The sequence below is a fragment of the Mya arenaria genome, chromosome 13 (assembly GCF_026914265.1).
Source record: "Mya arenaria isolate MELC-2E11 chromosome 13, ASM2691426v1".
In the NCBI taxonomy this organism is placed as follows: Eukaryota; Metazoa; Mollusca; class Bivalvia; order Myida; family Myidae; genus Mya; species Mya arenaria.
The window spans coordinates 13,414,827-13,529,079 of record NC_069134.1 but is presented as its reverse complement, the minus strand read 5'-3'; the positions used below and the strand labels follow the sequence as shown (position 1 = coordinate 13,529,079).

The 114,253-nt window shown below is 35.9% G+C and overlaps 3 protein-coding genes and 1 long non-coding RNA gene across 9 annotated transcripts; 1 reads left to right on the top strand and 3 right to left on the bottom strand.

Annotated features, from left to right (window-relative positions):
- The first annotated feature begins 59,773 nt into the window (after nucleotides 1–59,773).
- On the top strand, nucleotides 59,774–61,976 carry LOC128214758 (carbohydrate sulfotransferase 9-like). Of its 2 annotated transcripts, XM_052921394.1 has the most exons (4): nucleotides 59,774–59,941; nucleotides 60,057–60,199; nucleotides 60,551–60,618; nucleotides 60,848–61,976. In XM_052921394.1, the coding sequence occupies exon 4, from the start codon at nucleotides 60,866–60,868 to the stop codon at nucleotides 61,961–61,963; it is 1,098 nt and encodes a 365-aa protein (XP_052777354.1). In that variant the 5' UTR covers nucleotides 59,774–59,941; nucleotides 60,057–60,199; nucleotides 60,551–60,618; nucleotides 60,848–60,865; the 3' UTR covers nucleotides 61,964–61,976. The 2 variants fall into 2 exon arrangements, with proteins under 2 accessions (XP_052777354.1, XP_052777353.1); XM_052921393.1 differs by lacking the exon at nucleotides 60,057–60,199.
- A 235-nt stretch (nucleotides 61,977–62,211) lies between these two features.
- On the bottom strand, nucleotides 62,212–77,984 carry LOC128214759 (CD151 antigen-like). Of its 2 annotated transcripts, none has more exons than XM_052921395.1 (9): nucleotides 77,946–77,984; nucleotides 76,236–76,397; nucleotides 75,722–75,922; nucleotides 75,071–75,145; nucleotides 73,028–73,132; nucleotides 72,438–72,531; nucleotides 71,347–71,513; nucleotides 68,979–69,062; nucleotides 62,212–66,359 (listed from the first exon to the last, which is right to left on the bottom strand). In XM_052921395.1, exons 2-9 carry the CDS (start codon nucleotides 76,353–76,355, stop codon nucleotides 66,309–66,311), a joined length of 897 nt encoding a protein of 298 aa, XP_052777355.1. In that variant the 5' UTR covers nucleotides 76,356–76,397; nucleotides 77,946–77,984; the 3' UTR covers nucleotides 62,212–66,308. The 2 variants fall into 2 exon arrangements, with proteins under 2 accessions (XP_052777355.1, XP_052777356.1); XM_052921396.1 differs by having other exon boundaries at nucleotides 77,934–77,957.
- A 1,626-nt stretch (nucleotides 77,985–79,610) lies between these two features.
- Nucleotides 79,611–101,258, bottom strand: LOC128215042 (uncharacterized). Its single transcript, XM_052921772.1, has 29 exons — nucleotides 101,207–101,258; nucleotides 100,193–100,404; nucleotides 99,816–100,055; nucleotides 99,452–99,604; nucleotides 99,055–99,253; nucleotides 98,680–98,929; nucleotides 98,310–98,475; nucleotides 98,005–98,181; nucleotides 97,742–97,891; nucleotides 97,031–97,612; nucleotides 96,550–96,893; nucleotides 96,215–96,397; nucleotides 95,783–96,047; nucleotides 95,262–95,409; nucleotides 94,845–95,102; nucleotides 94,425–94,682; nucleotides 93,959–94,199; nucleotides 93,528–93,744; nucleotides 83,647–93,336; nucleotides 83,135–83,470; nucleotides 82,839–83,004; nucleotides 82,483–82,667; nucleotides 82,123–82,373; nucleotides 81,853–81,952; nucleotides 81,655–81,730; nucleotides 81,308–81,516; nucleotides 80,860–81,187; nucleotides 80,548–80,744; nucleotides 79,611–80,172 (listed from the first exon to the last, which is right to left on the bottom strand). Exons 1-29 carry the CDS (start codon nucleotides 101,256–101,258, stop codon nucleotides 79,876–79,878), a joined length of 15,930 nt encoding a protein of 5,309 aa, XP_052777732.1. The 3' UTR covers nucleotides 79,611–79,875.
- A 3,485-nt stretch (nucleotides 101,259–104,743) lies between these two features.
- On the bottom strand, nucleotides 104,744–111,843 carry LOC128213803 (uncharacterized). 4 transcript variants are annotated; one of them, XR_008257802.1, is made up of 4 exons: nucleotides 111,542–111,843; nucleotides 108,563–108,674; nucleotides 108,137–108,260; nucleotides 104,744–106,580 (listed from the first exon to the last, which is right to left on the bottom strand). It is a non-coding gene; the product is annotated as an uncharacterized LOC128213803 (long non-coding RNA). The 4 variants fall into 4 exon arrangements; XR_008257800.1 differs by having other exon boundaries at nucleotides 111,589–111,841; XR_008257803.1 differs by having other exon boundaries at nucleotides 108,592–108,674; nucleotides 111,542–111,839.
- Nucleotides 111,844–114,253: the final 2,410 nt, after the last annotated feature.

The following is a 114,253-nucleotide window of genomic DNA, read 5'->3' as shown; positions in this document are numbered from 1 at the left end:
TAGCGCGACGGAACGGATGATGCAACTAGGTATTCAAAGTTAACAAAAGTTCATAATAGCAAGGTGGAATATGTAGATTTTATAACAGCGGTACGGAATGTAAGTTATCGAAATATAATTTATATTATGTAATTGATAAAAGCGGGACGGAACGGGAAAAGTAACAAAGTAAACAATGAAAATGGAAGTTTGAAAATGGACGGAGTTTGTGTAACACCAAAGCATTAAAGATTAAAGAAAGTTCACAACAATGTGATTTTTTGTTAGGACGGTACATGTGACATTACCATATGAATGATTCAGCTGCCATTCTAGAGGGACGAAACAGGAGTATAAATGGAAACAGGAAATTCATAGAACCTTTGTGTTATGTTGATATATTTCACACTATGATTAAACAAGTAATATGTTATTGTTCCCATATCTGGGTTTACGCATATAGCCCTAATATTAAATATAAACAAAATTAATGCTTTTTTGCAGTAAGCATTCTTGTATTAATAAAAGTACTAATACATGTTCGGTTCCTCGGAGAGTGTGGAAGATAGCCACTGTGTGCATACTAGATGTTTAAGTTTCTTGATGAAGTTGGATGAAATTGCTAGTTTACAATTTTAAGAACGCTATTTATGTATGGCTTTGGATATTTATAGATATTTCAAAACGTTGGCGATAAAGATGTATTGCTTAATATCTTTAAACAGAGGCTTATTGATTGTTTCATTCAAAACTTGCACGAATCCATTAACAATTTAAGTAGGTGTTTTCGATATAGATATTTTAAAACTTGGCTTAAAGTATTTTGTAAATGTCGATGCTCTAATAAAAAGTCATGAGCTGAGATTGGCAAACATAATAATACCCCAAGAGACAATCGTGTTTGTGTGTGTCTGTATTGTCAAGATAATGGGATTATACATGCTAAAACTATGAATACCATGCTTTTTTCATATGTAAAAAATATAATGATGTACGTCAAAAATACTTATTTAATTGGTATTTGTAAGGCATAGATTTAAATACCTACTTACCCATTTTATGTATCGTATTTTATTGAACATTAATAGTTAAAGGGAAGTAATCAATGTTTCATATAACATATTCTTGTTTTGATACATTACCGTGACACAACTTCAAATGTATTATGTTTTATCTTATGTATTATGGACCGCCCTTCATAATAGGCTGAAGTCGGACAAAACGGGATGAATAATGAGGTTTATGTTATAATAAGGGTATCATAACAGATGGAATGTTTAAAGGGTGTCAATACTACAATACTTAAGAAGTAAGGAATTGCTGAATAAGTATTATTTTGTCGTTCACTTTCCATTTGATATTATCCAAGATATCATTCGTGTATCACTGAAACATTCCAATGTGTTGTTATTTTTGCTATCTCCACAGCTGGTTTATTAAACAATAACGGTAGACTTATCTTTTCACTTAAAAACGATCATGAAAGCATGCAAGTTATGAAAAATCTATTCAGAAAGCTAGGATTAAGAAGGGATTTCTTTTTATTTCGCTCACTCACCTTCTTTATTTATTCCGTTGCTTTTTCAACGACAATTATAATTAACAGTGTTACACTTGTAAATAGCCTATTAGTAGCAGTAGCAGTAGCAGCAGCAGCAGCCGCCGCAGCAGTAATAATAGTAGTAGTTGTTGTTGTAGTAGTAGTAGTAGTAGTAGTAGTAGTAGTAGTAGTAGTAGTAGTAGTAGTAGTAGTAGTAGTAGTAGTAGTAGTAGTAGTAGTAGTAGTAGTAACAGTCGTAGTAGTAGTAGTAGTAGTAGTAGTAACAGTAGTAGTAGTAGTAGTAGTAGTAGTAGTAGTAGTAGTAGTAGTAGTAGTAGTAGTAGTAGTAGTAGTAGTAGTAGTAGTAGTAGTAGTAGTAGTAGTAGTAGTAGTAGTAGTAACAGTAGTAGTAGTAGTAGTAACAGTAGTAGTAGTAGTAGTAGTAGTAGTAGTAGTAGTAGTAGTAGTAGTAGTAGTAGTAGTAGTAGTAGTAGTAGTAGTAGTAGTAGTAGTAGTAGTAGTAGTAGTAGTAGTAGTTGTAGTAGTAGTAGTAGTAGTCGTAGTAGTAGTAACAGTAGTAGTAGTAGTAGTAGTAGTAGTAGTAGTAGTAGTAGTAGTAGTAACAGTCGCTTTTTCAACGACAATTATGAACTAAACGATTATAATTAACAGTGTTACACTTGTAAATAGCCTATAGTAGCAGTAGCAGAAGCAGTAGCAGCAGCCGCCGCAGCAGTAATAGTAGTTGTTGTTGTTGTAGTAGTAGTAGTAGTAGTAACAGTCGTAGTAGTAATACCGTTTCTTTACAGTGTGTCATTTGACCACAATCTGTAATACCATACTATATCATTTATAATCTTAATCAATATGTAAGATATAAGAATAATTTGTCCCGACCGCTGTTTTCTTTGCAGAAAGAGGGTAAGACATAATAACATATAAATTTACTTCTACAAATTACTTAAAGATATTTTCAATTAAGATGTACCAGAATTAATACAAGTGTTTTAGTTTACCGAAAAGGATGAATAACAATCGAAAACAATGGTTCTTGTGAAGGATACCGTATCTAATTTGAAAGAAATGTGCAGAACACACGGTATTTCTACCTAATGAGACGACGGTTGATATTTTTAAATATTTAAGTCGTTTAATATTTGTGCGATTTTAGGTATTAAATACATGGCTACACTTTTGCAAGGCCATGTCTACGTCCAACAGCTTTTTCCAGAAACTAGAAAAAATGCTTCTAAAGATGGTGTCTGTCACAAAAGGTTATCTGGTTGACCACTTAAAATTGTTTTGAAGTCTTTTCTAATGTTGGGTTTCCCTCCAATAAACTAGTTACTCATCGAAAAAGATACTCGTATATGGTTTCCTAATCTTAACAAAAATCCCTGATAGAGATACTATATCGAAGGAAAAATGTTTCTAAAACTCAACGTCTGGCTTAAGTACGGAGCGTCTCTACTTATGACAAAGTTATAAATATATTTATTAACTGCGGGACGTTCTTCTCCAGTTAAAACAAGGCAAGCGACAAATGTCACTCGGAGTAATTGTTTTGCAATCGCGGTTAAAATATTAAAACAAAAACGTGACTGTGTACTTTTATATGATGAAGTTAAATTTGTTGTGGTCATATCATAAAAGTTAAAATATATTTATCAGGGAAAATATCAAATATAAGTTTATGTAACCATTTTTTGTTACGAACAAAACGTTTGTCAATAATACAATCATGATAAGTACAACGTGGGTACATCACCGCTATCTTGTTTGAAACCGAGTAAGGGTAGTTATTTTAAGTGCGTGGTTATAAAAATACGATTTAGATATGCGTTTAAGAATACTTCTTAACAGTTCGTATTTCTATATTTTAAATTACAGTGTGTGTATACCACGTGATAATTTGCGTCATAAATGCTACGTCGGAAGGCAATATTTGATGTGAAAAAAGACTTTAATCAAAGATAACTTCACATTTTCTTCACCATTTTAAATGAAACATAGCGCAGTCTACGCCGCTTACCGAGCCCAACCATCGTTCTTTTTACCAGAATTTGATTGTGAGTTTAGTTTCTTAAAACACTTTAACAAACCTTTTCACAATACGGCCGTCTGACAGAGCACTAACAAAATATTATTTTGGAAACAGGTTTGTCTAAGTGTTTGATGAAACTAATAAACTCATCAAATTCTTTCGCTTGATGTCTTATTTCATTTGTTCAGTAGCATATCTTGTACATATATTGCCCATAATGGAAGTCTATATTGACATCGGCCACCAGGTTAAATGCACTTACTTTAGATGAGAGATGCGTACCAAAATCGTCGTACCAATAATAAAACAATATCAGAAGTTTTAATAATAACTCTAGTGTTTATTATTCTTAAACAATATGACGAAAAACGGCTTTATTTTGCGTAAAAGCGTTAGTAAATATTGCATTTCCGCTTGAATTTGTGCCATCAGTTTCAAAACACTACCAGTCGTCACAGGTTATTGGTGTAACACGTTGTTCATGAAATTCTTAATGTATTAATTAGCTATCTTATCACTTACATAGGACCCGTTCATAGTCTTTATACCAACGAAAAATCAACTTGAAACTTTCTACATTATATTATTAATAAACACCAACTGCAAGATTCTCATTAAAACAAAGATGTAATGATTAGCCTAAAACATTCAGTGGACAGTAGTTATACTAACGTTTTTCGGCAAAAAACATAGCATTTTATGGCACATTTCAGTATATGTTTAAACCTAAAGCCTTAACTTTACTTAACTGTTAAGGATGTTTAATTTGATTCAAGAATTAGTTCACCTTTCAATGTTGTTGTTCGCTGTCTGACCCAATACAATGTAAACTGGTCCCATCAAAAATGTGTTTGGTCATGTAATAAAACCTTTAACGTTGTCCACTTGTTGTTTTACCACCTATATATCATCATTATGTATTTTTTTACATCGTTTTGTCCATAACAAGATATTGCAACATGCTTATGTTCTACTTTCAGGAATCATCTAATCAAAGGGGATTACTTATGTTCCATATGGCTTTGTGGTCATACTCAGGTCGAACAAAATAAAATACAAACTACTCAAAAATAGGTTTTATGATTTGTACTCAATCTTGACGGTTGATCTCACATTGGGACAAGAACACTTTTAGTCTCTTATCTGGTGACCAGTTGGCTAAATTATTATGTGCAATGTTTTTTTTAAGTATTGCGCAAAACACAACAATTTGTCTTGAATAACAGAGTTGTTTTATGACAAATTTACAACGAAAAACATACGCTGGTTTCCAAACATTACAAATTGATAAGCTTTCCCGCCATGTATAAATGCATAATCTTACAAAGAAGATGAGATTTTTAGAGGCTCTATCACAGGGGTATCAAACAATAAACATGGTACTAGTATATACGAATATACTAGTTCACATTGGACTAATTCTGTACGTTGCTCAGTGTGTTTATAAAAAAGACTCGCTCAAGTGTTTGCCCCAAAAATAAATTTTCTCTGTAGTTGCTTCTGAAAACTATTGTGTTGTAATAGTTTTACTCTTTGACACCATTTCATAACAAATTAGTAAACTATACATTCAACGAACTTTGGTACATTTTGTCTTTTCAGGTAAAATTTATCTATATATGTTTTCTTATGTCATAAAACAAAGGGCATTCCAGAATAAAATGATATCCATCTTCTAATACATAGCACACTTGGTAAGTTATAGGTTCAGATCCATGTCATCATCCTGCTTAACTGATAATAGATATTTCATAGCAGCAGGAAACTACCGATAAAAGTGACAATGTTTAAATAGGTAGTTGAACGGCAAAAGTAACGAAGTATAAATGATTATAAAATGTATGGCCTGAACTGAGTTTTTGATTGAACTTTATAGAAAACTGTATTGGTTCATGGTTTGTTTTCTATCAACAAAGTGTCAGTTCATCAAGTATCACATATTTATTCATATAAAGTCATTTAGAATGTACATCGATGTACAAACTATATATGAGTATGCCTATATACATAAACTTTGTTCGAGAAATGTTTATATTACAACAGTTATGAAACATGGTTGTTATAAAACAATGATTATAAAACCGACTTGCATAAGAACGAACATTCTATAGCCCAGTTATTTAACTATATAAGAACGTTAAGTTGAACTGTACTTGAGTTAGGTTGATGATGGCAAGAAGACTGAAATTTTCGTCTTGAACGCAGATATGTACAACTTCAGACTTTTAGCTGTGTATCGTTCATAGACTGACACTTGTAAACGTTACTAAAATAAAAGACCTCGTTTTATTTCATTTGATGTCAGTGACCCTGTTCCCGTGTTCCGCAAGTATGCTATAAGGTTTGACTAATAAAACCGATGCAATAATACAGTATAAAATAATTATGAATTTAATAGTAGCGCTTAATATTCAGATATTTAACAGCGTGATGGAACGGGGATGGAGTAAAGTGGTATAACTGTAATAGGAATTTCATCAAGGCAGAGTTGAACGGGACAATGATAAAAGTATCAACGATACTAGGAAATTTATAACAGTGGGACGGAATGGATTCAAACAATGTAAATATGGATGACAATATAACAGTACAGAAGGGATAAAGTAAGTGCCTTATAGGTATCTTTTTCTGATTTCTTACGTTTTCTTCCCATTTAAACTCCTTCAAAACCCCATTACTGTTTCAGGAGAACATCCAAATGATCTTTGGAGATATTCGTCTTCCTCGCAACTGTGTTAAGAAATGGATCGAATATACTACGAGGGAGTCGCACCCGGCGCGCGCCGCTATAAAATCAATCAAGTTTACTTTTTATTTCAAAATGGGAGAAAAAAATATTATTGCATAAACACATAGTATGTTTTCGGTCCGTTATCTCGCTGTGTTAAAACGCAAAAAAAACGGACGTTATTGGTAGAAAACGTGCATTATTCAGTAAATTCACGTGCCGTTAATGACCGGCTTTTAGTTTTACATTAGCGCTATATGTATTATTCAAATCTTTCCTTTTTCTGATGCTGACCTCAATCAGTCAATGAAGCCTTTTATCCAAAACATTATAACAAAATTTGCCGGTTTTAATTAGTTAACAAAATATAAATGTTAAAAGAAGAAACATATCGGTAATTAATCGATCACCCGATATGTAGTGTGTATAAATATTCCAATTAATCCAGAAAACTTCTGAAAACATACACTTTTCTATCTACTAAGCACTGAAAAAATGGCGTCATCATCATCATCATCATCATCATCATCAATATTATTAATAATTTTACGAGCTAGTTTTACTCGTGCACCTCAAACAAATACGCAGAGGCAGACGATAAGAATTTATATAGAAAATATATTTGATGATCAGACAAAACCTGTATGGAACGGGGTATGATGTAACTATGAAAACATGTTGCAACTGTCGAGATATGTCGAGGTCCTTATTGAGCTAAACGTAAAACTTTTTCAAGAACATTTCTCATGGCGTCACACAAGTACCTGTTATGGAAGTTATTTTGGACTAACTGTTTTTGCATTTTCGTGACATTTAACAGCTTTTTAAAACGCAAAAGCTACTCATGAAGTGTATTTTATGCTAAGCAATCGGGCTGTAAACCATTTTACGGGCCTTTGCAGATGGTATCGACGCTCAAACTGCACCATTTCCGACCACAGGCGACCACAACATTGTTCAATTATTTTCTTGAAGGAAAACGCAATGCAAGTAGTTTATGCCATGTTATTTCGGTTCACAAGGTTGCTCCCCTAAGTAACGCCCCCTCTAACGTTGATACCGGGAACCGCCCCTGGAATGAAACCTGAAACTACTAGAAATGCAGAATAACGTATAATACATTGTATTATAAAAGTCAGTCCAAAACAAACACAGTAAAACAAACATCAAAAACTGAAAGTGTTAAGCAAACATCAACCAATTATAGTGTTGTATGAAGACTGCAGTAGAGATGGTTTGCTAAAGTCTGAATTTTCACATGATGTATCTATGACGACCGAATGCGAACACATTTCCTCATACTAAAATATAACCAGTAATTTATTTTTTGCTATTCGGGTTTTAAATATATTCGTTGTCCATTTAGAGTTTAAAATTATTACAATGGGGATGAAATATTAAAGAACAAATACATTCATTGCGATACAAAGCATCTTGTAAACTTAAGTTTTAAACCGTTTGTTGCAAAAGGCCAAAGTATTACAAAGTCACATTGACATGTTACATCGATATTGTGAACAATGGAAGCTTAAAGTTAATATCAACAAAACCAAAGTTATGGTTTTCCGCAAGGCTGGCCAGATACGACGAAGTGATATATTTACGTATAACGGTGAAAACATAGAAGTAGTGGACAATTACAACTACTTAGGGTTTGTTATGAGCTCTGGGGGTCCTTTCGTAAAGGTATCGATAATATTGCGAGTAGGGCATTGAAATCAATTATGTCACTACGGAATATGACAATCGACTTATATTTACCAATTAATATCACATTTGATTTATTTGATTCTTATGTTTCCTCGATACTTAATTATTGCTCAGAATTGTGGGGATTTTCTACAGCCGATAGCCTAGAGAGACTGCATCGTAAATTCTTAAAAAAGACACTTAATGTGAAAATGAGCACAAATAACCTAGTTTTATACGGTGAAACGGGACGTTTCCCTTTGTTTGTTATCAGGAAAGTCAGAATTGTTAAATATTGGTTTAAACTTATGAATTGTTACACCTCAAACCATATACTGTACACTATGTATAACACGTTGTTACTTAGATGTGATCAAGGCAAAAATAATTGGGTGAGAAATGTTAAGGAGATGTTACAATTGACTGTATTTAGTGATGTGTGGACATTCAGAGACTCTGTGGTCAATGTGCTCCTTTTCATCGAACAATTTAAGCTCAGATTAAAGGACCTCTACATAAGGCAATGGCGAGAAGGAGTTCAAGCGTCGTCTGCATTGTCAGTGTTTAGTGCACTAAAACCAAACTTTAATATGTCTCGATATCTGTTAGTTATAGATAATGTTAAACATCGACAAGAGCTTTGTAAACTTAGATTGTCTTCACACAAACTATTCGTAGAACAAGGACGATATACGAACATTGCAAGAAGTGATCGGAAGTGCAATATTTGTGGAAATAATGACATTGAAGATGAATTTCATTTCGTTCTTATATGCCCAACATATAGGGAAATTCGTGAAAAATATATTCCTTTGTATTATCGGAGAAGACCGAATATGTTCAAATTTGTAAACATGCTGAATACAACGAAAAAACACTTACTACACAAAATAGCAACTTATCTGATAAAGGCAAATAATGTAAGAAACTCTGCTATCAACATTCCTGTGTGACACGTTATATTTTGCATTATACACTCTCATGTCAAGTAACTTATTATTTTGTTTTCTGTGTTTCTATCATTATCTATGTTATTGTTTGACTGCATACCATTTACATACATGTATATTTGAAAAATTGTGTGATTGAAAATAAGCTGTACATGCTTACATCAGAATAAACTTTATGTTATGTTATGTTATGTTATGTTATTAAAATGCCTCGCATGAAAACAGTCGTCTCATTTCTAGGGATCTAGCAATAATTGTGGTTTTAAGAAAACGTGACTTGTTTCAACACATGCCTCTAAATCTAGGTTTATTGCATTATAATTTCAGTCAATTTCACTTATATAAATTCAACATTTTATAACAATAATTATCAACCAACTTTACTTTTCAATACCATTACGTACTGTCTCCAAGCGTCATTGAACTGCTAACACTCTAATCAGAATGAAATCATCATGACAATAGTTAAAAGTTATTTCTATCCGACGGTCTATAGTTTCACTTTATTGATCATAAAACAGCTAAAATTCTTAACCGTATCCGGGTGATATGAATGGGTTAAATAACCTATTTATTTCCATTATTTGTAAATATTTGAGTCAATACATTACCATTTCGTTAACAGTGATTTAATCTGATCACCGTTAAAGGGTTCATCTAAGAATACCGGTACAAAGGAGGGGGTACATACATGTGTTTGAGCCTGTAGGGTCTACAATATAATTAGTTCAACATCGTGTATAAAATAATAACAACGCTGTAATGAGCTAAATATTTATATTGAAGGAAAACATTACATTATACATTTAAGAACTTATCAAGCCGATGACACTATAATTACCTATAAAAGATCAGTATGTTAGCATATTATAAGCATTGATACAAGTTTAATTCATAACATTGTTTTGTTTAATAATAATAATAATAATAATAATAATAATAATAATAATAATAATAATAATAATAGCAATAATAATATTAGCTTTATTTACCGAAATTTACACATTCAGACATATGAGAACATATATTCTAATTTTTCAAAATGGCCTTCAAAGTAACGAATAAAAGAAAACACATTATTCTTGAAAATATGTCACCTGTCAGTGTTAAAACTAAAAAGGTACAGTTACATATAAGACCATTAAACAGTTTGTTAATAAATGCATTTATACTTAAACATTCACTGACAGACACTTAAAGGACGTGACTATAAATTAAACATATAAATATGTTCAAGAACATGTAAATAATTTTTTAAATCATTCACACAATAAATTAAGGTTGTATTTTCCTTGAACGTTTTAATGGTTTTCAAGGTACGAATATGTGAAGAAATGTCATTCCATATATTTTTGCTATAGTTTCTGAATGATGTTTCAATTTATTCAGTTCGATGTGTTTATCTGCAATACAAGAACCTTGTTTGATACTGATCTTAGCTGGTATGTTTTATTGTCAGAGAACGTTACAATATCTGCCAAATATGATGGGGCCTTGTTATTCATAATTGTATACACGAGGACGGCACAGTGGTATTTGTATCGTTCTGAAAAACTCAGCTCATGCTTCTAGGCTGAAGTTGAATAGTTATATAAAGAGTAGCATTCAGTCATCATATTTATTAAAGGAAATATATAACATCAGTTTATTATTTTATTGCTACGAAATAAATATTTTATTAATTCCGAAGGCGATAACATCAGAACGGATACAATAATTATTGCAAAACAGCCAATCAAATTGTAGCTTCTTTGGCGTGTGTCATCTAAATATTTCTGAATATATACGTATTGTAATCTTATTTAAAAGGTTATTTCAGAGTAGTCGAATTGAGGTCTCCAGTTGATCCACCGAAATAGTTCCTAATTATTTTCAAGTTTCTGGGCGGTTTAGATATGGCATCCCGTTGATCCTTTCAATAACTTCTCTTTTGTAGCTTCTCATCACATTTTGTATCAATGTGGTTAAGGTTAGGCTTCTTGTTGATTTTCAAAACCCATCTACTATAGTTCCTCACCCCATCTAGTATAGTTCCTCAACCCATCTAGTATAGTTCCTCACCCCATCTAGTATAGTTCCTCATCCCATCTAGTATAGTTCCTCATCCCATCTAGTATAGTTCCTCAACCCATCTAGTATAGTTCCTCACCCCATCTAGTATAGTTCCTTATCCAATCTAATATAGTTCCTCATCCCATCTAGTATAGTTCCTCATCCCATCTAGTATAGTTCCTCATCCCATCTAGGATAGTTCCTCATCCCATCTAGGATAGTTCCTCACCCCATCTAGTAAAGTTCCTAATCCAATCTAGTATAGTTCCTCATCCCATCTAGTATAGTTCCTCATCCCATCTAGGATAGTTCCTCACCCCATCTAGTATAGTTCCTCATCCCATCTAATATAGTTCCTCACCCCATCTAGTATAGTTCCTCATCCCATTTAGTATAGTTCCTCATCCCATCTAGTATAGTTCCTCATCCCATGTAGTATAGTTCCTCATCCAATCTAGTATAGTTCCTCACTCCATCTAGTATAGTTCCTCATCCAATCTAGTATAGTTCCTCATCCAATCTATTATAGTTCCTCATCCCATCTAGTATAGTTCCTCATCCCATCTAGTATAGTTCCTCATCCAATCTAGTATAGTTCCTCATCCCATCTAGTATAGTTCCTCATCCAATCTAGTAAAGTTCCTCATCCCATCTAGTATAGTTCCTCATCCTATCTAGTATAGTTCCTCATCCCATCTAGTATAGTTCCTCACCCCATCTAGTATAGTTCCTCATCCAATCTAGTAGAGTTCCTCACCCCATCTAGTATAGTTCCTCACCCCATCTAGTATAGTTCCTCATCCCATCTAGTATAGTTCCTCACCCCATCTAGTATAGTTCCTCATCCCATCTAGTATAGTTCCTCATCCCATCTAGTATAGTTCCTAACCCCATCTAGTATAGTTCCTCATCCCATCTAGTATAGTTCCTCATCCCATCTAGTATAGTTCCTCAACCCATCTAGTATAGTTCCTCATCCCATGTAGTATAGTTCCTCAACCCATCTAGTATAGTTCCTCATCCCATGTAGTATAGTTCCTTATCCCATCTAGTAAAGTTCCTCATCCCATCTAGTATAGTTCCTAACCCCATCTAGTATAGTTCCTCATCCCATCTAGTATAGTTCCTCATCCCATCTAATAAAGTTCCTCACCCCATCTAGTATAGTTCCTCATCCTATCTAGTAAAGTTCCTCACCCCATCTAGTATAGTTCCTCATCCCATCTAGTATAGTTCCTCATCCCATCTAGTATAGTTCCTAACCCCGTCTAGTATAGTTCCTCATCCCATCTAGTATAGTTCCTCAACCCATCTAATATAGTTCCTGAACCCATCTAGTATAGTTCCTCAACCCATCTAGCATAGTTCCTCATCCCATCTAGTATAGTTCCTCATCTCATCTAGTATAGTTCCTCATCCAATCTAGTATAGTTCCTCATCCCATCTAGTATAGTTCCTCACCCCATCTAGTATAGTTCCTCATCCCATCTAGTATAGTTCCTCACCCCATCTAGTATAGTTCCTCAACCCATCTAGTATAGTTCCTCATCCCATCTAGTATAGTTCCTCATCCCATCTAGTATAGTTCCTCATCCAATCTAGTATAGTTCCTCATCCCATCTAGTATAGTTCCTCATCCCATCTAGTATAGTTCCTCATCCCATCTAGTATAGTTCCTCATCCCATCTAGTATAGTTCCTAACCCCATCTAGTATAGTTCCTCATCCCATCTAGTATAGTTCCTCATCCCATCTAGTATAGTTCCTCATCCCATTTAGTATAGTTCCTCATCCCATCTAGTATAGTTCCTCATCCCATCTAGTATAGTTCCTCACCCCATCTAGTATAGTTCCTCATCCCATCTATACATCCCACCTAGTATAGTTCCTCATCCCATCTAGTATAGTTCCTCACCCCATCTAGTATAGTTCCTCATCCCATCTAGTATAGTTCCTCATCCCATCTAGTATAGTTCCTCATCCCATCTAGTATAGTTCCTCATCCCATCTAGTATAGTTCCTCACCCCATCTAGTATAGTTCCTCATCCAATCTAGTATAGTTCCTCATCCCATCTAGTATAGTTCCTCATCCAATCTAGTATAGTTCCTCATCCCATCTAGTATAGTTTCTCATCCCATCTAGTATAGTTCCTCATCCCACCTAGTATAGTTTCTCATCCCATCTAGTATAGTTCCTCATCATTTGCAGATTCAGGTTGATTGATGCAAAGACTCTCTTTGATCATCAAAAGAACTTCTCTTAACTGGTTCCTTACAACTGTATAGTTTAAGAGTGGTTAAGGTAGAGATTGCAGTTGATACACCCAAACAGTTCATCATTGTTTTAAAGTTTCAGGGTTGTTTAGTTAAGTTCTCCATTTATTCATCCTAATAAATTCTATTTTACAGTTCTCATTACTTTTCATATTTCAGGGCAGTTGAAGTAATGTCACCTGTTGATGCTCCTTGAAACATTTTTTGCATACACCCCCAACAACTTTGTTGTTTAAGGTTTGTCGAGGTAATGTTTCCCTTTGATAACGCAAGTTTTTGTTGTTGTATATAAGGCCTTCATCACTTTACAGGAGCAGCTGAAGTAGTTTTAAATCATATTAATATATTCAATCAATTATATTTTATTATTTTTAGTAGCGTCGATCAGTTTAGTTGACTTTTAGTTTTAGTCATTTTAGTATCGTGACCTTGTATTTGTATTGTTGGCCTTAAGGCACGATAAAGTATCTTATCCGAACCTGTTGACACGCCTCAGAGTGTCGATCAGTCCTCAATTTGTAACAAATATTCTTATATAACACTATATTGACTTTAAACATTATGAAACACGTGTGTGACCGTACGGTTAGGGTGGATATAGGTGCTTTTATACAAAAGTAGTAAGCCATTTAAAAGAATGTAGAAGACTTCCCCTCTGAAATATGATTGATTATGAGATAGACATGGCCTACAGGATGCTAAACATGGTACATAATAGTACTGGAATGATTCTACATTTGATAAGTGACGTAAAGCCACTTTTTTAGAAAAAATACAAGTATATAATGAATGAGTTTTAGAACTGTGATAGAGCTTGATTTTAATGCAACAAATAGAGTTTGAGGTATACGCTTTTTAAAAACTGAATAAAATATTGCATCCATCATGAAGAGTAACCTGGGAATACTGGTGTGTTTGCTCTGCTTAGCAGCGTATGCCGCGGCAAAACCTTACGTAACAAAGGATCATTTACAGGATAAAAAGGTATTTTGGCTTTGAATTTAAATTCATTTGTTTCAGGAAATATCTTGTACATGCATGTATTTTTCAAAATTAAGTAATATTGTTGTTACAATAAATGTTTGCTGTTAATAATTACTTTCTTTGAATTGTCCATTACTGTATGAAAGTTTTAAAATGCAAACATAGCATGCTATAGGATTAAACAACGAATCATAAACTATTGATTTAAATATGTTTGCTCTCATATTTCCAATAATGTTTCTTATATAAATCCAATAGCTGATTAAGGTGGGGTCGCACCCGGCGCGCGCCCCTCCTTCATCCGTCCAAGTTTAATTTTTATGTCGATTGGTAGAAAAAAAGTAGCAAAATCCGCTCAAATTCCACCATTTCAAACTAGGAATTGTTACAATTTCTTAGATGAGTAACCCCGAACCCCCGTTCAAACAATTTATATCATAACAATTGGGTTTTGAGGGAGGGGCGCATATCAAATTGTTGCTCCCCTAAGGTAATGGGCCTCTAACGTCAATTCCTTGATCCGCCTCTAAAGCCGAGATGTATTTTTGGCTGAATTTATAAAAAGAATGTTATATACATTTAAGCATTATTGGTCTAGTATGCTTAAAAACGTTTTGACTTAGTGAAATACAAAGTTTTATATGTTGTGTTATTACGCTTTTGTTTATGTTTTAATAGATTTGATATTTCTGTATATTCAACTCAAAGTTAAAAAAGTTGATATGCCAAAAATCGAACGCCTCGATTGTTTAGTTTGTAACAGTTTCGATATTGCAGATGAATTATATGTGTATATGGTCATGCTAAGTGATATTGGAAACTAATACTAAAAATGTTGATAATGCACACGTAAATATGTGAACAATTTTTACGGTTATTGAAATCTAATGGCAATAATGAAACAACGTTATAATTATGTTACATAAGCTTTAATTTCTAGAATATTAACTGTTGAAAATAAAACCTGATTGGTGTCATTTAATATCGGGAATATGAACGGAGTTGTGTTGGTTAAAAGTGTGTAGAGTAATAGAACGACCCGACTGTATCTGGAAACATTTTATCATATTACAATAGCGCAGGAGAAATTTATAATTTCAAATCACTTTTTTACGTAAAATTTAAACAATAATAATAACAATACATTTAAAAAATCATACATTTACAATTTACAACATGTTGGTTTAAGATTTTCGTGGCATGTTTGCACAAAACAAACAATGATAGGATGAACAATTTTCAATTTACATGTATATTGATTTGCGATGATTCGCGGTCCGAACATATCCGAAGATGTTGCCAACATCGAAAAATATTTGCAATTGCCGACAAGCAGTTCATTTAAGGAATGGATGTTGAGGTGTAAATATTTACTTGTACATCTTGAATATACACGTTAGCATGATATATTAACAATATTCGTATTTTAGACGTTTGACAAGTCCTAATTTTCTGTTCTGATCTGATCTATGTTTCATGGTCAAACGACTTTTTCACTGTTGTCAACTTTATCCTTCATTTAACTATTGCCTGTTATTTTGTTATGCCCATACCAACATGTGTTTTGAGAGTTTCTATATTGTACAATTCTCAGGCATCATCAAACTATGGGATGTTCCTCAGTAAAGTTTCCGAGATGACGGGGATTGCACGAAGCCGCTTGAATGTACCTTTTCTACAAAAATTGTTTCATGAACAATTTACTTCGAAGAACAAACGTAAGTTTTCAAAAATGAACACATGATTCGGTTTCTCAGCCGTGCCTATATCAAACCGTTTATACTTATTAAAATTTATAATGCATCATATTCTTTTTACGATTCATAAACTCCAACCTGATGCATGATAACAGTACTAGCATAATTCACTTACCTAGCAAACCAATCAGGTCTTTCATTATGAAGTCTTATAAGGATTGATATAATTAATGAACCAGTCTAATCAAATTGCTGACATCTCTGAATTTGATTTTGTATCAGCTTGATAATTTCAGCTTTGCTCCCATCTTATAGCATAGTTGAAACTGCCTTGAGTTCGAACAAGTTTGAGCTCCGCTAAACAATAGGTATTAAATATAAAGTTCTTGCTTGGCACATATAATTCTAATTTAAATTTACAAAATACTGGATTTTTAAGGCTTAGCCTGTTCTTCTACGACCGTGTGCATAAACCATCTAACGATCGTCAGCAACTGAGTGAAGATATGTTGTTTTCTTGTTAAGTTGATTTTATATTGACACACTTATTCCAAATCAATACATAAACATGTATAACACAAACATAATTTTGATATGATACACCTTTAATTACTTACAAAATAATGGATTTATGGAAAATATTTATTACTGATAATAACATTGTAGCTCTGTTTTCAAAACCTGAAAACGAACACGAATTAAATGATTGGACACTGCTAAAATATTTACTGGGATCTACTACGTCACATGAGGTAGAAATACCGTGCTTTTGCATCTTTCTGTCAAATGTAACTTGGTACCCTTCATAAGAACCTTTGTTTTCGACGTTTATTTATCCATTTTGTATATTACATCAATTGCATTAATTTTGGTATATCTTATTTTGGATTAATAAAACCCTAAACAGTTTTACACCATGGTTATAAGCAAAACTAATCAAATAATAAATGTATATTAATAATTAAAAAGTCGAAAAGTGTTTAAAATTCGATTTTTTTTCACTAAATGATTAATTTACATGAATACGGTGCTTAACAGTTTTATTTGATGCTCCGCATGTGATTTTTATTATCAAGTTGTTTAATTGTGTGAATTATAGTCCAATAAAGGCGGGAAATACCGAACATTTACACATAGCAAATCTCTAGGTACCAGTGACTTAGTATATATACTAGTGAAATAATAACGTGCACTGTTATGACACTCTTAACGTAAATGAAGGGACACATTGGAATATGCTTATTCATTTCAGACTTTCAACCAGAAAACGAGTTGCCATCTGAAACAGAGACGAATTGGTTGGGGGATATTCTTTGCGCATTGGTCCAGTCTGAAAAGGACTGCGAAAAGGTTGCAATGTATTGCGTGAATACTGAATGTACATAACAACGTTGAGAATAAAAGAATATGCTAATACAAATTTGACTTGAACAAAAGAGTGAGATGATGATCTTTTTAACCAAAACGTTTACAAAGATTTGAAAAATGCACATTCCTAAACCGGCCTGGTTTAGACTGTCCGTCATTATAACTCTGCTTTAACAATATATTTATATTTGGATCCTTGTTTCCAGTTTGTTTAAGTAATCCGAAACAAAAAGGTGAATATTGGATCCATGGTTACCCAATTTTACTATTGTATTATTTGATAGTGTTTTGTGTGTGCAAAGAAAAATATCGAGAATATTTTATCAATATATTAACAAACTATTATTTGTCCTTCAAATATTGCGAAACATGTCATTTTGCGTCAGAATTAGGTTAAACTAAAGAGCAAAGATGAAAACTGTAATAACTTAATGTGTTTGCATTTAGTTTGTTTTTTAAATAACACAATAGTTCTCATTAAGCAAATAGCTTTCAAATAATACAAACATTATATGGGGTTACAATGCATCACCATTTAACATATATGATAGTGGTGCTTTTAGAGAACTTTGTTATTTGAGGGTCGAATTCCCAATTCCAGGGCCAGTATTCAATATTGTTCTTATCCTTATCTTAAGACATGCCTCAGTGATTCCATTCAGCCTATTGGTCAGCTTAATATACAGGCCAGCCAAACCACCTTATTCCTGATCGTAAGTCTAAATTCAATCTAAGTTGTTGAATATAGCACCTTGTTCGTGTACACTAACGCCTTAAGTCTGAATTTCAGACAAAGACTCATAAACTTGAATTCTTAAATATTTCAAAGTATCAATAATGAAACAAATTTTGACAATAGATATGTGCCTGATTCAAGAGCAGATAATAAGTAACATAAAAATCATTTCCTACCATTTTTGCTCATATAATGGCAATACAACAATATAATATAGCTTTTGTGAGTCTGAGTCTGAATATCAGACTTACGACGGTTGTGAGACGGGCCCTGTTCCAGTGAACTCGTGTTTCACAGACCGTTCCAACGCGGTTATCCCATCGTTTATTAATTACGCTAATTTGATGTTTGTGTGGTCTGTTGTATTGTACGAATCTTTTTATATCGGGTTAAATGTCTTGAAGGGTCTAACTTTGTGTCTCTAACCAGGAGTTGTCCTATTCTTTACTACTTGGATGACCTTGGAGTTATCATTTATTATTTGAAGTGAATTACCAAATCCAGGTAAATTTAGGTAGCGAACACAGAAATAAATGGTTGGAAGGGTCATGTGACCAGTTCGCGTTCATGCATAGGAATCTTTTAAGGTGAATTTGAAAATATATTCAGTCTCATCAAATCTATAAAAGCATTGCCACGCTGATATGACGTACTAACCATTACTATTATAAAGAATACTATATAAATTGTATGGCTACATGTGTAACATGGAGATTTCAACACAATACCACTTGCTAATAAAAGATGCATTTGATTGATTTGACATCCATAAAAATACTCCATCATTTAAATTGACTTAATTAAAACACAAATCGTATTTGTGTTATTAATATTATCAATATTTCTTTGTCATTTTTAAAAAAAGAAGCTGATGTAATGGGGACGTTGTCTGCTTATAATAATCAACAGTCCCTACCAGACCCAGACAGTTGCTTTCGTGCATTGGATGGTTTGGTGTATTTTTTCTCCAAAGGATTAAAGTGTAATTCGTTTAACACAATTGTACCAACGACACCGACAACTAAAACATCACAAAGGCTACGACCTTTTTCTTCGACAAAGAACAATTAAATACACAAGCAAAGATTACGTGTGATACTGCATATGTTTTAGATACATTCAAAATGGTCAAAAAATACAATTAACGGTTCTATAAGATATAACAGACTTGTGATAAAGATTTACATTCAAATTTCAAAAGAAAACAGAATAAATAGTTAAAGCTTACAAGCATGGAAAATTACTTTAGATACTATAATATTATATATGATGACAATCAATGATTCCATTTGCATAAATACATCAAAAGAAATCCGTTAAACTAAAAATAATTGACAGGAATGGATGGTTAACTTGCCGTTTACTATAAGCATATAGTCGGAAAGAACGTACACAACGGTAAAAGGACAAGCTAAATTGATACACAATACAACTGCAAAATGTTAATAATAGGAATCTACGACGCAAATAATAATTTCAACCTTATTCGGCACATACTCTTCAAGCAAAATGTGTTTGTCTATGCAAGTTCTACATTTTAACTACTGTTTGTTTTAGGAAAGTTGGCCAATGGCATGTTTACCATTGTACATTCTCCCCTAGATTAGAAAAACAATATATGCGCGTATTGAGAATCAACAAAATGCCTGTGGGCATTCAAATGTGTTAGCTCAATATTTCTTAAAATCCTTCCTGTACCACAGTGGGGCAGGCGCATTGTTGTATTTAACTGCGCAGGCCCAACAGTGATGCCTTCTTTGTTTAGGGGCGTCCAGCTTTTTCTGGAGTAGATGCTTTCCTTTTCGTATTTTCTTCGAACTTTGTAGCAGAAAGTGCACCCTTCGCTTCAGGATCTTGATCTTGCGATATCCGGTTATGATTCCATGGTAATGAGTCGCTAAACACGTAATAAAACAGGACGTATAGAATTACTGACGACAGGATTCCCGGGGAGATGGCAAGAACTCCAAAACCAGATTGTTTATTTAGAGTGTACATGTAGCAGTAGTCCTGGTGACCGGAACCGACTACACAATCACAGTCCGAGTAGTGAAGGTATTCGTTAGTCTGAAAGAGCAAATAACTTCACATGCTTTCTTGTACCTAACTTTCTGCCGTGAATTGATTGGTCTATTAAAAATAATATCGTTTGGTGTCTCGTGAAATTTTATAGAAGTAAAAGAAGGCAACATAGAAATGCGCTATAAGCCAGAGTGCACCTCTGTATATACATGAAATGTTTCAGCCTCAGAACTTCTATCATTTATAAAACAAAATCCGAATTGTACTTAACAAAGAAATTCCTCTATAAGTTTTTACATTTTCTACATCTATCACAGGGTTAGGCAAATGACGTCATCATCACAAGTTGTAAAAAATGACGCTCTTATATATTTTAACAAAAAATAAATTATTTTAACATTATTTTTTAAGCAATATTCAAAAAAATATTATCAAACGATGTCAAATTAAAATTCACGTCTTATGGTACAATTTTCATCAAGATGGTTTGTGTGAACTTTGGAAAACTTTAAATTTGCTTTGACGTCGGCAAATGAATTCGAGTAACAAAGAGGTAAAAGACGGAACTTAAAAGATGGGAAATAAATAGTGAACAATCATTTTGTCAACAACCATACCGTTTATGACAAATTCAACAAAATCGAACAACTTACAGGAGATATAACGTAAACGCTTGATAGTGTTCGGATCCCGGCGTAGAAATTACCGAAGAGGGAGAGTCACTTTTTCTTCTGGACGTACTGGTGTGATATTTTTCGCTTTAATACAGGAGCTAACTGTCTAGTCGTTCAAGATGGTGGAATTTTAGTCGCATGTATATATAATTTTAGTCTTCAAATATATTTAAAAGCAGTGGAGTACAACGATACCAACCAGCCTAAAACAAAACATAAGTATTCTCCAGCCGAAAAAAAACACTAGACAACTGTTTCGACTCTACAGAAAAAAGTATTTTCACGTTTGAAATTCTTTCGTACCTTTCGCCCCCAGTGGTTGAAGTAGCACCCAGCCATTTTGTATCCTCAATGAGAACTATTAAAAACCTTCAGAAGTATTATGCCAAGGTTAATCCAAGATATATATTTTTCGTGTTCCTTATACTAAGTGGTAACGTGTACCCGCATCCTTGACCTACTGAACAGGACAAGTATGCTGATAATTCGGGATTTTCAAAAGCGAAGAAAGGGAGACAACCTAGATTTCCTTGTTCAGTTTGTGGAAAAGGTGTAAAGTTCTGCTCGTAGTAAAGCTGTCAATTGTGATTTTTGTGAAATCCGGACACATATAAGATGCTCTGGTTATATTAGTGATTCTTTCTACTCAATTGTAAGCAAATTTAATGGATCTTTCTATTTCACTTGTCGGATATGTACTTTTAAATTATTACCTTTTTATCTCTGTGATGATTTAAACGATATTCATGATAGAATTCTGCCAGATTCACATGACAATAGTTTTACTGAATAGTGTAGTAATTTTAACTGCTTTGAACTTAAAGGACTTCATTTTATTAATTTCAACATACGATCTCTATTACCAAAGTTGCCCGAAGTGAGACATTTAATGTCAAAATATAGATTTGTAGCCATAGCGTTTTCAGAGACCTGGCTGGACAATTCAGTTATGGACTCGGAAATACAAATTCAAAGATACAATGTGATCAGAAAGGACCGAAACAGACAAGGTGGTGGAGTATGCTTATACGTTAATGAATATTTGGCCTTCACCGAAAGACGGGACCTAGAAAAGGACAATCTTGTAGCAGTTTGGGCTGATATTTTATTACCTAAAACCAAACCTATTTTGATAAGGTCATGTTATAGACCACATAAACAAACAGATTGTGTTGATATTTTGAGAATGTTTATCTACGGTTAGATCTGACACAGAATGGTTCATCCTTGGTGATTTTAACATTTGTTTTTTTTGCAAAGAAATCAGCTGTTTTTAAAAGGTTTGAACAAGTTCTAAATATATTTAAGCTAAAACAGATCATAAATGACCCTACCAGAATCTCAGAGTCCTCCTCTTCTGTGTTAGATCACGTTTTATGTAACCATCAAGACAAGATTGTTCAGTCTGGTACTCTTCCGATAGGTCTCAGTGATCATTTGCCTGTATTTTGTACGCGTAAAACACAGAAAGGGACGTATGATATGCAAAAGAATGTTGTTATAAGATCTTTGAAACATTACAATGTCAGCTGAGATCATTTTATTCACAAACTTAAACTTTGCAATTGGTCAAACATGTTTATTGCAAATGTAGAAGATTCATGGCTATCTTTTAAAGAACATTTCTGTCAGTTTTGAACACTGTTGCTCCTGTTAAGGTAGTCAGACCATGGTTAGATTCTAACATTCTGGAACTCATCAGTAAAAGAGATGCTTTTTATTTCAAATTCAAAAAATACAAACAGAAGGAGATGTTAGATAAATATCGTTTTTACAGAAACCTTGTTCAGAATGAAGTAATTAAGGCCAAATCAGGAAATATGTCGAACAAGCTAGAAGAAAATAAAAATGATCCAAAAAAGCTGTGGTCAGATTTAAAAATCTTGGATATAGAAGTAAAAGTAAATCATCTCCAAATATTGTTTTGAACATTGATGATGAAACTCGTTTTGAACCATGTAAGATTGCAAATCATTTTAATACTTTTTTTACTACTGTAGCCTCAACTTTAGTAAAATAAAACTACCTTTGCCCTTCAGTTTGTTTAACTGTGAGTCTGTTTTAAACGATTTTATAAAGATAGAAATCCTGACTCTGTTAAATTTAAACTTTACACTGTTAGTGAAGAATACATTTACAAGGAACTATGTAAACTATATTGTTAAAAAAGCACAGGGTTAGATAACATTCCTGCAAGATTTTTAAAAGATGCTGCACCATTTTAAAGATACCAGTAACATTTCTGATAAACAGCTCTATCACAAGTAACCTTGTACCATCTGAACTCAAAAAAGCTAAAGCTAAACCATTGTTTAAGAAATACAACAGATCTGATGTTTCAAACTATCGACCTGTAACATAATATGTATAGTTTCAATAATAATTAAGTGGTATGTAGCCTTGAAAGAGTTGTGTACAACCAACTAGAATCTTTTCTTGTTAAACATGGATTAGTATACGAACTTCAGAGTGGTTTTAGATGTAACTATTCAACTGACGCATGCCTAATTCATTTGACTGACCATGTAAAACAACAACATTCCAAAGGTCTATGTACAGGAATGATTATGCTGGATCTTCAAAAGGTGTTTGATACCGTAGATCATCAAATTCTATGTCAGAAGTTAAAAGAAATTGGTGTGGATTCAATTGAGTGGTTTCAATCATATTTATCTGGACGTAAACATGTTGTCAATGTAAATAATACAACGTCTGAATTCATGAACATCTCTTGTGGCGTTCCTCAAGGAAGCATAATTCAAGAACAGATTACAGGTCACTCAGAACAAAGTTGTCAGATTTATTTATGGCTATGATTGTAGAACTTCCCTGAAAGCCTAAACCATGTACATAAAATCTTTAATAGCAAATGCCCATCATACTTACATGAACATTTTACTTTAGTCTCATCCACACATTCGTACTATAGTAGACAAAGTGCTGGAAATTTTAAAGTGCCACAGGCTGACAATTTTATTTTAAATACTTTCTTTTATCAAGCAATCCAGGACTGAAACAGTCTTCCAATAAAGTTAAAAGAATTGAAAAATAAGAATAGTTTTAAAACAGAAGTGAAATCACATTGTTGGTATGAAATGTGCAGAAATGGAAGATTTCCTATTGTATTAATTGTTATTCATTTAATCTTGCATATCAGCTCTAAGATTTTTGTCATATTATGCTAAGGTGTCATATGGTTTTAACAGTCGGTTGCATTATAACTGTAAAAGAAGTTCGATCTCAAACATTTAATCATTTTCTAAATGGTCAAGAGTACATGTATGTTTTGTGTATAAGAAAACCTAATTTAAACAACTTACAACTGACATCTTGGCAAATAATTATATTTGTCATAAGGACCCAAAATGGGTTACCCTTTGTTATACATTTGTCACATTGAATTTATTAACGCACGTATGTGACCAAAGCATTCTAAAGATGTTATGCTTCAGTATAGATATCATCACTAACACTTTGTTAATCAGTCATTGATATAACTTTATGAGATATTTGGTTTGTGACTATGAAATATATATATGCACGAAAAAATCTATCTACCCCTTTTATGCAACGGAACTATTAATCCTTTAAACCACTTTTCTGGAAAGTATTTCATATCAAATAATTTATTAAAAGGAATTCTTAAACATGACAATTACTGTTAAGACTCAATACCATATTTCAAAAGTTTATATAGCACAAAGTTCGGTCCTGCTGACTTACCAAATTTCAGCTTCTTTAGTTTTAACAATCTCCTCACATGAAACTGATAAGTTTAGCTTATCAAACATTATTTGCATTTCACCATCTAAATACCTTTCATTAATATAAAACACATCTTTATCAGGTTGAAACATCACAGAGTGTGGGTCAATAATAGCTTGAAAATATGCCAATAAATCATTGGCTGACATCTTTAGAGAGGACTGCTTACTACCTTTACGCTTATTAAAATTTAAAAATCTCAAATTTGCCTCACGTGTATACCACTACTGGTATACAAATTAATTTTAGCTTGATTGTGATGAAAGCTGATAGCTGCCAAATAAGTATAAACAGTTTATTTAACACAGTATAATTTTGTGTCGTTCATCGAAAGTTGCAAATTCACAGTTTATTATTCCTTATTTGACTTGTACAACATAGTGCGTTATAAAGTATTTGAGGTACCCAATCCCGCTGGAATAGACAATGCATTTACGCAAACTCTTTGTTTATACTTATTTTGCATGGATATTAAAATAATGAAGAAGCAGGACACCTTTAATTGAAATATGAAAATATACTTACACTCCTTGTTTCAACTTTGTTCTGTTTTTAAGCACTTAAACCACTAATCCCCAATTGTATTTGCTCACTACACTGAATAATACTTATTATATTTCTTAATTTTTAAAGAGGATGCTAAAATAAATTAATCAAAAACTGAAACTTTAATACATCCAGCGAAGACTTCAGAAAAAGAAATCGATTTAAGGACGGTAACAGTTCTAAGGAAAAAAATGAAATTGGTATATTGATTTTCAAAGCCACAGGGAAGTCCTCTAGTAGTGTTCGTGTAAGCATTGATCAAACTTTCTTGTGTTAATATAAGTGCATAAATGAAGACATTGGAAAAGCTAATGTCGTGACTTTCGACAACTAAGGACTTAAGAAATGCAAGCTATTTTCTGCTTGTCAAGGGAAGTCACTGCGTAAGTGAGATTGTTGGCAAAAGAGTGCTTTGTAACCCTTTAAGTGGTATGTAGCCTTGATAGGTTACATGCAACCATATTAAATGGCTACTGTAAGATCCTTGCACTGACACCAAGCTAGCAGCCAATAACAGCAGCCAATAAGTACAGCAGCCAATAAGGGACTTAGCAGCCAATAAGTACTTTTACCACGAAACACGAAATGTGAAAGGAATCTACTATTTTCCAGCAGCCAATAAGAACACCTGCCACACAACAACAATGTTTCAAAGAAAATATCATTAACGCAAATGGTTTATATAAATAAAACACGATGAAACATAATCAAAAAGAACCAGTTCGAACAAAAGTAAACCATAAAATTAATATGTACTACAGTACTCAGTAGAGGCTACCCGCGGCTAAATAGTATCCGGGATAACCAGCTAATATGTTGATAACACATGGCGGAATAATTTAAATTGGATTTATTTTTGGCCCCAGATAACATAAACATTTAAAATATTACATCAGCTTTTTAAAATATTATTACTGGCACAGTTTACCCCCATTCCCCCAATAAATACACTGTACTTTATAATATTTGGTATTTGGTTTTTAATCCGAAACACCCGCTATATTAAGTAAAAATATGTATAATATGAATAGCGTTCTCGTAAAATTTGGTATCAAAATATTTAACCAACATTCTTCAATCGTTTTACTATGAGTTGCATTCTGGTTGTTTAGTCAGTATTTATATAAGAGCAATGCGATTGTTTACCCTCGCAATCAAGTAAAATCCTGTCCGCGAGCACGGTTTAATCTACTTCTTCTATTCTATTTGTACCCCAAATACCTAAACATCTCGGTTTTGCCGAATTACGGCGATTTGCCGCGTGCATTTATACGGAATTAAGTCGTACGCAGAAACAGCAGTAACAGCAGATGATTGCGGTGACGACGCGCACCACCGCGTTGGCTGCGGTGGAATATATCGTTGCGATATTCCGCGATGACGCATTCTCTCCCGCGGTGGAAACGCTTTTTTTGAAAGAAAAAATCCCGCTTTGTTGATAGTGTAATTATCTAAGATTCATGCTGATCAAATAAAGACTCCAGAAGACAGGGTAAGCATACGACGCAGACCCTTTAAAAAGACTATTCCCTGTAATCATTTAATAAGCGTAGTACTGGGGTTAGGAAGACCATATGTATCCTCCAAGACGGGGTCAGTGCATGGCAAAGAAATTAAGGAAATTGTGTTGTAAGTACGACAGCAAGATGCCGCACCTAAATCCTTGGGACCCCTTGTTACGACCAGAAGGAGGCAATTTGACGCTCTAAGACAGGGTACTGGCAATGGCTATGAACTGGCACCTACAAATGACTTCCATCTTAGGGTCAGCTTGAATAAATTGACCCCAACCTCTTTGGCCCTTTTGATTGAGTTAAACAAACACATTAAACTACTTTGGGTTGCTAATACGACCAAATGGAGGCGATGTAACGCCATAAGACAGGTAACTGGCATAAAATGGACATCTGGGCTATCACCTAGCAGTGCCGCATGACTTCCATCTTCGATTCAGCCTAAACACAATTAACTTAAACGTAAGGGAAACTCATATTTGGTTAAAACAAGCACATTGACCTACTTTGGGTTGCTAATACGACCAGAAGGAGGCGATGTGACTCCCTAAGACCGGGTACAGACATGAAGGGGACATAGAGGGCTATCACCTAGCACCGCCCAATAACTTCCATCTTGGGGTGAGCTTGACCAAAATCGACCGCCAACGTCCAGGGCCCCCTATTTGGGTAAAACAAGCACACTGATCTACTTTGGGTTACTGGAACGACCAGAAGGAGGCGATGTGACGCCCTAAGACCGGGTACTGGCATGTAGGAGACATCCAGAACTATCATCTAGCACCGCTCAATAACTTCCATCTTGGGGTGAGTTTGACCAAAATCGACCCCCAACGTCCAGGGCCCCCTATTTGGGTAAAACAAGCACACTGACCTACTTTGGGTTGCTGGAACGACCAGAAGGAGGCGATGTGACTCCCCAAGACCGGGTACTAACATGAAGAGAACATCGAGGACTATCACCTAGCACCGCTCAATAACTTCCATCTTGGGGTGAGTTTGACCAAAATCGACCCTCAACGTCCAGGAACCCCTATTTGGGTAAAACAAGCACACTGAACTACTTTGGGTTGCTGGAACGACCAGAAGGAGGCGATGTGACGCCCTAAGACCGGGTACTGACATGAAGGGGACATCTAGGGCTATCACCTAGCACCGCTCAATAACTTCCATCTTGGGGTGAGCTTGACCAAAATCGACCCCCAACGTCCAGGACCCCCTATTTGGGTAAAACAAACACACTGACCTACTTTGGGTTGCTGGAACGACCAGAAGGAGGCGATGTGACGCCCTAAGACCGGGTACTGGCATGTAGGGGACATCCAGGACTATAACCTAGCACCGCTCAATAACTTCCATCTTGGGGTGAGCTTGACCAAAATCGATCCCCAACGTCCAGGACCCCCTATTTGGGTAAAACAAGCACATGGACCTACTTTGGGTTGCTGGAACGAACAGAAGGAGGCGATGTGACGCATTAAGACCGGGTACTGACATGAAGGGGACATCTAGGGCTATCACCTAGCACCGCTCAATAACTTCCATCTTGGGGTGAGTTTGACCAAAATCGACCCCCAACGTCCAGGACACCCTATTTGGGTAAAACAAGCACACTGGCCTACTTTGGGTTGCTGGAACGACCAGAAGGAGGCGATGTGACGCCCCAAGACCGGGTACTGACATGAAGGGAACATCCAGGACTATCACCTAGCACCGCTCAATAACTTCCATCTTGAGGTGAATTTGACCAAAATCGACCCCCAACGTCCAGGACCCCCTAATTGGGTAAAACAAGCACACTGACCTACTTTGGGTTGCTGGAACGACCAGAAGGAGGCGATGTGACGCCCTAAGACCGGGTACTGGCATGTAGGGGACATCCAGGACTATCACCTAGCACCGCCCAATAACTTCCATCTTGGGGTGAGCTTGGCAAAAATCGACCCCAACGTCCAGGACCCCCTATTTTGGTAAAACAAACACACTGACCTACTTTGGGTTGCTGGAACGACCAGAAGGAGGCGATGTGATGCCCCAAGACCGGGTACTGGCATGTAGGGGACATCCAGGGCTATCACTTAGCACCGCTCAATAACTTCCATCTTGGGGTGAGTTTGACCAAAATTGACCCCCAACGTCCAGGACCCCCTATTTGGGTAAAACAAGCACACTGACCTACTTTGGGTTGCTGGAACGACCAGAAGGAGGCGATGTGACGCCCCAAGACCGGGTACTGACATGAAGGGAACATCCAGGACTATCACCTAGCACCGCTCAATAACTTCCATCTTGGGGTGAATTTGACCAAAATCGACCCCCAACGTCCAGGACCCCCTAATTGGGTAAAACAAGCACACTGACCTACTTTGGGTTGCTGGAACGACCAGAAGGAGGCGATGTGACGCCCCAAGACCGGTACTGGCATGTAGGGGACATCCAGGACTATCACCTAGCACCGCCAATAACTTCCATCTTGGGGTGAGCTTGACAAAATCGACCCCAACGTCCAGGACCCCCTATTTGGTAAAACAAGCACACTGACCTACTTTGGGTTGCTGGAACGACCAGAAGGAGGCGATGTGACGCCCCAAGACCGGGTACTGGCATGTAGGGGACATCCAGGGCTATCACCTAGCACCGCTCAATAACTTCCATCTTGGGGTGAGTTTGACCAAAATCGACCCCAACGTCCAGGACCCCCTATTTGGGTAAAACAAGCACACTGACCTACTTTGGGTTGCTGGAACGACCAGAAGGAGGCGATGTGACGCCCCAAGACCGGGTACTGACATGAAGGGGACATCCAGGGCTATCACCTAGCACCGCTCAATAACTTCCATCTTGGGGTGAGCTTGACCAAAATCGACCCCCAACGTCCAGGACCCCCTATTTGGTAAAACAAGCACACTGACCTACTTTGGGTTGCTGAGAACGACCAGAAGGAGGCGATGTGACGCCCCAGACCGGGTACTACATGAAGGGGACATCCAGGACTATCACCTAGCACCGCCAATAACTTCCATCTTGGGGTGAGTTGACCAAAATCGACCCCAACGTCCAGGACCCCTATTTGGGTAAACAAGCACACTGACCTACTTTGGGTTGCTGGAACGACCAGAAGGAGGCGATGTGACGCCCTAAGACCGGGTACTGACATGAGGGGACATCCAGGGCTATCACCTAGCACCGCTCAATAACTTCCATCTTGGGGTGAGTTGACCAAAATCGACCCCCAACGTCCAGGACCCCCTATTTGGGTAAAACAAGCACACTGAACTACTGTAGGTTGCTGGAACGACCAGAAGGAGGCGATGTGACGCCCCAAGACCGGGTACTGACATGAAGGGGACATCCAGGGCTATCACCTAGCACCGCCAATAACTTCCATCTTGGGGTGAGCTTGACCAAAATCGACCCCCAACGTCCAGGACCCCCTATTTGGGTAAAACAAGCACACTGACCTACTTTGGGTTGCTGGAACGACCAGAAGGAGGCGATGTGACGCCCAACCGGGTACTGACATGAAGGGGACATCCAGGCTATCACCTAGCACCGCTCAATAACTTCCATCTTGGGGTGAGCTTGACCAAAATCGACCCCAACGTCCAGGACCCCCTATTTGGGTAAAACAAGCACACTGACCTACTTTGGGTTGCTGGAACGACCAGAAGGAGGCGATGTGACGCCCCAAGACCGGTACTGACATGAAGGAACATCCAGGACTATCACCTAGCACCGCTCAATAACTTCCATCTTGGGGTGAGTTTGACCAAAATCGACCCCCAACGTCCAGGACCCCTATTTGGGTAAACAAGCACACTGAACTACTGTAGGTTGCTGGAACGACCAGAAGGAGACGATGTGACGCCCCAAGACCGGGTACTGACATGAAGGGGACATCCAGGGCTATCACCTAGCACCGCTCAATAACTTCCATCTTGGGGAGCTTGACCAAAATCGACCCCCAACGTCCAGGACCCCCTATTTGGGTAAAACAAGCACACTGACCTACTTTGGGTTGCTGGAACGACCAGAAGGAGGCGATGTGACGCCCAAGACCGGGTACTGACATGAAGGGAACATCCAGGACTATCACCTAGCACCGCTCAATAACTTCCATCTTGGGGTGAGCTTGACCAAAATCGACCCCAACGTCCAGGACCCCCTATTTGGGTAAAACAAGCACACTGACCTACTTTGGGTTGCTGGAACGACCAGAAGGAGGCGATGTGACGCCCCAAGACCGGGTACTGACATGAAGGGAATCCAGGACTATCACCTAGCACCGCTCAATAACTTCCATCTTGGGGTGAGCTTACCAAAATCGACCCCCAACGTCCAGGACCCCCTTTTGGGTAAAACAAGCACACTGACCTACTTTGGGTTGCTGGAACGACCAGAAGGAGGCGATGTGACGCCCCAAGACCGGGTACTGGCATGTAGGGGACATCCAGCGCTATCACCTAGCACCGCTCAATAACTTCCATCTTGGGGTGAGTTTGACCAAAATCGACCCCCAACGTCCAGGACCCCTATTTGGGTAAAACAAGCACACTGACCTACTTGGGTTGCTGGAACGACCAGAAGGAGGCGATGTGACGCCCCAAGACCGGGTACTGGCATGAAGTGGACATCTATGGCTATCACCTAGCACCGCTCAATAACTTACATCTTGTGGTGAGCTTGACCAAATTGACCTCAACGTCTTGGCAACCTCTATTTACGCACAAAAAGCAAATTAACTTACTTTGGTTGTATGTTACGGCTAAAAGGAGGCAATGTGATGCCCAAATACCGGGTACTGACATGGAAGGGACACCCAGGTTTTTCGCCTAAAAACGCATAATAACATCCATATTCAGGTCAGCTTGACCAAAATTGACCAAAAACGGCGTTGGATCCCGTAATTGGGTAACACAAGCTCATTGGACTACTTTGGGTTAGCAGTATGACCAGAATGAGGTGATGTGACGCCTTAGAACAGGTACTGACATGTAGGGGACGACAGTATTTAGCACCGCCCATTAACTTTAATCTTGGGTCAGGTTTGCAAAACTCCACCAAAAACGTCTGGGGCCGATTATTTGGATAAAACATGTACATTGACATACGTTTGGCTTCTGGTACGACCAGAAGGAGGCGACATGACGCCCTTAGATCCAGGTACTGGCATACAGAGGACATCTATGGCTATCGCTTACACCGCCAAATAACTTCCATCCTGGGATCAGCTTCACAAAAATTAACTCCAACGTCTTACGAACCCTTATTTGAGTTAAGCAAGCACTTCAGATTGCTGTTACGACCAGAATGACGCAGGTGACGCTCTAAGACAAGGTGCTTGATGTAGGGGACATCCAGGATTATCACCTAGCAATGCCCAATAACTTAAATCTTTGATCAGCTTGACCAAAATTGATCCTAAACGTCAGGGGCCCGTTATTTGGGTAATACATGCATATTGACTTACTATCGGTTTCATGTACGACTAGTAAGAGGCGATGTGACGCCCTAAAACCGGGAAAAGGTTTGTAGAGGATATCTATAGCTATCACCTTACACCCAAATAACTTCCATTCTGCGGTCAGCTTGACCAAAATCTACCATAAACGTTTGGGGATCCGCTTTTTTGGGTAAACAACCACATTTAACTACTTTGGGTAACTGTTACGACCAGAAGGAGGCGATGTGACACCCTCCCCTCAAGACCGGGTATTGGCATGTAGGAGACATTCAGGGATATCACTCGGTACCGCCGAATAACTTCCAACTTATGGTCAGCTTGACCAAATTTGACCCTCAACGTCTGGGGACCCACTATTTGGGTAAAACAAGCACATTGACTTACTTTTAGTGGCTGTTACAATTAGAAGGTAGTTATGGGACGCACTAAGACTGGGAACCGGCATATATCAATATAACTTTTGGAAAGCCATTTTTTAAAGACACTTTAATAAAGTAAAATAGATATACCTGTTTTTATATTTTGATGGTATTATCCACGCATATTAACTTTGCCAATGATTGTTAATAAACATTTGTTATTTTGTTTAAATGCAGAAAAGCCTTGCATGTCAACCAAACCTCCTGACCATATTTCATCAATAGAAATAACTCGTCTGCTTCGAAATGTTCATTTAATTGGTTTGTGTAAATCATTTGCTAATGTATTAGCTTACTTGGACTCTAACAAATCTACCTTGTTATAGTCATTTTTCCGGGGGGGGGGGGGGGGGTGTTACCGTTTTGTCACAGACCTACATTATACTTTGCATTAATAACTGGTGTGACAATTAAATTATATGCAATCTTTGCTTATTTTATTTCCCTCAAAGTTGGTCCACAGTACTTATTTCACGGTAAGTTTAATTTATAAGAAAGCAATGAAAAAATCGCTTTATGGATGTCTTTTCTCTACCTTTCTCATTAAAAAACGGCAACGGATTATTTTTAGAAAAGACATACTAAGGATTTAATAATTGTGTAAGCTTTTGTTTCTCTTTTATGCAATATGATGCCATTATACATTTTTTTTTATAAACGTCTTGATGTTTATCCGCCGTGATTGCCACCAACTTCAAAATTCATCAATAATTGCAATAATCACATGCAAACTATTATTTCCTGCAGCATTCAAATCTACAGTTAATTCTATAAAGTCAAATAATTCACCCCGATTATTGTACAAATTCTTTCTGCATCCACCTTAAGAATATTAGATTCAAGGATTGAAGATTCAACTTATTTATTAAGTAACTTGAACACAGATGCTCCTCAATACATGATAAATATAATACATTCAATTAAACATATATACAACGATAACATGATTGGTTTGAAATCTCAGACATGAGAAAAGAACTTATAATCAATCTTTTAACATGAAACTTTAACATAAGATACTTTTACATTTCACTAACATTTCACTTACACAGTGAGGATGGCCTAACAACTAATTAGTAAATATTTATATAATAATTTTCATGATGAAAGCTAGATTTTTAAAGGTATATTATGGTATGCAAAATGCCAAAATGTAAACCTTCAATAAAGATCATGAAACAATATTTACAATGTTATGACGATGTTCAAATGCTTTAGAAATAAATTTGCACAAATTAAGCTGTTCGGAATAATTCGTACCTTGCATAAGATCAATAATTTTGATCATGCTAGGCCTAACGATATATTTTCTTCTCAAATACATTCTATATAAATTATCATATACATCACACACAAAAACAAAATGAAACTCATCTTCAATGTCACCATTATTACATATGGTGCAATAACGTTCATGATGATCAATGTTATTTCCATTACGCCCAGTTTCAATACGTAACTGGTGAGACGAGGGTCTCAGTTTAGTAAGAGGAATTCGATACTTTGAAGAAAATGTATCCAGATACAAGCGTTCGAAAGAAGTTTTAAAATGTTTGTAAGTACACAAGACTGGGCTGTTATGTATATAATTATACCAAGATTGTTTAAATTGATCAATAAGCGTTCTTTTAAAACTAAAAGAACCTGTTCACATCGACACAGCTAGGGTTTATCCACACATTTGAAAAACCAGTTGTGTTAAGCAACAGTTTTACATTACTAGCCCAATTAGTTTTCCCTTTCGCACAATCTGATAAAAGATTATTATACAATGTACTTACGATAATATTATCGTTATTTAGTGTTTTACACCAAAATTTTATAATTCGTGTATGTCTTGTTATATACAATGGATATCCTCCTAGTTCACCATAAATGGACACTGTCGATGTGGACTGTTTAACATGTTAATAATAACAAAAATTTACAAAACTACAGATGAACCCTTTCGATTTCCTTAATTTTTTCCAAATCCCCAAATTTCGCAAACGTAATTAAGAACTGATGAGACAAATGCATCAAACAGTTGACATACTGTACTTGGTTTTAAAGGCTTATTTTTATCATTTGAAAGAAGGACATTAAGAGCCTTAAAACCTTAACCAGCAAGTGTCGATTGATTCAATATAAAACTTCCACTATAACTAAATACCGTTCCAAGATAATTTGAAATTATCAACAACTTCTAAGTTACAGCCATTGTACGTCCATTTTTCAATAATTTTAATAGGACCTCTTTTTCTAAACACAACTATTTTACTTTTATCTGGATTTACTTCTAATCCCCAACATTTAAAATATGAATTCAACAAATTTAAGCTTTTTTTGCAAATCTTCTGGAGATTGTCCCATTATAACCATATCATCTGCAAATAACATAATATGAAAGATATTTCTTCTAAAGTAATACCTGAATCAATACTATCAAATGAATACAACTCTAGATCTTCTAAAAATAAAGAAAACAATATCGGAGACATGACTTCACCTTGCTTTAAGCCTACAGAACATTTAAAGAAATCAGAAAATGAGCTACACTTATTAACACGTGCTCTTACCTTGGAGTACATATCGCGCATAATTTTCAACTTTTTTCCACGAACACCTACATTATATAACTTAACCCAAAGACCATTTCTATAAATACTATCAAAGGCTTTCGTAAACTCTATAAATTCACAGGCTAAGCGTTTATTTTCATTCAAACATTTACTTATAGCAGCATTCAGCACAAAAATGCATCAACTGTTGGGCGACCTTTTCTAAAACCGAATTGGGCATCACTTATAATGTTATTATTATTAGCCCAATCTGTAATACGTTTATTAAGTATTCCTGATTTTTTTTAGAGAAACAACTGACAAGCATAATACCTCTATAATTATTTACATCAAGGGGGTCATTTTTCTTAAACAAAGGAACAATAAAACCTTCCATCCATTGGTCGGGAAAACCCCCGGTATGAAGAATACCGTTAAAAATGTCTACCAAATAAGACGATAAAACGTCAATAGTTGCAACGAAGTATTCATTAAACAATTTGTCACCGGCGAAAGCTTTATTTTTCTTTAATACTTTTGTTATATTTTCAATTTCCTGCACAGTGGTTGGAGTATTAAGCTCTTCAAAAATACAATCATTACTATCAAAATCATGATTATTACAGAACTTCTCTGCATTTACATTTGATGCAAGTTGGCATATCATCGTTCAAAGTTGAAAAAAGTGAAGGAATTCATCAGTGCTGTAAACATTATTAGATTTCATTTTACTGAAATGCCTAAAAAATATTTTGGTTAACAGTGCCTTAGCTTTTCAATTGCCTTTATCTTATTAATTTTACAACGTCTTTTCTTCTTTTTAACAAGGCATTTATAAAGCTTTTATTTTCACAAAATGATCGCCTATTTATTCATTTTTACAACTATTATATTTATTCAGTGCATTGATATACAGACGTTAAGCATTAAATCATTCTTCATCAAACCAGTCAGCCTTTTTACATACGCCTTGATCAACAATAGGCTTATCGGATACAATGGCTCTGCTACAGAATTAATGACATGTGTAAATGTTTTTATACAATCATTAACTGCAATACGACTATCAAATGTAACATCATTTACAATAGAGTTGAAAACGGGCAATTTTGCAATAATATTGCATCGAAAAAGAGTCACAAAGTGCATCATTCCATCGAATACTAGATTTGACACATTCGTGAGAATTATATATTAGATCATGACCAATAGGTATACATGCTAAAATAAATCGGGGCATGATCTGACCACTCGTTAAATACACCAATGGTAAAATTATGTGCTAAATTAAAATCATGGTCACTTAACAGTAAATAGTCGATAACACCTGTTGAACATACGTATGTGAAATCCCAATTATGAAAATCATTACTTAATCTACCATTAGCAATGCGAATTGAACATGATTTACATAAGTTTAATAATTTAATACCATGACAGTTACAAATTTGGTCTTGTGAACGGCGAACAATGGGCCAATCCGGACAATACTCGTCATCATCAATACTGTGCACAAAACGATCACAATCAATGCAATCCCTTTTGTCCCCGTTTTCGACCCTCGCATTCCAATCACCTATTAACATAGTTTTACCAAGCATTTGATAATAACTAATATCATTTTGAACAATATCAAATACATCTTCATTAATAAAATTATATGCAGGGAAACTCTCGACCCAAATATACACACCGGCAAGATATAAATCAGCAAGTTTAAAATACGTTTTGTCCAATTTTAACCAAACAATGGTATCAAAATGTTTTTTGACAATATTTACACCTTTTGAAATATTATTGCGGATATAAACTACAACCCCGCCACTATTTCTCTTCGCTCGACGATTTTGAAATTTTCTAAATAAATTGAAACATTTAAAGCCACTTAATTCAAAATTAGAATTTTTATTTCCCCAAGGTGCAAAAAGAAAAATAATGTCATATTTGCAAATTAGATTAAGGTTTACTTATTTTTAGTGGTTACATTCCAAAGAGTTGTGTTTAATCTTTTAAACATATGTTAGGGTTATTTCGAATAATCATTGTTTGGAATAAATTTGTTTGTTAATAGATTCATCAAATCAGAATAAACTTTTACATTTAATACAACATTGTCGCTGTTTTAGCAATTAATTCATTATTGTTAACTTGTTTAGGAATGTAAATTGATAAACCGAGATATTGTTCACCATTTGTAGTTTTTGTGAGACCTTTGCTATTTCTTTATTTTCATGCTGTTAAAAGCTATGGTGAAGATTAATCATTTCTTTTAATTATTTCATTTTTTAAATTATCACCTACTTTTAGTGGTTTAAAATTTGCAAATGTAGTAGTTTCTGCTGCATTTGTTTCTATACCAAGCAATATCCTGAGATAAACTTTTTAAATCATTACCAACAAGTTTTTAACGTTTTGTTTTGTTTTGTTTTTCTTTATCGTATTTGGACAATAGTGTAGATAAGAAGGGTAATTTATAATGTTCAATCACATCTTTTTCAATACCATCGTTGTGACCTAGTACTGCTATCAATTCTTCTTCAATATTTTTTTTCAATCAGTTTCTTCTTCTGTTACTACTCCAATTTCTTCTTCTTTTTGTCCTTCATACTCATCTGATATTTTAAGATTCTCATTTGTCTTATGTTTCTTCATTTTGTTTATTTTGGTTCATGTCAATATATTCTTTTTATTTTTTATTCTCTTTAAGCCATTTTAATATGCGATTGAATTCTTTACCATCACTGGGATAGGCAATAGGTAAACGAGAGGTTGACGATTTATTGCTTTGGGAATATCTTTTATTTGTTCACTTATTAAAATGTTTGCACTAAAACACGACTAAATGATATCAATAAGATAAACTCTGAGAAGTATTTTTCAACAACCGAAAAAAGAAATGACATACTCTGTCCCAGTCCCACGGGTAGCGGCGTAACAAACAATCTTTTCAAAAAGGGGTTATACGAAAATAATTCAAAATACCAATAAACGCCAGAAATTAGTATAAAACATAACAAAACATTTCAACTTCATGAAGCTTCCCTCAATAAATAAAATCGGTTTTGTTCCCACTTTCCAAACCGTTTCTTTTTCTCACTTTATTTTTTCAGATACTAGTATCGTGTTTCATCCTGTTTAAAAAATACTGATTGTATAATATAACTATATTTTTGTCACATGTTTTCAATGCATATCTAAACGTACAAAAGTCTAAAAACAATTATGATGAGTCCCAATTAAGTTAACATTTCCGATAATTAACAGCTGGACACCAAGAAAGGGTCACTAACTGTAAGTCATTATTACACATAGTATATAAAGATGGTCAGTCTCCTCAGCATCCGTAACCCACATAAAATGGCAATCGCTAGTAAATATACGGTTCATAAAGAATAGCAGAAAAACTCTAGTTGTCAATGGCTACATGTACAGCCTGAAAACCAGAAAACAGGAGAGACACTACTGCAACTGTTAAAACAAAATATCCGATGCGAAAGTCAACACTAGCACGTCCAATGGTTTACCGTGAGTAAATAGCTGCAAACTGGCGAAATAGACAGAATGCCATAATGTTGATGTTGCTTCCCATTCAGTAAAACTAAAGATAATATAAATGAATGGGTTATTATAAAGTGTACGTTGTGTTATGAGTTAATATATGTTTTATTTTTATATCAGTAAATACATTTATTGTAAATATTATGCGCTATTCATTTATACCTTTAAAATAAGTCATTAAAAAGTAATTATATTTATTATGGCCAAAATGATTATATTGATATAGTTATATCTACATTGTGCTATGTATTTATGTATTCATAATTTAGTATCATTTTTTCGTATTTTGTGTTCTTATTTAAAATTCAACCCATTTATGTTTTTTATTTTGTTATTCTTAAGTTTCCGTCATAGTTAAGTACATTCTTGTATTTTTAATTGTATGCACTATTGTGAAATACAAATACCAATCACCCCTATAGTTGTGTTATTTTATGAAATTTGAGAACCACTTTCTTAAAATTGGAGAGGCAGTCAGACAGAGTTTGTTTATTGTTGTACACATAACAGTCTCTTGACAAAACATGACATACCAAATACTAAATATGGCAACAGTGAAACATGGCAAATAACTATAAGGACAAATCAATTATATTACGGCTATATCGGCCTATTTCAATATGTAGTATATTTGACGACAATCTTAGCTTAGACAAAGCCATTCTTATTTTTGTGTGTAAAACATCTAGATATAATTCGATTCCAAATCCCTTAAGGTATTTATAGATATAAATATACTTAGGGTATTACTGTTGTGAACATTTTCAGACCATAACTGTTTAAATTCATCGAGCATTCTATTCTTGAACACAATATGAAACTTGTCAAATTAACATAGTTTTGGTTTATCCACACAACATTTGACAAAGTCTTTACATCATTAAACCAATTATTTCGATTAGCAAGACTGCCTAACATATCATTGTATAGCTTATTTATAATAATGCTATCTGAAATAGTCTTCCACCAAAAGTTTATTATTCTAGCATATCTATGTACATATAATGGATATCTACCTAATTCACCAGAAACGGCCATATTGCATGAGCTCGTTTTAACCCCTTGTATATTTTTGCCAAATATTAAGTGAAAACGCTTCTTTTGATACGGAAAACCCCCACACTGCACATCCATAATTCAAGGTGATACTTACAAAGCGTCAAACAATTTGACCAAGGCAATAAAAAATATCAACTGTTTAAAGGTATTTATTGTCGTATAACCATTTTTTATTGTTACGTAGTTTCCTTAATACGAAAAGCCAAGACCTTTGTTTTATCTTAAATAACTTCTAGGCCCCATTTAACACAATATTCATGTAACGTAAGGTTATCAATGAAAAGGGCCAATAGTATTATGGACATTACCTCCCATTGCTTAAGGCCGACGGCACAATCAAAATATTCGGACAGCTTCATTTTTTACACATGAATTGACAATTGCATACATATTCTTATCAATTCCGAGCATTTTTCCATCAACTCCTGATCTACATGTATATAACTTTAACCAGAAGCTATTTAAGCTAGCACTATCAATGCGCGTTTCATATCAATGAAGGAAAAATCCAGTCTTTGTTTATCATTTAACATATTTTGCACAATTGCATTGAAAACAAAAACGGCATCTGATGTAGAACGACCCTTGCGAAATCCAAATTGAGAATCGCTCAGTACGTCATAATTTTCTGCCCAAAATTATCCAGTTCCTCAAACCTGCGATTTAAGTTTTCAAAATCATGATTGTAAAATCGCCTGCCTCATAGTTTTCAGCAGAAGGTTTATCATTTTGCAATGATGAAAAATAATTGTCAAAATCTCCCATACAAACATTTGTTATTTATATCCAAGCACGAGGCTTAGAATATCTTAGCCTTTTTATTTCTTAATTTTTATTTTCATATTGTCTACGTTTTCGCTTAACCAAACGCTAGTAGGATAGTCTGTAGTCTAACATAAAAAGCCTGTTATCATCATTTTTTTGTTACAGTTTAGTACATACAAAACATTTTTATACAAGGATTTGCCTCACTGCCCCTTAAGTAAAACCACTCAGACTTTTTTTAAATGACTATTTTGTGGGCGGGTTATCTTAGGTCTGGTTGTGTCTTGTAATATGACTGGGAAAGTTGAACAGACACAGTTATGTTGATGCATGTCCCGAATAACATAATAAATTATGTCGTTTATATTTGTTTTCTAAAACATAATCGACTAATAGTATTTCCTTATGTTGATCACAATCCCTTTCTGTAACAGGTATTACTTGTGGTTATTCAATACAATTGCATTGAAATTAATTATTTTATTATAATAAATTAATGGCTTAAGTAACATGTGATTGGGCTTGTTTGTTTTACTAGAACCACTATTTCTAGATGTATTGTTCTGAAAGAATATTCCAAGTTTATTAAAAATCACTAATATCAGAAATGCAGGACAAAATGCGCATGAATAAAAGATAGAATACAACAAAATGAGGCATTACAAACATATTGGACATAATAGTACATATATTTTTTCAGAGTTTCTAATACTTTCTACATTTTTGAAACTAATTATTTCTGTTCAAACAACATTTATTTATGGAGGAGGACACAGTGCAACATTCTTAAGGAATTTACATATTTATATAACTTTGTATTATCTTTTTCAATGTTTTTCATAATTTCTTTAAATTTCAAACCATTAGGATATTTCTATAATTTTCTCTCGATAAATCTTATTCTGTATTCTGTAAAAAGCTACATTCTAGTACATTATAAAATTCTTCACCAATACTGTTTTTATCACAATGTCCACATTTCCTTTCATTTAGTTGTATATTATTCCAGCTTCCTACTTCAGATGGAAGTCGAATATTTTTTGTTTTAAACTTTACTAAATATTTCCAAAAAATGCAGTTTTTTTTACTAAATATTCTTCCAATTGGAAGCTTTTTTATACAGTCTATAGCTACTTTCTTGATGTATTTAAAGTAGAATACCAATCATTTATTTATAAATCATATAGTTTCATTTGACCGGACCTTTGAATATGTATGTGAAAAATTACAGAAACAACTTCGGTAGCCAAAATATTAATCATAAACCTCGTTTATTGGCGTAATGTGCTTGGGAATTTATGATTATCCCAAATATTAATCATACAACAGTTTACAGATATATTTTATATGTGTTTTATCCATTGTTTTTTTCTATCATCATGCATATACATGTATCTACTAAGCATACCAAAATATATCAATACTGGGAGTTGAGTATGGGTAATGTGGGACTATTAGCTTTGACCTATAACTGATCGTTTGTGTATCAATTTCCATTTGCAATCGCTTTACACTGGTATCGCAATAAACCATACACTTTAGTATACTGCTTAACATATTCAATACATACTTAAAAAAAATAACAGTACTTTTTCTAATATATGATTATTTCCGTAGCTACGCACTTCACATACATATACTATAATCGTTTGTTCATTTTTCTTTAAAACATCATTTTGTAAGGCAATAGATAGACATAATTGTTTTGCTTTTGTGAACAAACTTAACGTGGCTTTTGTAGCTTGCTTTGCACTATATTCTTAAGCTTTACAAAAAGAGCCAATTCTAGCAAATAACACTTCTAGGTACTTTTATTCAGACTCTATCAACGTTAAAAATAGCATTACAAGAGTGAATTCGTGTCGAGAAAATCTACCTCTAAACTCAAAAGTCTTGGTTTTAGAGGTAATAACTGTGAGTCTATTTTTCGTCTGTATCGTTGCGGGGGGCCTTTCACTTAAGTCTCTTCATTGGCGTGAAGATACCTGAAAAGGGGTTTGTTTCTCACTGGGACATCACTTATATTGGCAGAAAGTGTTGCATATCTGTTCGGCGTCGTGAATTCAAGGTCCTCCCGTGTGTTATATGTTCTTTTAGGCAACACGAGCGTATCACTTTCTGTGTCATTCCGTTTATTCCCAACATATAGATTAAAGCGAACTATTTTGCATTTTTCTCTGCAATTTGGATTCAATTAAAATCATTTCATGACGGGGAATAAATATCTTCGACGTTCCTCTATTTCTGAAGGAAACTGCTCGTTAATGTAAAGTCCTATTCGACGTTGGTTGAGTCTTACTCCTGCACCACGCACAACCTCACGATCACTGTATCGCTCTAACTTTGCAATATTGGGTCTCGGTTTTCCCTGTCCAAAACAAGACTGAGGATGTAAAAAAATGATTTGTTTTAAAGTGTTAGTTAGTTATAATAATAAGTGACGGATGAGATTAAATATTAGTGTACGTTAATAAACATGGCAGATTGTATTCAATATGTCGGTCACAGGGGAGATGATTGAATGTTTTAAGTTTGCTAGTGTGAAAGCGCAAAATAAGTAGATTCACAAATCAATCACATGGCATAGTAGCAAGTCAGAAAGGGATTCACAGGGCAGTTGTCGCTCAATACAAGTGAATTCAAAATGGATCAACTGGTCTTTGACAAACATATTGAATACTACTAATCCGTGTGCATTCTAAGTCATGAAATTTAAGAAAGTGACATAAAAAGCCTTATATCAGTTATTTAAATGATCATTTCTATGGGTATGAAACAGTTTTATGGGGGATGGGGTCTCGGCCAAGGGCACTGACAATAAAAAATGAAAAAATGGTGTCCGCCTAATAACTTAAGTAAGAATTGATGGATAGTGCTGAAAGATAGTTATGGAGATTATGTGAAGAGCTAGCTTGGAATTGCTTTGAGAGGCTTAATGTCAAGGTCACTGTTACGGAATTGGTTTCCGTACAATTGCTAAAGTATGTATTGATTGATAGTTGTTAAAGTTGGTTTGTAGGTAGCTTATGTGTTAAGCTAGCTTAGCTTGGGATTGCTTTTGAGGAGCGGGCTGAGGTAAACTAAAGAACACTGTAAAAATATAAAAAGGTTCCCGCCCGATATCTTAAGTGAGAATTGATGGCTAGTATTGAAAGTTGGTGTGTAGATAGAAAATGTAAAGAGCTAGCTTACAAATGCTTTTGAGGGGATAAAGGTCAAGGACACTGTTACTGAAATTGGTTTCTGTCCAATGATTTAAGTAAAAAATTAAGGATAGTGATGAAAGTTGTTGGGTACGTAGCTATGTTAAGAGCTAGTTTGGGATTGTTAAGTAGGGGGTAAATGTAAAGGTCACTCTTACTAAAATAGAAGAAACCGCTTTCCGCTCAATAACTTAAGTAAGAAATTGATAGATAATAATGCAATTAATGTGTAGATAACTTTTGTGTTAAGCTAGGTTGCTTTCAAGGGAGCGAGGTCAATGTGAAGGTAACAGTTACTAAAAATTAAGGCATGGTTTCCGCCCCAAACTAAAGTAAGAAATGATGGATATTTATTAATCAGTTTAAGTGTAATGAAGGTTGATGTGTCGGTACATTATGCGACAAGCTCGCTTAGGATTGCCTTTGACGGGGTGGGGTCAGGGTCAGATTAAAAGTCACTGTAACTTAAGATAGAAACAATGGTTTTTGCCCGATTGCTTTAGGTTAATTCATACAAGAAATTAATTGACTATAAATAATGACCGCAGATATTAAAATCTTGATATCGCATTGCGGCGTTTTAAGTTCAATAACAACATGGTTGGCAAACTTAACAAAAATATGTGTTGAATTATTTTTGTTTATGATTGTTTTTGGAAATATTGTTTCTTATTTATGGATGTTCAATAAGAAACATGACAGACATACGCTATGACATACGCTATGAACTATCCCGGGTAGGAAATGTCGTTTAGCGTTCATTGATGTCATATCCTGAATTACAACACGGTTTATGTGACATAAACACATATATCTATATATATATATCCATGTATAACGAAAGTCTTAATGCATGTATGTATATTAATGTCAGAGTCTTTGAACTATCCGGGACTACGGTGATGATCTTTAGCGATCCATGATGTCATATCCCGGATTACAATGCTGATTTGCGATATCTACATATGTATACACTTGATGAAAGATTATTAATGACAGAGGCTTTGATAAATTACCGCTTCAAATGGCAAAATTCGGGAAATGATACTTACACATTTATATCTTTACAAAATATTATTCTATTTATTTTATTTAATTTAAATAATTAATTAAATTTATGAAAATATGTACATAATATCTGTTACACTAGTTTATAAACCTAAAAATAAAAGCTATGTTAGCTCATTCAAACTTAAAGTAAACATATTCGATACTCAACAATACTTCTTATCGAAAAAACCTTGTTCCCCTTAAAGTTACCACTATTTACTCTACGGTACCTCTTATCCTAACCTAAATGTTACCCCTGTGTAGCCTCCGATGATACGGACATCTGCTAGCAATCAATAGTTTGGTCATAGTAAGATGCTTTAATATTGAGGATCATTAGATGCGATTTGGGATCCCAAATTTCAATCTATAAAGCATTTGAGGTAAATTTGGGGATTTTCTGTTTCTAAAAACTATATAATGCGACTGTTTCTGCTAAACAACTACTCTTTTACTATTGTTTATTTTATTTTGGGCAATTTTTATTCGAAATTGGTGGACACACCCTCAAATACAAATCTGCGTCTAGGCTTCAAACCTGTTGTCTGCTAGCCGGTGTAAATCAATCTCCTACGCAGTATTCCCCCTTGACAAGCAGAAAAGATATCTGCTAGGGATGCAAACGAATGGCAAAATTGATATTCGAATATTCGGTTATTCTTTCGAACGAATATTCGAATATTTGATTACCAAAATATACCTTGTAAAAGTTGTTGTAAACTATTACAATATTCGCTAAAGTACTAGACGGGGCATTTCAGCTCTACTTTGTCGCAACCACTAAGCGCGGCGGACCCTGAATTTCACCAATTAAGCCTCTGAAATTCCTCATTTCAGAAAAATAAAAAGTAATACTTTATGAACAAAGAAAAACACAAAAAACTTTTAATTTATATTCCCCTGCCTTCATGTTTGTAAAAAAAGTGAACTAAGATGGATTTCTGGTTAATTGGCGTTATGCGCCATTCGATGGTCTTTCCGTACGACGAGCATCCTCGTTCTGGGATTGACCTCTAATTAAAAACATTGGAAAAACCAAACCAACCTGGGAACTAGTTTATTTTAGAAATTTTAATTGATAGAGGCAATTTATCGAAAATAATTGATGCTTTTGTGTCAAGTGTCCTTCAGCCGGTTATTGTAAAGTTACGAGGACTTTTTATAGGACCCGACGATATGACGCGTGTTAAGTGTATTGTCATCATATTCACACCTCTGGCATTATGGACCAATCGTTGTAAAAACAAGACAACCGAATCTTAAAAACAACAAAAGCGTTGTAGGCAAAATATTTATTACTATATTTATTAAACAAAACAAAACACCATCGAATATTCGAATACCGATTTTGACATTCGAATACCAAAAAAACCCATCGAATATTCAAATATTCGAATATTTGTTTGCATCCCTAATATCTGCATAAAGCTGGAATTCAGCGACATACACCTTTTAAATGCTTTTTCTTCCCCCTTCATTTGGTAGTTTTGACCAACTTGCAATTAGCCAAAGGATTTAGTTTAACTACAGATAGAAATACATAATTTACAAATAATTTCATTTATCGAAAAAAAACTTGCATAGTGTATGTTCAAACAATATAGCATTGCATAAAAAAATGATAATATGTTTAATGTGGTCAAACCAAACTTTTCCGATCACAATAGCCCATGTGTGATTGAAGAAATTCCAAATGCCTACCAACCTTGGAAAGTGGCATTACCAATCATTGTTTTATATGTACGTGCCAATGCTTCGACTACTCAAAAATAAGCTCCAGCGATCACATCGCCTCCTTCTGGTCGTAACAGCCACCCAAAGTAGGTCCATGTGCTTGTTTTACCCAAATAGGGGGTCCTGGACGTTGGGGGTCAATTTTGGTCAAGCTCACCCCAAGATGGAAGTTATTGGGCGGTGCTAGGTGATAGCCCTGGATGTCCCCTACATGCCAGTACCCGGTCTTGGGGCGTCACATCGCCTCCTTCTGGTCGTAACAGCCACCCAAAGTAGGTCCATGTGCTTGTTTTACCCAAATAGGGGGTCCTGGACGTTGGGGGTCAATTTTGGTCAAGCTCACCCCAAGATGGAAGTTATTGGGCGGTGCTAGGTGATAGCCCTGGATGTCCCCTACATGCCAGTACCCGGTCTTGGGGCGTCACATCGCCTCCTTCTGGTCGTAACAGCCACCCAAAGTAGGTCCATGTGCTTGTTTTACCCAAATAGGGGGTCCTGGACGTTGGGGGTCAATTTTGGTCAAGCTCACCCCAAGATGGAAGTTATTGGGCGGTGCTAGGTGATAGCCCTGGATGTCCCCTACATGCCAGTACCCGGTCTTGGGGCGTCACATCGCCTCCTTCTGGTCGTAACAGCCACCCAAAGTAGGTCCATGTGCTTGTTTTACCCAAATAGGGGGTCCTGGACGTTGGGGGTCAATTTTGGTCAAGCTCACCCCAAGATGGAAGTTATTGGGCGGTGCTAGGTGATAGCCCTGGATGTCCCCTACATGCCAGTACCCGGTCTTGGGGCGTCACATCGCCTCCTTCTGGTCGTAACAGCCACCCAAAGTAGGTCCATGTGCTTGTTTTACCCAAATAGGGGGTCCTGGACGTTGGGGGTCAATTTTGGTCAAGCTCACCCCAAGATGGAAGTTATTGGGCGGTGCTAGGTGATAGCCCTGGGATGTCCCCTACATGCCAGTACCCGGTCTTGGGGCGTCACATCGCCTCCTTCTGGTCGTAACAGCCACCCAAAGTAGGTCCATGTGCTTGTTTTACCCAAATAGGGGGTCCTGGACGTTGGGGGTCAATTTTGGTCAAGCTCACCCCAAGATGGAAGTTATTGGGCGGTGCTAGGTGATAGCCCTGGGTGTCCCCTACATGCCAGTATCCGGTCTTGGGGCGTCACATCGCCTCCTTCTGGTCGTAACAGCCACCCAAAGTAGGTCCATGTGCTTGTTTTACCCAAATAGGGGGTCCTGGACGTTGGGGGTCAATTTTGGTCAAGCTCACCCCAAGATGGAAGTTATTGGGCGGTGCTAGGTGATAGCCCTGGATGTCCCCTACATGCCAGTACCCGGTCTTGGGGCGTCACATCGCCTCCTTCTGGTCGTAACAGCCACCCAAAGTAGGTCCATGTGCTTGTTTTACCCAAATAGGGGGTCCTGGACGTTGGGGGTCAATTTTGGTCAAGCTCACCCCAAGATGGAAGTTATTGGGCGGTGCTAGGTGATAGCCCTGGATGTCCCCTACATGCCAGTACCCGGTCTTGGGGCGTCACATCGCCTCCTTCTGGTCGTAACAGCCACCCAAAGTAGGTCCATGTGCTTGTTTTACCCAAATAGGGGGTCCTGGACGTTGGGGGTCAATTTTGGTCAAGCTCACCCCAAGATGGAAGTTATTGGGCGGTGCTAGGTGATAGCCCTGGATGTCCCCTACATGCCAGTACCCGGTCTTGGGGCGTCACATCGCCTCCTTCTGGTCGTAACAGCCACCCAAAGTAGGTCCATGTGCTTGTTTTACCCAAATAGGGGGTCCTGGACGTTGGGGGTCAATTTTGGTCAAGCTCACCCCAAGATGGAAGTTATTGGGCGGTGCTAGGTGATAGCCCTGGATGTCCCCTACATGCCAGTACCCGGTCTTGGGGCGTCACATCGCCTCCTTCTGGTCGTAACAGCCACCCAAAGTAGGTCCATGTGCTTGTTTTACCCAAATAGGGGGTCCTGGACGTTGGGGGTCAATTTTGGTCAAGCTCACCCCAAGATGGAAGTTATTGGGCGGTGCTAGGTGATAGCCCTGGGATGTCCCCTACATGCCAGTACCCGGTCTTGGGGCGTCACATCGCCTCCTTCTGGTCGTAACAGCCACCCAAAGTAGGTCCATGTGCTTGTTTTACCCAAATAGGGGGTCCTGGACGTTGGGGGTCAATTTTGGTCAAGCTCACCCCAAGATGGAAGTTATTGGGCGGTGCTAGGTGATAGCCCTGGGTGTCCCCTACATGCCAGTATCCGGTCTTGGGGCGTCACATCGCCTCCTTCTGGTCGTAACAGCCACCCAAAGTAGGTCCATGTGCTTGTTTTACCCAAATAGGGGGTCCTGGACGTTGGGGGTCAATTTTGGTCAAGCTCACCCCAAGATGGAAGTTATTGGGCGGTGCTAGGTGATAGCCCTGGATGTCCCCTACATGCCAGTACCCGGTCTTGGGGCGTCACATCGCCTCCTTCTGGTCGTAACAGCCACCCAAAGTAGGTCCATGTGCTTGTTTTACCCAAATAGGGGGTCCTGGACGTTGGGGGTCAATTTTGGTCAAGCTCACCCCAAGATGGAAGTTATTGGGCGGTGCTAGGTGATAGCCCTGGATGTCCCCTACATGCCAGTACCCGGTCTTGGGGCGTCACATCGCCTCCTTCTGGTCGTAACAGCCACCCAAAGTAGGTCCATGTGCTTGTTTTACCCAAATAGGGGGTCCTGGACGTTGGGGGTCAATTTTGGTCAAGCTCACCCCAAGATGGAAGTTATTGGGCGGTGCTAGGTGATAGCCCTGGATGTCCCCTACATGCCAGTACCCGGTCTTGGGGCGTCACATCGCCTCCTTCTGGTCGTAACAGCCACCCAAAGTAGGTCCATGTGCTTGTTTTACCCAAATAGGGGGTCCTGGACGTTGGGGGTCAATTTTGGTCAAGCTCACCCCAAGATGGAAGTTATTGGGCGGTGCTAGGTGATAGCCCTGGATGTCCCCTACATGCCAGTACCCGGTCTTGGGGCGTCACATCGCCTCCTTCTGGTCGTAACAGCCACCCAAAGTAGGTCCATGTGCTTGTTTTACCCAAATAGGGGGTCCTGGACGTTGGGGGTCAATTTTGGTCAAGCTCACCCCAAGATGGAAGTTATTGGGCGGTGCTAGGTGATAGCCCTGGATGTCCCCTACATGCCAGTACCCGGTCTTGGGGCGTCACATCGCCTCCTTCTGGTCGTAACAGCCACCCAAGTTCAGAGATTGATCATCATTGCATGTTTATTTAATTTTTCATTAATATTCATTTAATATTACATTTATTGCATCATACAGAACGTCCAGTCCTCGTTTAGTGGTTACAAATACATTTATACAGCGATCGATGTTATTGATATCAAACCAGACTTGTTGTCTTCTTTAATCGATATTCTTTCATCATTTTATTTATTGCATTAAACTGAATTACGTCCAATTCTTATTCAGCGTTCACCAATAAATGTGTTTCATGTTTCCTTTTACTTCCACAATCTGTTGCATTTCAAGAATTTTCAGTGCAAAATTTATTGCGGTTATGATTAAATTCCTTATTGGCTGCTGACTTAATGTATTTGGCAATTTTCTCTATTTCGTCGTATCTATTTCCGTAAGTCAACGCAAACACTTATTGGCTGCTAGCTATTGGCTGCTGGCTTGGCGTTAGCTGATTCTGTTTTGTTTTTCCGGATGTAAACAAATAAACGTGAATACATATACACCCAATGTCGGTTGGTGGAATAACCGAATGCCCGAATTACCAGTAAACACTTCAATTTCCATTGAAAGTATATATATATATATATATATATACAATAGTAGATAGTGCGAGGGGTGGTGGAGGCAGGGATTCATACAATATTGTGGGTGTGTGTGTGGGGGGGGGGGGGGTATTTTTTGTGAGGGTGGGGAGGGGTGGGGAAACCGGAGGGGTACGGGCTATAAAAAGTCTTAAAACTACTTTCATTACCGAAAACACTTCAATGTTAATAAGTATACTGTATACAATTCAATACATGGCAATAAAGTGTGTGAGGGGGATTGAGGAGGCTGGGGCTGGGGTTCATACTCTACTTCGAGTTGGGGGGTGGGGGTATTTCGTGAGTGGGTGAAGAAGCGGAGTGGGTGGTTGGGGTAATATGGTTTTTAAATGGTGCTTCTTAAATTATCGAAAAACAAGTCATTTTTCATATATATGTATAAACAATAGAGTGTGCAAGAGCAATGGGGGAGGCTGGGGTTCATTCTATATTGTGAGTGAGGGGGTATATCGTGTGGGAGGGGGCGGGGAAGCGGGAAGGTGTCACGGGTATAAACTAGTTTTAAATGTTACTTTAACTGCCGGATATATGGATAGATAGATAAATTTTATTTTAAGTCGGCAAGTCAGAATTAACAATATAACCACGGACCTATATAGGTCCGTGATATAACATAAGCGACAAGCGCTTTTGAACCGACTATAACAATAGTATACATGTTTAAACACATGGTAAGAAAGCTGAAAAATAATTATGAGCAATGTTAAATAAAGCACATATCACATAACAAAAGCAAGTAAAAGAGGTTAAACCTGATTACGACCAGCATGAAATTCAGGGGAGCGATTATTTTGGTCATTTTTCGGAAAAATCTTTCTAAAGTGCATGTTTCTTAGGTTTAACGCTTCATCTCATTTTGTTTATTACGACACTTGTCAAAAACAAAACAAAAAACTCAATAATAGTTTATTATTAAGTATTGACATGATTTTCTTAACTATAAAATGTATAATTATTTATTAACTAAGCTAAGCATTACATCTTTGATATTGTTTATGAACAATCTCCTTGATTACAATATTTAACTATCTAAACCACACTCTTGAATTATGTTTAAAGATTGAAAACATCAAGTACAAATGTACTAACTATATTTCTTAGTTCCCCAACAGCTAAATATTTTCCTCACGCCGGCCAAATCCTAATAGCCTCTTATAGAACAATACCGTAATCAAGTCGTTTAATTTAACAACTTGATTACGGTATTGTTCTATAAGAGGCTATTAGGATTTGGCCGGCGTGAGGATGTAAGTAAGTAAGTAAGTAAGTAAGTAAGTAAGTAAATTGTTTATTACCGTGACATGTGTATAAACATAATACAAATTCATTAGTTAAGTATCAAACAGATAACACCCGGCCCAATGGGCCTATAGGTCACCAATTAGAAAAAAGTTATAATAATTCAGAGAATGCATACTAATACAAAACAGACATATATGAATATTAAACATTCAGATATCATGAGTATATGATGTGTACTATTATAACAATAGCAAATATTGGAATTTCAGTATAGTTTAGCCGTGGAACTTAGCTAATTGAAAATAAAATAATTATGATGACAGAGATAGTAATAAATAAGACATCAGTGCGATAACGCTAGTACTTATCATGGAGATGTATTATAAAATATATAGCAACATTCTACGTCATGCATTATATAAGTCTATCTATACAAAGTATTTCTTCTTATCAAAAAGGCATGTACCAGGAATTTGGCAAGCCTACGTGGATAATTTGACATCACATGAACTAGTTTTTCATTCACATTTAGGTTGATGTCCTGGTTAAAAATATCGCTGTAGTGCGTATTTCTCGAGTCACTATCAAGACTGCAGTCAAACAGAAAATGCTTTTCGTCTTCGATGGACGAACGTTCACAGTGCCTACAAAGTCTTTGTTCCACAGGTTCACCGACAAACCGACCTGTTTCTATCCTAAGTGGTAAAATTCCACACCTAAACTGACACAATACAGATCGTTCATTTTTGCACAAATTTAAGCTGATATACTTTTCAACATTAAATGTGTCCTTAAATGCTCTGTATGTTCTTAGTTTGGGAACCTGTTGTATATCCGTTTGCCATTTTCTACCGTAAAAGTCATTCAGAAGATCATCAACCTTAGATAAATGAACCGTAGACTTAGATTCGAAGTAGTCATTAAGGCCTAAGACGTCCGTCACTTGTTTAACTTCATTTGACCAGTTATTGTTAGTATTGTGTGTAGCATATTCAACGTTAAACACCTTTTTAGTAATTCTGTCGTCGCTCATCAGGTTAAGTCTGTTCCACATTCGAATCATAGACCGCCATCGCCGATAGGTGCTCGGTAGCCAGCCCGTATCTCCTGCCATGGCAAGGATGGGGGTGAACCTATGGACGCCCAGGAAGTACCGCATTGCCCTGTGCTGTACATTGTCTAAATGTTGGTACTTTCTAAAGCCCCATACTGAAGAACAGTAGTCCATGACTGGCGTGACACATGAGTTAAACAACTTTTCAAAAGATTTGAAACCAAAGTCTTTAAGATTAAGTATTTTGCTAATAATGGACCCTAGTGCGCGGCCGGCCCCTTTCCCCAATGCTTCACTATTAAATGCGCATGTCACATTTTTCATGAAAAATCACACCAAGGTACCTAAAACGATCCATAGTTTCTAGAACATCATTTCCGATCCTGAACACAAAGTTACTGCGCTGACTTCCGCCCTTCCGGAAGTGCATGCACTTTGATTTGCTGGCATTGATTAGCACGCGCCATCGCTTACACCAGTCATGCACTTGATTCAGCATGGTTAGAAGATCCTCCTCCGATTTCGCCATGTATTTTGACCCAAATAGAATCACGAACCCCAGTCAAACTTATCGACTACAGGCTCAAAATGTTATGACTCATGTATATTTAATAAAATGATACCGGGGAGTCGTTTATCTGTGGATGTCGAAAATCTGCTTAAAGGGGCTGTACTCCGTATGATAAAATAGAGGGGGAAAAGGAAAATTGTCGAAAACTGACATAACTTGGCATCGATGTGCACAACGCATTGAAACTTACTTACTGAAGTATCACATAGTTTTTAATTTATATAAGTTTAGCAGTTATTTCGTATTTTTCCATTTAAAAGATTACTGGGTATGTCTACCAGGTAGAATTCATTTATTATGCGTGATTGGCTAGTCGGTGTTATCACGTGATATTACCGAGGTACGTGTATAGCTTAATTATGTAATTAATAGAGTAAGCCGTCGTAGCTTAGTGGATACGACGCTGGACTGCAATTTTGCCGAACCCGGTCTCCGACACATTTTTTTTACATTTTGGTACTTTTTTAACAATTATGATATCAATGCGTAACATATTCCATTAGATAATTGTCCTGAGATTCGTTACAGAAAAAAACAACTTTTTTTGGTGCGAATCTGGTGTACAGTCCCTTTAAGGTTCATTGTACTTTGCGCTCATTATAAATATATAAATGAAGGGTCTTCGCATTGATGCAAAAAGCTTAGTTCCTTCATTCACAGCAACATATAGTTGATTAACGCGAGATTAAGCAGCACCAGTAGTAGTTATATGATAGTTAGTAGAAGGAATGGTAGTAGCTGTTGTTGTAGAAGTGGCAACAACATCAACAACAACAATTCAGCAGGAGCGGCAGTACTTTAAGGGGTATCATCATCATCATCATCATCATCATCATCATCATCATCATCATCATCATCATCATCGGTGGTGGTGGTGGTTGTGGTGGTGGTGACGGTGGTGCTGTGGCGGTGGTGTTGACAGTTGCAATAGCAGAAGCAGTAGTGGTAGTATCAACAGCAACAGCAGCAGCATTACCACCTCTATTACTAAGACTTAAGAGCACACGTATTAAATGACCAACACAGTCGGTTCTGTTCGGTGGGTTTAAATACCTACTTACAGTAACGATCGTTGGGAGTCGTGTTATTATTTGGGGTGTGTGTGTGTGTGTGGGGGGGGGGGGTCAATATTTTACAGAAAAGTCACTTAAGGACAGCGACCATTGTCGTGATTTTATGTGGGTCAAAATATGTTCTTTAACCGGTCACGGTATGAAGACAATGCCAGAAGAACACAAAACTAAGCAATTTTCTAGATTGGAACATTGCAAAAACAAATCGCAATCAGTTATACGAAAATGCATTTTAAACGCATCAGAATGTGTTCATGATGATATGAACACAATTGAAGTAAATTTAACATTCGGAGATTCAGTTTCGCCAATATGATGTATTTTTTCAAGTTTCGTTTGTATTTTCCATTTTTCGTGATGTATACGTATACTTACGAACTCAATATTTTTTACAGTGAAAAAACAACAACAAAGCTTTAAAAATGAATAATAAGAGTGTGTGTTTTTGTTAAAAAATGCGAACCCAATAAATCTGACATTTTAAATCAATATCCATACCTTTAGTAAAGCATAGCCTTAAATAAAATTCGACCTATGAGACGGCCAGATTCATATATAATGTAATATAGGCTACATTTTCATTCCATATAAAACGGTTGGTTAAGCATACCATTTTCATTAACATCTGTCATATGTCTAAAAAAAATAATGTTACTCATTAAAAACAACATATTTTTGTTTATGAATAAGTAAATAAGTATTATTATATTAAGTACTCAGTAAGTATGTCTAACACTTGATACTTCTTCACAGTCCTACCCAGTTACTTCAATTCTCAGAATTTCACCTCAGATCTGAGCCTAATGGGCTAACGGTTAAAAGATATTATCAGGTCCGTGTGAAGAAATGTTCACCCTTGGAGGCCATAAATCTATGGGTTAAAGTGGCCTCTCTGCGATGAGGAATGGTGATACATGAATGCATATCCACTTCACATTTCAGAGTTTCAGAGTAAAATTAGAAAGGCAAACTGGGTCTACAAAAATCACATAACTTTTTGATGTATTTTTATTAAGTGTAAATGTTAAATATATGAACACAATTTACAGCAATAAACTGAACAACATCCAAATTCCCATGAATTAGTTTCTTGGTTATAGCAACATTTAATTGAACATACATGGTTATATTGAAAGAACAAGAACATCAACATGCATACAATCGTTCATGATACATTTTATTATAAAAGAGACTCACTCAACAATTTTAACTTTCTGCATTAGTTTTAAGTTATTTGATTAACTTGTAAGTATAGACCTTAATCAGTCCAGCAGACACATTTTTATTAAATTTTGTAAATCGTATTGCAAAACTGTTCGTTAAATTGATTAACCGTACATATTTTAACTCACTAAGCTAAAATATACATGCTGTTTCAATCATGAATCCATATATTTTTCAGACAGGGGCTTAGCCAGGCTTGAAACTTTCTATTTCGGCCTTTATTATCGTCTAGTTCTCGGAATTATGCTAGAGCCTTTGTAAATTTATGCATAATAATTTATTTGAAACCCTTTTTGTAATTTGTTGTCAAGTTGTTTTTACTTCAGTTAACTTCAATGACAATGACATACGAAGTACCTACAGTATCGAGTGCATCAATAAACTGTAGGTTATTTTTTATATAGCATTTATTCTACAGGATATATGTGTGTCTCAGGTGGTCGAGTGTTTAACATCTTCGCCTTCGACCCTGGTTCGATTCCCCAAACCGGCAAGATACCGTTGTTGTGTTTTGAAAGGTTTATCTTATATCAGTAAATGCTATCTTTTTAATTTAATTGATCTCCCAAATATCATTGACAGTGAAGACAAATGTTAATTCCATGTAATTATATGATTTTCGGTTTTGTGCAGTCTGGTTCAAACTATGGTTTGGCAAGCATTCATTTCTGAACTCGGGAAATCAACGCGTTAGAGTTGTTGTTTTAATGTCTTCTTTCGAGATTCTTCTCTTTTTTCCCGTTCTGTTTTAGTCTCATTTGCTAGTTTTGCAGACATTCGTTTTATTGTGACTCCCTTTGTTGATTTAACTTGATGTTCAGCTATTATATGAACTGTAAGATAAAATTTTAAATAAAAACAAAACATAAAAATCGTCATAAATAAAATACATATGTATGTAAAAAATAAAATATATTATGTATGTAAAAGTTAAGTCTGAACACATTGATTTTAAGATTCGATTTGTAAACCCAGAGTTGTGCACTTAAATAAAAAAAATATCCGATTAGTATTAAGAATTTCTCCATGCATTCAATTAAACTACTTTTTATCTTAATAAAGCAACAAAAATACATTACATTAAACATGCAGTTTGATTTCTAAAGAAAGATGTATCATTGTGTTCCAGTATATTCAGTGCTTGTACTCTCAGTGTGTATAAAATATGGCCTGTCCTGACCTGGCCTGGCCCGACTCAAAATGCTCAGTCAGCAGGCCAGGCCAGGCCAGGTTTTAGAACATGCCGGTGTTTCTTGGCATGTGCAAGAAGCAGATTAAAAGTAGTCTAAACGAGAATATCACCTCAGATCATATCTGAGATGACCTGAGCAGCAATTCCTTCACAGTAGCACATACAAGAGCACAAACAATAATAAAGCATGGTATGACAATGACGATAGCATATACAAAGAAAGTTTTTATCAGTAAGTTACTACATAGTAAGTACTAGTAAGCAAAATTGAACAGTAAAAGCAAATCAAGTAGCTTGCAACTATACAAAAGAGCAGAGCATGCAGCTAGAACACTTGAACAAGCTAAGGCAAACAGAAAAACATAACACAAAATAAACCCCGAAGACACAACACAAGCAAGATATAAATTAAGGTAGATATTGAACATAAAGATAAAGATGATCAAGCAACTACAAGCAACTAATTTGATTTACACATTGAACACCTGCAGTCCTTGCCATTCCAATGTGCAATCAAGCCGTGCGCTTCCGTGGATAATCGTTTATTGAGCAATTTTTCAAGCATGCGGTGGTCATTTGCAGACGTGAAATCCATTTATTTAGATTTTTAGCCGGATTTTCGCGGGTAGGCGGGCGTTAACAATTCGGTGTTAAATTTTACATTTTATGTAATAAAATCAAGAGTTTTTATCCAATGGTTATCAAACTTGGTCAGACTATTTGTCGGCATGTTATCTTGAATATATATGAATATGGGTCATCTCGGGTCAAAAATCTAGGTCACAAAGTCAAACCTTTAGAAGAAATATTTCACGGTAATAAATTTAACAATTTCATACAACATGGTTTACATGTTCAGACTGCTTGTCTGCATTATATCTTGCATATTTTTTAATATGGGTCAACCCAGGTCAAAATCTAGGTCACTAGGTCAAATCTTAGGAAAAATATTTTCACGTCATAAATTCAACAATTTTTTTCAAATCCTTATGAAACTTTGTTAGAATTTTTGTCTTCATGTTGTCTTAAACATTTGTGGATATGGGTCACATTAGATCAAAAACTAGGTCACTAGGTCAAATCTTAGGAAATATTTTCCCGATGTCATAAAAAAATGAAATCTTAGATGATGTGTGTCATCTAGGGTCAAAAACTAGGTCTCTGGCCTGGGACAGATCTTATTGGAAAAGCTGATGCATTTATAAAATGTTCATTTTACCTCACACAAATGGAATAGTTTCTGTTGATCAGGTTATTTGTATGAACGATATCTCCGGTAAGTATAAATATGGTTCTTTTTGGTTAAAATTACTAGGTCACTAGCTCAAATCCTAGGTTTGCAAAATTGCATCGCCAAATAAAAAATCCGGCTTTAATGGGGCATTGCCACATTGACGTCTTGTTGTTTTATTTAATTGGTCAGAGAATATTCGATTCTTTACAATCAATAAATGAAAGAGTAATACGTGACTCAATCATAAAAGCAGAAGCCGTAAAAAAGATAACCAAAATTGCTAAATATATAAAGGAAATTATTGAGATGTATATATTTCTCTGCAATCACTTAAAATTATGACTTATGCCATTTATTGGAATGTTTTTATGATTTCTAACGGTTGTAGATTTATCTCAAATATATCCTATCGAAACACCTTACATACTAAATATATCAGTATTATAACAACCATGGACCACGGATGCATGTAAATAGATCCTCCGTGAACACATGATGCTGATACGCAGTGTAGGTGCGCACACGGATTTATGGTGTACCAGCCTCAAACAAAATCTTATAGAATTTGAAAGAAAGTGATTGAGATTGTTTTAGTATGTTAATGAACATTCTTATTCGGGTTAATAGGGCAAAACTCGTTGATTATTGTTCTTTGGTAAGATGAGTTTCTTTAGGAGTCAAAAAGTACTTATTAAACTTTCATCAGTGCAACATATATATTATTTATGAACGTGAATTTGTTTTTGATATTGCTGTATATGTCAATATTGAAAATTCGTAGTATTAGCTGTATAAAATACATAGTATTAGTTATTTACAATACGTGGTATTATTTGCTTTACTTGCTCGTACTCTTTATTAAGGTGTTGGGTATAGTTTTCCAGAGCTTTTTTAATTTTCGTAATGGGAAATAGTTTGATTGTCATTTAGCGTAACGTTGAATGTATGAGCGATTGGAATGAAGAATTGCTCTTATATACAAACCTTTGATTTATACAAATGCCATACATTGTGCTTTACCTAAGCGTGTAACGTAGCGGTCTAACGTCATGAAGCGAGTATTGGCGATCTAATTTTAATGAGATCATATTGTCGGTGAATTTGCTTGAAATTTCAACCAGCTGAAGAAAAATATTCTTATGTCATTTGGAAATCATTGGCATACGGTGAGGTATTTAGTATTTCATAAGAAATAATATTTTAGTTTATTAATCAATGTATTGTTGTGTGAATTTTCCGGGGAAATTCATATTAAAAACTTTAAGAATATGTGCGCAAATTAGGATAAACATTCCCCTAATAATTGGTAAATTATGTATATACACCGGAGCAAACATTTGACAACGGCGAGAAATCACTCGAAAATTTACAATTGGTCGTAGCATTTCTGATGTTGACACGGCTTTAGAGCCGATGTGCTACCGAATACCCCTTTTTCTGTCACCCATTTTATACCGAGGTACCGCCTTTTATTAAACCGTCGCCTACCGTGGCTAATTTCTTCGCCGTTGCTCGATGTCTTGACGATGTACTTCTGTTCTTAGCGATGTGATATACCGTTTGGTCTCCCGTACTAATACCGATCCCCGATCATCGCCAAATTTGTGCTCCGATATAACTGTGACAGTAGCTAAAATAATGAGCGTTCATTAGATACTCTTTTTATTGTTTTATCATTTCTCATGCCATAGTCATAAAATCTTCAACAGACTCGTTGGCGACCGTTGGCTAAGGCAAACTATACGTATGAAGCGGTTCGGCTTGTATTCATGCTAATACCATTTATTTCCAGCTACCCGATTGTGTGTCTATGATTTATTTAATGTGCAAATAAAGTATTCAATCACGTATTGTAACGCACAGGTCCTAAACTTGTAACCACAAAAGTGAAGAGTGTCACGATATTTAAATATCTGTAATATGATATGCCGGTACACGTAAATAAACCACACAAATAAAAATCTGTGTTCATGGTAGATGCTTTTTAGGGTCAACTTGAAGACTACTTAATTGGATGTTTTCTTATTTAAAAAAATGAAACCATTTTCGAGATCTAAGATTTTGATATTCTTTATTGCGATGTCCACTTTTCTGGTTATTTTGAGTATAAACAGGACCAGTAGGACAAAGAAATCGCTGAATGCAGGTAAGACTTCTTGCACTTTCGTAGTCTAAAGATATGAGTAATATAAATATTTAAGTCCGCAAAAGAACAGAACAAACGAACATCAACGCTCAGATGGTTTAAGACTATACTTCAGGCTGGACGGGTCTCACTGTGGACAGGCCAACGGGTGTTGTGCACTGAACCAAGAAGCTCTTAGAGATTCATGTTGTCAAGGAATGATAAAAAGAACATTGTTTTGGATACGGTTACAATGAAAGTCACGCAAATAATACAGAGGTAAATAGTAAACAATTTAAACAAAATAGGGTTGAATAATCCGAAAGCCGTGAAAAGCATAGCAATATCTTCATTATTCAAAAGAACAAAATACATACGGCGCTGGATGCAGTCTTTAAACAAGCAATTGAAATTATTTAATGGGCATTCAGTCTGCTTTCAAACATGAAGAAAACAAATATCGCCTGGGACAATTTTATCGAATAGATGTGCTATCTGATTTTATTTAATGTTTTCAAAAATTCTCGACGTTTAGTGATCAACATTCAGTGAAATAAAATTGAAAATGAGTTTGTTTTACCCGTTAATTTACTTGAATTATAAACTGAAAATGTAGTTATACTTTTGCAGATTTTGGTCACCAACGGATTGTGGCTGTTGCACATAAACCGGTTGTGAAGTATTCCTCCGTGTCCTTTGTAAGCACAGTGCTTGTAATCGTTTTGTTGCAATAATAATAATAGTGATAATAATAATAGTAGTAATAATAACAATAATATAAATATAAATAATAATAATAATAATAACAATAATAATAATCATGATAAAAATGATGACGATGATGATAATGATGGTGATGATGATGATGATGATGATGATGATGGTGATGTTGATGATGATGATGATATATTTGCTTTTTTATTAAAGCCAGAAGCTGCAAGCAGAATGCAGGAAAGGAGACGCCATCTACAAAAAGTCTGTACTACGCTGAAACCCAAAGACAAAGGGTACGAGGGGTGTTATATGCCAGGAGAGAATCTCTATTATGTTCCATCCAGGAACATTGTTTTCTGTGGTATTGAGAAGGCAGGAAGCACGTTCTGGAGACGCCTTTTACAAATAGTTGGTGGAGGTAGTACAAGTGAGTCCAACCCGTCACTGATTGAGATAGGCATCGCCTACCTGGAGAGAGGCTATGTCTCATTGGCTAAAGCGTCTGTCGATGAGATTCAAACCATATTCAGAAACTCTACAAGCATTGTGTTTGTGCGGGATCCCTACGCAAGATTATTTTCAGGTTGGCTGGATAAACTGTATAATCCAAATGTTTATTACTGGCAAACCATTGGCAGAACGATAAAACAATATCCTAGTGAAACATCATGTGGTTTTGATGTGCACTTTCCAGAATTTGTTGATCATATTTCAACCCTTGTTTTAAATGGTCACTGTTTGGACACCCATTTTTCACCAAACTATCAACATTGTGATCCGTGCATGTATGATTTTGATTTTGTTGGGTTTTATGAAACGTTTAAAGAAGATACTATGTACATCATAGACGCCCTGAACCTAACAAAGGAAGTGACGTTAAATGACTTCGATCGGGACGCAGCGAGGGATGCAATTAATGACGCTGTGGACTGGGTCTTCTATTCGAAACCGTATATTCACCAGTGTAGAGTGACTTTCTACTGCGCGTTATTTAAGGTTTGGAATAGATTACAGAGTCGAGGGTACATTGATTCACCTTTCCCGTACCTCACTTTTGGTGAGGCTCAGAATGCAACTGCAATGGACTTTAAACAAAAGCTACTACAGTCCAGTTTAACGATGACGGCAAAAAGAACGAAGAAAATTCGCCACCAAGCGTACCAACAAGCGATAGGAGGACTCACTAAAACACAGAAAGCAAAAGTTGAAAAGGCATTTAGAAAAGATTTTCTCTTATTTAAATATAGAAGTGGCATTAATAGTGTTTCTGCACGATATGATATGCACGGCCATGAGTATTTTCAGGACTGCCCATCTATGGAAAATTAAAAGATAAAACATGTTTCAAGATTTTTCATACAGTTCAAATTTCATCGCAATATATTTTCCTCGTCCCTGAAGTCTTTGCTACCTCGATCGTGTCCCTATAAAATACTGTCCAAATAGCTTAGTTGCATGCCTTTGCTACACAAGTAAACCCTTTCATCCGGTTGGTTTTGATTCATGAAAAGGGCCAGCCGTTCATCTAACTGAACGACTGTCACATGACCCAACCTTGTTTTGGTTGAGAACCTAGTCAATATAAACACAACAGCTTTAGTTCTTTAACATTTAATATACGCAACATAACGTCGGCATATAATTTGAAGACCTATACATTTGACGCCAATGAAGAAGTAATATTGAAAAAAACTATTGATTAAACGCTTAAAAATAGATTGTGAATCTACAGTTAACATGTGTTCTTTTTACACCAACAACAAGTTGGTGATATTCTATTTGACAAGTACTAAAATGAAAACTGCAAGGAATGTGTACGAAGACATCTCCAGTAACTAGAGCATTGTGTCTATGAATGTCATATCACAATCACATACTCACTCGTACATTGACATATAATTCTAATCTTGCATTATTACAACACATCTTATTAAAAAATAAATAATAGTTTTTATATGATAACGTTTTTTTGTATAAAATAAATGTCATGGCTGAAAACCGTAAATATTTTTTTCTGAATACAGCAAATTTGAAAACCCCCCACAATAACTAAAATTATAAATAATGGAACACAAACGGACATAAATATAATTACTACAAATTGTTTTCAGGTGGTACCCTGGTTCAACACGTCAATAAGTATTGCTAGCAATACAATAGTCCCCTACCGGTTTTATTACCAGTCATAATACTTTTAAAAGATGAGCAAAATTTTCTTATCGGGCCCAAATAACGTTTACACAAAGTTTCATACACTTAGATTGCGTACTTTTTGAGTTAACACACGATCTATTTTTTGAACGGAAAGACGTTCACACTGTTTCTGTACTTTTACCGAGCAAAAACATAAAGCGACCTGCATTATCCCCAAATGGCTTGCTAATGACATACTAAGTTTCATGAACATAGTTGGCTTGAGTTAAGCCAAGATCAAGTCAAAGGGTAGTCTTTCACTATTTTTATTGCCATAGCAATGATATTTTTTGCCTAACGAAATAATTAACCACTTGCCTAATTGCCTAATGACCCTCTATCACATACTAGGTTTTATTAAATACTTTCTGAGTCATTGTAGAATGCAGACAAAATGTTTGGTATTTTCACTGTTTTTTTATCAAAAATACATACATAATCCTCAAATGACCAATGCATCTATCCATATCTAACGTCCATAAATGTAGATTTTACACTTTTAGAGTTAAACAAAAATCCCCGGAAAAATTGGTATCTTCACTATTTCTGTTGCCATAACAACCACAATTTTTGTCTGACAAGAAAATAGTAAATAGTCATTATCTTTTAACAAAAAAGTAAAACAATGTTTATAATTCCCATTATGGCCACCTATACAAGTTTCATTGACCTAGATACTATTTGCAGGATTCAAAGAGCGGTACTAGTATTTCCACTATTTATAAACGACTAAAAATGACAGGCATAATCTCCTAATGGCCCCCACTCCACACATCAAGTGTCCTTGACCTTGCTTGAATACTTCTTGAATTATTGCAGCTTTCAGTTATTCCAGTCAGACAGGAGATTAAACCTAGTTCCTTCTGCTTAAATCGGTAGGGGTCTAAAAATGAACATCATTAAAAGGTTTACATGAAAAAATGTGCAAAAGAATACAGTATGTTTGACAACATCAAAGCAAAGTTGATCAACAATCATGTCATTTTCAATTAATTCCATATATATGTAACTCATTGTAAACAGAAGAAAATATGTACCTTATTTAGACTATGATTCAAGTTCAGCATTCAAAAATGAGTCTAAACTGGCAGGACTCAGCCTCAGCAGCTTTGTAAAACAGTTAGAAAAGTAAATATACCAACTATGCATGTATTTTACTAACAGTTATCATGTCCGTTTGCATGCTAACTATACTACTAGCAAGGTTGAAGAAGCTTCCTGAATTTAGAGGACTTATTACTGTGTCCCCTTGGACAATATGTTAATACTACAAAACAAAGAGTCAATAAGTATAAACAATAAATAGGCTTTTGAATTGAAAAAGTACTCGCACAAACTGTGCTTCAATAAAGTGAGATTCTGCATGTTACGTTTATACACGTGTGTATGTGTGGTCGTGTGTGTGTGTGTACGTGTGTACACATGTGTATGTGTATACATGTGTATGTGTATATGTGTGTATGTGTATACGTGTTTATGTGTATGTGTGTGTATGTGTATACATGTATATGTGTATACGTGTGTGTCTGTAAGAACCAAACAATAAAGAATCAGTGCAATATCTTAAAAACTATGGTAACAGAACAAATTGGTTCTTCCAAGATACTCTTTGCTACAAAGATTGATCAGAAAATGATGATAGCTTGTTTTGCTCAAAATATTACATTACAAATACCCCTATAAACATATGCCTTCAGCATTTGCAAACAAAGAGCGAATTTATCTTATAATATTTTTATTAATTTAGTTCATAAAAGTGTAAATAACGCAGGCTCTAATGATAGCTGAAGTATCAGAATAAGGAGTGAAATGTAAAAATTTAGTATACAAACTTTCAAAATGCATCCTTTTTGTATCTAATATAATGAAGTTATACCTAACCATTAATGAAATAATCCGCAATTTGATGTCAGATCCTAGGTTTTAACAGCTGTATTAAACTGGAACATCTGTTTTTCCTCAGGTTAAACATATCTACAGAAGTTTAATTAATATGAATTATTTTTCTATTTTTATATTACAAAATATCTCAACATATAAAAGTAAGGAAAAGAACCAAAACATATGCCATATGGGCACTTTAAACACAGTTGAATGAATATACCTGATATCTGAACTTCAGTTTCACAACTGTCAAACCAAACTGACCCTTACCCTATGCAATACTGAATAAGTGAATCCCAATAAACAGGAATGAATAAATCTGACCAACAATGATATGCATCTATATATGTATGTATATGTACAAAGAATAAAAAACAACAGTAATGACTACGTAAACTTCAATGCCTTTAAATCCATGTTCTACACAAGGATAACAAAACATGAAAAGCCTCAAGCTGATGCTTTTAAATGTGTATGTATGGACGGATTAATTCAAATATGTCCTATATGAATCAAATAAATGACTGAATGACTATTGCAGAATAGCTGGTTATTTCAGCATAACACAAACAAAACTATGAACAAAATAAAAATGAAAGAGCAATATATTGTGAATTTGAAAAAAGGTACATTGGTCTAACATTTTGCCCCCTGAGTGAAGCTATGGTTCAATAAAGGTTTTTAACGAAGAATTGCATTTATTATTGACTTCTGACCTACTGACCACAAAACAAATCGAGGTCAATTGCTGGTTAATGGCAACCTGCATACGCTATTTGATGGCCCTAGGTTAAACCATTCTCAAATAATTGTGAAGACAAAGTTTCCATAAGACAGTTGACTGTGACTTTTGACCTCAAAATCAAAAAGCATCATCTGCTGGTCAATGTCAACCTACCAGTGAAGTTTCATGTACATAGATAAAACCGTCTCGAGTTTTTTGATAAATTATCATAAAACAGTTGACTGCAACCAAGATCGTCTGACTGATGGTGCGGAAACTATATGCCATCCATCATTCATTGGAGGCATAAAAAATCAATACAAGAATACATTCAAAAGGTATCGTAATACTTTAAAATCTAAAATATCACCTTGGCAATAGTTGCCATACACAAGTATAATGATTCTCTCGTATTAGCTGATCATTGAAAACCCATTTCATTAAGAAGTATTACTTATTTTGACGTGGAACTATGCCATTGAACCATTCATCCATTCTATGGTTTTAAAACTATTGAAAGCATAAAACTTCAATAAAACTGTCAATTGCATGTTTTCCTTCAAAGACGGATTGGTGAATGATGTACAATGTAATACAATAAAAACCCTTAAACAATAAGATCAACAAGTCAATACAATTACAGTAAAATGACTAAGACATCTTGCTATCACAGATAAAAAAGTTACTTGAGTATATTGTGCAATAAAACAGAGTAAGCAAGTCTTCAATAATAATCATAAATATAGGTGCAGGCTGGACTCTGATCTGAGTATGTATTCAAGTATACCCTGGAAAGCCTATACACAAGTATAAGACTTCAACTTCCTTCTCTCTCCATATGTAGACAGGTAAGAAGTGAAGGTCTGTGGAGGCTTAAAACTTCAGACGTCTGTATTCAAATATGGTACACACTATCTCAATTATCTGAAAATTAGAATGGAGTGTAAATGAATAAAAGTCTATATTAAATGCACTGGGTATATCATTCTTGTATTTTAGAAACTTTGATAAAGCTTTAAACCTGAAGATATAATGACTAGAATAAATAACTATTTTGTAAGGAAACAGACAAATCCAGTTCTACTTAACCCTTTGCATGCTGGGTAAATTGTCGTCTGCTCAAAAATGTCGTCTGTTTTATTCTAAATTTCTTTCAATTTACTTAAAACTTTTGGGATATATTGACTGAGTGGCAAACAGCTTGGAACCTGACCAGGCGCCAAGTTACTCTGGTTCCAAGCTGTTTGCAAAGCCTTTAAAATCGCCATCAGCAGCCTAAGGGTTAAACAAGAGCTGTCACAGAGACAGCACACTCGACTATTCCCCCGCTTTTCAGTGTAAGGATTGAAAAGTTTTGGCGAAACATGCATGGATCACTGTTAGATTAGATTACAATGCAGTACATGATGTGTTGAGATATTAACATAAATGTGGTTACATGCAAAATTTTAAACAGAATTTTTAAGTGTAATAATAAAAGCCCATTATTTGCAAAATACAGTTATCTAACTTGGTTATTCAATTAGGTTGGATGGTTAAATACCATTGTATAAAGTCTCAATGCAATACATCAAGTAATTACTGAGATAATATCCTATGTGTGCTAACATGCAAGACCTTAACCAGAATTTCTAAGTCAAATAATAAAGGGGCAAAAATTATATAATATGAAAGATAGAGTTATCTAACTTGATTAAATAAGAAGGTTAAATGGTTGGTAGCCTGTGTGAAAAGTTTCAATGCAATACATGATGTATTCGCTGAGGTATTGACTTAAAAGTGGTTACATGCAAAACCTTAACAAGAATTTCTATGTTGAAGAAAAAAGGGGCCATTATTTGAATTTAATGCAAACTAGAGTAATTTAACTTGGTTAATTAAGTAGGTTGGATGGTTGAGTACCATTGTATCAAGTCTCAATGCAATACCTCAAGCAGTTGCTGAGATATTAACCTATGTGAGCTTGCACGCAAAACCTTAACCAGAATTTCTAAGTCGAATAATAAAGGGCAATTATTTGCATTAAATGCAAACTAGAGTTATCTAACTTGGTTAATTAAGTATGTTGGATGGTTGAGTACCATTGTATTAAGTGTCAATGCAATACCTCAAGCATTTGATGAGATATTAACCTATGTGTGCTTGCATGCAAAACCTTAACCAGAATTTCTAAGTCAAATAATAAAGGCCTATTATTTGCATTAAATGCAAACTAGAGTTATCTAACTTGGTTAATTAAGTAGGTTGGATGGTTGAGTACCATTGTATTAAGTCTCAATGCAATACCTCAAGCAGTTGCTGAGATATTAACCTATGTGTGCTTGCCCGCAAAACCTTAACCAGAATTTCTAAGTCAAATAATAAAGGCCTGTCATTTGCATTAAATGCAAACTAGAGTTATCTAACTTGGTTAATTAAGTATGTTGGATGGTTGAGTACCATTGTATCAAGTCTCAATGCAATACCTAAAGTAGTTATTGAGATATTAACCTATGTGTGCTTGCACGCAAAACCTTAACCAGAATTTCTAAGTCAAATAATAAAGGCCTATTATTTGCAATAAATGCAAACTAAAGTTATCTTACTTGGTTAATTAAGTATGTTGGATGGTTGAGTACCATTGTATCAAGTCTCAATGCAATACCTCAAGCAGTTGCTGAGATATTAACCTATGTGAGCTTGCACGCAAAACCTTAACCAGAATTTCTAAGTAAAAAAATAAAGGGCAATTATTTGCATTAAATGCAAACTAGAGTTATATAACTTGGTTAATTAAGTAGGTTGGATGGTTGAGTATCATTGTATCAAGTCTCAATACAATAACTCAATTAGTTACTGAGATATTAACCTATGTGTGCTTGCACGCAAAACCTTAACCAGAATTTCTAAGTTGAATAATTAAGGGCAATTATTTGCATTAAATGTAAACTAGAGTTATCTAACATGGTTAATTAAGTAGGTTGGATGGTTGAGTACCATTGTATCAAGTCTCAATGCAATACCTCAAGCAGTTGCTGAGATATTAACCTATGTGTGCTTGCACGCAAAACCTTGACCAAGGGGTGACGCTGACGCCGACACTTGGGTGAATAGTATAGCTCTCCTTATTCTTTGAATAGTCGAGCTAAAAAATGACTCTGAGGTGACTGAGGCTACATGGCTGATTATCGAACCTGGCAGAGAAGTTGTGACCATACACACATTGTCCAAGTTTGGTGATGATTGGACAAAAGCTCCTCGAGTTACAGTTTAGACAAAATGAAGTTAGTGCTATCTAAGCAATTCAAGGGGCATAACTCTGGAGTGACTGGGCTCACACTGATAATCAAACCTGGCTAAAATTATCTGCTCATACACATATTTTCCAAGTTTGGTGTTGATTGGACTAAAGCTTTTCAATTTAAAGCGCAGACAAATGAGTAGATATCCATCTGATGCAGGTGAATCCATAATACATCCCGTCTAATACCAGGCGTTAAAAATCTCTTGGGTTAACATAATTAATGCACAAAAACAAATGAGACTTGATAAACTCAAGCTTACCATGAACACACCTACGACTATGGCTGCTGTCCCAATCAATATACCGTTCTGCCTGAGATATCCCTCTAGTTTGTCATAACAACCCTTCAAGAAGAAAATTAACATAATTTTATATTACTATAAAAAGCAAACCTCAAGTGATATGTTTTACAATTGAAATTGATCAAGTTCGTCTTTTAAAAATATAGGTAACAAGAGATGTTTGTCAAACATTATGCCCCCCTGAGCGCCATGTTGTCAAGATTATATGGACAATTGAATGAAATATGCATGGACCGAAATGACAGCTGATTTGTCAATGACATTGGATGCCGTTGAGGCAGTTTTATGATTATGACCATTCAAAGTGTGAGGATAGAGTGTGTTATGACCTTTGACTCTATGACCTCAAAATCCAAAGGAGTCATCAGCTGGTCACCAAAAATCTAAATGTCAAGTTTGAGGGCCATGGATGCAGGCATTGACAAGTTATCACACAGACAAGCATTTTTCGTTTAAGGTCACTGTGACCTTGACCTTTGAACCAATGACCCCTAAAATCATAAGGGGTCATCTACAGGTCAGACGCAACTCCAAGTCAAGTTTGAGGGCCTGGGTGCAGGCATTGTCGAGTTATCACTCGAAACCTTTTCACATTCAAGGTCACTGTGATCTTGACCTTTGAACCAATGAGTCCTAAAATCAATAAGGGTCATCTACTGGTCAGGCCCAACTTCCATGTCAAGTTTGATGATCATAGGTTCAGGCATTAATAAGATATCACTGGGAGAAGATTTGTTAACTTTTTTGCGTTAAATGTTACTGTGACCTTGACCATGGCCCAATTACCCCCAAAGTCAAGAGGGGTCATCTACTGGTCAGGCCCAACCTTCATGTCAAGTTTGATGACCATAGGACCAGGAATTGTCGAGTTTGCTTTCAAGGTAACTGTGACCTTGACCTTCGACCCCTAAAATCAATAGGGGTCATCTACTGGTCAGACTCAACTTCCAAGTCAAGTTTGACGGCCATGGGTGCAGGCATTGTTGAGTTAACACTCGGACAACCTTTTATCATTCAAGGTCACTGTGACCTTGACCTTTGGCCCAATGACCCCTAATATCAATAGGAGCCATCTACTGGTCAGGCCCAACCTCCAAGTAAAGTTTAAGGGCCATGGGTGCAGGTACTGTCGAGTTATCACTCGGACAACCTTTTACTATTCAAGGTCATTGTGACCTTGACCTTTAGCCTGATGACCCCCAAAAACATTAAGGGTCATCTACTGGTCAGGCCCAACCACCAAGTCAAGTTTGAGGGCCATGGGTTCAGGCATTGTCGAGTTATCACACAGACAACCTTTTACCATTCAAGGTCAATGTGACCTTGACCTTTGACCCGATGAGCCCTAAAATCATTAGGGGTCATCTACTGGTCAGGTCCAACCTTCATGTCAAGTTTGATGACCATACGTCCAGGAATTCTTGAGTTATCACTCAGACAAGCTTTGGTCTACCAACGGACCGACCGACTGACCTACATGTGCAAAGCAATATACCCCTCTTCTTCGAAGGGGGGCTTAATAAAAACACATTCACTGATTGTATTGAATTGCAAGAAAGGTGAGGTTTTGAAAATTCAAGGGTCATAACTTCAAATTGAATGGTGCGATATGGCAGATAAGGGTGGCGAAGATAACATGCATATAAACATTTCACCGTAATTGGTAAAGATTTAATGTTTTGAAAGTATAATTTTAAACTCATTTTAACCGTTTTTCAGAACAAGAAAAAATTGACATCTGCATACTTATCATTACATTCCATTGCTGTAGTCTCTTGACATTGGAGATAGGTCTTGATGTTTTGTCAAAATTACATTGAATTTGGCAGTGGTGGGTCAATTTTTACACAGTTGAATCAACATTAACTTTTTTATTGTTATCATTTTACTCATGGATCTGGTCAATTAACATAATCAATCAAGGATTGTTCCGCAAAGCAAAAATGTAAACCAGTACAAAACATTTGTATTGTATGGCAGCTCTTTTAACGATGTTAACAATCTATGTTTGTACTCAAAATGCATCAAACTTCACTAAAATTGGTGCAAAAAAGATTGCATCAGTTGCAAATTCTATGCGATATTTCTTCCATGAGACTTTAATTTTATTAATACCCATTGAAATTGTCACCAAGTTAGGTAAAGATTATAAAAGAAATGCTCAAGTTCAAAAGCAAACAAAGAGAATTTGATGGATTAATCATGGTTCGAAACAAAGTTTGGTAAAGAAAGTGACAAGGCTTTGTAATCTTATCAGTATGAAATTTGCCCAAATTTGATATTTCATATACATAATACACAATTATTCTATAGTGACTTTACGTACATCAGTGAAGATAGTGTAGTTGTATGTGAGGGGTGGGTCTACTTTTTCAGGTTCACCATACGGGGCCCAGCTGCTGAATATTGTACTGTTGGTCATGTTCACCTTTCCTGTACACAGCTCCATGTTCGAATCCTCGCTACAACAACTCTTCGGTACAAGACTTCGGTCTAGAAAATGGTAATTATAGAAACAATTTAATAATAGTGTATACTTATCATTGTTAAATGCACATGTTGTTTTATATATTTGTTTCTGCATATTTCTTTATAGGCCAGTGGCTCAGAATGCAATGAAATATTTGTCATTGTAATAATAGTGGGTACATATCCAGGAGTTCAAACAGCTGATTATTGTGAATCCTGGAAAACTGCTGTGGATATGTTCAAGTATGAGGGATTCATGCCTAAAGCAGGGTAAAGGGCCTTAGACCCATTTTGAATCATTTCCAAAGTCATTTTTATTCATATTTAGGTACTTCCTACTGTCTTTGATGAAAATGTCTGAGAAACTATACAACTATACAGTAGTCTGGCGTTAACAGGTCTCTATCCTGATTTCAGGATTCATCTTGATCTCTAGAACCCCTGAATATCATGATCAGGTTGTTTTGCTACCAACTATAAATACAAGCCTGGTGCCAATTACATAATGTAGTTATGTTTTGTCTATGATATTAAATTCAAATGCACATGAATATATATTGTATTCATATTAGAAACAAGTAATTATCATTCTATTTATAAGGATATAAAAGCATCAGAAGACATTTCCTTGGAGCCTTCTCCAGTGCAGTGTAGTATTTCTTATTTTTTTATTAATATAACTGGCTATAATGAGTAAGGACATATATTTTAAAACAAACTGTTTAATGTAACACTAAGTTTATTTGAATTTGTACATTAATTTTCAATTAATTTTTAAAGTTCAATATTCAGCTGAATTTGTTCATCTAACAATGTTGGGCCATACCCTCATTGATAAAATGGCTCCATTGAAATTATTCTTAACTATGAGTACAAATGTCAGGACAGGTTGTCAAACATGTATATATATAGACACATCAAGTTGAATAACACAGTTGCAGCTCTTACTTGAGAGATCGTCCCGAACCCAGAAGCTGTCATGCTGATAGAGGAACCAGGATGTTGAAGAATTCACATCGCCCGATGCTCCACAACAACGGAACTATCAACAAAAAATTCAATCCTTAATACCAAAAGACACAAAATATAAGTTAATATCAGTAGTTATCAAAATGTGCAAAACAAAACAGTTGACATAGTAAGACTCAATGAAAAACTAGCACTAGTTCCCGACACAAATTCTGAAACACTAGTACACAACACAAACAAGCAGATGCATATTCTCGTAACATTTCCTCAGTTAATCAAGAGGCCTCACTCAACAGATATTACAACCAGAAAAACAGAATTTTCATTTATTTGACCGAACAAGGGTATTAAGTGCTATGCAAATATCTTTATAAGATTACAGTGATTACGATAGCAAAAAAGGGCTATGAAAATATCTTGGCATACAAATAAGCTACTACAGTATGCATTACAATACAAATGTTCAATGAGGAAAGAAAAAGCAATTCATAATCCAAAACATATTTTCAGCTTGCAATGCTGCAATATACATAGATATGAGATAGTGTTATATTCCATCATGTACTCACACTTTTCTGTATCTTGTCCCACTGGTTGGTGATGGATTTCTGGCCCTCCACCCCATACTTCTCCACCACACTCTCTTTCAGGGAACCCTTTACAGAATCTTCCAGCTTCAATGGAGTATACATTCTTATTATATACGCATAATAAATCAGCAAGCAATATATACCGGTACGGCAAAATTCCATTGTCCATATTCACCTAATGCAATTTGGCTGTATTCCAGTGTTCTGAAGTCACGCCATAACAAGTATCATTGTATTGTCATTGTTATTATGTAATAATATGTCATATATGTTATTTAAATTAGAAACGTAGATTATAAACGGGTTTTGAGTACTGCATTTTGATTCGGAAGGTCATATTTGACCGTCAAGAATTTTTACAGTCAAATGCACTTCCCACATCAAAACACAGTACCATTCAGGGCTAGAATCTAGCTCTCGCAAACTCGCAAAATACTAGTAAAAATCGGATATTGCGAGTTGAGTTTTAAGGTACATTTTGCAAGTGAAAACTCTAGAACAATAGCAAAATTGTCCTACTCTTTATTTCTCAAAAACACTCATTAAATAATGACATCTACACAAGTGTGTTACCCTTAGCACACATTGTAGACTGTTTTTCCGTGTTCAGGTTGTAGGCTGCAGTATTGGGAAAAGAAACCCCACATGGAGTTAACCTTCGATGGAAACGTCTGCAAGGTATTTTGTGCAGACTGTGTATCAGACTTCCTCAATAATTTTTCTATGTTTACAAATCTAATTTAGAAGGTGAATTGTTATGACACAGCAAACATTGCTGTTGTTTTTGATCACATTTCATTTTCCTTACAAAAACAAAGGGGTGTACAAAAATATTGCGAGTCAACTCCAGATTTTGCATTTTAAGCACTGGCAAAAATTTGCAAGCACTATTTTATTCTAAATTCAAGCCCTGGTACTAATAACACTATTTTATTTCATAAATTTTCATGAAAGCTATTACATAATTAAACATAAAATATGGATATCCACACCCCTCATAAACCTGCAAGCAGTGTATATAGCAAAATGAGTTCATCTGTATTCCACCTGATTCATTATGGCTGAATGAAGTCAGAAAAAAAAATGTCATACATTAAACAGTGTCCTCTAAATGATTTTAGCAAGTCAGATATAAGATAAAAGGGTTATTGTTTTTTATTATGATCCAGAAGGTCATATTTGACTCCCGTGGACTTTAGCTGAAAAAATCTTACGTGGAATATTATGTCCTGGACCAAAAAGCATTACCAACACATAAACCACCCTATCATATTTTCAATGCATCCCATCGGTGACATATTCTAACCATTATCCAAAGGGCAATATAAAAAAAAGAATTGGAATCTTGAAATGTTAACTCTAGAAATATTGAAGTTAAGCCTTTGCAAAGTGCACGCAGCAGTTACTTCCCTTTGCAGTCCAGTATCCATTGTAGTCACATGTCTCATGAGATAATGACCACAATCATGTAACCATGTTCAGAATATATTTTACCTTTTAGATATGACTGAATCAATATTTTAAAAATTCAAACAAAAGCAAAAGAGCAATAAGATCAAATGCAATTCATTTCTTAAAAATGCTACCATAATTTTCATACATGGAAATCTGCTCTGCTCATTAAGGGAGATCACTGCTCAGAAAATTGAGATTTTTGACCCTTCATAAGCATTTGCCCTTGATACGCGTTATACTTCATCTTATTTTCTATAAGTGTTTATTATGAGTAGACTTAGATGAAGTAATCACATTACAAGCTTACTTCCCTAATGAATACATTGGCCCTTGATCAGCGTTTAAACTCATCTAATCTTTCATTAGTATTCAGTAGCCACATTTCAAACTTACTTCCCTAATGAATACGTTGGCCCTCGATCAGCGTTTAAACTCCATCTTATCCTTTATTAGTATACAGTAGCCACATAACAAGCTTACTTCACCAATGAATACGTTGGCCCTTGATCAGCGTTTAAACTCCATCTTATCCTTTATTAGTATTCAGTAGCCACATTTCAAACTTACCTCCCCAATGAATACATAGCCAAGAATGCCAGCAGCAAACAGCCCAAATGCAGTGAATGACATCACAGACAGGTGCTGAAAAGAATAGGAGAATTATATAAGAAAAATGGTATGGTATGAAATTTATTGGCAAAATACATAATATTCAATTCATTTAAAGATGCACTCCTACTCCCAAATAAAACTTACCACACTTATTACAATTGTTAAAATATACCAAAATGGTTGGAAAAATCTCAAAATCAATGGTTTTTATGAAGGATACCAAGATTAACTTGGAAGAAAGGTGCAGAAAACATCATAGTATTTAATTTTTACCTTAGGAGTCGATAGTAGATTGCAGTAAATCTTTTAGCATTCACCAATCATTTGTGTATTCAGCTACTAAATTCATGCTTACAATTGTGTTAACAGTAATTAAAATTTTCCATAAATGCATCATTTAGTTAGTAGTTAAAGGTTGATCACTCAAAATTTATGTTTGTTATGCAGGTGTATGTATTGATTTTGAATAAAAGAGTCACTTCAAATGTTCTTTGAGTAATGCATTCTGTATTCTTATAATAGTAAAGTAAATCAGTAATAAAATAAAAGCAGAAAACGTTCCATACAAAGTTTGTTTAGAAATCTAAAGCTTAGCAAAACACTTACAAATCCGAGAAGACATTTCTGTGGTCTGAGAAGCCCAACAAAACCAATTATCATGACTGCAATGGTGAGAGAGCCGCAGATAATCATGATAACTGAATCTACTTGGTAGAGGGCAATGCCAATGAGCCCGCTTACCGCCCTGCTACCGTAGTCCACCTCATGCGTCCATATACCGATGGCGAGAATTGCAATGCCCCCGACCTAAATATACCATTAAAGATAAGCGATTAGGCATATCAATAAAATGTTAATCAACATCATTATCATCATCATCATCATCATCATCATCATCATCATCACCACCACCACCATCATCATCATCATCACCACCACCACCATCACCACCACCACCACCATCATCACCACCACCACCATCATCATCATCATCATCATCATCATCATCATCATCATCATCAGCAAATGTATAAAATAAAATAGGATATTGCACTCCTGTCATGAAGAATATAAAAAGTTAGTCTTTTTACATTTTAAGCCCCAAAACAAAATAACTGACCGAAATAAGTCCCATGATGACAAGCAGCACAATACGGAAAATGTGCAACAGTTTTCCATCATTATCTTTGTTCTCGGACAGTATGTCCAAATGATCGAAGGCCAGTTTTCCTCTTGCCATTGTTGATGTCTATCACAGCATGTTGTGAACAGAAGAGATGTGCTGTAAATAAAATCATATAAACAAATGAGGCTTGTTTATAAATTTATAAGTTAGAGAATTATAACTGCAAAGTATGAACTATAAGATAATAAGCCACTGAGAAATGGATTGGATGTTGACTTGTGTCTGTTGTAAATCTAAATAAAATTGTTGAGCATTATTGAACATATATGTGTGTGAACACTTTACATTATGCTTAAGTTTTTTGCAGTCTTTTATTGGACACCTAGAATAAAAAAAAAATGAAAACATTAAGCTTTTATGTTGAAGAGAAAGAATAATTTAGACTTCCAACAGCTTCTTATAATGTAAGAACCAGTAGCAGCGCTTAGAATCTATGCATTTTATTTAAAACTAAGTTAACAATAGGTAGTTATGTTAGTCCAATTGATTGTACATTGACAGATCTTTTTTAGGATGTTTGATACTGGTTGAGAAGCAGTTTCCGACGGAAAGCAGTTTCCGACAAATCGCTTTTTCGCGTACCTTCCTTAGATCTTCATAAAGAATGTACTGCAATTCAGCTATATGGTAACTAGGCAATCAAAAGTTGAAATTCTTACTGAGACACGTTAGAAACTTTTATTATTATTTAATGTTTAATGTTTATTTTTCATTTTGTACACAAACTTGCACGTGGGGGATCTGCACGCGCAGCGTATTGCGCATGCGTGTGAACCTAATTTGCATATCTATGAATAGCTACAAGGTTTTCCTTAATTGACTTATACAAACGATGATCATTGTGTACATATTTGTGAACACTGGTGTCATGCTTGTTTCGCATCCACATTCACTTAAATGTATACAAACACAAGTTTCCATCAGAAATGAATAAAAAAATCATTGATATTCAGTCTCTGCCTGATTTCGAGTATGAATTGAATGTCGTAAATTTTAAGGTTTAAATTTTTTGTAAATGCTGAAAAATTAAATAACATTTCTCTTATTACAGTCTTATATTTAGTTTATTAAATAAACGGATAATACAAACACACAACAGGCACCTCAAATATGCCCCGCATTCAAATTGTCGGAAACTGCTTCTCATCACAAGCTAATCAGAACAACGTAAGTACCCACTTTGCGCCCCTATTAGATACACTATATGTGACGTCACACATGTTAGAAATATATCGACAATAGCAACTTGAGCTGTAGTTATATAAAATGTGAACACTTTCAGTAGATATTTAAACACGTATAAATAATTCAATAAAAACGTTTAAAAACTGTCGGAAACTGCTTCTCAACCAGTATGGCAAATCCTTAGGGATTGGAAGGATCCTGTATAACACTATATTATTTTTGACTAGTAGTTATGTATGATGGCTCGAGTCTTCCAATACCCAAAATTGTAAAAACACCTTTTGGTGTCTATAGATACATAAGAACTAGTGGAGAATCATACACTGAAAAATTCCAATCTGATTCGAACAGTTCAACATTGTTTCATGCAGTAAAACGTTTAAAAAGAACATGAACGCTAGGTAAATATATGTGTGTATTTTTTTTAAAGAAAATTTGATAAAATACCTTTTTGTTTACCTGAAAACTGCAACCGGTTTCCCCGTAATTCACTACCCCAGTAAATATGTCCGTCGCTAGGTTACATTCAACTATTTTCTTTATATAAAATTTGACGGTTAGTCCATATAAACAGCCGCTTTTAAAAGAGTCTTTTTTTATAATGCTTTGTTTTGGCGACTCTACGGACGTATGTATGGTTTATAGGTCCGTAGTTAAGGGGAACATAATGAATGTCCAAATGTTTAAAAAAATACTACCTATAACGCGCATTATTGTGGATACTGGCTGAGGTCACAAATCCGAACACTTTTGGAGTTTTTTTACAATTATCTTGGATAGTTTTTGATGTAGTAAGTTAAAATTTCGTATGAAACATCTTTGGTTAATTGACAACGTATGTCGAAGAACAGATTCACGATCTTATAACTTTTATATCGAAAATCGTTCATTTTATGGACAGTAAATCATCCGTCAATTTATGCTATTGAGGGCATACATATACAGTATCTTGATTGTCAGCTCCTTACTGTAGCAGGAACATGTGTAAGAGCACGGACGTATATATCTATGAGCTGGTTGTCTTTCCTAACGTCTGACTGTATCTAAATCTTTACTGCATGAAGTTAAAAATTAGTGTTTTGTGTTATTATGCAATTATTCTGACAAAAAGATGTGTCCGTGGTTTATACATGTAGGTCCGTGATGAAATGGAACTGCTCTGGAATGAACCAGAAATGCTTTAACGCAAAAACGTGTGTATAATATAACGATTACTTGCATTGGAAGATATTACTATAACACATTATTATTATTATTATTATATTCTATGTATCCTTAAACCGAAACCCATTTTCTCAAAATAAGATTATACCATGAATTCAGTCACCCTTCCCCCCTCTTTAGACCATATTTATATATATTGAAAGCTGGACTTCGTTGTAGTTGTATTTCGTTTTTGTTTGCTTCCACTCGTGACTTTTAACATGTACACGTCTTTTCAGGGCATGAGTTAAATGAAGTCATCGTTACTTTATTAAACACATTCATTCATGTAGACCACTAAAAGAAGACGCCGTCAATACCGTTTCAATTGGTGTGTGTGTAGCTAAAGCCATAATATACAGACACATAATTATACGCTGTTGAGTAATTATTTCCTGTGATATATACAACGGCTGTAAAATAGCGACATTCAACATGTTTTTTTTAAAAGAATCTACATCTAAGGGTTAAATTCTCAGAATTCTGTGAACGTTACCGTTTAAGTTAACTTACAAATATTTAGTGCTCTGAAACATTCTCGGACACACTATTCGATTGTTCATGATTAATTACATGGTAACTATCATTATTTAAACATGGGAGCATATCATTTCACCTTTTCATCAAGGATGCTATTAATCATGTTGCTAACTTCACCCAAGTTCTAAACAATCACATATCACTTCCAAGTCTCTTGACCTTGATTTGGTTAACAGTGCTTTCTCAGGAACAATATAATGATACGTCAAACATAGTGGGACTCACTGTAAAAACCATTTATATGTGGTGGCCACGTCTGTAGTCTATGTTTTATGAATGTATGCTATTTGAATGGAATATGTCATACCGAAATAAAGTGTAGAGAACAAAGATGTGATGCTTTGGTTATTTATTCATTTGATAAGTTAACAGCTATTTATTGTTGGTATTGGCTTTTTAAGTAAAGATATTTTCAAATGTTCATTTTTGTAGAATTACAACTTTAAAGATTTTTCCATTGAATATTTCAAATAACATTTTAAAAAGGACTACTCTAGAAATATATCTAGGACTACTCTAGAAACATATTTACATATATATTATTATTTTAGTCAGTGTAAAAGTTGAGAGTCAATCACATTAAAATCACAAAGAACGCCTGTTCGGTTTGGCAGAGGATTCTAGGTTGTGTACGTAGTGTTTAAGCTCAGCGGCATTTGCCAGTGCCAACTTCCCAGGTCTTCACAAAGCGGTCAGCATTGTCACTTGGCTTTCCAAACGACGTCATCATGTCGTTGTAGGGCTCGTTGTCATAGCTACCGAGGAGTCCGTTTGTCTTTCCGAAGTAGAAGCCGTTCATCACAATAGTGTACGAGTCGAGCTCTTTCACGTAGTCAACGTCAAGATGGCCAGCAACATTGATTTTCACGTGGCCATTCAGTGACGTCATCGTTGTGTCTCTAAAGACCGCTGGTAATACAGTTAGCTGCCGATCAACCTTGATCTGTGGATTGGATAGAGAACGTGCAATAAAGAAAAAAAGAAAACCTAAATTCCAAATAAGGATGTTTCTAGTGAGTTTTCAGTATGTGGTGAAAGCCAAGTGGTAGGCGTATCGGACTCTGAATTAAAAGGAAGCAAAGTAAGATCACCGCTCGTAGTTTCGTCGATGATAATAGTGTTTGACAACAAGAGTGGTGAAGTCACATGTCTAAATTCAATGTACATATCAGATAACAATGTTCATATTTTCATCGCTAAAAAGCTTTAAAGATCTTGTGTTATGTTACATGCTAAACTTACTGGCATCATTGCAGTAATTGCAGCATATGTTCCTAACATAAGAGATAAGCAAATTAACAAACACACAAACACACACCTGTCCATCGGCTAAGAGCTCAATGGCCTTCCCGTCAGCGATAATAACCAGGGTTTTATTGTTGTATTCCTTGTTGAGGACCACTGTGAAATTACCGTTGACGTTGTCTTTAGCTAGGAGGAAAGTGCAGCTCTTGGTCAAGTCGTAGGTCAGCCCATCGAACGTGGTAATAGTGTCACCCTCAATGGTAGCGATGGCTGTAAATATTACCAACATAAATCATTTATTCTTACATTTTAAAGAAGATACGCTACTAAAGTTAAAACTATTAAAAGACGAGAGTAAACTAGATGTAATTAACTATCAATGTACCTTCATAAGGGGGCAGCCATTTTGAGACATCAGATGACGGCAGCGTGATACTTGGCATTTTGGGAATGTACTTCTGTGTCTTTGACATGTCCATTTCTATTACTGGAACAGCATCTAAAGTCTTGATTGGCAACGGCAAATGGATTTCAGCTTGAATTTCACCGTGTTTCGGGTCATAAACGGTGATCGTACTCTTTTTAAGGTTCAGGAGTGTGGCTTTAATATCTGAAAGTTCTATCTCGATTTCTTCTTTAATCCAATCAATTATTGCTTGTGCAATTATTTCTGCATTTTCTCTAATTTCCCAATATTTGTAGGCATTGTAACCCTGAAAAATATCGAATCATGTAAATATTACATAAATAATGAAATAACGAATCCAGCTAAAAATGTTAAATGCAAATCTATCAATGTTTAAATTCATCTGAAAGCAACAAATATGTCTTACGTGCTGGTAGGCGCCACCAACTTGTTTATTTGCCAACAAGCGAGATACTCTGGTATTGATAGCGTCATTTACACCATAAATTGCAGATGTGTACTTGTCAGCCATGTTGGTCATGTGATCATTGCTCATTTGCGACATATAGTTAACGTAAGTATTGTACTTGTCGTTCACAGAGGTCATAACTGGTGCGGTGATGTTGTAAACATGGCCTGAAATACAATAGTGTTATTCATATAGCAAACGCATTGTTTTAAACTTAGGTAAAATAATGAGGTCTCCTACACAACCTGACAAAATATAACCACATATAGACAATGCTTCTTTCAATATAACAAACGAACATTTACCTGAGTATATGTTGTAGACATTCTCAGCAGACTGCATGATCATCCCCGATGATTTCTCTACCTCCAGTATTATGTTCTACAAAAATATTTTCAACACTGTTATTCAAATGCTTTTGGTGTGAGAATTAGTATATCCCTACATTCCGCTAAATGTCATGACATGATGCGTTTTCAAATTTAAAAAAAGTGTCGACAAACCTTGATCGTTTCCTTGGAGACTCCCATTGACTTTGACAGTTCATCGGACAGATTGTTCATGCACTCACTGGTCGCCAGAGACATGTCGTGTAGTTTGAGTCTAATAATATATGAAGATGAATGCAACGTGTTCACTTTTTTACCAAAACATTTATAAGACAAACACAAAATGATTTACATTTCACGATTGCTGAAGATCATAATATGTTAGCATCCTTAACAACGGTTATATTAAATGAAAACTAAAATAAACAACGTAGGTTTACATACTTTGTCTTTTCAGCAGCAGCTAGAACTACATCGACGATATCACGCATGTGATACTGATTGAGCTCATACATGATGGCCAGTCGCTCAAGTTGTTCAGTGGCAGTGGCAACAAACGGTTCCGATTCCTCCATAAAAGAACGATTGATGATACTAGACTTTTGTCTAAGTTCGGCGCTAATACTCTCACTTACAGCATCAGCAAAGCTGGAGAGCTGGCGTTTGTAGGTAGAAGACTTCTTTGCTGTGTATTCCTTTAATAATTCAATTCATAGCGAATAAGAAAGGTACAAATTACATAGATAAATATTCAATATACAAACAGATAGAAAGGAATCAACTTTCCAATTAAGTTAAACTTACTTTTAGATCAGCAATCATATCTGGTCGCCAATGGATTCTGCTGTGAAGAAGATGAGAGCTGTTTAGACGTAAAGCAAGCAGTCCGTCACTTATTCTCTGTCTGTTGATCACATGGTACAATTCAGCTGCAATGGCAGAATTATTCACGTACTTCGCGCTTACATGAAGCTCACTGGTTGGGTTTTCTGAAATGAAAAGTCGTAAATGTTGCTAATGACAATTAAAATAAATCCATTTTAAAACTTTCACAATTGTATTCTTCTATGATATAACCTTTCATTATATTAAAACGTTAGAAAGGAACGATACATTTGTCCAATACAGATGCATCGAAAGAAGTTAACTTTCAACCTTACCCAAATCGTAGTTCATCTGAAAGTCGATGCTGCGTTTAACGGAATCAAACGAAACAATGGTATTCAGTGGTTTTTTGTTGTCATATTTGTTGACCAAGGAAAGGCGATATGGGGATCCAGCCTGGATGTTTCCGTTGATTCCAACCTTCTTCATTGGAGTGTCAATCTTAGAATAAAGAAATATAAGACAAACATTATAAAATTATGAAGTTTAAAATGTTTAAATTCAAATATAATCAGTTCCTGTTATATGAATAAAATGGTTCTTTTGAAAAAAAATCTGATAAAATACTTACATTTAGTTCGACGCCTTTACGGATTTTGTCAAGTTCTCCATTGACTGTGAACTGTTTAGTCTCGCGTCTTGCAGTAAGGTATTTGACATCAACTGCTCCTGTCATTTTTTCGTTTGAATTTCCCACATGAGAAACGACCTCAACATTGACGCTAGTGTATGGGTGACTTATTCCGAATGTAAAGCTGTAATTTCTAGAATCCCAAGAAGATATGTCCTCAACACGAGAGTTAATTGTGATTTTTTTTCGGGAATCTTTAGAATAGGTTAGTTCTGTTTTTCCGTCAAATATGATACGCCCTCTGTTCAGAATCATTTCGGAATCGATCTGAAGATCCTGCAAGTATAAAACAATAATGACTCCGTATGCAATTGAAACTGCAATAACGTGCCTGATATCAAGAATGTTGCGAATCAAACCATTTGAAATATAATAAAATTCTTAGTCAATCCTAATTCAAAATTGTAATTATATAAAACTAGAAAATATTTACTTTGATTGTAAACGTTTACCTTTCCTAGGCTTGGCAACATCACTGTCATGTCAGCCTTCATCGAATCGGATTGAGATTTGATTTCGGAGCGGAATCCAACTTTCTTTGTTTCATCTTTGTCTGCGTCCCAAAACAGGAAACCTTCGGTAGCCCCGTTTTGTACTTTGCCGGTTACTTTAAGACTTCTTGTAGGAAGAATAATTTTTGCGAACGACTCGGATATCTCGTACCCATAGCGATTAGTATTGATGACTAGGATTGATTTCTTAAGAGAACCGTTCAAATCCAGCTGCATTGTTGGACAGTTGTACTTAGCAACCACGCTCTTTGCGATTGGGTCAATTGTTCCGGTTAGTGTCAATCCGGTGTTCTTTTCGAAAATATCGTTTGTAAAAGAAACAGATCCTTGATAAACTCGTCCGATGTTACCACTGACGTCTGCAGAAAAGGTTATTGGAGAGCGCATTGTTACAGACAAAGCCTTGTTCTGAGCGCTGCTAAAAGTAATATCACCGGCTAAAGTGGTTTTTCCGTTAAAAACTGGGGATATCTTTCCAGAGTAGATAATTCCTTGTTTCTTTTCCATTTTGATATCAACACCCGCTTGTCTAACCATATCGAAAGGTGTTCTTAAATTTATGTTTCCAGTAGTTGAAAGACTATTGTCAGTTAGAGTTCCATCAAGGACAATGGACTGTGAAGAAGACCAACTTATTTCTGACTTAGTTGTATATTTACCTTTGTTTTCTTCGTTTGTGACGGTTATTTTGATGTTTTCGAAATTTCTAATCTGACTGGTAAGACTTACGGAGCCGTCCAAATTCAGCAGTGAGAACAAACGCAGATTTGCCTGGGCCCTGATGGATGGAGCAGCAGATGATGTAAAGGCAGCTGTTGATTGGAAGTTACGCATTTCTCCATTGTATGACAGTTGCACTTCGTGATTTTCATACCCTTGGAAGGGGGTGGACAATTTAAATGTAAGGCTGTTGCTGTTCATATCAATCGACGCAGAAAGTGTCTTATCTTGCATGTAGGCAACATTAACTTGTCCGTTTATTGAATCTTTTCCAATGACATATTTGACATCTGCACCTAACTTTTCAAAACCGGCGAACGGTGTGGTAAACGAAACAGTTGCTGTTGGGGGGTTATTATTAATTGTCAAAGTGCCACTGATATCCTGATTCATAATGGATATGTCTGCATCACACTCAAAGCCATCTGATAGAGAAGCATGTCTATATGAAGCTTTGGTAAATTCACAGCCCTGAAATGGTGTTGTCATGTCTAAGGACATTGAAAGTCTTCGCCATCCGTAATTAGAATACTGGAGGTTGGATTCAAACAAACTTTTACTTTTTGCTTGTACTGTTGACTTGGTGGTAAATCGCCTGTAGGTACCCGAATGCTCAAATGTGACTGCAATGTCACTTAAGTGTTCGAATGGTGTATCAAGTTTGAACAATGCGTTTATTTCATTTGAAAGGTCCAAGCTAGCTTCAGTCGAGTACAAACTTCCAAGTATTTTAGCATCAGCAGATGCTTTAAAATTCGGCAAATCGGCATCGTACTTAACCTGTATATGCTGGTCATCTACGTATCCAGCAAACGTCGTTTTAAGAGAATAATCTAGATTTAAGGACGATATGCCGATGGAGAAAGTTCCGGTAGATATTAAATTGTTGTCTTCACCCATTGAAACAACGAGCGATTTCGAGAATTGACTTGGTTGTCCCGTCAGAGTTAATTCAATGTTAAGGTCTTCCGTGTAAGGTGTTTCAAGCTTTGCCACTGTCTGCACATTTTTTCCCGAAATTGTTGACTCAAACGAAGCAGCAATTTGTTTTCCGGTCAGATAATTTATTTGTGTGTCAAAAGACACACTGTCTTTGTTGCTTGCAAAATGGATGTTACCTCCAACGTTTTCATATCCACTGAATGGTGTAGATATGGCAAGTGTAGCGGATAGCTTGGGCTGAGTCTGGATTTCACTGTTGAAAGAAAATTTATTTCCAGGCATTGAAACTGTTAAATCGGCCTTGGCATTTGGATACTGTCCACTGTATGCAAATTCTGCCTCACTGTTTCCATTTGGAGAAGTCATGGAAATGCTAGATTTAATTCCTCGTTCTGTATTCAGTTTACCGTCGAGTGTCATTTTCTTTCCTAGTGCTTCCATATTAACACTGCATGTATAGCTTGAGTAGCCCCTATTTAAACTGACAGATCCTCGAATTGTTCCAGTTACATGTGAGTTCATTGAAAAGGATGCACCCATATCATTACCAAAGTAAAAGCTAGTATCTAAAGAATTTGGTTGGCCGTTAAATGTAGCTTTTATATTAATTGAATTTCCATTCAACTGAGGTTCCACGTTGAAGGAACCAGTTACTGGTTCCATATACGGAGTGACGACGGCAAAGGAACCCTGTGGGTACGGTGTCGATTGAAAAGAAATATCGGTCGTGAATGGAGTGCCATTGAAACGAAGTTCAGCTCTAGTTGTGAATTTCTGCATATCTCCGGAGTGGTCGAACGAAATCTGAAGTGCTGGTGTAAGGACTGACTGACAAACAATTTTCAAAGAGATTCCTTTCACATTAGATAATTGAAAGTTACCTGTCAAGAGTGTCCTTCTTCCTGTCTTAATTTGGATAAGGCCATCTGAGTTAGGAAATATTCCATTATATGACAACTTAGATGTTACAGTTTTGTAACCTTCAAATGGTGTCTTTACTGTCATAAAGGTGTCAATGCCATTGGTTGTGTCAACACTGGAATCGAAGGAAAATGTATTTTCGCCGACAGAATATTCCATTGCACTTTGGAACTTTTGGGCATTGCCAACAAATTCGAGTCCCAATCCAATTGAAGGAAAATATGGACTTGAAGCTGAGATTTTCATTTCAGATTTCGACCCGATGTTGAATAGCATATGCGCTTCTGTTTTTTCTCCATTTATTGTAATTTCTGCTTGGTTTTCAAAGTCAAGAACTTTCCCTTTATGACTAAATGATGCAGACAGGGTTTTAATATATTCATTCGTGGACTTCAAAGAAAGGCTTGCCCGCAGAGGTGAAGTTTCAAAAGACAATTTGCTTGAAAATATTTCTTGGGTTCCTTTTGCAAAACTAGCACTTCCCAAAATACCACAATCCGACTTAAACTGAATATTCATGAAGCTAGATTGTCCATCCACCGCTAGTTCTCCCTTAACGTCAAAGTGGTCATAGGTCCCGTCAACGAAAATGGATCCCGATAGTGTTTTGACAGGTGTTTTGAAATTAAAAGACCCTTGAAGAGGATTAACGTTTGCGGAGAGGTCAGAATCTAAAATGGTTTCGGATGCAACGATGAGCTGAGCACTTGACTGAAAATTTGTCCATGGTCCGCTTTTTGAGAGAGTGGCTTGGATATCTCGTATTGGGTTTTTTATAGTAAGGTCGAGATTAATTGGGTTTGACTGAAATGCTACTTCGCTGTCAAGCATCACTGTCGATCCAATGGTGAACTTAGCCTGGGTTTTAAAATTTCGTACAGATCCGTCAACTTCATAAGAGGCAAAGATATTCTTAAATGGATTCTTTAAAGTGATGCTTCCGCGAATAGGGTTTGTACCAAGCGAAACTTGACTGTCTATTATTGTTTTTGACTCTGTTGATAGTTTTGCTATTCCACTTAAAGGCCCTGTTTGTCTTATTTCGATGTTTCCAATTTTATCGCCGATCTTTACTTCGCTAACAACCTTGTACGTTAATGGAACAAGATTTATGGAGAATTTACCCTGAATGGGTTCTACCATTGGCGATTCAATGCTTAGGAATCCCTCGGCGTCATTCATAATCGACAACCCGGCATCAAGGCTATGTTTATCATTATCCAATTTAACTTCACCGTGAGATTTGAAGTTAGCCAGTTCCCCGTCATGTTTAAATCCAACGGCAATCGGAATTACTCTGGGTGATCGGATATTGATCTGACATTCATATGTGTCTATTGTATTTACAGAGCCCGTCAATTTATGCATTTCCTTTCCATATTTTGCTGACGAGTCAAGGGTGAACTGTCTCGGTGTCCCATCAATTTCACATTCGAACTCGATCGGCTCGGTGAAAGGCGTCTTAATACTCAGAATTCCATAAATACCATTTTTTGTATTAAACTCAAGGTCGGCTTCAACTGTATTAGTTATGTAGGTTCCTTCCAAATGACACTTTGGACTACTGAGTGTACCAGAGATTTCAATTTTACTAGACATGTATGGAAGTGATGGTGACGTAATGCTTACTACGGCTCCTAGTTTATCGGACTTGGAAATGTATGCTTCTACGCCATGCAGTTGTCCTGCTATATCAATCGTAAAATGTCCACCAACTTCACCTTCTTTTCTGTATGTTAATTCTGATGTTTCATATCCGTTGACTGGAACTTGCACTTGAACAATCCATGTGTAAGGAAGATTAGCATCTAATTTAATGGCAAACAAGGTTGTAACGCCATACGCAACATTGACATTAGAATTTCCGTTCATGGTATTTGCGTTGTCCCTGTCAAAGGAAGCTGTGATGTCTTTGAAAAACGGCGTTTTTAATATAAATGAACCTGATGTAGGTTTGAAGGAAAGATCTCCAACGAGATTTTGTTTGTTGTATGTTACCTCGGCGTGCGATGCAAAATCTGTATAAATGCCATCGTGGGTCACTTTTACGGAAACAATCTTTAATTGAGGCAATACTGAGGTGATAGTAATCCCAACGTTGATCGAACGCTCGTGATTAGTTCTTGAGTCAATGCTTAAGAGAGACTCAGTTCCATATTGGACATTTGCAGACGTGTGGCTGTTTGAGCAAGGTCCTGTGTGCGATAGTGATAATTTCATGTCTTTCGACATTGGAGTAGTCAGGGTAAATGTTGCTACAACAGTTGGAGAAGTTTTTACATCCATACTCAAAGTGCTCTTTTGTCCAGCGTAGATAACTCGAGCGTCAGTTACAAAAGCAGTCAAATCACCCTTATGTGTGAAGCTGGTCTCCAAGTTATTTATGTGTGGAGAAATTATTCTTAAATTACCTGAAAATTGATCTTCAATGTTGAATGACATATCAACACTAATTCCACTTCGTCCGCCGTAAGTCATGTCAATATTTGACTTGAAGTTTTTCATGGAACCCTCGTAAATGAATTTTCCTACCAGTTCCTCGGCAAGCGGAGAGGAGATTTTGAAAGACCCTTGTATGTCCGGTGAAGTTGTCAATTCAATTTCTGTTTCAAATCGCTTTCCGAAAACATTTACTGCTGCATTTGATCTGAGCCCGTTCGCATTGCCATTATGATGGAGTTGAAGTTCAGAAGATTCGTATCCCTCAAGAGGTGTGATGACTGAGACAATGGCCGATACTGTTGGTTGAATAGTCAAATCAGACTGAAGTCCAAATTGTTTAACACCGTCATACCTCACAGACACATCAGAATTCGACGACGTATCGGACTGGACATGACTAATGACAATTTCTGCCTTCTTCGTCATAGGTGTTTCTCCAGTCAATCTGGCTTGTATGCCATTAGACGAATCAAAGACCAGGTTAATCGCAGTTGCTCCACCGGGACAGTTTGTGTTGACTGATGAAGTGAATTTCGACATGTCCCCTTCGTGTGAGAAGGATGCAGCATAATTATCTATTCCAGGTAGTGTTGACTTAAGTGAGACGCTTCCTGATTTCGAAATACCGTTCTTGAATGAAGCTTCTCCGAGCAAACTTTTTTTATTGCTTGAACATTGCACAATTGTATTGAAGTTGTTCATGTCTCCATTATGAGTAACTGTAAGCGTTAGATCTTTAAGGGAATTAAAAGAGTTAATCATTGTCACTTTTCCGTTAATACCATTGGTTGAGTCAAATGATATATCGATGGTGCCTGACTTTTTGTTTAATGAAAATTCTCCATGACTCTTGAAATTGTGCAGGTCACCTGAAAGAAGAACGGCCGTTTGTATGTTCTTATAACCATAAAATGGTGTAGCGACTGCAATGCCACCCTTCAGTCCGTTGACTGTGTTCATGTTGATATTGGCTTCAACTGCATCTTTTCCCATAGAAACACTTGCTGATGATTTGAAATTCTGAATTTTACCTTCATGGTTTACAGATGCCTTTATCGTACTGAATGAAGGTCCTTTAACTGTTAATTCACCTTTAAGAGAGTTCAAGTTCTGGAAAGTTGCATCACCGATGTAGGTGTCGCCATTGCACTTGTACTGCAGATTGCACTTGAAACTGTCGGCTGTACCAGAGTGCTTAAGAGACAGCTGGTGACTTTTCAGCCATGAAATAGGTGATTTAACTGTGAAAAGTGCATTAACAGTCGGCTGCATTTGGAATTTGGCATTTGCTATAAGGCGCTTGCTACCTGCGCTTGCACGAAGCTTGCTCTGGAATCTCGAGAGTTTACCCCAATGATCGAAAGTTGCTTTGATTGTGTCGGTATAAGGACTTCGCAGAGTGAAGTCGACGTCTATTTTCTTAGTGGCGTCTACATTTAGATCAAGTTCTGTTATATCTTTGTTAAGCTGCATTTCCCCATGAAACTTGAAATTGTTAATCACACCTTCCTGTAAAATGGAAATACGGGCTTCTCTTAATGCCTTGTATGGTGTCTTCAGAAGAGTTTCGGCAATAAATGCTGGCTCAGTGTTCACCTTGGTTGAAGCGAAATATATATCCTGATTTCTTTGCAATTCAATTTGAGTTTGGAACTTTGAGATGTAGCCTTCATGTGTAAGGGATCCTCGTAGATCACTGAATCCTCTAATAGGTGTTTTTACAATAGCCGAAAGGTTGATTGTCGACAGAAGATCAACATTGAAATCGGATGAGAAAACGCCGATGTCACTTACTGAAAGTTCCATTTGGTTTGAAAACGACAACAAAGGGCCTTTGTGTGAGGCAGAAAACCTGGCGTTTCGAATTGGTGTTTCAATGGCTAACGAGGCTTCTACACCTGGGCTTGATTTAAAGTTTAGACTTCCGCCATATTTTGTATTATCGACTAAGATATGGCTAGAGGATTCAAAGTTTTTGAAGTTGCCTTTGTGTTTTAATTCAACATGGACATTAGATGTGCATGACATGTCAACATCAGCTTTAAAGTCAAGAAGACTTCCCTCGTAGTTGAATGAAGCCGATATATCTTCATAAGATGGACTCCGAATAATGAGAGATCCGCTTTTGGTTTCAACGCCCGAATATCGAGTTTCTATTGACATCACTTTGCCTCGCTGATATTCAATTTCACCGTTGTTTGAGAATCGTCGAAGGTCTCCAACATGATTGATCGAAACTCTGGCGTATGGCATTTGGTCAAATGGTGACGAAAATTCCAGAGACATCGCCAAGTCGTTTACACTTTGAAAGCTATACTTACTATCGAGTCGAACTGTTTTTCCGGGTAAATATTCAACTGAAAGTGATGACTGTCTCTTATTGTCTACCATATAACTTACAAATGTAATCTGTGAATATGGCACGCTTGCAATTGGTGTTGTCAGTTTTACATTACCAGATAATCTTTCGTTGATATCAAACGATGCTGATACTAGCCATGCTCCCAACAATGGTTCAGCGTCAATCTTTGCTGATGTAGTAAGGGTGTTTCCTGTTCGTTTGTACATTGCATTTGTTGCAAAATCGCTTGTGAAAGGTGAAGAAAATTTGAGAGAAATTTCATTGGGATTATGGAAACTATCCAGTTGAATGTTTTTGCCTGACATGTACTGTAGTTGCAGTTTCGATTCAATACCTGTTTTCTTGACAAAGCGTGATCCATATAATATGACTGCTGGGTTGTTTGGAGTATTCGCGCTTATTGAAATGTCCATGTCTCCTGAAGTTTCTTTTCTGTACGTTCCATCGATACTGTAAATCTTGGATGGGGAAATCGACAATTCTAAATGTGCCTTTGATGGACTCGCGGAGTAGTCAGCATTTAAAATGACAGAGACATCATCCCCAAGAAGCGAATTAGATGTTGTGAATTTAGATTTTACTTGGTTATTCGATCGCTCGTACTTTCCTTCAACAGTAACAATTGTCATTCCTTCGTTTGAAATATTTACTACAGAGTCGAAATGGCCTGACCTATGCTCATGTATTATCTGCAGGACGGTTTCTTTCATAACTCGATATGGTGTATTTATTTGCAATGTACTATGCACCTTTCCTGAGGCCAAGCTCATGTCATGAATGCTCTTAATGTCAAGTGAATATTGGTTTCCGTTAAGAATAAGTTCCGATGTAGATTGCATATTGCTTTTGGTATTTCTGTGATTCCAGGTTAAAGATACACCATTAGAAGGTAAAGTAATCGTAACGCTTCCATCAGTTGCAATATTCATACCATTCATTGTTGCAGTGATTGTACTTTTCAGCCCGTATTCTTTATTGTTGTATTGTAGAAGTGCGTTTGTGTTGACATCTCGGCCATTGTTGCTGTGCTCCAACAAGATGGATCCTTTCTTCATGTTCTGCATTGATGATTTAAAATTGAGCTGTCCTTTCAAATTGATGTCGTTTTCATTTCCGTTGTTAGTAAGGTGAATATCGGCGTTCAAAAATTGTTTGTTGAAATTGAATTTGGCCACTGTTGACACGCCATCTGTTACGGAATGCTGCAAATTGGCCTGGGATGATTTCAAACCATATGATGGAGCCTTCGCAATCAAGACAACATCGATATTTCTTATGTTGATTGGCCTCTGAACTTTCAGTTCGGCAGAAATGGAATCATCGGTATCAAACTTTAGGTCAACCTGGGTATTATAGTTTGTTGTTGCTATTTTATGGTTTAGGGAAAGTTCGACAGATTTGAGTTGATGGATTGGGGTTGAAAGCTTTACACTGCCAATTAGGTCCCGACCATCCCGGGCGGCAATGCTGCCAAATACTGTATCAATAGATACGGAATTGCTGACACCCCATTTCAGGTCCATATGTGACAAATATTTGTTAGTGTAAGTTTGCTTGACATTTACAGAAACGGTTCGGCTTGGGTACTGGACAGTGAGCGATCCATCCATGTTTGACATGTCCTGGTATTGGCCACTTCCACTGACGGTTATCCTTTGTGAATCATCACGATCTGCATTCCATCTTAGATCAGAACGACTGCTGATTCTTCCGTTTGCCATAGAGCTTTCAAAGTTTCCAATGATGTGCCTGGTTGGGTATACTATATCGGCTAAGCAGCGAACAGAAGTTGCAGTTAGCTTTTCAGATGACAACTGCGCAGAGTATTTTGAAGATCCTCGCATGATCTCACCACCAATTTTGTATTGCGCTGGGTCTAAGTTGAAATCGCCTTCAAGTTTTAAAGGTGTCATACTATCTAACTGAACATTAGAGGAGACAGTAAAGGCTTTAGCTGATGGGGTTTTCCATGATGCGTCGAATGTATTTTCGGAGCGACCAACTTTAACTTTTGATGACAGATCATAACTGTTTTCGGAAGACTGCTTAAGTGCATGGGTCATGAGTATCTTTTTACCTGGAATATCAATACGCCAAATTCCGTTCAGATTTTTCAATGTTGTTGACTCATCCTGAAGTTGAAGGTTTGATTCCATGGCGTTTTTGTTAAGTCGCAGAGTAGCAGTCGAGTTCAAGGCCTTGGAGTTGTGGGAGTGTGTTACTTTTGAGACAAGTCTGAAATTCTGCAACAGTAAATCATATATAGTTATAGGTCATTAGCAATCAGTATGTACCTAAGCCCAGATATAAAATACAAATTCAAAACTGACTTAAAAAATGAGTATCGTGAACAATTAGTGAACTTTAAATGCAGGGCTTTCAATTGCATATACATTCTTTCCAATATTGTTTTCAAAATTTCAAGACGACTCACCGTTCCGATTTCCAATTTTCCAGAAAAGTCAACAGCCGCCATTGACCAACTTTTTATTCTTCTGTCAAGTTTACCATCAACGGTTATCTGTTTATCTGCATCCTTAAAGTTTGGTCCATAGTTTATGCTTGCATCAAATCCAGAAGTTCTCTTGTTGTGATTAACGTTGGTAATAAGTTTGAAATTGAGGTCAGAGTTTTTCTTCGATTCAGCATTCCTAAAACAAGACATGATAATCAGCGTGTTTGAAAGTCTTAAAATTAAATTAAATTAATATCTGTTTAAAACAAGTCATAGATATATAAGCTGTTTAATCTTTCTTTTCTTAAAACTAAATTTTGTTTATACTGACTAACGATAGGCACTTAAATTAAACTTCGATGTTTTCTTTTAATGTATAGTTAAAGTTCAAACAAAAACATATTACTCACATTGACAGTCTTGCTTTCGTCAAAGTTTTCGTACTCCAATTCATCAATTTTGATGCAAATTTAACGTTGTCCCGGGCAATGCCCTTGATGATGTATGTAAGGTCAATATCGGCGGCCAAAGTTTTCATGTTCCTGTTGTCAAACTTGCCTTTAGTTTTTATGTACATTGGTGTCGATTCAAAAGCGAAATTAACATAGTTAAGTGACCTTCCTCGTCTGTAAGACTTAAGCCTCCATTTAGCTGAAATTGCAATAAATACCACATGTGGAAATATGTTGAAATAGATCCGTCGGATGTATAAAATACATACAAAACAAAGACACAGTAGTGTCAGTTTGGTAAACATTTCATTGAAACAGGGATAATTGCCAACAGCCCTAACTCTATCATTCTTGCACTGGTATGAATCACTGCAAAATGCACTGGACAACAAACGATTGAAAAATAGAGTTTAGTTAAATTTACCTGATAATGAAACTGGTTTAGCAACTACTTTGTCGAGGACAAAGTTCAGGTCAATCGAGTTTCCGAAAACATTCGTGTAAGTTCCACCAAAAGCAAACACCTCAGTAGATGGAGTTCGAATGCTTATCTGAGGCTTGTATACAATTTTCTTCTTGTAAACCGTTTTCTGGAGGGATGAGGATAGGGTGTACGTTGATTTAGGCCCAGTTGTAAGGGTGGCATCAAATCTCATTCCTTTATCTTTATTGGAAATTTCCGCTAAAAGCATAAAAAATACAAAAATAATTTGCTATGCTATCTGATAAATTCCATATCAAACGGCTACTCGTGATCTATCCTATACATAATAAACGCTCAACGGACAACACACAAAACAGCATACACAAATAACACATTAATTAAATTGTCGAAGTGGCTTACATTTCATTACGATAGGTGATTCACTCAATCCCGCAATAGTCATTTGTGTATCCAAAAGTGTCCAAGGCCTATATTCCATTGATCCCTTCATATTGATGGATTTAAAGTTAGGAATGTCAATCGAGATTGTTGGTTTAATAATTCTTCCTGGGCCTGACGTTTCCAATTTAAGATTGGCATTGACGTTAAAGCGTAGCGTGTTATCCCAGTTCATTCTGCCGCTGACACCCATTTCAGATTTCGAATTGACCAACGTACCTATGTAAATAAAATAATGTCATTTTGATAGGGATTTTGTCGATAGCTTCGAAAGTATATGTTTATTTCTTAACTTCTAAAACACAAAAAAACGTTAAAAAATAAATAACAACTCAGTTATGTTTTTATTAAAAATACTCATCAATTATAAGATCGAACCTCTAAAGTCTCCTTTCTTCCAAGGCGATGCTATGCTAGCGTCAAATGTTCCGTCTTCCTTATTGAGATTAAAGTCAACGCCCAATGCTCTGTCAATTTTGGAGTTAGGTGTTGAAAAGGCGAATCGAACGATGTTTTCCTTGGCGTTCTACAACAAGAAATGTAAATAAAGTACGTGTAATAAAACAATACAATATACAAGGTCATGCCCAATAGCCTACAATTCAACCAAACTCTTGTCTTCGTGCACAATGACCAAAACAGAACAAAACAAACACCAAACAATAGCAACAATGCTAAAAAACAACAAACATTAAACACACACGAAAATATCGCCATTGGTAAAAGTTTGGATAAGTTAAATAAAAGATAAAACTACAAAAAAAGCAAGCAGCCATTGCAAAATTAGTTCTTCATGTGTATATGTGGGCAATATTTAACCAATAATTACTTTTGACCATTACTGTTAACGAATCAAATCTCTGTATGTATTTATATATGTATATACGGAATATACTTACGTGCGTCGATCTGGCCTCAAGCTTGTACCCAGTCATCTTTATATCTCTCTTGTAAAGAGTAATGCCAGCGTTCATCGGTCCAGTGATTGGGAAATATGGTGCAGTTTCCACAAGCGATGCGTTTGGAAAGCTCATTTCAGCGCAAATCTCTAAGCCTGCGACTTTGACAAGGTTCGGACCAGAACACGCGCTATGTGACTGGCGATTGCTTGTTATCATTTTCTGCAGTCTCTCTGATTCACGATGCATAGTATAAAACTCTGATCTGGAAATAAAAAAAGTATATATATTTTATGTAATTTTACAAATATGAACTGTATATGTATATTTCAATTTATATCGTTGTTTTGTTTTGTTAAACAGGCCCAAACTATTATTGTTTGTACACACTTAAAATCAATAATGAGGATTTAATGGTAATGTGCAACATACTTCACGCTAATGATGTCCATCTTTTCGTCTGGAAGATCGAACTCTGCGGTCAAAATGGATCCATCGACTATAGACATTTTTCCTTGAATTGCAGAGCTTGAGTGCAGTGTTGAGATCATTTTCACTCCGACCTGGTTTGACAGTACGTCGATTCCCATGACACTTGACACAACAACGGCTGCGCTATAACCAAATAGATTTACTGACATTATGTAGTGCGCTTATCGTTTGACATGTTCGATGTTTTACTGTTTGAGATAAATTTTCAGAACAGGACGGACAGATAGGACATATGAAACACATTTATTGGGAGGATCAAGATTTAGGCAACTTACCTTGGTCGAATGATACCATGAATGTCCAGCGACCTAGGTGATGACGCCATTTTCATAACGTCCACCATTCCAGATGCTTTCATATCAATAGTTGCTGATCCATTCACAGTTAGATTGAGTGGGAATCCAGAACTTGTAGGGATGACAATAGTGCTATCAATAAACATTGTGCTGTGGGTGAACTGGTAATCGTTTTCATTTGAGAGTTTCATAAGTACTTCTAAAAAGTTGAAGCTGTTCTGAGAAAGCAGAGAGTCGAGGCCTTTGAAGTTCATATAGCGCAGCTCGTTGCCAAACACGCGCATGTAGAGAGAACCACGAAGATCGTCCATTACAGATTCCATCTAACAAAAATAAAACCAGTCGTCAGTGTATCATAAAGTTATAACTACCATTAATAATAGAATTCAAATTAACATCTCGCTATTATTTTTACATTTCGAAAAGTATTAAAGGCGAAAAGAAGAAAATCAACACAAACCCTTTTATCAATACGGCTGACTTTGTCTGCCTTGATAAGGTCAACGGCTGTTTCGTCTACAGCAGACTTTACTTCTTTTTCACTATAATAACCATTTGGTCCGAAGTAGGATTCCAAGAAATATTCCAGACCTTCGACGCGTCCGCCAATTTCGAACAAATTGATGGCATTGCCGAACAAATCAACGGTAAGGTTGAACATGCCATATCGCGGAATGAAGGATTTTGATGACCAAATGAGATCTCCCTCAACGGTTGCTCCAGTGTTGATCTTTTCAAGGAAAAGGGAACCTTCATAATTGCGGGAAAACTTCCTCTTATCCATATTAAATTCTTGCTTCAGCGTATCATCCTCAAGGATCGATCTAATGGACTGCTTGTGTGGGTCAGATGTTTCCATAAGATTGGTTAAGTGAGACCAAATGTATGATCCAACTTGGTTGACTGACGACTCCTTGCTTAACACTATCTTGACTTTGCTTATGGTTTCGTCTGAAGCACATTCCATAATGGACTTGTATGCTGCGATTCTTACTTCCGAATCTTCTTCTGTATTGCCAAGAATCTCGAAGAGAATAGGCTTCTAAAAATAGAAAGACAAATACATAAAATGCTCAACAGCTCAATGACAGTTTGTGTGATAAATTGACAAGTGACCGCAAGTGTATTGAGGTGTATTTCTCTATAAATAGATATTTGAAAAAAGGCTTACATCAGTGGAGCATGGAATGCGACGGAAGGCTTCGATGGCTGACAGACGGATCTCGATTGGGTTCTCAGTGCGGCGGAAACACTTCTCGAGTGTGGAAATAGCGTTTGTGCCGAATCCAGCGTTTCCAATCGCTCTGAGTGCCAACAGACTCTGTAAGTCAATGTAAGTTGTAAGATTTATGTAAATCAGTACACAATACACATTAAGAGTACAATTTCGACATTAACTGTACGCTACTTGTAAGTTATGGAGTCTTCACTTACCATTTTATAGTCACCGGAAATGCTGCAGGATGGAGCTATTTTGCTTTCAAGGAGTGAAATGATCTTCTTTACTTCAATGTAGTTTTCGCATGCCGGGTTGTTTCTGCAGACACTGTGCACGAGGGAGCTGACGGACAGCATTGCCTTTTCTTGTAGATTTTCAACTTTCAGCAAGTCCTAGAATCATTTAAAGCATATTTATCCCACCTAAATATTTTCAAAAGAAGATCATATGATTTACTGATAGGTACCAAATACAGCCTTAACGTTTCCAATCAATACTTATACATATTTTATTACATTACCTTTACTTCGTTCAGCATGGCGACGGAAGGCTGCTGTAAAAAGGCAAGGGAGGTCATCCACATTTCTGCCTCAATACCAGACACATCTCCACTGGTAATCAACTGGGTCATGAACTTCACACTCTCAGTTGTTCCCGTCATTGGCACGGCGTCCATAAAGAACTTGCTGAGAGAGAAATAATACATTTATCAATTAAATATTACCAAACTGTTAATGCAAAGATATATAATTTAAGGTAACTAGTATTTAAAAAAAATATTAACAAAGTATGTGATCCATAGTATTGTAAAATACATGAAGCTTAAATTTCTATGACATAAAGCTGTAGATGCTAAGTAAAGCAAATGTGATACTTTATATAGTACGTACATAACACGCTTGTTGTTGCTTGAGCAGAGTTTCAGGGTTTTGATCTTCTTGTACACGACGTTCATGTCCATGGCAGACATTGACTTCATGGACAGCACAAGGGATGTAAACATCTTGGGCGTCTCAGGTGTCACACCGTTGGAAGTCACATCGCAAATAGTCGTCAGTTTGTTTTCAATATCACCCATGACAGACAGACCATTTCCGTTGGAGTGTTCAAACTTCAGAGAAGTTCGAGATTGGACCGTAGCTAAAGAACAATAAATATATTGTTTAATGAAAAGTGATCAATTGATAAGGTAAGATAATGTAGGGAAATGGTTTGCTATACAATATACTAGAGTAAAAAAACAGGAGAAACATGTCCAACTATACCTGCTCTGGGCCTTGAAGCGTATTCCTTGACGTAGGTAAGAGTTTGCGTGCTGTGGGTGATTGCACCACTGTCTTGGCGAGAGAACGGAACGAAAGCGTGTTTCTCACGGCAGGTGGCTACATTCAAACGGCCAGTGTCTTTCGCAATCTCTTGTTCGCATTCCTGTGTGCTCTTTACGATAGGAATACTCTGGATTCCCTGTTCAATTTGCAATGTTGAAATAAATCGAACGATAGCAACTATATCGTACATTTACATTAACGAGTAATTCTTTGAAATCGGTCAAATAAAATGTTTTACTTATATGTAAGTCCAAAGCATTTCCATATTAATTATAAGATACCATATCTGACAATGCAATGCGTAACTGCTACAGTGAATAAAGCGATAACTAACCGATTTGGCCTGGTATGGGATGCCCTGGACAGCGCTGTTTCCGTTGTGGCGTTCTGTACAGCCCAACAGGTTCTTGGACTTCTTGATGATCTGTTTGTACCAGCCCTTGTCCTGGGAGGAATACTCGGTTTCACAGGTTCCGGCAACGTCCGACTGAAAACGAAATATTGTTATGTGTGTTGTTGTTATTAAATGGGATATTTGATTTCACAAGACCTGCACTATTGAACAGATCATTATTATCGTATACAAGTATTTCTGTCTACTTTTATATGAATATAATAATAATTATTGTATTTACGCCGCTAGATGCTAGGATATATACTCATCCGATACAACTAATTGAATATAATAATGTACTTGCCTCGCTGAGAGTCTGAGGCTTGGTTATATCGTCCATGTTGTTCTGAATCAGTGACAGAATACCTCTCTTAATGTTCAAGGTCTTATCAGACTCGACCTGTGACAGACATAGATCTTCGATTGTGCCGTCTTGGAAGGACACCGTCAGAGGTTGTTTTTCAAGGTCCGCTAGTTCGGGAGATGACACCGGCTTCATGGTTGACGTTTCTGGGTCGTGTTCGCTCAGTTTAACGTCACTCAGCTGCAGAAATCATATCATGATATACATATCCACAATTTTATATTGTAAACTATACTAGACGGGGGTTAACTAACGAATGTTAAACTGTTAAAATCCTATTATATTATCATACTCATAAATGCTTCAATATCACCTACCCGCATGATCATTTCACATTTGGAAGCAAAGTCCAAGTAGACTTTGGATGTAAGGTGGACTCCAGCATGATCCTCCGAGGCGCCCTGTACAGCCGTCCGTATGTCCGTCTCATATGTGAATTCATAGGTCGTTCCGGGTTCGTAGTTGAATTGGTTTGACACAGTGCATTGTCTTGCACATTTGTCTGATATCTGGATCTCTTGTATAGGACCTAAAGAAACAGTTAGTAAAGATATATAGCAAAGTCATCCTGTGAATTCATCGAGGTTGTTTATCAATAAATGATAAAATATTGGTTAATTCACATATAATAATAATAATAATAATAATAATAATAATAATAATAATAATAATAATTTAAGATACATCAGTATCTTGTTGACAGTATGGTCTTCAACTATGACAAGTATGGATTATACAACTTTATTTGAATTTAACAATATAATAACGAAGCATCAGTCATATACACATAGTTAATACGAAAACGTAATCACCAAAAATCATCATTTTGCAACAGACTTTCATAGTAGAAGTGCGCATTGAACATACGTGAAAAAAATGAATGATTTCTTGTATCCCTAGAGTAATTAAAACCCCTACCCAACTTTACAAGATTACTTGTAACAATTCAAAATTGTGGATTTAATATGAACTAGGCTTCCATTCATATTCTAATAAAAGAAAGAGACATCTTTGGAAATAATGGTTACATACAAATGTTTTAAGCACCAGAATGAGCTGCAGGCTGCTTTTTATTACAATGATCAATGTTTGCTGTCACAGTACATCGTTAAGAAAATACGTGTTTCATACATAATAACATAGATAGTACATGGACATTTTAAAGTGATATTCCAGTATGTAAAGCACTGCAAATCAATAATTTGTAAGAAGTATTAAGGCAGACGTGTATTTAAGAGTGTAAATTATTAACTACAACAACAACGAATACAGCAGCAATAACAACAACAACAATATCAACATCAGCAACAACACATAAATGAAAATCTAACCTGCTTTTGATCCCGCCACAAGGGCAAGGATGAGAAATAGAGTGTGCCCCATCTTGGGCTTACAGGTTCAATGTAGCTCGCTATATTGCCGTTCGTCCGTCCGTCCATCGCTTATATACACAGCTGCTGAGTTCAGCGCGGGATAAAGTCCGAATCGTTGGGGGTCGTATTATTTTGCAAGTATATGGATTTTTGATTACCATATTTACCATAATTGCTATTGTAATGCAAACATGGTTTATTTAATGGAAGAAGAAGAAGAAGAAGAAGAAGAAAAAGGAGGAGGAGGAGGAGAATGAAGTAGAAGAAGAAGAAGAAGAAGAAGAAGGAGGAGGAGGAGGAGGAGGAGAAGAAAGAGGAAAAAGAAGAAGAAGAAGAAGAAGAAGAAGAAGAAGAAGAAGAAGAAGAAGAAGAAGAAGAAGAAGAAGAAGAAGAAGAAGAAGAAGAAGGAGGAGGAGGAGGAGGAGGAAGAAGAAAAAGAAGGAGCAGAAGAAAAAGAAGAAGAAGATGATGATGATGATGATGATGGGTTATAGTGGTGGTGGTGGTGGTTATGCCAAAGGTGGTTATGTCAATGATGATGATGATGATGATGATGATGATGATGATGATGATGATGATGATGATGATGTTGATTGGTTATAGTGGTGGTGGTGGTGGTTATGCCAAGGGTGGTGATGTTAATGATGATGATGATGATGATGATGATGATGATGATGCTGCTGATGATGATGATGGGTTGTATGCAGAACGATTATAATCGTTAAAATATTTATATACACATTTATTTATTTTTATTTATTTTTTATTAATATTTTTTTAGATTTATATGGTAACGGTTATTTCTTCCTGTTGTGAAATTGTCAAATATGATTTTATCAAGTCATTGTTATCAGATGTTTCAGATGTATTTCATTTTGGTCAAATTTAAATGATTTTCACACCTGATATGAACGCTGATATGAAATTAACAATTTATAATACATGTATGATAATGTGATATGATAATGATTTCACTTTTGATATGATGGGCAAATAGAAGATGATCATTCAAATACCGCTTTAACAATCGGCAATTCGCGGGCCTTAGAGCAAGACGGATGTAACTCAATAAAGAAATAGAAGGCATTACAACAGTCTTGCGCTAAGTCATTGAAATGCCGGCAAGTGTGTTTATTAATGTTGACCATACTAAGGTTGAGCATTAGTTTTTTGAACAGTTGGGCGCCTCGTGTGAATAGTTACCATGCGAAATACCTGTAGTTTGAATTTTTTTATATCAAGTAAAGTAAATGTTATAGTGTCACCTTCTCTAAGGTTCCACATGCTTGACCTATGGGACACAATGACGACAATCCGAGCTCACGATTCATACCCTATATGCAGGGCGCATCACAGGAGGGCAGTCGGTACCCATCCAGATAACTTACTGCGGGTCAGCAAACGGCCATATCTGAACGAGCCTATGTGGGGTTTGAATTATCGACCTCCCACTCCGTAGGTGTACAACATAACCGCTACGCCAAAGAAGCCAGAAGCGTACCTGAAGCTTTTAAAAGTGTAAGCCCGAATACTTGCTATTAGCTTAGTCTCAAAATACTATACTAGTTGGAAACGGAAAGCGTGTTCTTTCTGTAAACAATTTTTCAAGAATGCTGTAAAGAAACAACCATTTTCAAGCATTCTGAACGCCAATAGTCAGAGAAATCACAGTGAAAACAGTGAATTATTTGAATCTAGAAAAAAATATTAAATCTAGAATGCTTAGACCAAGTTGAGATTGAGATCTTAGATGTCAACGCAGTGCATAGACCTATACACTATATGGATATGGACGATATACCGTGACAGTACGTACATTGGCGTTATATTCTATACCAGTATATACTGTGCACTATATTCTATTCATTTTCAGAGGTGTTGAGTGCTTCAACACCCCTGTTCTCTATACAATGTATACAGCCAGAGATTTTGAAGATTTACTTCAACTCCTCTGTTATAGTCTATATACATTGTGGAAGCGTGCACTATACTCTATTCATTGTCAAGAGGTGTTGAAGCAGTGCTTCAACACCCCTGTTCTCTATACAATGTATACAGCCAGAGATTTTGAAGATTTACTTCAACTCCTCTGTTATAGTCTATATACATTGTGGAAGCGTACACTATACTCTATTCATTGTCAAGAGGTGTTGAAGCGGTGCTTCAACACCCCTGTTCTCTATACAATGTATACAGCCAGAGATTATGAAGATTTACTTCAACTCCTCTGTTATAGTCTATATACATTGTGGTAGCGTGCGCTATACTCTATTCATTCTCAGAGGTGTTGAAGCAGTGCTTCAACACCTCTGCTCTCTATGCAATGTAGATTTTGAAACTTTACTTCAACTCCTCTGTTATAGTCTATATACATTGTGGTAGCGTGGACTATTCTCTATCTGTAGATATGAACCCCTGTTATAGTCTATATACATGGTGGTGACGTGCACTATTCTCTATTTGAATAGAGAGGTGTTGAAGCAGAGTTTCAACACCTCATCACCTCTATTTATTCTTTGTCCAGTGAAAATGAAAAATGGGAGAAAAATGCTTAGATTTTTTTTTTGTTGGTTTTGTGTTATATCAGACACCACATTTAATATACTATAAGTATAATACACTCACATTGTACAAAATATAATTTTTGGGCAAAATGTTTTGAAAGTTAAATGAAAATGAGAATTTCTGGACTTAGCATCAACTCTGCCAAATTTTGCAATAAAATTACCAAAATAACTTTTTAAAACAGATATTATATAACATTATAAGATACTTGAAATATACAAACTATGTATTTTGTAAAATATGATTTTTAGGTAAATTTGTTAGAAAAAAAAAATGAAAATTTCTGCATTTTGCCAATTACTTTGTCAAATTTTGCAATAAAATTACCAGAATTACTGTTTTTAAATATATTTTATATTACAGTATAATAGACCTTAAGTAAAGAAACTACATACTTATGTGAAATGTGCTTTTGGGGCACAATGTTTGACAAATGAAATGATTTTTTTTTAAATTTGGTCACCTAGGCATCAATGAATTTTAAGTTTTTATATTGCAGATATTTACCAGTCGCGCAAAATGCACAATTGCAAACAACATGCAAAAGCACTTTGAAACCAATATAATGCGACAGGCGCTTTGGTTTGCCAAGCCTTGCCTTGCAAACATCTACATAAGCCTAAAAATGTCTGTCTGAGATACCAGGCGTGAAGCTGCATATAACACTAGTATGCGGATGAATCCACATGATTCTGATAAAAACATAAAAAAATCAGCCAAAGTTGCAGTATGCATACTTGACAACATGATCCTTTAAATGTCATTTATATTTTCCAGTACAAAATAAAGCACCTCAGAGCGCCCAGAATGCACCATGTTTTTCAAAATATTCTGAGGGGGCATGCCCCGAGACCCACCTAGCAATTATGAATCCACATATAAAGGGCTAGCTAAGCCCCTTACTTCTGTATGCAAAACAAGACTACATGCTCATCTTTTCTTTATCTATTCTGCCTGTTAATTTGCTTGTAAACTTATGTTAGTCAACAATATAATAACATTAGCTGGGCCAAAATACAAAAGTCTCTTCTTATGTTGAGAAAAATTCGAAAAATTCCGTTACTGTTTAATTTCCGTGAATGTTTATTATTCTTTTGCAAAGAGGTATGCAATTATGATTGCAGGGTTTATATGAAAATACGATATCAGGAATGGTCTGAAACAGCCCTAAAACACACAAAAGCCTTAAATGAAACAAACATATTATATATTAAAGAGAATTGGAGTACTGTCTATAAAACATACACCTTAAAACACAATCTATGAACAGTTTTTTTCTTATAAAAAAAGCTACAACAAAAATATCGCTGGAAGTGATGGTACTTCCCATATGCCCGTTTTCTTTGAAAAAGCAGAACTTGTAATTCAGTGTGCTAGTAGAAGGTAAATTGTTGTTGCATTATTATACACAGTTGGAAATACCATTTTTAATAATTGTTTTCATTGTTAATGCTGCACTCTCACAGATATATGAATTTTTATTATTTTTAACTTGGAATGAAAAACTTTTGTGCACATGTCTGATAACAGTTATATGAGACTGCATACAAAATCACAGTTTTTCCTATTACCATTTAAAACTCTATGTTTAATGGTTAGTAATGCTTGAGAAGAAATGAAAATTTTGGCAGTTTTTCAGACAATTGAATTCTGTTTCATTGAGAGTTATCTTATATGACTGGATTGAAGGCATTCATGCTAAAGTCAGACTATTTTAATTATTTTTTTCAAAGCAAATGTGAAAACTCTTAATCAGTGACAGTGCAGCTTTAACATCCTTTTATATTTAATCACTATGATTTCAAAATTATCAGACAAACATGATACTAGATGTATACTGTCTTGTTTGGAATTCTTGCCCTTATTCAGTATTGGTTCAATCATAGCAGTATTTATTTGAACTGCCTCTAGGTTAAAATGTGATAAAATTCATAAGATGTCAAATACATAATTATATAAGATTCACAATTCTTTGAAGGAATGAACTCCTGCTTACATGTCATATAACAAATTATGGACAAATACAGAACCTAATCCTAATAGTTTTTCTCCAGAATTATCAAAGGGGTCACTCTTAACAAAGATCTAGTATAAACTTATTAATAATTTCTTTAGTTTAACAATGTTATAAAATCTTGAAAGGCCATAGGCAGGTAGTTCTGACGTTCATACCCTTCAAAACCTTTGACAAGAGGCATGTCTATCAAATATAATTATGAATTACTGGTGTAAATGGGTAGTGGGTAATGCACATGTCAATTGTAACCACCACCACCCCCGTCTGGGGGTATACTGGGTGTGAATGCGGTGGTTTTGTCTTACCTATGGTATGTTGGATGCGGGGGGAATTTGGCAGGGATTTTAGTTCAGGATCAGTTCAGGGAATTTAACCTGGGGTAGGCTGGACCAAAAGTCAAAAGTCCCCGGACCTGGGGGCGGGATGTGGTTACAATTGACTGGTGCATTATGCTATTCATTTTGTTGCCCACTCTTTTGTTTTTGTTTGATAATCCATTGCACACAACTATAGATCAGGATCTCAAATACTATATATGTTGAAAATTGACAACTTTTGACATCAATGTTTTAGTTATAGTTATGAATAATGAGCGTTCATTCATTGCTTTTTTATCAAATCACAATCATAAGTGTTAGCAAAGCACACCACTTTGTGCAGTAATGTTTAATGCTGTGGCTCCTCTTATCAACCAAGCACTTGGGCTGTTGGTGGATAACCATTTCCCTAGTTTCCTCCCTGTCTGGTCACCTGTTTGAAAATTAAAACATTGATAATATATAATAATGACAAAACTTGAAAGTATTGTACACTATGTTTATACATTTGCTGAATTAAATGAATAAGCTAAGGAAATGTACATTCAAAACAAAAGGGCCAGCATGGCCCTTAATTGGTCACCTGATTAAAATGACCATGAACAAGTCAGTCAGGTAACAACTGGTTATGAAAGGTGTTGCTATTTGCTTAGCAGGTTAGTGGTTGCTGTGTTATTTGATGGTTGATAAGGACTCCTCAAAGAAGGCTGCTCTTTGTTAACAGAAATGAGAATTATGGTAAGCTGGTTGTTCCCATGGTCAATGGATGTTACGGTAATGAACCAGAATGTTGCTATGGAAGTAAATGATTACTAAGGAAGTAATTGGTTGCTATGGATGTTGGCTGTTGCTCAGGAAAAAATGGTTGCTAAATAAGGCATTGGTGCCTATAAAGGTAGTTAATGGATGCGTTGGAAGGAATTGGATGCTATAGAAGTCATTGGTTGAATGGGGATTCATTTGTTGCTATGGATGAAGGTAGTTGCTAAGGCAATCATTGGTTGATAAAGAAGCCAAGGATTGTTTAGGAAGTCATCATATTTTATGGAAGTCATTGGCTGCTGTAAATGAAGTATTTGATAAGGATGTCCTTGGTTGCTTATAAAGTGGTTGTTAAGGAAGACATTGTGAGTTTGGATTGTTAAGTCACTAAGTTAGACAAGTGGGTTCCTTAAGGGTACTACGAGGTCTACGATTTCCTCAACAAGGCAAAACCTTGCTTAACATCCTGCCAAAAGGTGATTATTATATTGTTGTAACAACTTGTTTCATAATCTTTGAAACTAAATACCTTTTAGTTTAGACATCAGTTTCTAAGGAATTCATACATTACTGCAGAAGTCATTGCCTGATTTGAATGTGTATCAATTTTTGTTCTAGAAGTCTATCATTAACAGGGGAACTCTGGTTAGGACAACTTTGACCCCAAGGACGAAACTTGAACAACATTCATAAAAAAAAATTATGAATTCTTTTTACTGCCTGTACAATGTACCTCGCAAATTCGGTAAAAAGTCAACTTTGGAAAAAATACAAAATCAGGCCAAAATTGCTTATATAATGGCAAATATACATTTTTTAACTTTTTTATGCATACCTTATGCTGTGAAAGAGTAAGACTTGTCAAGATTTTGTTTATATTTCAAGAAATTCATTGCTATTTTAATCCGGAATGTAATGTAATTTTTTTAATTTTGGGGAAAATGGAGTTTTTCACAATAAAAAAATCACTGACAATGAACTACAAACTCCAACATATAAACACCACATACACAAAAACAAATTGATTACATATATAAATTACTGAATATTCACATGGTCTTATGATATTATTGATGAATATTATAATGTTATTTTTAGATACCAGTTACGGGTAGTAGTAATGAAGAATACCAGATTACAAAATCAAAGTGGAAATTGGAACTATTAGAGAATCACTTTATTTGTGGGTAGGTCACTTAAATATTCATTGAGGTGAAAAGAAATTACCATATGATGTATTGCATATGTTTAACCGCTGTTGCACAATCATCATTTCCAAGTGACTGTCTTCATGTCCAGTACTAGCTTACAAAATCCCTTTCTAGAAAGTCAAAGACTTCATCTGATGCATCTTAAAAAGGAAGAATACAACACAATCATGAACACAATAAATGCAAATAATGTTGGGTATGCTTTAAACATGATTCAAATGCAAAACATCTTGGCAATTATTTCTAGAGCAATCTAAATGTCCTACATGAGATTTATTCTCTTATGAAAAAGTGATGTTTATGTACAAGCCAAATATACTAGAAATGTGTCAAGTGGACATTAACTTAAGTCTTGTGTTGCTTGGTGAATTGCATATACTGTGAATGAAGATGATTAACAAAAAAACAGGGATTTCTCATAATATGACAAAGTTTTTTTTACCAAGTTTGGTAAAGATTATTGAGCCATACAATGTTTTTATCTGGACTGCATCGTCTTTTATTCTGGGCAGCATAATATGGAAATCCAGGCCATGTATACATCTGGGTTTTATCTGTAATGGACCACATTTTCCAAAATGTATGTAGGCAAATGAGTTACATGGAAATAAAAACTATCTATACATAATAATAAGTGATTTGTATACATGTGTTTACCTTGGTATTATATACCCATAGATATATTATATGACATAATATTGGGTTAATACAAAAAAAAATGAAAGAATATATAATTAGGTTAATGATAAATCAAGCAAATTTAAACTAACACAAACAATTATATGTATATATTTACATTATTTCACAGTAAAATATAATAGAAATTTATAAACATTGGCATAATGCTTAAATCAGGTATCTATTTCAAGGCAGTTGTCATTAAATCATAAAATTTAAAGCTGCACTCTCACAGATATACCAGATTTCTATATTTCCGTTCGAAAATTAATGTTTTATGGCTTAAACCGTTACTAATGGTTTAAGAAAAATGCATAAAACATTACTTTTAAAACTTAAATATAAAAATCTGCTATCTAATTTTTTGTCAGCTGTCTTAAATAACTGGTTTCCATGGATTTTCGCAAAAATTGCCTCATTCCAAGACAAAAAAATTGTCAAAACGTTCAATCTGTGAGAGTGCACCTTTAAGGTCAAAACTAGAAAATGAAACTTTAAACAATAAACTTAAAAACCATGACTTATGGTACAAGTATTTCCACATCGGAGCGGCTGGTTCTTACACACTGACAGTGACACACAATACACTCCACTCCTCTCCATTAACCCTTTATATATATATTACAGTCGAAACTCGTTGGCTCGATATCTCATGGCTCGATATCCTCGTTGGCTTGAACCAGATTAAAAGAACCGATTTTGTTTAACTCTTTGTTCATATAAAATTTGATCGGATGGCTCGATATATTGAGGGTCGATATTTCTCCACGCTCGAAGTCATTTTTGCGGTTCCAAGTAAGAATTTCACAATTTTGTTTGCTTGGGTCGATGTCATTTTCGCGGGTTCAGGTAAGAACCTCACACCTTGATTTGTTTTGTTGGCTTCATTTAGCACACGGCGCTAATCGATAAAAATTAATTCAATTTATTATAATTATTATCAAATTTGAATGACTTAACAGTTTGAATAAACATGCCATCACTTTATCTAAGTTCTTTCCCTAATTGTTATACATGTATAAATTTCAATGCATCCTTATATAACTAATAAGCTAGGTTTTTGTTACCCACTGTTTAAAATTACTTGTTTGCTGTTTTCGCATAATTTTTATAATTAATAAAAACAATCAAATAATATTTTCTAAGTATCGAATAAGTGATGTTACGAACTTTAAGACGTGTAACTATGCCCAATTAATACTCTTCTTTCGCGGAGATAGCATAGCCAATAACAAACGAGGTAAACAAGACTTTTTGTAACGAATAATAAAAAAAATAACATTCTGTAAGCAATCCCGCTTGGCTCGATATTCTCGAGGCTCGAAGTATTTTGGCTGGTCCCTAGAATATCGAGCCATCGAGTTTCGACTGTAGTTTAAAGCTGACGGAGGCACTCCTGCCATGTACCGCTGCCACCATTTAAGTAAACCTGGGAGGAGAAGTGCCCCAGTGTGGAGCTTGAACCAACAACAACTGCTGGAACACTATCATGGCGCTGTAACCAACTGAGCTAACTGAACGGCTGGTTCTCATAGACACGATCTACATCTACAATAACTTTACAATGTACATGAATACATAAATAACTAAAGTATGAATGCAATGTATTCATGTACATTGTAAAGTTGATGTCTACTGTACTACTTTAAAAGACACATGCATGTACCCCAAAATTAGTTTTGACAGGCATGACTCACTAATGCCAGTTGTGAGCTTGTTCCTAGCTTCGATCAAGATATTTCTTCTGAAAATGACATTGAATACACTCTAAAGCCTAAAAGGCTGTAAAATATGCATTCAACATCTTGATAAGCAACTATCTTAAATAAATTAAAATATTAGGATACAGAATGATGTGAAAGAGACTTTAAAAATATCGCTGCATTGTTGGATGTTGGTGCTGTCATCTGATGATCGGTCAGCGGCAATGATTGAGGCAAGCATCAAGTATATTTAAATAAACATTGCACTTTAACAGATTAAATGTTTTGACAACTGTTTTATTTTTTGTCTTTATACAAGCCAATAAATGCATAAGTGCAAGAAAAACAGTGACACAAGACTGCTTAAAAAAACATTGGATTGCATATATATTTTAGTTAAAGCTTCACTATCACAGATATACCATTTTTACAACTTTTTTTATTTTTTGTCTTGGAAAGAGCAAATTTTTGTATAAATATCTGCAAACCAATGATATAGGATTGCTTACGAAAAACCAGATCATAGATTTTCATATTTCCGTTTGAAAATTAATGTTTTATGGCTAAAACCGTTAATAAACGTTTTAGAAAAATGAACAAAACATCAATTTTTGAACTGGTATATATAAAAATTTGCGATCTATATTTGTCAGCAGTCTTATATAACTGGTTTCCATGGATTTTCGCCAAAATTAGTACATTCCAAGATAAAACATAAAAAAGTTGGCAAAATGTTCAATCTGTGAGAGTGCAGCTTTAAGAAAATGATGTTTTATGCATTTTTCTTCCAACTGTTAGTAGCACTTTTAGCCATAAAACATTTTTTTTAACGGAATATGTCAGCAGGCTTATATCACTTATTTGCATATATTAATTTTCACAGAAACTGGCTCATTCAAACTCCAAGACAAAAATAAAAAATAACAAAGTTGTCAAAATACATGTATGCGAGAGTGCAGCTTTAAGGAGTACTTCGTTATATCAATAAAATATACTCGTTAAACTGTCAATTGTTTACGTATCTACATAAATTCAATTACCTTTTGAACTAGAAAGTGTTATATTTTCAAAGAAAATAGCCATATACCTCTGTTCAGTGTCGGTCAAATTCGATGTTTTGAACCCGTTTGAACCTCTCTCGCGCGTGCTAAATACTAAATGACGCAATGTTTTGGACTGGTCTTCATTTTCTTCGATACAGGCACAACCGAGCGTAAATATTAAGCGAGAAAGTCTAGTGGAACGATGCAGGGTTCATTGGGTTTGTTTACAAAAATTCAAGCATCCGGTTAAGAAGACGACAAATAAGAATGGTATTAAGTTGGTAGAATGGAACTCCTTCCTGATTCCTGCACATGTTAAGTTGTAAGTATTGACTATATCGGGATACCATACAGGACACTCAAGTGTTATTTTATATTTTCTTAGTTATCATGCAAATGAAAATAATCACTATCATTTAAAAGTTATTCAGGGAGTTAGTGATGAAAATTCGATAAATAGTTATCGATCAGTTGATAACTGTGATAATACAGTAAATAGTGGACAAATGACCAGTGGCTCCCGAGTTAATGAGTCAATTGACAGTGATATTGAGGTGAGTGATATTTCTAGTCCAGAATCAGCAAAGTCTAGTCAAGAATTTGAAGAATCATTGATTAATGAACATCGAAAGACTGAAATTGTTTTAAATAAGTGTAAATGTTTATATACTAATGCAGATCAGTTGCAAAATAAGATGAGTGAGTTGCAGGTACAGGTTACATTGATTAATCCGGATTTTATATTTGTAAGTGAAGTTTTACCGAAGCTTAACCATGACAATGTGTCCTGCTCATCAGTAATTTATGCTCTTGATGGATATACAGCATTTCCAAGCACAGATGATGGTAGAGGTGTGTTAATTTATGCAAAATCTGAGCTTAATATTTCACCAAATGTAAACTTAAACTTGATGTACCATGATGCTTCTTGGATAGACTGGATTGTTGAAGATGAGACTGTTGTAATTGGATGTATCTATAGAAGCCCTTCTGAAACGGACAATTGCGACATAATTATTGAATTGCTACGGGAAGCAGCTAGAATTTCTGAGAATTTGCTTGTAACCGGAGACTTTAACATGAAAGACATTGAGTGGGAAACATATACAACCATTCACAGTGAATCTCACCATGAATATATGTTTATTGAATGCTTGAGGGATAATTTTCTATTCCAGCATGTACAACAATTTACAAGATGTAGGAATGATCAGCCTTTGAATTTGCTGGATCTAGTACTGTCCAAGGATGAAAATAACGTTACCAATTTTGAGCATTTACCATCTATTGGGTTAAGTGATCATGTGACTTTAGTATTTGATTTTTGCTGTAACTATAAAGAAGTTTACACTGGGAATATGTCTTACAGCTACAGAAGATGTAATTTGCCTGCATTTGTTCAAGATTGGGAGTCTGTCAACTGGAAAGAAACACTTTGTGATAGTGATGTCAATGAAATGTGGAGCTCCTTCTCCGAGAAGTATAAAGTTAGTGTTGATAAATATGTTCCAAAGTCTAAACCTAAAACGGGCTGTAAAACAAAGCCATTATGGATGTCTGGTGAAGTTCTGTCGCATATTAAGAAAAAGCGTCATGCTTGGGACAAGTATTTGGCTACTAGAAGAAATGAAGACTATGAAGCGTATAAAATAGTGAGAAATAGGGCAAATGACTTTGTAAAGAATAGTAAGAGACAATATGAAAGAAATATATCCCAGAAAGCTAAGAGTGAGCCGAAACAATTCTGGCGATATGTGAAGTCTAAAACAAAATCAAGAAGCAATATTTCTAATCTCAAACGTGAAAATGGGGAATTTGTAAGAAATGATAAAGAAAAGGTGGATGTACTGAATGAATTTTTTACTACTGTGTTTACAAAGGAAAATATTGACACCATACCTGATATTGAGGATAAAGACGTGAATAGTGAACTCAGTTCTCTTACTGTTTCTGAAGAAGAAGTTTTGAAGCTTTTGAAAGACATTGACCCTAGTAAATCCATGGGCCCTGATTGTATACACCCATTCCTATTGAAAAGTATGCCAGATATTTTTGTTGAGCCATTAACTATAATATTTAACAAATCTGTAAATACAGGGAAAGTACCTTCAGATTGGAAAGATGCAAGAATTTCACCACTATTTAAGAAGGGAAAGAAAACTGACCCTGGGAACTATCGTCCTGTCAGTCTTACATCGGTTGTATGCAAACTTCTAGAGAAAATAGTTCGGCAACATATTATAAAGCATTTGAATGAAAATCAGTTACTGTCAAATGATCAATATGGTTTTAGATCAAAGCGGTCATGTGCTCTTCAACTTTTAAATGTAATGGAAGATTGGACAGAATTTGTTGAAAACCATCAGAGTTGGGATAGTGTGTATCTGGATCTAGCAAAGGCCTTTGATAAGGTTCCACACAAAAGACTGTTAAAGAAAGTATCTTCTCTTGGAATCAGGGGCAATTTGCTGATGTGGATAGATGATTTCCTAGCGAATCGACGACAATGTGTATCGGTCAAGGGATGTACATCAGATTGGAGAAATGTTGATAGCGGTGTGCCTCAGGGTAGTGTTTTAGGACCTGTACTTTTTATCATTTACGTGAATGATATCACAGAGGTAGTTAACTCAAGTATCAAGGTGTTTGCTGATGACACGAAAGTGTATGCCCCAACAACAGATTCCGACAACCTTCAGGATGACCTGA

Coding starts and splice junctions, on each gene's coding strand:
- LOC128214758 (XM_052921393.1), top strand. CDS start 59,830: ATGAAACCATTTTCGAGATCTAAGATTTTGATATTCTTTATTGCGATG. Junction 59,942..60,550: donor AAAGAAATCGCTGAATGCAG/GTAAGACTTCTT, acceptor ATACTTTTGCAG/ATTTTGGTCACCAACGGATT. Junction 60,619..60,847: donor AGTATTCCTCCGTGTCCTTT/GTAAGCACAGTG, acceptor TTTTTATTAAAG/CCAGAAGCTGCAAGCAGAAT.
- LOC128214759 (XM_052921395.1), bottom strand. CDS start 76,355: ATGGCAAGAGGAAAACTGGCCTTCGATCATTTGGACATACTGTCCGAG. Junction 75,146..75,721: donor AGAAATGTCTTCTCGGATTT/GTAAGTGTTTTG, acceptor TATTCTTTTCAG/CACCTGTCTGTGATGTCATT. Junction 69,063..71,346: donor ACTACACTATCTTCACTGAT/GTACGTAAAGTC, acceptor TTCTTCTTGAAG/GGTTGTTATGACAAACTAGA.
- LOC128215042 (XM_052921772.1), bottom strand. CDS start 101,258: ATGGGGCACACTCTATTTCTCATCCTTGCCCTTGTGGCGGGATCAAAA. Junction 83,005..83,134: donor GTAAAGGCGTCGAACTAAAT/GTAAGTATTTTA, acceptor CTTTATTCTAAG/ATTGACACTCCAATGAAGAA. Junction 80,173..80,547: donor AGCTCTTAGCCGATGGACAG/GTGTGTGTTTGT, acceptor TCCAATCCACAG/ATCAAGGTTGATCGGCAGCT.